Below are 124,881 nucleotides of genomic sequence, written 5' to 3' on the forward strand. Positions count from 1 at the left end.
CGCCGAACAAAAGGCTTCTGTTCGGTTGAACAGTGCCGAACAGAAGCCTTCTGTTCGGCAACCCTCAACCGAACAGAAGCCTTCTGTTCGGCTGCACAGTGCCGAACAGAAGGCTTCTGTCCGGCACTGTGCAGCCGAACAGAAGGGTTCTGTCCGGCTCTGTGCAGCCGAACAGAAGCCTTCTGGTGCCAAATCGCGTGCCGTGCTGAATTTTGTGCCGAACAGATCCTCTGATTCATTAATTCTTGGTGATAAATTATTTTATATGTAGGGCTATGCTACAACCGAATCGAGTATAATTGGATCAGAATTTGTACTGGATTACACAAGCGAATTTACAACTTACGAGGTATTATAATGTATTGTGCAATTTTGTATTAGTTTAGCGAGCTATTTTTACAACTGTGTACTTACATAAATGGAAATCATTATACTTTGTTGTAAATGGAAATCATTTTGTTGAGGTACTACGTTCACAACACTTGCGAATATTTAATTTTGCTTATTTAATTTTGCTTATTTATAATTTTGTAGCTATTAATATTTTCTTATTTCTAATTTTGAAGGTGTTCTTGTTGCCGGGACATCCCGTTCCGCCAGTAGCGACCAACTGGCGAAAATATCATCTTCCTTGTGCTACCGGATGGGAAAATTCATATGAAGCCCGTATTCAACAGTTCAAAGAGAGCATCTCACCTAATGTTATAATTAGCGAGACAGTAGAGTTAGATTGATTGTTTATATATGTACAATTTTTGAAAGTTGTAAATTTTTTTGGGCTCTTAGAGTCATGTACTGTGAAACTCCATCATCAATATAAATCAAAAAATATCTGTCTTCGCATTGTTAGATTGATTGTTATGTGCACTGTTATATTTGTGTAAAATAGAACGGGCTAGGCTTTACAAAGATTACACGTAAATGTACCAAAAATATATATTTTTTATTAATATCAACAGTTTCAAATTACACAAAAAAAAAAGTCGAAGCTACATAATCAAAATAAAGGCTCCATCATCAATCCCTATGACGCCGTCGTCGACGCGTGTACTGCTGTACGTCCGAATGAGAGGGTGCTGGATCCGAATGAGAGGGTGCTGTACTCGGGCCAGGCTCATCACCCAGAAGTAACTGATGCATCTGACAAATAGCATGAAATAGGTGCCCGGCACCTAGTGACGTAGCCTCTGAGGGACCCATCCGTACAATGTCGGTACTGATACCGAGTGCATCTGCAATACGCCGCCGGTGTATGTCAGCATCATCATGACCTCCCCTAGCTCCAGAATGAGTACTCGGGAGAAGCAATCCTAGCACGACGTCTCCTAGCTGACGCCGTAGGTCTAACTCTAGAGGGACCGGGATCCATGTATGAAAATATAGAAATTCAATGTTAGGCTATATCAAAGAAAATAATTCAATTGCATACATAAATGATAAATGATAAAACAAGCCAAAAAAGAAACAAGTTACTTCTTGGAATCTACATGATTGGGTTTTGTGATAAATAATTCAATGTTACTTCAATTGCATACATAAATGATAATTCAAAAGTATACGACTCGTAAACTCAAGACATAACTCAATAATAGATACCTAAAACTATGCCGCAGTTCTTAGTTTTTGTTTTTAGTTTTTGTTCGTTAACTAATGTTGTGGTTTTATTATTTGATAGAGCATTTGATATGAGATAATCATTCCAAGATCAAGAATGACATCGATGAAGGTAACAAGATCATCATATTTGGATGCACCATGTTAATGCTATATGATAATGATTCTAAATTATCCCTACTTCTCAAATTACTATCTAATCTAGTAATGAAAAACTTGTCCTTGATGTTGGGTATCCAATTCACCCTAAGGACGTGATCTAGGCTAAAATTTGGGAATAAAAATAATCCTTAGTCTAGCAACAGAAAAAAAAAAAAAATTTGGATTCGGCCCCATGGGGACCAAGATACATTGGGTCGGCCCCATGGGGCCGAACCAATGTATTTTGGTCGGCCCCATGGGGCCGACCCAATTGCAGCGGGTCGGCCCCAATTGCAGCGGGTCGGCCCCATGGGGCCGAACCGAAGGCACTGGTTCAAAGAACCAGTGCCGAACGATTTGGGGAGGCGGGGGGGGGGGGGGGGGGGGGGGGGAGCTACCTCGAGGTGGTCGTGGAGGCGCCGGCGAGGTGCTCGTTGCTCGGGAGATGGCCGGGGAGGTGGTTCCGGGAGAAGCCGGCGAGGTGGTCGGAGATCGGGAGAATGCCGGCGACGAGAGGGAGAAGGGGGAACGGGGGGGTTTTGGGCGTTGGCGAGGTGCTTTGGGCGGAACAGTTCAAAGGGAGACGGAGGGGGTTTGGCCGCCGGCGAGGTGCTTGAGGCGAGGTTTTTTGGGCGGAAGGGAGAAGCCGGCGGGTGTTTTGGAGGGGAAGAGCGGGGTGGGGGGGGTTTGGGGGGTGTAGAGAGCAATTTAGGTGAGGGGGTGGGGAGGGTGGGGGGTAATTTAGGAATTTTTAATTTTTTAGGGGTGTCCTTAGCAAATGGGGGGGGTGTAGAGAGTATTTAATTTTTTTTTAATTTTTGGGGGGTGTCCTCAGCAATAGGGGGGTGTATATAGAACCACCCGGTAATTTTCTTTGGGAAGCTGAGGGATGTTTTCCCAATGACCCTCCTCCTTCCTTCTTTTTTTTCTTTTTTTTTTTTATATTAAAAAACGGCGGCTCGCACGCAATGGATACGAATGCAACCAACAAAATCAAAAAAACAGTAACTCACTAAAAAGTTCTAATCGGGATCCTTAGTTTTTCTATATAAAGCCCCCAAAGTGGTGGACAGCAAATGACGCAACCAAGTCAGCTGTGCCATTTGCCTTCCTATAGACATGCGTGACCATGTAGGAGCCACACTCCTCCAAAAGTCTACAAATATCGCGGAGCAACGACCGTCCTTCCGCAACGCTTCTCCGACCTCGGATCCACTCGATCACCGTGGCGAAGTCATTCTCAAGGAGGAGACAATCTGTACCCAAGACGCGCCTCGCAAAGGTAATGCCTTCCCAAGCAGCTATGAGCTCGGCACAGACGGCAGACGTGTCGAAGATGCACTGACCCCTGGCCGCTACTAGTCTGACCTCATGGTCTCTGATGGTGAAGCCCATGCCGCTACAACTCCTACCGTCATCGACGCTGCCATCAAAGTTCACCTTGAGATAACCAGGGAGCACCCAGAAGACGAGCATAGTTTGGACACTGCAAGAACAGAATGGGCCCCTCAAATTTCTCCAGCCATCCTAAAAGATGAAACCGTAGTAGCGCCAATAATCTCTGCTGCCTGCAGTAGAGCAGAATGGTCTTTTCTTCCCTTCGCTCGATCCATGTGAAACCGACGGAGATGAAGTGCTGGATGCACTCCATGACAGCGATGACAAAAGTGGTGGAGCGGTGCTCGATGGCAGCGGGGATGCCGGAGATGAGGAGGCGGTTGAGGGTGCCGAAGAGGGAGAACGAGGAGGAGGTGATCTTCCTCCTCCTCTACCAGTTGGGAGCCCTCCTGCAGGCCTTCCAACAGTCGACTGCTGGGCGCAAAGTGTCCACCACCTCGCCCGCCTCGTCCACGATGCGCACTGCAAGAACGCCGCCTACTTCGACTTCCTCCTCCTCGCCGCCATCGTCCTCAGTTGTATCTTATTAGCATAATTTTAGAGACCACGTAATAATATGCATTAGCTTTTTTTTTTTTTTATCGATTGGTATTTTTTTTATTAGCATGATTTTGTATCAACTTATATTATTTTTTTTATATGGAGTTTGCATACGAGTATATATAATGCCTCAAATATATTGAGTATGATGGTAGAGAAAAATAAAATTATTTTTCTTTCTTTTTTTGTTTTTTATAAATATTTTAACTTACAATGGCCTCCTCCTCCTCTGGATGCCTTCTCCGCCCTCCTCGATCGTGACTCCACCCGGTGGCGCTGCATCACCGCTGCTGCTCTTAACCACTTCGATGCCTTCCGTGCAAGAAGATCGTCATCTTCCTTTCCACCTCCACTCTCTCTTCGGCGCCAAAGCTTCTTCCTCCTCACTCGCCTCCTCCTGCTTCTGGAGATGTAGGCGGGCGCCGGCGGCCCGCATCCACCGCCGACCGAGATGGGGTCGATGGAACATAGGCAAAAATAATAAAATATTTTATTTTAAAAAAAAATTAAGGAGGCCGGTAACGTGTTTACTTGCTACTAACCTGTTAACAATAAAATATTTTAAATATCCTAATATATTGAACGGTTCAGATATCTCTTAATTTTTTATAAAATAATATAAAGCAGCGCTGACGTCGGAACTGGAGCCGTGTGATCATCCAGGATCTCTTCCATCCTGCTGCAACCTGAATTCTTTTTTTTTTTGGTACACTACCTGAATTTTTTTGAGTGGCATTTCTTCTGATTCTCCTGTTGCTTGTTCCTTGTATCTTCGGAGGAAGGCCTGCTTCTTTTTTTTCATTTCTAACATCTCTCTGTTCTTATGTTCTTTTTCCAGCTCTTTTCAATGATGTATGCATGCCTCTGCTTCTTTCCCGATAAAATTTGGTGAGTAGGTTATTAATCTTCTCCTTTTACTCAAAAAAGAAAAAAAGTCTGACCTGTCTGTCTGACATGGAAGTTTTCAGCCTTTTTGAAAAAATATACTTTCTGTCTGATATGCGGGTCCCAGCTATGTTATGTTGCCTAGTTTTTAAATCCCCACTGGGCCCGGTTAGGATCTAGGTCAGATAAATGATTCTATTTTAGGCTGTCATCCAACTACGTTGTTTTCAGCTGAGACGGGCCATGTCAAATATTTCGTGGAGGTAGGTGAGATCTAGTTTACTAAATTTTATCTACGTCAATTTAAGACTTTTAAGAGTATGTTAGATATGGGCACGAGAGAGAATTATAATTTAAAGAAAGATTTTGTCCTCGAGCACTGCTGATCCTAATATAAGATAAAAATAGCTGACGTCCACGTGTTATTAATAAATTGATAGGTCAAAAGGATGACTGCACTAGGCCAACGTACAAGGCTATCGTTTCCACAGCACAGTTGTTTTTTGTAAAAAAACTTTTTTTCAATAAATTAACAAGAGTCATATTTTTTTTAAATTATTATATATTTATTTATTTCTGAGTTCTAAAACAACAAATAACGGCCATTGTAAGCTATCAACAATCATATCGAACAAAAAAACGCCATCCTATTCTTCACTATTATTTTTATTTTTGAAATATATCAGGCTGATTTGGAACCCGAAGGAACAAAAAGTACATAGAAAGAACATTGGAGAAAAAAAAATATAAGACAGATTTTCTATTTTATCATGTTTATTTTGGTGCTTATCTTAAATGCGAAATCTTAAAGCCAAAAACTTTTCTTACCGATGGAGTTGTAAGTCTTGTGTTAATAAAAAATAAAAGCGCGACATCCGCATTCTTTCTCATTTTCAAAATGTATTTTTTATTAGTACATACAATATAGTCAGGTATTACATACCAAGCAAGCTGATCATCTAGCAAGTTAATACACATATCTAAATAAATCGATACATAATTTCCAAAATATAATGTATTATTTAGTCGTGTAATATACTAATAAATACAATGCTTTAAAAATTGTGTATCAATTTATCTAAAGATATGTATTGATTTGCTACATAACCTTACGTATGTCATATGATCATGTAGTATGTACCGATCAAAAATACATTGTAAAAGCGAGGAAGACACCATTTTTTTTTCAATCATAGAACCAATAATTTTATCTATAAAAAATTTAAATTTAAAATTTTATTAAAAATAAATTTAGAGAAAATATGAAATCCACTGCATATTTCTCTCTCTGCCAACCCCACCACATGATTTTTGTTTACGGTAAAGCCGAAAACAAGGGCTTGGTGTGTAGAAGCTCATTCTAGGAGACAAAGGGAGACAAAGGGGTGGTGGTCTCAGCCTCTGAAGGTGAAATATAAAATAAATATGCGCTTTGTTTGCTTTAGAGGCTTAGCTGTCATCCCTCGCATCACCAGCCCCCCCCCCCCCCCCCCCCCCCCCTTACTGCGCGTCTCACCATACCTCCAATTTTTATATAAACCTCCATACGTTATTTATTGTATCATCCTGGTCGCATGCCATCATAGCATGCTGCATGCATGCATGACTAAAATGCGCTCTACATAGGTCCATATCATATATGTTGGCAGAATAAATGGTTCTGTATTAAATATTAAAAAAAGTACTGCTATAGAGAACCGGCATGTACCCAGAGAGATATCATCCTACGTGGCAGGAAAGGAACGGCGCGGTACACGCGGCTTTGGGCCATACGCCGCGCCGTGTTGGACGGCACGTCGGGGGCAATCTAGTGGCGCTTCGGGACACATGGCCAGCCGATACCGCCTCAGCATTGCCGTGGATTCCGGCCGGTCCTTTTTTTTTTTTTTTTTGGTGTTCCGGCCGGTCCTTCACGACCACAGGTGAACATAGTAAATAGTCAATAGGAGCAGGAGTCGTACTGCTGCAACCACAGTACCCTGGCATCAAAGGTTTAATATTACATATTCATTTCCTAAAAAAAATTTGACTTTCGATGGTGCCAAGCAATAATTTTGAAGGCAATTTAATACAGTATTCTCCCGAGTCATTTGGAACTACAATGGTTCCCAAGTTCAACTCAGCATGTGAGCCGATCTAATCTGAATCAAGCAGAAATATCCTGTGCTGTTTGATACCAACCTAAATTGCCTAAATTGAAATAATATCATAGCCAAAAGAGAAAAAAATTATTAAATATATATATATATACCTATAAAATATATATGCATTTAGTTCCGTACTGAACTGATAATATATCGATATAATCTCTAGTAACGATTTAACGATTTTCTTGCTTGATACTATGACTCTTTCGCATTATTGCACCTGAAGAAATTTAACATTTGGTTTGTAAAGGAAGAGGTAATTTTTTTATAAAAGTACTATAAAAGATGACATAAATAACTATCATTTCTTTTACTTAATACATTTTCGATTGAAATATTATTTTTTTAATTCAAAATTTTTCATAAAAAAATGAGTGGATGATTAACAAAACCAGTATTTTTGAATCCAATGAAGAAAAAAATAAAAGGATTATGCCAACATTTATTTATAATCATCCATCTTTATTGTAACACTGATATGATTATTATTTGGCATAAGGCACTATCTAAAACCTTTTTTTGACAATTTGAAATGGTATTCTTTTTGAAGAAAATAATATAAAAATGCTACCTAAACCCTTTCCTCGCAGTCTTAAGTTAAATATTCATCCTCACAGAACGGAAGTGTATTTATTACTTTATCTATCTGGTGCGGCATCCCAATCAGCTGCTCGAGGATGTGGATTTTCAGCCAGCCCGCATCGGTTTTCTTTCTTTTTTTTTGGTGAAAAATCGGTTTTTCTTTCTCGGTTGCTTTCTAGTGCTGGGCATGCATGCATGTGATGGCCGTGATCTTTCTAAAAGTAACTATTATTTGTATGATTTATTAAACAAAACAACCTATTTATCTTGTGCACGTCTTTCTTTTACGCCAAGGGAAGTTTAAAGATGAAATAAGATGTTGTATTTATTGAAGATGGAAATGAGGATGTAGGGGATATTAGAAGAGGAGGAGATGAGAAAGGAGACCATGTGGTTTGATAATTACTGTCGGCGCATGTGACGGTTCCTTATATATCATAAATTATTGGGCCAACATAAAGGAACTCTAACGGGATGCCCTTGGATTGTGGTGTAAATGGCTGTGCTATATAACAGAGATCAGGAGTGAATTGATCATTGAAGGCCATAGTTATGTGCACTTGGAGACTCAGCGGATATTTTTGGAGGATGATTCTGCCACAGTAATTGAGTGGATTAGGTGCGAGCATGTCAAGCCAGATCTACACCTACTAGTCGGAAATGTATGCCACCTTCTGGATAGTCTTGACTCTTTTTGGGTTACACATATATTTCAGAAGGCGAACAGTGTGGCGGACTGGATCGCCTCCTCCGCAACTTATCATTCCGGAGCTTTCTTATGAGATGGCACTGGCCTCGATCGTGTTTTGTATTCTGATTGCTCGTGGCATACTCACATCCATGTATAGTGAGACGCCGGTTTACCCAAAAAAAGAAAAAAAGAAAAAAAAGGCCATAGTTGTAGGTTGGTTTGATGGACTGAATTATCAGGAACAAAAAAAAACAAAAGGAAGAAAAAGCCCCACTGCAGATGATACATTTAACACAATGGGCGTTTACCAATTAACGGTGGTTATATCGCTCATGTATTTTTGTTTGTATGGGGGGGGGGGGGGGCGGCATTGAATTTAGTCCCACATCGGCTGGTAGCGGAAAGTTTCTGTGCCTTAAATGGGGGGTGGAAATCCTTTCCTTTTGAGGCGCCTTTTGAAGGGCAAAACCGTGAGTGCAGTGGTCTCCCCCCATCTGCGCTGGACGCGCGGGCTGGAGCGCCCAAAGGGCAGTGGTCTCCCCCCGTGTGCACTGGACGCGTGGGCCGAAGCGTTCAAAGCGGACAATACCTCGGGAGGAACACGGTCCTCTTTCTCTGCTAACTTAATGTGGGCTATGCTGTTGCGCGAGGCTCCGGCCAAAGCGTTGTCCCCGCAACAGATGGCGCGTCAGGTAGGGGGCGCCTCCTCCCACCGTTGACTACCCCTCAGGACTGCGGAGGCTCAACAACCTTCCCGCTGGGGGGGCTATGTTGGGGGGGGGGATGGGGCCTTGAATTTAGTTCCACATCGGCTAGTAGCGGAAAGGTTCTATGCCTTAAATGGGGGGTGAAAATCCTTTCCTCTCGAGGCGTCTTTTGAAGGGCAAAACCATGAGGGCAGTGGTCTTCCCCCGTCTGCACTAGACACGCGGGCCGGAGCGCCCAAAGGGCAGTGGTCTCCCCCCGTCTGCGTTGGACGCGCGGGCCGGAGCGTCCAAAGCGGACAATACCTCGGGAGGAACGCGGTTCTTTCTCTGCTAGCTTAATGTGGGCTATGCTGCTGCGATAATAAAGATCTGTATGGAAGAGAATAGTAGGCTTTGTAATAGCCAGGCGACAAAAGACGAGTTAATACTAGTGATTTTGTCATGGAAAGTCCATGCGCCAAGTAATTAAAACACGCAACACCATCGAGTTTTGATTTTTCAAAGCATTGTTCGCCAACAGATAAGAGAAAATGACATGATTAAGCACTAGGTTGAGGCAGCATAGCTAACCTCAAGAGCAAGTTGTAGAGAAGCATCATGCCTTCTTTGTCGGTAGACTTGATGCCCTTCTTTTTTTTTTTATATTGTTGCTAAAGTGGATGGATCATATCTGACGAGTACGGATGCACCCAATAAAATCAAAAAATAAAATACCTCGGAGTGCCAGAGGCAGCTCCCCATCTCCAGCCCACAGGATACTACTGGAGTGACTGGCTACATAAGCAGACACTCAGTCCGTAGCCCCATTAGTTTCACGGAAAACATGCTTGGCATGAAAGGCCCCTCCATCCCTCACCATTGCCCAAATATCTCAGAGTAAGGGTGGACGCACCCATTACCCCTAGAGCTCCCCTGGATCCAACTGATGACCGTAGCCGAGTCCTCCTCCAGGACAATGGAACTGGCCTGTAAAATACACCGGGCGTGACAAAGGCCTTCCCACGTGGCTCAACTTCGCACCTGGGACCGATATATCGAAGAGTTGACTGCTCCTTGCAGCTACGACCCTAGCAGATGAGTCCCGAATAATGAAACCCGCGCCGCCCCTCGTACCTCCGTCCAAGACAAACCTATCGAAGTTAATCTTGAGGAAACTCGAGGGTGGGGGCTCCTAGGTAAAAAAAACTATACGGAATACGGTTGAGTAAAATGGAAAGCCTAGATGTTCCGAGCTGTCAAGGTCCCATCGTCAGGTATGATGTGACTGAGTTCCGCCACCTGCACACGAGCACTCTCCACCACGAATCTCTGCGACTTACTGCGCTTGCCAAAGGTTCGAGCATTCCTAGCCAGCTAGATCTGGTAGGACGTGTAAATCGCTCGAGCCGCCTCCTAAATAGTGAGGACTCTGAACATCGGCGCATGACCTGTAAGAACTGGTCCCTCCAACCCCGAATCTCCTGCGGGATCCTTGCCAGTCGCCAAGTCGCCCTAGCCCATATGTACTAAAACAAGGCATGGTCCACCGTCTCGTCCACACTACAGTCCCTACATACCGGGAAAAACCTCAGTCCTCATCCACTAAGTACTGCTCTCATCGGAAGGCGGTCCCAGACTATCTTCCAGAAGAACAGTGCAACCTTCGGGTGGAGTCCCAAACGCCAGATCCAGGTGCAGTTTGGCCCAAACTCGTACTGCTGCCAGAGAATGGGGGAGAGGTCGCTCACCCTGACACTGGACCGGGTAGAGATGCTCCAAAACCGCACGTCTGGACCTACACACCCAGATAATGGAAGGGAATGGACCCTCTTAGCCAAGTGCCCCCTGAAAAGCTGGACCAGCCTAAACTCGTCCCATGCAACCCCCCGAGGCCAAGGAGATCACAGACTTGTAGGTCCTTTGCTGCCTCGACACTAACCAAAGTCGGCCAATGCCGTAAAGGAAGAGCATCTACCCACGGGTCCCCAACCACATCAATACTTTGCCCATCGTCTATCAGCCATCTAGTGTGCATCCACGCGGTAGGCAGGTACCTTGCAATCTCTCGCCACAGAAAGAAGCATCTCTGCCCTCGTGCCAATGCTTCAGGGCCCACCCGCCCAAACATGGCAATTTCTACGTGTCCTGTTAAGTATAATAAAATCCTTATACCAGTCAAAGGCGGATGAGAACAGATGTCAAGGGTCCAAGGATCCTTTTCTCACATGGAATTGAAGAACCAGTGTCACTAACAAAAAATGAGGAAAAACTATAGGGGGGATAACTGTGAAAAAATATACCTGCTTTACAAACCTAACATTGTTTACAGCAAAAAAAAAAAAAAAGTTATAAACCAAACACAAAATAATTACTTGAAACCATCTATCAAATGACACAAGCAACAAAACAGACAAACGAATAAGATATCTGTGTGAAATCATTTCATGGTTAAACAACACAAAAGTAACTGAAAAGAAACCAATAATGCACTTGGAGTGAGAGAAGAACAAAATACACAAACTTTGTAAGCTCCATACTCGAACAAATATAAATAGCATGAAAATAAGTAACAGAACGAATCCACAATAAGCTGGCATTGTACTTTCAGACAAAAAATTAAGACTTTAAGAGAAGATACAAGTGCCAAGACAACAACATGCTATTACATATGACTCAAAACAGGGAGATTGGATTCTAGGAAGAAAATCCAAATTACCTGATCGCAGCTCAAGGTTCAAATTGTTGCAGCAACAAGAGCTTTGAAAAACCCAGAGATTAGCAGTCAAATAATGCAATATTTTACGCACCTGAGCATATAGAGCTGCAACCATGTAATGCTTCCCTTCCAGACCAAAAACCAATGTCACCATGTTAGAATCAAAGAGAAACCATTACCGAAATTATAAGTATTCACTCGACAGATAAGCATTCAGGTGGAAGATATGTTACAGAAGAAATCATCACTTAAACCTTCCATTATAAGGTTGCGCATGGCCACTAGAACCTGTAAATTGTTGCTGATTTCTGAGAAACTGGAGCTGTACTACAACTAGTCCCAACTGCAAAAGGGATGGTTGAATAAATTGGTCTAGAATTATCCTCATCCATATTTTGACTGGGCTTTAGAATATGCTTTGCTCCTGCACTCAGTTTGACAGGTCCTGATCTTGTCCCACTGGAAGGGTTTAAAGAACTAGATGCAGAAGGAATTTTTAACCCATTTTTTCCATTGCTTGTTACTGGAAGACCAACATCAATAATTTTATTAGCCAAAGCTGATATTTCTGGTGTTCCTGCATCATCTGATGAACCAACATTCAACTGTTCTCTCCTTGGGCCTGGTGGAACATTAGAGTTGTCTTGTATTGTTAAATGAGGCTTCTTCACTGGTTTCATGAATCCATCATCTTTAGCTGCAGGCCTTTTGTTACTTTTGTTTGCCCGATCCAGACTTTTGAGATACGTAAGCTTGGATTTTGTTCTATCCCTGTGCTTAGTCTTGTTTCTAAAGCGGGCATTGCCTGAAAAAGTGGTTTTGCTTGCAGGATAGACTGGGATAAATGGAGAATGAACTACAGGAGTAGAGCCACAGGTGTGCGAAGAACTGGTATTATAAATAGGAAAAGATATAATTGATGTGGGATACATAAAAGGAAGCAGAGGGAGCTTACTTCCTGATGTTGTGCAGGGGTGATGAATACCAATAGGATCAGAACAAAAGGGAAAAGAGGATTTGTTGCCGTTCTTATGCTGTTCTGCATTTAGCAGCCACTCTGGTTGGCAAAGTGAAGATTGAACTGATGATGATTCAACAAAATTCCCACAATTCTGACTTAAAAATGCAGGGTGGGAAATTGACGATGTACTAAAGGAAAAGCTCTGGCTATGCTTGCAATGTGTAGACATTAGCAGCATATGCTGACTAATATTTTGAGGAGTTGCCATAAATGGTATTTGATGCCCCACTTCAACATAATCAGTTACAGAATTTACTGCACGGTTAGGAATCTTATTCGGCATTGTTTGAGGAGGTGGATGGCTACAAGGATTCATCCTGGAACCATGGTTTCTCATGGTGGACGAAAGGCCATTTCTTGATATCCACTGTTCTTGACAATCAAAATGCATATGATCAAATCTTGGCTCAACTGCTGGACTGCGATAAATGCTTGATGAAGATTCTAATGGTTGAAAAAGTCTTGATGCCTCAGATGCTGGATGTTTGAACCACTCCTGTTGAAGCCATCGGCTTGGAAGGGATGTATCAGACAGTCTTACAGAGGGGCTGTGTTCACTAATTATTTCCTTGTCAGTCCAAATCTTTCCATCATCAAAATTTCTGCAGTCTTCGCTACTTTTACCGACGGTAACATTTTTACCCATCAAGCGCATTGTTGGTTGGTGAGCAGGCTGAACCCCGTGGTTCAAGTTTCCCTCTGCTTGAAACTTCTCCCTGTTGTTCAAATTATGATCTTGTTGACTATGTTCCCTGCATCCATAACAAGAAACTTTCATGTAATTTGGTCCATGATGGAAATGTTGGTCTTTGTCCCTCATTGCTAAATGGTTTTGAACTTCCATCCTTTCAAAACCATGCAACTGCATAATACCTAGCCCAGAAGTTACAGGAATACTAGCAGGGTTGCTGCACCGTTCTGGGTACCATCTCAACTGATCTTTCATGTACAATGGTGCAGCAGGAAACTTTCCTCTCATATTTATATGATCCATGTTTCTCCTCGACTCAACAAGATCAGAAACTGGGAAGCTATGGCAAGAACCCACTACCGTGTTTTGATGCTTAAACAAATCAAGAAGACCAAACTTACCACTAGAATGCAACTTGATGAGTTCTCCTTGAGAATTAAGAGGCAAGCCGATAAAGTCCCCATCAATACACTTATCCTTGCAGATGGGCATCTGATCTGACACTAGTCTTGTTTCCCCAGATCCCTTTAATCCAAATGACGTGCATATGCTACTTCTCAAATTTTTAGGAGTGATAAAGCGCATAGGTTGAATTTCTGAAACACATCTATCAACATCAATCCTGGGCCCTAGAAATAAATCTGGTTGCCTCTCATTTGTTTCCATACTCATTACTGAACAGGTTGTCGAAGGCTGCGAAAGTAGATTCCTGGTCATGGCCAGTGAACTCATTATTTCAGAACTTGAAATACCACTTTCAATGGGAGCAGGCAGATTACTTTTTGTTCTTTTATCTGAATGAATTCCTTCATCAGAATTTGACCCTTCTTTACCATAAGAATTCAGAACTTGTTGTTTACCTGAATACACGTGACTAGCTGACAAACCTGAGCTACCAGAGTGTATGTTATTTGAATTACTGGAGCTCTGTATAGCACTATTCAAGTCTACAACTTCGCCCAAAGAGGATCTCTCTCTATCAGGACAGGTCTCGTTATTGGGATTAATGAACTCATGGGAAGCAGCCCGACTGTTAGCATCACTCAACTGTGCCTTTCCACCCCCAGATGTTTCCTCTGCACCACTAGCCACAGCATCATTTTCACTGTCATACACCACCTGAGCTCCCTTAGTAGGAGGTGGAAGTTTATCACCTTTGCCTAATTCACCCCTAGCTGATGATGCAGCCAAGACATCAGAAAATATTTTACAAAGGCTTTGCAATTGAGGCAGCTCCAAAGGAGAAAAGCCCTTGCTGTGTCCAAGTATGTCATCCTTGCCAGAAAACCTTACGTGCTTTTCTGAGACACAAGAAGGCTTAAAAGAATTTCCACCTTGTGTATTGCCTATCAGACTTGACTTCTTAACAGAAGAGGATTTTGTATGATTCTTGAGGATGCCATGAATTGGCAAGACCTTTCCTGCCTCCTGCTTTTTAAAAAGCAACTTGGAATCTCGGATTAATTTGCAATTTTGTTTCTTCAGTAAACTTTTCACTGTTGAGGGTTTCTTCTTTCTGACATCAACAGAATCCCTCAGAGCCTTTCTGAGCCTCTTTTTACACACTGAATCTTGAAGCAACTGAGAAATATCACCTGAATATGATGTTTTGGTCCTAAAATTTTTCTCCTGGGACAGAAGATGCAGCTTTACAGTAAGTTAGAAAAACAAAAGAAGCCAAAGATCAAAGCAAAATGTCGTGCAACAAATGGCAGAAAATAGAATGACAATCAAGCAATATGAATCAAGTCAGTATTCTTATCTCCCCAAGGAGAATGTAATCAATGAATACACGGAAAGGTTCTAAATTTATCAGGAGCAGTATTATTTACTTGTTCTCAATCCTTTTTCTCAAAGTTTTTCCCTTGTTTCTTTTCAACTTTATAAAATTTCAATGAATAGATCATGATCTTTGAGATGTATTTCATGATTTTTCTTCTTTTCACGAAGTCTTTTCTCTTGGTATTTGGCATCATATCAGTTCAACATGGCATCGATACTTTGCCATTTCTCATCCAAACATATGTCTATCCCTATTGTTAGATTACCCATTGTCAATTGACCCTTCCATCACTGCAGGCTATGGCATATATTTAATTGCATGGGGGTTGGGTAGACAGATTTAAGATATGCTAAAGGACACAGAATATTCTTGCTGCTTCTCCCCTTACTAACAAGGCCTTTAGCAGCATCATGATATCTTTTCTTCATCATAAAGTTCCAGTTCTAGCTACCCTTCCAGTTGCAAAGATAATAAGACAAAGCTGTTGGCATATGTAGACTTCATAATTCAAGGAAATTGTCCGTCCTATGAATAGTATGGGCACCCTAGTTTGAGAATTCTCTACATTTAATCTCTTCCCTTCAAACTGCAGTCTATATAAGAATATATTTGTACATTTAGCTTTGTATTACTAAATCCTCATGTGATTTTACTCATACACCAGTAGTACATTATCCTATCCAGTGGTAACACTACTAGAATATGAGCAAACAAATCCATTATTATAAATTGAGAGAGCATAATTCTGCAATTCACATGTGTGGACTTGAAAATAGTTCTAGGTGTCATTATAAATGAGCTTAGAATATTGAAAATTAAAAAATGTATGACCATGATGATGATGATTGAATGATAAAGAGTACCTGAAGGAAAACAAGCAGAGCACATAGTCATATGCTTTGGGAGTAGGATAGGCAATGGGTTGGATTTGGTTGGATCCAGATTAAAACTATATCCATCCTGCCAACTCAAGTATGACTTCATTTGTTAAGCATTTACCTTCAAAAAATGAAACCAAAATAGCGCCAAGAAAAGAGGATCTAGGGGCGACAATATCAAGTGAGAGAGAGAGATGAGGAAAAAAAATTAAAGTGGAGTTCTAGAAGAAAATGTGATAGATTTTAAACATGTTCTCTACTTTTCTCTTCGTATATTTTGACCATGAACTGCACGGCATTCCTAAATACCCAAACTAAGGTTTGATCAACTCATGGCCCACCACACTATTACCACCATCCTAACGGACTTGGGATAGTTTTTAAGGGTTTCTTGAATCCATGGTCACCTATTGGGTCCAAGGGCCAAACCACCCAACATATTTATAATCAAATTGGTCTGCAATGACCAAAACCAATCCAATTATTAAAAAAAAAAAAATCATCCCCCAAACCTAATTCTCAAGAAGGCTAGGTAGGGTGGTAGAGCAAGGTTAGAAATTGCCAGCCCTATCTAGGATTCATAGTTTAGACAAAAATTTAATAATAATTCTATCCAAGAATGATTATGACACATGATATAGGAAATCTTTATCCCAACCTTGCTACTAGAAGAAAATAGTGACTAAACGGCATCTAATTTACATATCATCCATTCAAATGATTTCATAAGTACTCTAGCTAGGTGATTCTAGTGAAGTTGTTAACAGATACAAGAAATGGGAGTCATGATAGTGATTTTTGTTTTGTGCAACAATGATAAGTTACATATATATTTTATGAGTACATATGCATCTGATGAAAATTAATATCAGAAAGCATCAATTTATTTCAAAATAAATATTATGATATTTATCAATATGAATCTCAACCAAGGTTTACCGTTTCGGTATGAAACTCTGTACTCGTGTCATCCTATTACAGTGTTGGTATGCGGTATGATATGGTAAGGTTCAGCATATCAAGTATTGGTACAGTGCGATACAATATAGCAGTTTGATATTAGTATGGTACGGTACTGACAAAACTTTAATCTCAACTATCCCAATCAAGTAAGGCCGAGCAACATCTGATCGGAATAATCTAACTCCAATCCTATTTATTGATCCAACCAATTTAGTGCGACCTTATCATTTATAGTTGTCGCTTCTGTATTTTCAATGCATACAGTATGTTCATTAGTGTGCATGCAAGAATGAATAATAGCACAATCACACATATATATATGTGCATATGTTAACACACACACACACACATATATATGTGCATATGTTATCTATTGTTAAATATGAGTGGTCAACAATGCACATTGTACAAGCAGCATATATGCTATTATGAATGAACTAATATTATAAGTTGTTTTTGTCTGTTCTAGATTTACTAATTATGACCTCGCCCATTAAGGACATAGATCAAGATAACAGGTTATGTCAAACCAAAGAACTTAACCAAACTAGCCTATTATTCTAGGCACTTGTTGACTTAGTGAGCTGTTTACCCCGTTTACATGATTAACATGATAAACCGGACGAGTTAAGAAACATTTAGTTTGTTATGGAAATAGAAAAATAGCTTCTCATATTGGATTATGCAAACAAATAATGTCTTCCATTAAACCCAAATTAATCTAGCCTGATTTAGACCAACACAAGTCTCAAGTCCATGCCAGGCCTATTTAAGATCCAATAACATCAAGTCCCAACGAAGGTCAAGTAGAGTGACAAGAACCATAATGTCTATGTGTGTATTAATAGTCCTCCACATATATATAAGAACAGAATATAAGAATTACTTGTAAATAACAATCAGGCATATAAAACTAACATGTTTATACGTACACCTTGGACATGCACACCAAACCTGATGTATCAAATTGATACCATCTAGCTAGGCTTGATCACCGAAAACAAAAAGTTTGAATTGACCCAACCAATTTTGGGATAGATTGTTTATTAGAAAGACTACATGTTTTCAACAAATCTTGCGACTAAAAATTTAAATTTAATTTAGGACCTAAGTCGAATATATTCAACTCTTATAAAGAAATGAAAGAAGAATTTGATATTTACATTTTACAAAAATTTTCTTAAATATATGTATTGGCTAGACCATGCATCATAACATTGTTCACACAGACCAGACAATCCTTAATCCAATTCAGACCCGATGAAACTGAATTCAGGAGCAGCCTAACTTGAAGAAACCTTAAGACTCATGACTAATGAAAATAAACTTATTTACGGCAGATATTCCATGCATTTAAAAAACATTTATAAGAACATGTAATAGATGTTGACATGTACCATGAAAATTTCCAACTAGCAGATTGGTTATTTTATCTATTTATTTAAAAATATATCATAAAAAACTATTTTGTTATCAAATAAATGTCAGATATGCATATGTAGAATAAAATATATAAGGTTACAAGTTCCATACTTAATTATTATGATTTATAGAATTATACATATCTAACTTTCAGACCACATATAGTATCTCCTCCTTTTAGCTGAGAATAGGTACATTTAACAGTTGCATCCCCTTGACAGCAAGAAACAGGATTGGATTTCTTTTTTTAAAAAAAAAAAGATTCAGGAATATAAAAAGGTTATCTTTATTGCTTTCAGCCTACACTGAGAAAACCTAGCATCTTATAACTTGGAAATATTAACCATAGCTACATCAGAATCTGGATTCAGATGTTTAGGGCAATTTATCATTAGAGCTAGTCAACTATTTCCTTCATATTTTTTTGATGGAATATTGACGAAGTGAGAAACTTGCCCCATGCTATATTAAAAGGGAAGTGAACTAGTGAACTATTTCCTTCATGATGCATACTGTCCAAATGTATCCAGAATTGCAAAAGGCAGGTCAATTTCTTGAAAAATAACAAATTATATGATACAAGGTGGTACTTCAAACTTATTATGTATCTGTTTAACTTTATAATGGGGTATTAGTTCTTGTCAACTAGGGCTTTGATCAGGTATCAGCACAGTAAATCATCGTAACCATATGGAAATGGGGAATGGGCTTGCCAAATATCTTAACAAACACTTTAAGCATTAAAATGTGATGATCAATCAATTCAATTAGATGATGCGTTCATGCATTCATCAGTTGAGGATTTGAGTGACTTCAACTCCTTTTCTTTTCAAAACTCTACGTCCGTAATAATAATGCGGATGTGACATTTCAAAGTTTCATCACAGGGAGAAAAAAAACCATCAGGATAAAAGTAACGATTGATTTCATGCCTATCACTAGCAAAGGTTAGTAACGTGAATGCACCTTCTCAAACGCCTCCATTCATCACAAGAAACATATAGTTTGAGTAATAGGCCTTTCTATAATTGTACAAACTACAAGTGATCATCAGAAACTCTACTAGGAAGCATAGCTCAAGCAAATGATGTGAAAGAATATCCAAGTGCAAAGAAAATTGTTAATTATATTTGAAAAGTCAGTCAAAAAGCAGAAAGAAACCTAGGTAAATAACTGGAACAATTAAAGAGTGACAGAAATAGAGTCTAAATCCTTCCATTCTTCTCTTCTTCGGTAGATCATTAAAATCATGAAAGCAATTACCAATGACTGTTTAACATGCCCATCATCAAACGATCCATCCGCAACAACGTACCATGTGCAACAGCAGCAAAATAAGTTCTTGACTTCCCATCATAACTAGAATCACTCAATAAAGAAAAGCCCCAGTCGTTATTACATGGCAAATCCTTCTCATATATATATTTTACCCATGAAATATTGGTAGATAGGGCCAGGGAAGCACAACCGAATTTAAAACGCCATCCTAAACAATGAGTTCAGTTCATACATAATCTCTTGATACCAACATTAGTAGAAGAGGGCAGCCCCATCTAATCCATCTCCAGAATCTTCTCTAATTCTAGATTAAGGTTCTCCTATTCAACCCCCAACAGATTTACAATACTCCATCCACAACTCTCCGTCACCAATTTTTTCAAAGAAATCATTATAAAGAAATTAAGTTACCTAATTGAGTCATAACTAAGAAAGGGGAAAAGGAAATAAACAAATCAGGATTCTTTTTCTTTTGCTTGAAATATAACAAATCTACCCATTAGTTTCTTTAAAGAGAGGAAAACAAGGAAATAAACACATCTGAATTGAAGAATCTGGCGCGTACCTTTTTTGCAGCACAAATATCGACTTTTAATTTCTTCTTCTTCTTACTCTTATATTTTATCCATGATTTTTTAGCCATCTTCTTATTCTTCTGGATTTCCTTCACCTTCTCCTTTCTTTTCCTTGGCGAAGAAACCCTCCCGTCCGTACCGCCGCCCCCATCTCCCCCTCCCAGACTCTCTTCTCTTCCTATCTCTTCGCCTCCGACTTCTTCTTCTCGTTTTTCATCTTCGACGGCGCCTCGTTTTCCTTCCACTCCATCACAGCCGTCCGTCTCGTCTTCGACGGCCCCGATCTGCGGCGACACGGCGAACAGCTCCACGATGGACCTCTTCTTGGGCGCCCTTTGCTTCGCCTTCACCGGCGTCCTCATCTGCCTCCCCTCCTCCGCGGGCAGCGCCCCGGTTCTCTCCAGCTCCAAGCCCCTGACGGCGCCACCGTCGGGCTTCTCTCCGGCCGATCGCGTCGCCTCGAGCTCGTCGAACCACCATCGGAACTTCCGGAACGAGATCGGAGGCAGCGACCTTCCCATCTCTCCCTCTCTCTTCCCATCCCCATCCCCATCGAACGGCCAGCATTTGCCGAAGTCCACGCTCCTCATCTTCGCCGTGTACTCTCTACCAGAAGAAAAACAAATACTGATCCAAATCCAAAAAACGAGAAAGCAAGAAAGAAGTCGAGAATTCAAAGTGTCCTACCGAATCGAGAAGCTTTCCAAGGCCACCGCCATGGCTTCGAACACGAACAGATGAACGAGAGAGAGAGAAGGAGAAGGAGAAGGAGAGAGGAATATAATTATTCTCGTCTCGAATTATGAGTGGGGGATGGTGGGAGGAGGAGAAGGGGAGAGAGAGGGAGAATAATAAAAGACATGGAGGAGGAAGATGGGATAAAGCCCGGAACCTGCTGCTTTTTCCACCGCACCCTTTCCATTTCCCGCTCTCCTCCTCGGAATTCCTGCGCTGTCTTACCATCTCATTTATGATGGATAGCGACAAATGATTAAAATTATATATTTAAATTTTAAACAAGTCATAAAATTCTTATGACGGCTATGATGGAATGGCATGTGCGCATGGCATGGCAATTAAAACGTCGTCATGGCGTATGGCATGGGTCATGGCAGCCGCGGTTGGGTGGAAGAGGACAGCGCCACCCCTACCGTAGGCGCGGGGGACGGTGGGGCCCGTCCTGTCGCCAACGAACGTAAGCTAAGGGAAGAGAGGCGCGGGGACGAAAAATTAAAAAAATAACAAAAATGACCATCCTTCGGACCACATCCAAATTCGCATGAGATCCACCCGATCGGAGGGACAAGCGGGACTTCATTTTGAAACACCGCCACGTAGGGAGAGGTAAATAGTTTTCCCGCCATGGGCCCCTTCTCTGCGCCTCGGCACGTGATTGCGAGTCAGATCTCGTACCATAACCGGATTGGCTCTGTAGGCTTTCAAGTTAAGTGCGCATTAGCCTTCGTTTTTGACTGATTAATTTAATTAGATGACAGATAAGACGGGATATTATTTTTGAAGGAGACTCAGTTGGCTGTGATAGGGTGGTTATCAAATCCATTCTCATCTTTTGCTTCAAAATTATTAAATATTTTTTTTAAAAGATGATCCATATTTATAGAAAAGTAAACTATGCGGCTGGTTGGATGATTAATTAAGTGATTAATTATATGAATACTAACTGTTGCATCGGATATTTTATTAAATAGTGGTGGTGAAGTAGAACTCGTCGTGGAACAAATTTGAGCACAAAAATATTAATTTTAAATAGATTTGAGGCCTGGCCCCCTCTAGAAAACGTGAGGAGGATTAAAAAAAAAAAAAAAGCCAAAGGTTTCTGGAGATCAGAAAGCATCCATTTTGGCCGGGTTAGGCAAATGTTTTTTTTTCTCTCTTTTACGGTTTACCGATAATAAACGAAGTAAGGTATTAAAAAAAAAAAAGTCCACACTGGGGGCGTTGGGACGAAAGCTACATGCCAAATTGGTCGAGAAGTCGGAGGGGCTTTAGATATTGTCTTGTCGGAGATCTCCCGGTTGAGTTCGAGAATCGAGGGCGTGGGTTTTCGACCCGTTACTATTAGTGGCTTGGGTTGTGACCCGAGGGTCCTTTAGCCTTTCTTTTCATGCCTCGGAATCCGTTGGATGACCTGGGACGGGATGGATGCGGCAAAGTACGGCCTATTCCCTGCTTTGCCACGGATGGCAAACGGATTAATCAGCGAAATGGATCCAGGGAGTAGACTGTGTCCATTTGTCTGCCTTTAAATACGAACAGATATAATACCTCTCCTTTATTTTTCTAAACGAGCGGCAGAAACGCCAATAAGACAATTTGAGAGATGAAGGCCTTTCACACTAAGCATATATTTTAAAAAATAAATAAAATAGCCATCTGAATGATTACCTATATAGCTCACTATTTGAGGTACATCTTTTGGTCAGAAAAAAAAATGCTGCTGGCACTCCATGAGCTAATATATTTTGATTTTATAGAATGTATTCGTACACATATGATATGTAAAATCGTCTAAGCGTAAAAAAAAAAAAAAAGAAAAAAAAGAAAGAAAGAAAGAAGAAGAAGAAGAAGCAGCAGCAGCAGCAGCAGCAGCGCAGCATACCAAATGCCGATGTTTTTCTCACTCTCGTACAAATAAACTTGGTGCATTCAATGAAAAGGAACCAACGAATGCCAGCTTTAATTATATCCAATTTGGCGAATTAATTTAGTTTATACTGGAAGGCTACCTGTCCACCCTTGAATCCTGCAACACATTCCAACCAAACAGTATTTCAAAGGCTGCCGTTGGTTCGCTTACTTTTTTGTTGGAATTGTTATGTTTGATACAAGCAAATTTGACATTTCTTGACCTGAATAAGTTTTCTTTGGCTATATCAAAAATTTTAAAAGCTATTTGCTAGGTATAATGTTTGTTTTATTTCCATAACAAATACTGTCTAAGAGGTGACAAAACAATTATGATGGTTGATGAATTCGATAGGGAACAAGTTCGTTGATGAATTCATTAGGTTTATCTCGCATCAGAAGCAGCAGCTTCATGATACAGAAAGCGCCATGGGAGGTGCATACCGAGATCAGAGAACTGTTTAATGCCAGGTGATGTATACCTTTTGGTAATATTAAAGAAAGCTTGGCTCGCCGGCGGTTCCAACTATTGCGTTTCAAGATTGGTGTTGCTGATGGCAATCCCATCTTGAGGGGCGTGTCATATAATCTTCTCTACCGTAGTATCACTTTTGTTTCTATCTATTCTCATTAGATAAAGTTCACTGATAAGCTTCTGTTAACTGAAGTAGTTTCACTGACAGCTAAAACAGTGGCATGGTAAGTGGGTGACTTGCATGCCATTAGTAGCTGACGCTCCCAACTAATTACTCCAAGGTGCAGACTATTATCAGCTCAGTCCACCCCAACTTTTCAACTCATTATTAACTTCTGTGATGTCTTCTAATCGCTTGTGAAAAAGGTCGTCATCTCCTCAACCACCATCACATGACACATCTTAATACGTGCAAGGTAGTCCATGGAAGGCGTCCGCCTAGCTCATGGAGAGGTGGCGTATGCACCTTTTTACCATGAGGTCGAATGTCCTGATCCCTCTTGCAATAAGAAATAAAAGAAAGGCCTTACGCTTGAGATTTTAGAGTGCCATAAATTCCTGATGGAATATGCTAATATTGATGCACACTGGTAATATCAAGCCAAGGTATATTTTAGTTTTTTTTTTTTTGCTTACAGAAAAAATAATAGCTTTTAATGGATAAAAAATTATTGTATAAATATAAAAGTGACTTGAATTAGATCTGACATCTCTTTATCATGCGTTAGGCTGCTCTATAAATTGCTTGTTTCAAAAGAACAAGCGCAGCACAGATTTGGAGAAGGGCCTCATTACCACTGTCCTAGGCTATCCGATCTGCTGACGATCTTATATGACAGATAAGAAAGGATACGCATAGTCCGAGAACGATTGAGTGGGACGTCACTTGTGCTTATATGGCATATCACATATGGCTGGACAGGAATGTCCGAATCTTTGAAAATAAGTGAGCGCCACTGAAGTGTGTAGTGGATCGTGATCTCCTTTAGGCAGCAAAGATCAAAAGGACTACCATGACGACTTCATCTGGGATGGCCAGAAACATCTGAGCCTCTTGAGAGCCTCCACCTTTCGGCCATCTCAAAGTGAATTTCGATAGCAGCGCTGCCGGTGATGGAAGCAAAGCAAATATAAATTTTGTGATCCGGAGTCATGATTCTAGGTTGATTGCTGTTGGCGGGCGAAGCACCGTCGGATTGACAGCCGTAGAAGCGAAGCTCAAAGCAGCATGAAAGGAGATCACCTATCCAAGACGGGTGCTGAAAGTTGAGCATACCATCCTGGAGGGGGATTCAGTGACGGTGATCAACTGGATATGGGTGAAGAGGCAGAGGAGGGATGGAGACCCTCTGCTCTATGATATTGGATGAATGGTAGAGGACTATAGCGCTTTTCGGACTATGTATGTGTACCGGAAGTCGAATATGGCCGCCGATTGGCTTGCTACCTATGCTGCTCAGTACGTCGGAGAGATTCTCTGGCCACACCAGAAGTCGCCCCTCCATTGTTTTGTTATTTTCTTTCTTTTAATTTTGCCGGTTGCGTACTCGCCAGAATAGCATGAACAACCATCGTACTGAAAGAGAAAAAAAAAAAAAAACACCAACCCAGAAGTGCATTGTTTGCAATTTACATATTGAAAGACAAAAATGTCGCAGTAATTATTTCTGAGAATTATTTCTGAGACCCAGTAGTAAGTCAAAAACCGAACCGTGATACCAATAAGAGGGTCTCAACTCAGTCATTAACAGACCTAGGATCCCAGCATCAGCCCATATCATATTAGCTTATTAAATCTGGATTTAGTTCCCCACATAAATTCAAAATAGATCCACGTCATAATGGCCCCACCACTGCTGCAAATTCACAAGGATCGCCGTTATACAACACCCCAATTACCAATTCGATGCAAGTGCAACAATATAGCACTCGTCGATGCTCCCATGAAGCAAGAACATAGCTATGATATCAAAGTTTAGTTTGCTAAAGATGGATACAGTCAAATTTGATTAAACCAACCACTTAGAAATCCACAAAAAACAACCAGCCATGGAAACATTTTGTGTTGACACTACCATGACTATTTTGACATTTCAGAACCAGAAAACATCACAAGGTTCTTGTACATAAATTCATTGGCTACGTGCTGTTCATTATTCATTTTGTAACAAAGGGAATCATCTTACATGAAGAGATGAATCCCTGTAATCAAATATAAGACCCACTCACAACCTACACTCAAACCTTGAGCAAGAGATACCACCACATTATTGGCTAATTAAAAAAAGAAAAAAGAAAAAGACTGTCTCTCTGTCCTATATTGACAACTTACCTCGGATCAGGCAAGCATACAGACAATCAACTTCTACCGTGACCATTAAAATTCCCGCTAGAAGAAATCAGAAGAACGAGATGAGCGAGAGGAACGGCTGCTTGGGTCAGAATGGTCTTTTTTAAACATCTCTAGGTGCTGGAAACATTTCAAGAGTCTCACCTGGAAAACAGAAATATATGGAAAAACAAAGCATCAGAGTTTTATGTTAAAATATACTGTGATTAAGTATGCTGTGCCACGGCTTCAGTTCAACAAATGTATCAGAAACATATAGGCTCTAATTAGGGGCTCTCACTGGAAGGCTAACAAAAATGGCTGATAAGTACCCATAAGAAGATATACTAATTCAATGCTCTGCTAAAACTGTTCCGCCGTCAAAATCAGAAAATGTTGGTATATCCTTCAGAAAGGATATACAAAGTCTGACTACCAATTAGTACTCGAAAACAATGACTATGGTACTTGACAAAGGTATCAAAGTATGATATCGTTTTTAAGTTTGTTCTATCATTAACCAATTCAGTATGTCTATACTGGACATGGTATCAGTGTATCTTATTGGAGTCAGGATTAAATTTTATAAACAGGATATGTCAGTTCTTTTATTAGTTTAATAGTAAAATAGGAGTGACTTCATTAATAATCATATTCCCATGTCTCTTTGGCTACAAATATTTACAGACCATCAAATAATTGGCCACAATATTTACAGAACATCAAATAACAAACTTTGGTATCATAACTTAGGCAATGTTTCAAATTACAATCCACATTATTTACAATCATCCACACAATCTAAAACACTTAAATAAACTGAAATAACATGCTTACTGATGAGCATTACCTATTCACAATGTGTTCCAAAAAGGGATGCTTTTCTGCTGCATGCAAGTTTTCTAGTTCCAATCATGGTTTATTTAGCATTTAGTAAAGATAATGACACTTGGTCCTGTGTGTTGGGCATAACTTCATTACTTTAAGGCCTGGAAGTATTGAAACTCAGCTGAAAAAAGCACACAGGCAACAGCACTTCGATAGGATTGATGGGTGGATGTAAAAAAGAAAAAAAATATCACACCTTTACTAATTAAGTAAACATCCAGACAAGAGAAGGATTAAATGTTCGAAACAATTTGTTTGTTGATTTGGCATTTTAAAGAGAGACCAAATTTTAGTGCCTTTCGTATTACAATTCTTTCCAGTTAATATGTTATTTATTAGATGGCTTGCTGCAATGCAACCTAGCTGATAATATTTTGCTTAAAGATTGAAAAGAAAAATAGGCCTTTTCTACAATACTTATGCAACAACTAGATTGGAAAATATATACAATGAAAAACCACTTGGAGATAAGGTGGAAACTTTGTTCTAAATTAAGTGTCAGGAAGAGTACGAATTTAAGAAACATACCTTCCAATGCTTCTTATGAGTGATTTGGTTCTGAATAATGCTTAACCGATCAATTATCTCTCTGAATGTGGGTCTGTCAACAGGGTTCTCACTCCAAGATTGCTCAATTAACCTACACAGCATTCAGAGTTTGGTATAATTATTGCAGAGTTTCTAACAAGAAATAAAAGTAGCGAAAGTTGAAATAATTATTTTTAAAAAAAATTCAGTTGTCTTTTCTTTTAACCTATGTCAAGAACTCAAAAAAATATGCCTCAAGAACTTTATGGTGGGCAATCTATTTTAAGGAATGCATGCAGGAGAAGGAATAGGAGATATCTGAGTATAAAGAATAAACCACAAAAAGATTGTCTTGCAGGTTTACAACCACATGAGACACCTCTATTAATTCTACTCCAAAAATACAGCAGTATAACTTTTTTTTAAAAAATGTCATAAAAGTACATAAGATACATCTCTTTCAAACTCCAACTATAGAAATGACCTTCCCCATATTCTTCATAAAATGGGAAGGATGTTCAGATTTTTAAGAAAGATGCATAAATTAGAGCATGTTGAATGATTTAATACCCAACAAGTCAAAGAGAGATGAGTCAGATGACAGAATGTACTAGATCTGCTTGAAGGAGAGGACATTAGCACCAGTGAAAGACTTACTCTTTTAGTCCATGCGCATATAATTTCAGTGGAGCTCTACAAGGTGGCCTTTCTTTAGAGGCATATGCTTTTGGAACTTCATTTTCTTGTCTATGTGAAAAAGGAGGGCACCCTTCAATCATCTGGATAATATCAATAAAAAGTGTTTGAAATGTTAAGTAAAACTAATATGACAGTCTTCTGGAGCATGCAAGTATGAACAAAAATTTATTGACAACAGATCAAGCTGCACGTGCCACGAGCAATTAACTATATGAAGGAGAATATGATATTTCAAGCATCTGATTGTAAACCTATTTTATGAGCAACTATGATACAGAGAATTTCAATGCATACAATGGAACAGGCTCAGAACTGTTGGACCAAGACAGTTTCGGAATTGGGTTAGGCTGCCCTTGGCTTGATGAATAGAGATCCAAATCTCTATTATAAATAGCAATGAAATATATTTTTATATACAATCATAAAATAAACCCTGACCCAGTAAGAATTCCCCCTTCCCATTCCTTTCCTGCCCCTCTCCCATACTCTCCTCTTCTCGAATTCTCTCCTCTTGCTCTACTCTCTGCCGAACTCCACCACTGCCTTGCAGTAGTCTGGAGTCACCAAGCTGAACCTCAGGCAGAGCCCAAAATTCCCATCCTTTTAACAGTGTTAGGCCCAAATTATCCCAATGTGGAGCCAATTCTGGCATGCCCTGAACATGTTGGCCAGTACCAAGGCAAGTTGTCTTCCTAGAACCAGCCTGCTTTAAGCCCCCTTAAATGGAACACAAAATTATTTATAATTTATCATTGATCAATCATGTAGACCAATTCAGGCCAACAAGTTTGTTCAAATTAAACATTATATTCCAACTATATTCATATACATCAGCCATTAACTTAACTAGAAAAGTGACATTACTCAAGCTATGCTAAGTAAATTCTGTGCAATATGGTGAGCAAACTCCGTGGAGAAACTTGTATGAATCTGCAATCTAACATGCTGAATTATATAATCACTCATAGATACAAATTGGTCAAGTCTGGTTCATAATAACTTGACCTTATCAAGTACTCATATCTAAAATTAATCTGTTCAAAAATAGCAAAATCCGTCAAAATCAACAAAGTATCTCCAGTATTGAAGATGATTCTGTAAAATAGACAAGAAAAAATGGACTATAACAAGGGGAAGTTGGAACAGGTTTACAGGTTGGTGATAATCTATGAATTCATGATAAATAACAGTACTGGAATGGCTGTATAGGATTACAAGAATATTGATTTATCTTCAAGTCCAAGATTGAACCAGGATGCACCTAACAAGATCAGACATTCTCTGCAATGAAGTTTAATGGATACTGTGATTATAATCCCGCTGGGTTTGATGGAATTTACTTTGACATCTAGCCTAAGTTTCAATTCCCACTTTTTCCAATTTCGATCTGCCAACAGAAGATGATAAAATAGAGGATCCTGCAAAGGATGGCTAATACCAGCATAGGAAATTAGGCAAGGACTTCAATAAACAGATAGATGTTTTGGCATGACCATGAAGTGATTCCCACTGCATGGCATGTATGGTGCACCCTAGGATTATTGTTAGAAGCATCATATACGGCTAGTCAGTTCTAAATTCAGTTTCCAGCTCAGGTTGAATTAAAATCAGAGAGGCTAGTTAAATCACATTTCACATCAAGTCAGGCCCATTCCTGCACAGATAAGTTCTACATGATCCAGAATGGACCACAAAATTAAGTGGGTCTGGATAGGGAGACACTTGGCCCAGCATCTTCATGTTCCTGGTTCGGATTGGGATCTATTAGCATATGGGGTTGACCTAACCTGTATGCTCATGTGTACAAAACCAAAAAAACAAAGAAACAGAGAAATTCAAAATTGTTTGGCCACAATATTTCAAACTTGAACACAAGCCCAGCAACCTGCTTATCGCAGCAAACAGTGAACGATCAGTACAAATTAGACCAGACCCAATTTTAGTCCTTCTTCCACAAAAACATTAAAAAAACTACTTTGTTCTGCATGATAATAATAACATCGCTCTCCTTCATAACATCTAGAGCATTACAAATTTACAATTGTCAGCACAAAAAGTAAAAAAAAAAGGGACAATACCTACTCCAATTGGCCAACAGATTTCTCGATATTCATTTCATGGTTCACAAGCGCTTCAAATTGATGATGATTACATATTAGATTATATAAAAGTCTCAAGTAAACCAATGACAGACTAATATGAAAATTTAGGAAGTACAACACATACAAAACCCATACGATATCATTAACAAGGGAAAAGATGGTGAAGCGGCTTGCCATGTGAGAAAAACTGACATTGTTTTAACAAGCAACATAGTAAATTGGAATTAGATTACCAAGAGTAATCTCGAACAAGGTTTGGAAATCTGAACATACTGCATTACATGCCACCCCATGGCGAGGGGTGTACCAATACATACCACATGCCGCACCAATGCTGTACAGCATATCATGAGCAAGTACAGGGTGGACCACAGTACATACTTCTATGCCAGTACGTGACCCACCCTCATAACATGATACTTTAAAGATCGACCTTCATTAATACAAATTTTAACCCCCACACATCCCGCCAACCAACCAGGCAAACGACAACATATACTGCTCAAGCATAAGAGAAGGAATAGTTCATAGAGAAGATAGTCCGCGAAATTCATGACATGGTTGATCTGCTAAACTGTATTCAAGTATATCATTCTTAATATGTATTTAGACATGTAGATTCTTGAAAGATTTTACCTCTTGTAGAATCAAAGAAAATGAAAAGACATCCACTTTCATATCATATTCTTCATTCCGAAAGATCTCCGGAGCCATATACCTGCCTGTTCGTTAAAAAAGAGCAACGTTTAATAAAATCCTACAGACAAAGAAGAATCTTATAAAGGGTACGACCAAACAGCGTTTATCTGGTGAACCTACTTATGCAGAAGTATGACAAATACTTCATGCAATTAATTATCTAGTAGATAATTTAGTGAAACAAATCATATTCTTGCTCCAAAGATTTCTGTAGGTATTCTTCAACAACATTCCTCTCTAATATCACCATCAACATAAAGCTAAGCCTTCTGCCAAAATAAACTGGAGGGCACACCACAGAGCAAGTTAAGTTAGCCAGCTCAACTACCAGATTAAGCAAACCTAGCTCAAATTAAGATCCAAAATATGCTGTGCCCGAGAAAATTTCATCCAAGAGACTTTAACTCCTAGATTCATTTATCTTTTATGCTCGTCTTCTTTTTCATACACAGTTCTGCCTCATGAAATAAACATATATGGTGGCATGTACTCATGGATTATGTACATTATTCTACCAGTAGCACTAATGTCTTCTAGGTTCTTGTACAAACAATTCCTCCTTCAATTTATAGGTTTAACGGGCAGATTTTTTTCTTTTCCACACTTCTGTTTCATTTTATACAATACTTCATAGGATGAACAAACAGAACCTGATAAGGCTGATTAATCTATGAGTGTTGAAAAATATTTCCAGGCTTATCCCTGAAGTTAGAGAACAACGATTAGTAAGATGCAAAATTCTGTCCATGCATTCTGTAAGCACCAAACATAAATATTGCAAACTAATAACAATGCAAGAACAAGCAAGTTTGAAGTTGAAAATTTAAAAATAAAAGTTAAAATGAGTATCATCTACACTTACAAGCAGTGTCTTGACATGTCAATGGTCTATCCTCTCTAACAGTCTTCGCCACCTTTATCAACTTGCTGACATCAAAATCCGCTACTTTTAAACACCCAGAATCATCCCGCAAGATATTTCTGTTATCTTACAACCAACAAATCATATTCAAACAGTCAGCCTATTCAGATAGATCATAAAATAAGCATATAAAGCAAAATTCAACTCTTAGAGGAGGAACAGAGGTACAAAGAAAAACATGATACATGTAATCACTTACGAAGGCTCAAGATCACGATGAATAATGGCATCTGGTTTATGCTCGTGCAGGTAATTCATTCCTCTAGCATATTTTTAAGCACAAATTAGAACAAGTTTGAAATACTAAAGAGTAAAAGGACAGATGTTCAAAATTTAAACAGAAGTTTACAAAAAAAAAATATGAGGTATGGAGTAAAAGAGTAACCACTATAACATATGTCTCCACTTATCTAATTGAGAAGCACAGAACACGACCACAAAGGACATGAAAAAATCAACAAACCTTGCAATATCAAGTGCAAATCGAACTGCCAGTGCTGGCTTTAAAGCTCTCTTTTGTTTCAAAAAGTCACGAAGATCACCCTGCATCCCAGAAAGGACTAAATAAACAAATATCAAACTAATAAATGGATATGATATCAGAGTTACAGTTGTGCACACTAATTGAATATGATATCAAAGTAACAGTTATGCACAAACATTAGTAATTTTAAGCATACAGATAATTATGCATAGATGAAATTCCATCCCCTTCTTGTGCAGGCTGTACCTACCCTTCTCCATAAATGTGTCGCACATTTACATGCCATTTGCATGCATGCATGTTACAATTTTTCTGCTGAGAAAACAGCCCTTGCCCTTTCTATCAATGTTGCTTAGTGACAACCACATAGACTAAACCACTATGACTGTTCCCTCTACGATGCCATTCAACCTCTCTTATATTTCAATCACATTTGGTGTCCAACCAGAACCTCTAGCAAAAACTACACTCAGCATTGGGACAACAAGGTTCTTGTTTACTAGAAACATGACACGAGGAGTTCCTCTCAGTTGGCTAAAAGTCTGGCCAGGAAGAAAAATCAGATGGGAAACATGGGAAAGGGATCAAAACGTGGATGAAGGAGAGTAACTAAGCTAGACAATTGCCGCCACTCCCCCCCCCCCCCCCCCCCCCCCCCCAACAACCACCCCACCCCACCCCCACACCCCCCAGAATAAATAATTAAATAAACATTAAAAAGAAAAGAAAAGAAAAAACTCTATGGGAAAAAAGGGGGAAAATGAAAAGGGAGAGAAAAAGGATAACTAAAACCATTACTCATTCTATCAAGATGACATCATCATAAAGTTGTAAATATGCATAATAAAACATAGATAACAAAAACACTCTCCTATCCAACTTCTATCACCATTTCAGGAGAACTGGTGTATAGAAGAATGCAGGAGTTGAATTTGTTGGAAAAGAAACGAAGCATTCGGCAATGGATTCCATAGGAAGGACCCAGCTATCAAAATCTGAAACCCACTTTATAGAGATGAAGTCTTACGAAGTCATAAATGTATATAATAAAATATGCAGATAACAATATAATTAATATGAAACCTAAGAAAGCTAAGAAAATCATGGTTGAAATTTTCCACCACTGATACAAGTTTCCATCACTGGAAACCTAAGAGCAAATGTTGGAGTAGATGCAGCATCTCATTAGTGCCTGCAACAACACTTAAAGAAAATGCCCAAATAAGTGTCATCTCACAAAGAGATTAGAATACTTCGATAAGTATACACTACATGTATTTAAGAAATTATATTATAACAACAACAACAACAACATATCCATCATTGCATGTATGGATAAAGGGAACATTCTTCAATACCTCCCTGCAGATTCTAGGTGGATATCCACCTAGAGTTTGCCACATGAATCAATCAAGCAGCTCATCATAGATCTCTCGACAGGAAAAAGGAAGGTCAAGGATGTCGTATAGCAGCCACAATTTAAGTGGTTAAAGTGGCGGCATACATGCTCAGTTGCAATTTCCATCAAGTGGATGTTCAAGGAGACAGAGACACTAGGAAGGGTTACAAGCCGAATAACACATCAAGTAGAAGTTGGGCAACAACATATATGTAACTGTTGCAAGGAGGACCATGAGAAAATTAAGATGGCACTGAAAGAAGCAAAATGGAACCTACACAGGATGGAAATGATGCACAACGCTAATGAAGTATAATTCCACCATGGTCACCCTAGTCACCAATTGGAACTGTCTTTTTTTAATCTGCCCATGTAATGATAGATCCAAGAAAACATGAGTAAAATCTGATGTACCACTTGAGATACATTTTAACAATGTAAAATTTGGAAACCCCTTCATAATGCATTCCATATACTAGTTTTAGTTAAAATAATTTATAGACCCCTTCAAAGCAGTCCTCTCTCTCTCAACTCATCAATCACTATGAGAACAAGATCATAGATATAATTATAATAATGATGCTTCTAGCCAAAAAAAAATCTATATTACCCAACTTATGTGCATAAATATATGCATACTGATAATATCTCTAAGATGAAGAATGCAATGTGGTGTCAAATAGATGAGAACCTCAATACTTGTTTTTCCAGTATGAACAAAAGAATATTCCCTAAGTAACCCCAACTAGGAACATACACAAGGGATACAATGCTGATGAACCTCAATACTTGTTTTTCCAGTATGAACAAAAGAATATTCCCTAAAGTAACCCCAACTAGGAACATACACAAGGGATACGATGCTGATTGCCTGATATGGCATGAAGTTATAGTTTATACTCTTCATACTGAAAGCAAAGGTCAGTATAGTTATAGCATCTTAAGCCAGACTAAAGTTGGTAGACCTAGTAACATTTGAAAAACCATAGTTAAGACTGCTTAAAAAGCAGATACTGGGAATTATACAGAAAAAGCTTCACAAAGTAGCAAATAATATTTTAAGCTATTTGAGTTTGACAAGTACAAAGCTGAGTGTTTTGCATGATCCAACAGAGTGACATTCAGAGATTTAGCAACCACCTTGGGCAAATATTCTGTGACTATCATCATTGGACTGCTCTGAGTGACAGCGCCCAGAAACTGGACTACATTTGGATGCCGTATTTGCTGAAGCAATGCAAGCTCATCTCTAAATGCCCTTCTGCATACAGAGAGGTTTATGATGACAGATGGAAAATGATACAGGATGAAAAAGTAAAATAGATGAACCAAGTAGACATGTTGATAAGAAGCAAGCATTAAAATATTTAGACAGTACAGGACCAACCCACACTTTATCTTCATCAGTAATTACATCTTCACCAAGCCTTTTAACTGCGACTTGAATTCCACGCCATGTTGCTATACAAAATGTTCCCTGAAAAATGAGTTCTTAGAATGAAAGTACAATGAAATTCACATAACAAAGAAACATCTAACATCTGCATTTCAACAATGGTTAATGCAATCAGTTCAGAAACTAGGAAATGCAAATGCAAAAAAAGGCCTCAGATATTGGCTGCATCATCATTATTTTGTAAAGAAGAAAATGTCTTGTATATTAATTTAAGAAACCCCTTAGCGTGGGATTCAGAAAATATAATTCTATAAATATTGCATTCTTTCTAAACCACCAAAAACTAAAGAGAACATATAATGCAACAACAAGATTCTCAATCTAAAATTGAAGGAAACATGAGCTCAATAAATGAATTTTGCGTTTCACCATTGCTAGCATGACACAAAAATTTCACAGAAAAGTTACATAACTGAAGTGTAACCCTACTATTCTCCCGTTTTCAAATGAAAAAAATACAGTCTGACAGATTGAATAGCAATAGGAGATCTCAACATCCCCTGTGTAACCTTTTTTTTTTAACTAGTTTTTTTTGGCTGTCACATGATTATGCTGCTAAAGCGTTTCTCTTTGCAGATACAACAGAACCTTTGAAACTAATAAGGTGACACTGAAAAAAGTTGTTAGTTATTAGAGGCTATAAGATGTCGGATTCATCCTACTAGAGCAACCTAATTTAGACCAGACCTAGATCCAAAATTTTGATCCATATGTCCTGTCGCAAGATTGGGTATAGATAAAACCATACCAGTTTTAGCTATAAGAGACTTCACCTGCCCAAATCAATAAAACAATTTGAAAGGTCTGACCTAGATCCAAAATTTAGATACAGCCAAATCCTATACACGATCTGATTTGGGTTGCATTCATGCATTTCAACTCAGCTAAGATTGTGGTTTGTATCAGAACTGGAACCCCATAATACGGTATTAGGAAATCTCACCTCATAACATCTCACCTGAAATAAAACTGATAAATTCCAATATATCAATCAATAGAACATAAAAATATCAGCTGATATTTTTTAATCTTGGCTGATATAGCAATCCAATATCAGTAACTATGCTAAAGCATTGATTTTTTTTTTTGAAATTAATAGCTAAACCATGGTCTGCCGTACCGGTCCGGCCTGGGATCGGTCCCGAATCATCGTGGAATCCGGTACCGGTGGTTTATTGTTGGAGAACCGGTACGGGACCGGTTCGGGACCGGTACGGGACGCCACCGGTTCGGGACCGGTCTGGGACGCCACCGGTACGCCGACCGGTACCGGTACGGCAGACCTTGAGCTAAACCATTTTTCCTCATCAAAAAAGGTTTTCTAAACTAATTAATTTCTAAATCAATGCTTTAATATAATTGCTAATATTGCATTTGCTATATAATCCAAGATTTCAATGCTTCAATCCAAAAATATTGGCCGACAAATCCGAAAACCTTCTTTTCCTTCCAAATTTTCCTTGTTTCCTTATCGGTCCAAATAAACCAAAATCTCGATTCATATAGATCTCGAACACCCACTCGATACAATTGAAATCTCAGTTTTTTAAAACCTTGATTTCATTCTAGGAAAATGTAAAGTATGGGCTCGACCAGATCCATTACACCTAAATTTCAACATCAAAAGGAGAGTGACCTGGTGGTTGAATTGGAAAATAGGAAGAGTTGGGAGCACTGAATAACTAAATATTGTCCTGGCCTACTGAATAACATGAGCCAGTTCAATCTGTTTTGGCTTTGTATGAGACGATACAAAATTCAAAGACCGCCATGCGTACCCTGGATTGGATGCAGACCGGGTTAGTTCTGCAATTCATGGGGATTGGGGTGTTTTTTGGAGCCAAAATATGCATGTTGGTGTTGACAGTTCACTGAAGAACCAGGCTTGAGCCCTTTCCTAGTACACTCTTGGGTACACAACATTTGGACATTTTTTAAATTCAAATCAGACCTTTGATAACAAATCTTCATATAGCCCTAATGGATAGGCTACTTCATGTCTCAATGTATTAATGTAGATATTTTTTGGCACATTCAACAAAGTGAAGTATGTTCGATCACGCTTCTAATATGTTGACGCATTTTCTAACTATATCCAGATTGTCCATTATTTTTATTGATTAATATCTACTTTTTAAAATATTCTAATCATATATGACATATTTATAAAGTAATTAATCACTAGGCTACAATGATTATTTTAATGTTAAATATTAACTTATACAGATGCTTCCACCTCTGTTTTCCATCTTCTTCAGACAACTTTCCTGCCCCCTAACCCAAATTTGTGAAATAGTCTCTCTCGCTTTAGGCAACTGTTATGTAGAGGCCCCGGAAGATATTAGATGTTACCGTGGCAACAAACATCAAAGGAAGCTAGGAACAATATCAACAGCTAAGATACCTGAACTACAACATTAGAAGTTTCAATTGAAAGAAAGCTACTACAAGCAAAAACAAGATTTGATGATAATTTTGGTTTTTGGTTTCAACAATTGAAGATTACTAGTGACTAGAGCCAAATAGTAGAAATAATAGTGCGATGTGCTCCGTGTGGATACCTGCTTACGTCAAAAAATAAAATAGTTTATTTGATTACGAACAATTAAGAGAAAGTTGTTTTACAGCAATGTATTGAAAACTGGACCAAAAGGCAACTTGGTGCCCTAGCCGGTTCATCGGCCGCACAAGTTCAATCAGCCAGTCCGACCGGGTCAGCATGACAACATGTTGACATCATAAATATATTTTTATTTTCAAAAACTATGATAAAATATGGAAAAAAACAGAAAAATACGAAAAATTCCAGAAAATTGAGAAAAAAACTAGCCAAAAAATTCCCCAATGGTGATTTTCTTGTAGTTTTCTAAAGGATTTTTTTCTTTTCCTACCATAGCCGTCAACCATACACTCTGACCAACTACTAGAAATATAAAATCTAAATGTAATCGACTATCTTATTGATGTAATCAAAGGAATTTGAAGTGTTTCGACATTCCAAAGACTCAGCATCATAAACTACTCCAAAGCAACAAATTATGAAATCCAAGAGAAAAAGAACACCCACAAACCCCCAAACTTCAAGAACTGGAAGGAGAGAAGAGGAGAGGGAGAGACCTATAATTGGAGGCTACAACCGCGACATTGTTGTCGGCGAGGACCTCAGTGGCATCGATGTGGCACTGCTTGTCGTCCAGTGGTCGGACTGCAAGTTCCATAGCCAGTCGTTAGGATTTTGGACGACCCTCCCTCCACCTCCATAAGCTCCCTTGGTCCCTCGTCAACCTTCCCACGCTCCAAGAGGCAAGAGCTCAATGCCTCCACCCTCCTTCCCACCGCGTCGTGTTGCTTTGCGAAAGGAACTAGGGTTTCAAGTTTCAACCCCCCAATAAGAGGTAAGACTAAAAATATGGGCAACTCAGCTAAACCATGTTCGCTATAAGTGGTAAGCCCTCCACTAAAGTCTAAACCCAACACTAAAAATATGGGCAACTCAGCCCGAATCGGCCAATTCAACCAATCCGTCCGATTCTACCAATTTTTGCTGATGTTTGTCCACTATCAAATTTTTAAACAACTCGGACTGAAGACCTATCCCATCCTCGATCGAGCCAGCTGGTTCGATCCGAGCATCAAAACATTGTTTTACGGTTAAACTCCAAACTAAAAGTTAAAACACACTTTAATATTCAAGCTTATATATTTTCTATAATATTCAGCTCCAATGTCCTCTAAACTTTAATGATGCTACCTGAAACAATTGGGAAAAAATACTACTTTCCACCATTGCCTTAATTTTCATAAATACTTTATCTAAGTCTCTGACCAAGACTAAGACAATGCATACAACGAAACCTGCCAACAATCAAGTTTTTAGTGAACTTCTAAAGCCGAGATCTTGGTTTACCATGGCCAAGATGGGAAGTGGGGGAATTTGGAAAGACCCAAGATTTTTTCCAAGGTCTCCACCAATATTGATTGGGATACAGAAATCTTGGCCAATGTGATAAATCTAACATAGCAATTATTTCAAAGAATTGGTTTGGCGTTTATTAATTAAAATATCTATTTAAGGAAGTAAAAGATGACTGGAAAATAACAGCCGATGTATCGATGCTACTTCAGTTGATATCTTAGCACTTATCAGTCTGCCAAGATAATGGAAGTTGTGTTTTACTATATATGATATCAAGGGGTACCTGATACCAACATAAACTGAGATCTCAACCAAAATGGAACCATTGATTTTTCCTTAACTTTTCGACAAAAAGTAGATTTTGCCCCACTTATTATCTGTTTATTATTTATTTTTCTCATGTAAAAGAATAATTATTGATAATGCATCTATATTTCCATCATCTATATTTCCATCTTAGTTGTCTATTCTAGGATCTTAAACCAATGTGGAAAACTTGAAATTAGTCACTTCAAATACCTGGGAAGATACGTGATCAATATAAAAATGTATACACACGAGTGACGGTGCAATGAGAAAGGATATACTAGAGGAAAAAATCAACTCAAATAAAAAGTCACGAGAAAGAACACAAGCTAGAAGTCAAAAAACAGCACAATAATGATGTCTACTTTAGTCCACCTAAAAAAGGAAAAAAATGTTTACCGCTAAACTAGTTCAAACATTGAGAGATATAAATATTACCAGAAAAGCAAAGAAAAAATGGTTAAAATAAAACAAGATCAGTACAAAAGATAGTCATGGAAAAAGCAAGGAAAAGTACCTTAGTTATCCAGACACTGTTTGTGAAATCAAGTTCCCTGGGGTCTATCTCATATTCTGGAACTTCACGGGAATTCTTAACATGCATTGGAGCAATCTATATAAGTTTAAAACAAGAAAATTATTAATATAATAGTTCATCGTGAAAAAAGAACAACATCCAATTGAGCAGCCATCTCATCCAAATCAAACAAAATAACAAAGCTTGAATTACACACCCGAAGCCTAGCACCATGCTTCTCCAATAGCTTGATCACTTCATGATTTTTGTAGTGTATTGCATCTGCAAGTGGCTATTGATGAAGCAATAGTTAAAAAAACTTATCAGAATAAAACAGTTTATGTCAGTTTACGTACCACAAGGAAAAGGGAAAGGTAAGGATAAGACCCTACAACCCGGTGCTCTCAGAACTCAACAAATAATTTATATAATAGTGGGGAGGGAAATGTACCCCAGGAACTCTTCCATAACGGAAATATCTCTTCGTTACAGAAACCAAAAGAACCGATCACGATTTCATCCAAGACAAATAAAGCAAATCACAAATTCTACACACCCATTCCACATCCCCGTTTAGATCGATAAGAAGCTCCAACAACGTTATCATCATACGTTTTTTGTTTCAGACGAATCTCTATTCCATGCTTTTGACCGCTTCGAAGACTACTGGCAAGTCTTTTTTCCCCACTCCCAACAAACCAGCTTTTTCTAATGGCAAATCAAGACTACCCAAAAACAAAGTTCAAAATCATCAATTTCACTCTTTTTTAAATGCCCTTTTCAGTTTAAAGGCTATAAAGAAAACGAGCGCATCCGCCCCTTATCAAGAACTAGGGGAAAGATTGAAATTTTACCCTAGAAATTCATATTTTCCATAACCAAAGAAACCGCTATGAAAAAAAACTGAAGTGGGGCACACGTACCGTACTTCCCCACTGATCTTCCGCGTCCACCTCAGCGCCGTTCGTGATCAGCAATTGAACAACATCGGGGAGACCCTGGCACGCAGCGACGTGGAGCGCCGTCCGCCTATCGATATCCCTATAGTTCACGTCGACCCCAGACGCCAGAAGCTCCCGGATTCCCGCCACGTCGCCCTCGTTGGCGAGGTACATGAGGCGAATGTCCGATTCGATCTCCTCCGATACATCCAGCCTGTCACAGTCCTCCGGCCGGCCGGCCTGCGGCTCCCCCTCGCGCTCCGGCGCTAGGGAGGACAGCTTTCCCAAGGTGAAGCGCCCCGCGGACTTGGACTCCATGCCCGAGGCTTCAGCCTTTCGAGGGTTTCGAATCCAAGAGCTAGGAATTTGAGCCTTAAAACCTAGAAGGGGTAGAGGGTTAATTAGGGTTCTTTTCTTCCACGCCCTAGTTTTTCGGAGACGGATCCCAATGGATAAAGAGAGTAAAACGGTGGGCGGAGTTGAAATTTTCGGCGTGAATAGACAAGTAATATGAAAAAAAGGACAAAAAAAACGTCCGTCGCTCGAGACACAGCTGGATTGGGATAAGATCATAAGAATTCTATCGCTGAAGAGATGGAACGCGGAAGGAAGACTACGACTATGAAGTTCTTTTCTTTTTTTTTTTTTTTTAATCTTTATCTTTTTCTTTTTCACCATGACGGTTGACTCGTACAGTCCTACGCAACTTGCTCTCACCAATTCAAAAAAAAAATCTAAAGTGATTTACCATCCCTATAAATATACTTAGCCTACAAGGCAATGTCTCTATCCATCATGGCCTAAATATTCCAAAGTAGTGGATGCTAGCCTCATGCCTCTGATGCATCTAGATCCAACCGATTATTATAGCCGAGTCATCTTCCAGCAAGACTAAATTGGCTCGCAGTATCGAGCTTGATAGAGACCAACTCAAGTTGCTCTCAACTTCGCCCTAGAAACAGAAATATCAAAGATCTGAGACACACCAGCTGTAACCACCCTAGAGTCTAAGCCTTTCATCACAAAGCTCGCACCACCCCTCTCGCCACTATCCAACACACATCTATCGAAGTTGACTTTAAGAAAACTCGGAAGTGGGGGCTCTCAAGTGATGAACACCATCTGTGGTGCTACAAAAGCATATGTAGAACATCAGATGCCCCGAGATATTAAAGGCATGTCCGATGAATCTGCATGGCTGATCTCCGCCACCTGCACACCATCCCGCTCTAAATGTAGGACTGTTTTCTCCAAAGGTCCAGGTGTTCCTAGCGAGCCAAATGTGGTAAGCAATATAAGTCATCACAATGGCCATATATCAGGTCTGAGGAGTGGCATCCCACCGTCTAAGCATCTACGTGAAAGGGTCTGACTGGCACCGAGCATCCGGCGGGATATCGACAAGTCTCCAAACTCTCATAGCTCGATTGCACTGAAAAAGAATGTGGTTCACGGTCTCCTCCACCTAGCACCCAAGGTAGAACGGTTTGATGGCTAGTCCACACCGACCCCAAACCACCTTCCAAAGGAGTAAGGCAAACCTCGGGTGAAGACCAAAACTCCAAATTTAGATGCAATCCTACCTTGGATGCTGCTTGCATTGAAGGAGGTCATAAATGTCTCTCACTCTAACCCTGAGAATGTAGGACGTACCCCAAATCCTCACATCCGGACCGACACTCCCTAGAACCGCCAGCGACTGGACTCTCTCCGCGAGGTGCTCACCAAATAGATGGTCGATTCGGCTGGCGTCCCACCCAACCCCTTCAGGGCGGAGGAGATCGTAAAACCGCAAACCATCTACGACCTCAACATTGACCATGGTCGACCAGAGTCTCACCGAGAAAGTATCCACCTAAGAGTCCTCTACAACATCCACACTGCACCCATCACTAATCAACCATCTAGTTTTAGCCACGATAGTGGGCACGTACCTACAGATCTTCTGATGGATGAAGGAGCACCTTCGGCACTCTGAGCTACCCCACCTGCCATAATCAGTCAACAATGGGTAGTCATCACTTGACTCCAGAAGTACTGCGACTCAAGAACTAGTCTTGCCGCATGTCAAGCAATCAACACCTCTCTCCTCGTGAGAAGAGACTAGACACCCAGCCCTCTTTTTCTAGTCGACTAGCAGATCGTCTCCCATGCAGCAAGTGCACTCCATGTCCTCTACCATATAAGCCCCATAGGAAGCTCTAGAGAAGACACTCAATCCTCGTCAATATAGTCTTTAGAATGACTGTATTGGACATGAGAAAAATCGACATGGAGCTCAGGATTGATCTCACCAACGACAGCCTCCCCATCATAGATAATGAGGCCGCTCTCCAACCCTCAAGTCGCTCCTGGATGCACAGCACCATGCTGAGGCACTTCAACACCTGCAGTCTCCTGCCAATGATAGGAACACCTAGGTAACTCCATGGCCCCTCTTGCTCCCTCATGCCAAGGGTCCCCTTGATAGCCTACTTCACCTGTGACTCTGTCTTCAGACTGAAGTAGAGACCTAATGCCACGCAATTGTCCTCCAAGACACCTCTGAGGGTCAATGTGTCCCTCGTCCTCACCCTGACTAAAAGAAGATAGCCGTCTACAAACAAAAGATGAGAGATCGGTCAAGCACCGGAGGCTAGCACGTAGGCGTCCATCTCCTGCTCCTGACACGCAACCCATAAGATACGAGATAACACATCAGTGCAGATAATGAACAGATAAGGGGAAAAGGGGCAACCTTGACATAGCCCGATGGTGGAGTGGAAGAATGACAACGACGTCCCATTGATCATGATGGAAAAGATGGCCTCTGCACACAGCCAAGAACCCAACTAATCCAGGTCTCGTGGAAGCCAAAACTCTCCAGAGCAAATATGAGGAAGTCCTAACGGACTCTATCGTAGGCTTTCTCCATATCCAGCTTCACTGCCATATAGCTCCGTCGTCTCGGAGCATGCTGCAAATCCCACATCATCTCTCGGGCAATCAGGACGTTGTCGGTAATGCTATAACTCCCCACAAACGCCCATTGCTCCTGCTTGATGAGTCCAAGAAACAACGGCTTCATCCTTCCCACCATAATCTTCGCTACTATCTTTTAAAGAGTAGTGCAAAGACTAATCAGCTTGAAATGGTCGGGCTCCGTCACATCCTGGCATTTTTGAATGAGAGTGACATAGGTAGCCTTTCAAGCATCTATCATCGATGTCGTGCTATAGAACAACTGGACTGCCTCCACCACTGCCCTTCAGATGATGCACCAATACCTTCTGTAAAAGAGCAGAGGGAAGTCGTCTGGCTCTAGAGCTTTTTCCTCCGCCAAGGCCCAAAGGGCCCCTCGCATCTCACTCTCAAAGACCGGCCAAATCAGGTTTGCATTCTCCATCGTCCCAACCCCAACATCCGGCAGCAGAAAGTAGGCAACCATCCTCGGGCTACTATCCTCTATCCATCTGAACCTGAAGAAGTAAAATAGAATGTCTAACCCTGCTTTCCTCCTCCACTCTTTGCTCAGCCATATCTTTCAAGGATTGGATCATGTTCCTCTACCTCCTAATGATAGTTGACCGGTGGAAGAAACAAGTGTCCCTATCCCCTTTCCAGATCCACTAGACTATGGACTTCTGTTTCTAAAAAACCTCTTGCTGCCGCAAGAAAGAGTGATGCATAGTTAGCTTCTGATAAAGAACAACCATGTCGGCCTCCGACAGCTCGCTACTACTATCCTCACTCCCATGAATATCAACGCTGGAAGCCTCCATCTCATCCAAGCGTCTGAAGATGTCGTCCACCTCCTCTCAATTCCATCTACGCAGTCCGTTTGGTGAGCTCCAACTTGTGAAACCCTCTGCATGGCATCCCTTCACATCAGAGTCCCCCAGGCCCCTCGAACAATATCCCAGGGCTAGGGATCCGACAACTACACCTCGAATCAGAAGGGACGGTGATCCGAAGGAATCCAAAAAGATGGCGAACCTGATAAGTGGAGAAACACTGGATCCAACATGCTGACGTAACAGGCCTATCTATCATCTTCCACACCCTGGCATGGTCTGAACGGTTGTTGCACCAGGTGAACCTCGGCTCAGAGAACCCAAGATCCACCAAACCATTCGCCGCCAGAAAAGTCACAAAACTTCCTTCTCTCCACTTTGTCGATGTACACCTTGCCACCTATCTTCTTAGTGGGCCCCTGGATGTAGTTAAAATTACCAGCAACCAAGGTTGGGATCTCCTAAGAGACAAGGTTGGTGACCTCACCCCAAAGAGCCCTCCTCACTCTGTAATCTGTGCTAGCATACACTCCAGACATAATCCAAAGAGTTTCATTAGGTTCTGAAATTACCATTATAACTTGCTGGGGGTAATTGCGGAACACATCCATAGTAGCAACATCCTGCTTCCACAAAACGATGATGCCACCTGACCCTGAGACTCAATAGCAAAGGGCACCAAGCGGCAGCAAAGTGATGCTAAGCTCAATGGAGGCTGTCTCCTGAAAGCCGCAACTTAGACAAGAAATAAATGTTCGGGTCGTTCATATGGATCAATCTTCTAAACGAGGTGTTGAAAGAGGGCATGCCCGCTCCCCTGCAGTTCCACACAAGGATCTTCATTCTGCACCATGCTGCAACTCTAACACCTGCTCCTCACCGCACAGGGCCCTAATGCCATTCTCACCTAACTAGGTTTGCCCATCACCAACCCCCTCTCCTTCTTCTCTTCTCGAACCACCTCCCAACACAACCACCATTGCCTTCCTCACCATCGATTCATGATCCCATCTGTCTGCATTTGGGCCCGAGTCCAGTCGGCCACCCACCGGCTTGCCACCATCGAACCCCTTCTCAGCCATCGACACCGCCAAGATGGAAGCTTCAGTAACGATAGTTTCACCGGCACAACTGACTAGGTCCACCAGAGAATAGATTGTTCCATCAAAAAAAGCAGGCTTATTACTTCAAAAAAAAATTCTATACTTTTAGGGCTCAGTTCAAATTTATCATATCGTTCAATTTTTTTCAATTGAGTACGTATATTTTATAATGTGTTATAATGCTATACTGCCATCAACTAGCATCCAATTTTACCATTAATGGACAAATATGAAATGAAGGTGTAAACATTTTAACAAGGACGTCAACCGTCTTAAGCATAAAAATATTTTATAAATTATAATAATATTAATATTTGCATCAACCAGCATCCAATTTTACTATTAATGGACAAACATGAAACTGATATGTAAACGTTTTAGCAATGACGTCAACTGCCTTAAGCATGAAAAGTAGATAGGAAGGAGAGAAATGGGGAGGGAGAGAGAGAGGAGAAAGAGTGAGGAGGTGAGGGTTGAGATTAGGGTTTGCATTTTGGGAACTTCTTCTTGGTTGCCCTTTCTTTCTACTTGCTTAAAGGGGGGAGACTAGATTGAGTTAATGAACTTTATATTGTATTTTTGCTAATAGTGTTAACAGTATGATTTTTTTATATAGAATGAGAGATAGGTTCAACATACAGAAGCATCGTAGGGTGCTTTGCAAAGGCATCTGAAATTGACATACCTAGGAGGCAAGGTTGATATGTGGGACAATTATGATCCAAATTTTATTTTATACACTAAGTTGATAGACATGGTCAAGGAGCTAGGGTGTCAAAAGAATTCCAGACATGAATGTAAATAAGGGTGTTGGAGAAATTAGAAGTGATATTGGAGTTATGGAAATGGTACCTATTGCACTTCAACATGGGCCTATAGTGATGTATGTAGAAGTTATGGTTGCTCAGAACTTGAAGGGTAAAAATGTAGTTGAAAGTAAGGGGTCTGATGCCGAGGTTATGGTTACTGATGCTCTGGGTGAAACACAAACTAATGTAAATAGTCAGGTTGTAGTACTTATGGTGACAATCTTGCTAATGAAGATGGTGATCCTGACTACATGCCAATGGAGCCACATAAAAATTGAGGAGATTTTGAGTATTGATGAGCTCATGACAGACGATGAAGAATATCTGGAAGCTAGGAATAAGGAGAAAAATGTGAGGCAAAAGGGCACTACTAGAGTTCATGAACTTGGCAGTGGAGTAGGCGCACTTGGAAGTGGAGCTGATGTTGGACTAGATGCTGTTCGAGCTGACGGTAATGAACCTACCTATTCTGAGCCTAATTATTTTCTAAAATAAAATTTATTATTAATTGTATAATATATTATCACTATACAAATTTTAATGTGATATGTATATCTATTGAGATAGTAAAATAATAAATTATTATAAAATGATAAGATCATGATCCAATTTGTGTATAATAAGAAATAGAAATGCATCGCATATAGGGGATATATAAATGCAATATAGCAAAATAATTAGTGGTCGTGCTTTCACTTCTTAAGTAAGATCATGATCATACAAATATAATAATAAATAATAAAATATAGGTGTTATCTAATGATTTGTGCGGAATATGGGCAAGGTATATACTAATCAAAAATATTTTTTATTTATATCAACATATATTAAGAAAATATATATTTATTAATAATATCATTGATTTCTATATTAATTTAGTAGTACTAATAAAAAATTATTTAATATGATTTAATAAGCTAATAAGCTTCTTATTAATGATTTATATTGTTGAATTTTGATAAAGAACTAAATTAAATATTAGTGATATTTATTATCCAAAATAAAAAGTCCTACTAATAATATTATCTAATATAGGCGTTCACGTAGTAAATGAAGAGCTCTATGTAAGCAAAGCCTTTATTTTAGTATGTGTATATATATAAACACGCACTACTATATAACCCACACAATGGACGAGGTGTAATCTTTTTAACTATTCTTCAAATGCAATATAGAATAGATATAATATATATATATATATATAATATAAATAAAATAGAATATAATGGATATAAACTGATGAGAGCACAAAAGTGCGACCTACATGTCACCAAAATTAGTGTTTTTGCTAACCGATAATAATAAATTCACTTAAATAATGTTATATTTGGGTTTGACACAGGTTAGTATAAATTAAAGTTTAAATGCACATTTGGTAGGGTTTAGAGGGATGCATCATAGCCCCAAACCGCGCGGGCCCAATCCTGTCATGATCTGATCAAGCATATTTGCACCCAAACATCCGAACCCGCGTGCGATCTCCCAGTGATCCTCGCGTTCCCTCCTTTCCGGATTAGCATCCGCACTCTTCCGAAATAGAGATTCCCACTCTCACTTCATCACAAAGAAAAAAAGAACTTTTTAATCTCCAATCCCATGAAGAATAGCTAAAAATAATATTCATTCCTGAAATTACTATTCATGCTGAAATCACTGTTCATATGAACAGTATTCCGAGATGATACTGTTCATATAAACAGTGTTCCGTGAAAACACTGTTCATATGAATAGTGTTACGTAAAAACACTGTTCATATGAACAGTGTTACGGGATTTTTTTTTACTTCACTGTTCTTCTTCCTCCCAGCAGCGTCTACAGCTCATTCCATTCCCGCATCCAAGTATCCAGCAGCGCTCTTCAGCCTCCCACGTCCATCCCGTGATGCATCCCACGCTTCCGTGGTCCAAAGAAGGAATTCCGAGTCAGCTCCCAGTATCCCGTGATGCTTTCCAGTGATCCCGCAGCTTCCTCTTTTCCGGATCAATGTTTCCAGCTCCTCCCAAATAATCACGCGTCAAGCTCCTCTTCAGCGCGTTCCTAGTTTCCGGATCAGCGTCTCCTCCGTGATCCAAGCCGCCCACGTCCGATCGAACGCAGCCAGCTCCTCCCTCCTTCGGCTTCATCAACGCCTCCTTCATTCCGTGATCCGGCGATCCCGCACCACGTTTTCCCCTCTTCCGTGATGCTAGCAGTGGTCCCGCGGCGTCTCTCCAGCAATCAAGCCTCCGTCCGCACCATCCGCGTCGCTGCCAGCGCACTCCAACCGCACCGTGCCCAGCTTCCTTCCGCGATCGATCTCGGAATCTCAGCTCTCCAGCCAGCGGATCCCAGCAATCACGCACTCTCCCCCTCTCGACGCTTCAAGGATTGATCTATAAATAGGAGGAGCTCTCGGTTGAGGCGAAGAAAGAGGGGAAGGCCCTGTTTGTGAGAAAAAGAAAAAAAGAAACAGAGCATGGCTCTGTTTCGGGTTGAAAAGAAAGAATAAAAAATTAGGGAAGGAAGGAAGGAGAGTTTTCTTATTTTTCTTTCTTGGTTTTTATGTTTTATTCTTGTGGAAGGAGGAAGTACTAGGCTTCCAAACTTCATTTTATTTTTTTTGTAATCATTCCTTTTTATGAAATCAATCAATTTCTTTCATGCAATCCTTGTTCTAGGTTTAGTTAAATTTCTATTTTCTTTATGCAATCGTTAAATTTTTCTTTTTATGCAATACATCTAATTTTCCTTTATGCAATTTATGTTCCAAGCTTCAATCTTCTTAAGCATTGTTTTCATCCATGTCAAAGTTTTCCTTTGAATAATTAAATATTTCATGAATTTATAAATGCTCTTCTATTTCAAGTATTTGTCTTTTCGTTATTTTCAAATGAAAAATAATTCTTCGGTAGGCTAGAAAATATTCAACATCTTCAACATAATGTTTTTCTTTTATTATCCAAAAATCGATTTCAAATCCGAGTGAATGTTCTAATTTTTATGCAACTCCAATCGCCTCCCTGTGGATCGACCTCTTACAACCGCTATTCTTCGAGTAGGAAAGGTAAGAGTATAATTAAATTTAACTTTTGTTCGTCGGTTCTAACAACGATCTGTCTAGCATATTTTTAGGTAGGCAGGAATCGGGCGAACAAAATTTTGGCGCCGTTGCCGGGGAGGCAAATCGAGAAGCAAGAACGATCACAAAGATCAAATCGAATTTTGGATGTCCGGAGTGAACGCACTCCGGTAGTAAGTTTTTATTTTTATTAATTTTCCTTATTTTGATTATTTTTAGTTAATAATTTCGTAGTTATTAAATTCTGAAATTTGAAATTCGGAATTTAAAATTTTGAAAAAAAAATTAAAATTCAAAAAAAATTCCAAAATTTTAAAATTTAAAAATTTAAATTCAAAATTTGAATTCTGAAATTCGAAATTTGAAATTAAAAAAAAAATTAAAATTTAAAAAAAAAATAATTAAAAAAAATTGATTGAAAAAAAATTTCCAAAATTCAAAAATTCAAAAATTTAAATTCAAAATTTGAATTCTGTGATTCGAAATTTGAAATTTAAAGTTAAAAAAAAAGTTAAAAAAATTAAATCAAAAAAAAATATTATTTTTGCTAGTAATTGATAGGGTGCAATCCCCCGAGGTGATCATACCTCTATTGGGGCTCCTCACGGAGTAATCTCCAGAGCTTATTCAACGGGCATTCGGAGATTGACTGACACATAAGGATTGTGTTTAGTTTACATCCAAGTTATTGCTATAAAAAAATTTTAAAAAAAAAAATTAAAAAAAAATTAAAAAAATAATTTTTTTAAAAAAAAGTTAAAAAAAATTGCTTGCTCATTTAATCAATACAACCTAATGACATTGCATAAACTTTAAAAAATTATTGATTATTTGTTGCATTTAGTATTAAGCATTTGCATAAAATAACTTAAGGGCAAAACCCATTAAAAAGATAAGGTCGGGAAGTCATTACCTGTCCTTAGCCCAAAAAAATCACCACCTTGCATACTTATCCTAAGCCAAATTAAATTAAAATCAAATTAGACGTTGGCCTTAGGGTTTTCGAGCTCAATTAGGCTCTTGGAAAGAAGCGGCTGAAAGCCACTCCAGTGAGGATTTAGTAATTGGTGATGTCTAGGAAAGTTTTACAACAGTGAGAACTGTTACGGGTATTGTGGTATCGGTGTATCCCTTCTGGCACCACCACACACCCCGGGACTTTCCTGGTCACTGGTTACTGGATCACTTAACTGGTAAGCTCAAGCTTAATCTGAAAGGGAGATTAGGAGTTGTCTAATCTAGAGAGAATTTCAGGAACTTTTTTAACCTGATAAGTCTCTGTGCAACTAGATTTAAGAAGCTACTAAACCTCACTTAGTTCTAAGACTAATAGGATCAAATTGTTGTGTGGTGTTGGTTGTGGTCAGCTGTGTCTAGCCCTTCTTTTCTTTTAGGATTTCGTTTAGGAGTCGAGTCTAATTAAGTTGTGGATAATGTATGCATGGTAGAAAATCATTAAGGGGTAAGTTAACACCATTTAACCCAGAGGTTGGAAAAAAGTATCGTCACATCCGACGAATTATTGATCAACCACCAATCTCTACAATGGGTGATCATATTAGAACCCTGATTGAATTATTCGCTCCTGCATCCGCTAGTCCACCTACAGTGTTGCCAATAAATAACGCAGCCCAATTTGAAATTCGGGCTGCGACAATAAATATGCTACCCAAATTTCATTAGTTTGAAAGGGATGCAACCCAACATATAAATATTATATAAATATATATATAAAAATAAAAATAAAAATAAAAATAAAAAAAAATTAATAAATTACTAATATGCAGGTTTGAGGATTTTTGGCCCCAATTATCACTTTACCCCCCCTATCAAGTAACTTCTCCTGTCCTATTACTGCTTTAAATTTTCTTTAACATTGAGGACAATGTTAGATTTAGGTATGGGGGTGAGAATATTTTTAATTAAAAAAAAAATAAAAAAAAATTAAAATTAAAATTAAAATTAAAAAAAAAAATAGTTCAAATTTTTAACTCAAACTCTAATCTTTTTGGCTGTACAAACCAGGAATTGCTTTGACAATAGCTTTGAGTTAAGGAATATGATAGCAGTTCTAACTTGAATTTCTGTCCCACCTATCTTCTGCTAACATGTTACAAGATGATTTAGCACCAACACGTAAGCATATGAATAGTGGGGTATGTATACTTGCAACTAATATGAATACTTTTAATCTTCGGGATAATTTAAAGTTATATGTGTGATGAACACCCTAATCAAAAAAAAAAAGAAAAAAAAAATAAAATAAAATAAAAATAATGAGTTTATTTTAAGTCTTCTCACTGAGTAACCGGGCCTCTTGCCTGGCAAGCAGCGAGTGTTCGCGTAAAAAGGTGAGGATGATTGAGATTAAACTCTGAGTGACTAATTTGGCCTTGAAGCCTAGTTAACTTGAGCTATTAAGCCTGTTAGGGTGTCTCTACACCTAGTGCCCTGAGCCATCTGGATCGGGAGTCATTGGCCTAATACTCGCTACATGGGTCAGCTAGAAAGCTTAATAAGGCTAGATATTGCACAAGTCATTCTTCTTAGCATTCAGTCTGATATAAATAAATAAATAAACATGGGGTGTTCATTACCATTTAACTCTAGAAAGTCTTGAAAATTGGAGTAATCATGTTGGAAGTAAGTGAAAGCCACTCATTTATATGATACTATCTTGCACCTCACTACATTCTTAACTTGTTAGCAGATAGATGGGGTGTAATAAAACTTGAGTTAGAGTCTGTTTAAACATAATAGCAACAAGTCTCTATTGTCCTTGCAATTCTAGTTTCATACAGTAATACTTGTTCAAATTTTGAGTTAAAAATTGGAAATCCCTGACTAATGAAGTTTGTGGGTAACTTCACTGCAAACCCTCACGAGACAACACTCGTCCACTAGGGTAACCTAGGGGTTTAAAGGCTTGTTGCATGTGCTAAGTGCAATCGTGACTCCCTACGAAAATGGGTACATATCTTAGTTTGTGTATTTAGCTTCAATTTAAAAAAAAAAAAGAGAGAGAAAAAATCATAAGTTAGACTACATCTTTTTGTGCCCTCATTTTATCATTTGCTTGTTAATTGCTAGAGACTAGCAATAAGCTAGTTGGGGGGTGTGATGAGAGCACAAAAGTGCGACCTACATGTCACCAAAATTAGTATTTTTGCTAACCGATAATAATAAATTCACTTAAATAATATTATATTTGGGTTTGACACAGGTTAGTATAAATTAAAGTTTAAATGCACATTTGGTAGGGTTTAGAGGGATGCATCATAGCCCCAAACCGCGCGGGCCCAATCCTGTCATGATCTGATCAAGCACATTTGCACCCAAACATTCGAACCCGCGTGCGATCTCCCAGTGATCCTCGCGTTCCCTCCTTTCCGGATTAGCATCCGCACTCTTCCGAAATAGAGATTCCCACTCTCACTTCATCACAAAGAAAAAAAGAACTTTTTAATCTCCAATCCCATGAAGAATAGCTAAAAATAATATTCATTCCTGAAATTACTATTCATGCTGAAATCACTGTTCATATGAACAGTATTCCGAGATGATACTGTTCATATAAACAGTGTTCCGTGAAAACACTGTTCATATGAATAGTGTTACGTAAAAAACACTGTTCATATGAACAGTGTTACGGGATTTTTTTTTACTTCACTGTTCTTCTTCCTCCCAGCAGCGTCTACAGCTCATTCCATTCCCGCATCCAAGTATCCAGCAGCGCTCTTCAGCCTCCCACGTCCATCCCGTGATGCATCCCACGCTTCCGTGGTCCAAAGAAGGAATTCCGAGTCAGCTCCCAGTATCCCGTGATGCTTTCCAGTGATCCCGCAGCTTCCTCTTTTCCGGATCAATGTTTCCAGCTCCTCCCAAATAATCACGCGTCAAGCTCCTCTTCAGCGCGTTCCTAGTTTCCGGATCAGCGTCTCCTCCGTGATCCAAGCCGCCCACGTCCGATCGAACGCAGCCAGCTCCTCCCTCCTTCGGCTTCATCAACGCCTCCTTCATTCCGTGATCCGGCGATCCCGCACCACGTTTTCCCCTCTTCCGTGATGCTAGCAGTGGTCCCGCGGCGTCTCTCCAGCAATCAAGCCTCCGTCCGCACCATCCGCGTCGCTGCCAGCGCACTCCAACCGCACCGTGCCCAGCTTCCTTCCGCGATCGATCTCGGAATCTCAGCTCTCCAGCCAGCGGATCCCAGCAATCACGCACTCTCCCCCTCTCGACGCTTCAAGGATTGATCTATAAATAGGAGGAGCTCTCGGTTGAGGCGAAGAAAGAGGGGAAGGCCCTGTTTGTGAGAAAAAGAAAAAAAGAAACAGAGCATGGCTCTGTTTCGGGTTGAAAAGAAAGAATAAAAAATTAGGGAAGGAAGGAAGGAGAGTTTTCTTATTTTTCTTTCTTGGTTTTTATGTTTTATTCTTGTGGAAGGAGGAAGCACTAGGCTTCAAAACTTCATTTTATTTTTTTTGTAATCATTCCTTTTTATGAAATCAATCAATTTCTTTCATGCAATCCTTGTTCTAGGTTTAGTTAAATTTCTATTTTCTTTATGCAATCGTTAAATTTTTCTTTTTATGCAATACATCTAATTTTCCTTTATGCAATTTATGTTCCAAGCTTCAATCTTCTTAAGCATTGTTTTCATCCATGTCAAAGTTTTCCTTTGAATAATTAAATATTTCATGAATTTATAAATGCTCTTCTATTTCAAGTATTTGTCTTTTCGTTATTTTCAAATGAAAAATAATTCTTCGGTAGGCTAGAAAATATTCAACATCTTCAACATAATGTTTTTCTTTTATTATCCAAAAATCGATTTCAAATCCGAGTGAATGTTCTAATTTTTATGCAACTCCAATCGCCTCCCTGTGGATCGACCTCTTACAACCGCTATTCTTCGAGTAGGAAAGGTAAGAGTATAATTAAATTTAACTTTTGTTCGTCGGTTCTAACAACGATCTGTCTAGCATATTTTTAGGTAGGCAGGAATCGGGCGAACATAAACGTCAAATTATTTTCTAAAATAAGAACTCTATTAAATAATGTTTTTAATATGGGCATCTTTGTGGTGAATGGAGAGCTCGACACATATTGAGCTTTCATTTAATTATTATAGTGGATAATAAACATACTAGATAATAAATATATAATCAAATAGAATAGATATAAGAACCCTATTTATTATTCAAAATAAAGAACATATTAATGATATCATTAATTTTAATTTGAGCATCCACATGGTGCATAGAGAACTTAGCCTCTATTTTAGTATGTGTGTGTTATGTTATTATCCAAAATAAGGACCATATCAATGATATCGTTAATATGGATGTCCACATGGTGAATGAAAAACTTAACACAAACTGAGCCTCCACATAGTGAACAAAAATGGCAACCTTGTGAGCTGCCTACCATGTACCAAACGAAACAGGTGTCCACAATGCATGTATTGGACTACATGGATAAGGCTTGGATGCATGCAATGCATCTTTCACAACCACTTTGTGAAAGATGGTGACAATCTTGCTAATGAAGATGGTGATCCTGACTACATGCCAATGGAGCCACATAAAAATTGAGGAGATTTTGAGTATTGATGAGCTCATGACAGACGATGAAGAATATCTGGAAGCTAGGAATAAGGAGAAAAATGTGAGGCAAAAGGGCACTACTAGAGTTCATGAACTTGGCAGTGGAGTAGGCGCACTTGGAAGTGGAGCTGATGTTGGACTAGATGCTGTTCGAGCTGACGGTAATGAACCTACCTATTCTGAGCCTAATTATTTTCTAAAATAAAATTTATTATTAATTGTATAATATATTATCACTATACAAATTTTAATGTGATATGTATATCTATTGAGATAGTAAAATAATAAATTATTATAAAATGATAAGATCATGATCCAATTTGTGTATAATAAGAAATAGAAATGCATCGCATATAGGGGATATATAAATGCAATATAGCAAAATAATTAGTGGTCGTGCTTTCACTTCTTAAGTAAGATCATGATCATACAAATATAATAATAAATAATAAAATATAGGTGTTATCTAATGATTTGTGCGGAATATGGGCAAGGTATATACTAATCAAAAATATTTTTTATTTATATCAACATATATTAAGAAAATATATATTTATTAATAATATCATTGATTTCTATATTAATTTAGTAGTACTAATAAAAAATTATTTAATATGATTTAATAAGCTAATAAGCTTCTTATTAATGATTTATATTGTTGAATTTTGATAAAGAACTAAATTAAATATTAGTGATATTTATTATCCAAAATAAAAAGTCCTACTAATAATATTATCTAATATAGGCGTTCACGTAGTAAATGAAGAGCTCTATGTAAGCAAAGCCTTTATTTTAGTATGTGTATATATATAAACACGCACTACTATATAACCCACACAATGGACGAGGTGTAATCTTTTTAACTATTCTTCAAATGCAATATAGAATAGATATAATATATATATATATATATAATATAAATAAAATAGAATATAATGGATATAAACTGATGAGAGCACAAAAGTGCGACCTACATGTCACCAAAATTAGTGTTTTTGCTAACCGATAATAATAAATTCACTTAAATAATGTTATATTTGGGTTTGACACAGGTTAGTATAAATTAAAGTTTAAATGCACATTTGGTAGGGTTTAGAGGGATGCATCATAGCCCCAAACCGCGCGGGCCCAATCCTGTCATGATCTGATCAAGCATATTTGCACCCAAACATCCGAACCCGCGTGCGATCTCCCAGTGATCCTCGCGTTCCCTCCTTTCCGGATTAGCATCCGCACTCTTCCGAAATAGAGATTCCCACTCTCACTTCATCACAAAGAAAAAAAGAACTTTTTAATCTCCAATCCCATGAAGAATAGCTAAAAATAATATTCATTCCTGAAATTACTATTCATGCTGAAATCACTGTTCATATGAACAGTATTCCGAGATGATACTGTTCATATAAACAGTGTTCCGTGAAAACACTGTTCATATGAATAGTGTTACGTAAAAACACTGTTCATATGAACAGTGTTACGGGATTTTTTTTTACTTCACTGTTCTTCTTCCTCCCAGCAGCGTCTACAGCTCATTCCATTCCCGCATCCAAGTATCCAGCAGCGCTCTTCAGCCTCCCACGTCCATCCCGTGATGCATCCCACGCTTCCGTGGTCCAAAGAAGGAATTCCGAGTCAGCTCCCAGTATCCCGTGATGCTTTCCAGTGATCCCGCAGCTTCCTCTTTTCCGGATCAATGTTTCCAGCTCCTCCCAAATAATCACGCGTCAAGCTCCTCTTCAGCGCGTTCCTAGTTTCCGGATCAGCGTCTCCTCCGTGATCCAAGCCGCCCACGTCCGATCGAACGCAGCCAGCTCCTCCCTCCTTCGGCTTCATCAACGCCTCCTTCATTCCGTGATCCGGCGATCCCGCACCACGTTTTCCCCTCTTCCGTGATGCTAGCAGTGGTCCCGCGGCGTCTCTCCAGCAATCAAGCCTCCGTCCGCACCATCCGCGTCGCTGCCAGCGCACTCCAACCGCACCGTGCCCAGCTTCCTTCCGCGATCGATCTCGGAATCTCAGCTCTCCAGCCAGCGGATCCCAGCAATCACGCACTCTCCCCCTCTCGACGCTTCAAGGATTGATCTATAAATAGGAGGAGCTCTCGGTTGAGGCGAAGAAAGAGGGGAAGGCCCTGTTTGTGAGAAAAAGAAAAAAAGAAACAGAGCATGGCTCTGTTTCGGGTTGAAAAGAAAGAATAAAAAATTAGGGAAGGAAGGAAGGAGAGTTTTCTTATTTTTCTTTCTTGGTTTTTATGTTTTATTCTTGTGGAAGGAGGAAGTACTAGGCTTCCAAACTTCATTTTATTTTTTTTGTAATCATTCCTTTTTATGAAATCAATCAATTTCTTTCATGCAATCCTTGTTCTAGGTTTAGTTAAATTTCTATTTTCTTTATGCAATCGTTAAATTTTTCTTTTTATGCAATACATCTAATTTTCCTTTATGCAATTTATGTTCCAAGCTTCAATCTTCTTAAGCATTGTTTTCATCCATGTCAAAGTTTTCCTTTGAATAATTAAATATTTCATGAATTTATAAATGCTCTTCTATTTCAAGTATTTGTCTTTTCGTTATTTTCAAATGAAAAATAATTCTTCGGTAGGCTAGAAAATATTCAACATCTTCAACATAATGTTTTTCTTTTATTATCCAAAAATCGATTTCAAATCCGAGTGAATGTTCTAATTTTTATGCAACTCCAATCGCCTCCCTGTGGATCGACCTCTTACAACCGCTATTCTTCGAGTAGGAAAGGTAAGAGTATAATTAAATTTAACTTTTGTTCGTCGGTTCTAACAACGATCTGTCTAGCATATTTTTAGGTAGGCAGGAATCGGGCGAACAAAATTTTGGCGCCGTTGCCGGGGAGGCAAATCGAGAAGCAAGAACGATCACAAAGATCAAATCGAATTTTGGATGTCCGGAGTGAACGCACTCCGGTAGTAAGTTTTTATTTTTATTAATTTTCCTTATTTTGATTATTTTTAGTTAATAATTTCGTAGTTATTAAATTCTGAAATTTGAAATTCGGAATTTAAAATTTTGAAAAAAAAATTAAAATTCAAAAAAAATTCCAAAATTTTAAAATTTAAAAATTTAAATTCAAAATTTGAATTCTGAAATTCGAAATTTGAAATTAAAAAAAAAATTAAAATTTAAAAAAAAAATAATTAAAAAAAATTGATTGAAAAAAAATTTCCAAAATTCAAAAATTCAAAAATTTAAATTCAAAATTTGAATTCTGTGATTCGAAATTTGAAATTTAAAGTTAAAAAAAAAGTTAAAAAAATTAAATCAAAAAAAAATATTATTTTTGCTAGTAATTGATAGGGTGCAATCCCCCGAGGTGATCATACCTCTATTGGGGCTCCTCACGGAGTAATCTCCAGAGCTTATTCAACGGGCATTCGGAGATTGACTGACACATAAGGATTGTGTTTAGTTTACATCCAAGTTATTGCTATAAAAAAATTTTAAAAAAAAAAATTAAAAAAAAATTAAAAAAATAATTTTTTTAAAAAAAAGTTAAAAAAAATTGCTTGCTCATTTAATCAATACAACCTAATGACATTGCATAAACTTTAAAAAATTATTGATTATTTGTTGCATTTAGTATTAAGCATTTGCATAAAATAACTTAAGGGCAAAACCCATTAAAAAGATAAGGTCGGGAAGTCATTACCTGTCCTTAGCCCAAAAAAATCACCACCTTGCATACTTATCCTAAGCCAAATTAAATTAAAATCAAATTAGACGTTGGCCTTAGGGTTTTCGAGCTCAATTAGGCTCTTGGAAAGAAGCGGCTGAAAGCCACTCCAGTGAGGATTTAGTAATTGGTGATGTCTAGGAAAGTTTTACAACAGTGAGAACTGTTACGGGTATTGTGGTATCGGTGTATCCCTTCTGGCACCACCACACACCCCGGGACTTTCCTGGTCACTGGTTACTGGATCACTTAACTGGTAAGCTCAAGCTTAATCTGAAAGGGAGATTAGGAGTTGTCTAATCTAGAGAGAATTTCAGGAACTTTTTTAACCTGATAAGTCTCTGTGCAACTAGATTTAAGAAGCTACTAAACCTCACTTAGTTCTAAGACTAATAGGATCAAATTGTTGTGTGGTGTTGGTTGTGGTCAGCTGTGTCTAGCCCTTCTTTTCTTTTAGGATTTCGTTTAGGAGTCGAGTCTAATTAAGTTGTGGATAATGTATGCATGGTAGAAAATCATTAAGGGGTAAGTTAACACCATTTAACCCAGAGGTTGGAAAAAAGTATCGTCACATCCGACGAATTATTGATCAACCACCAATCTCTACAATGGGTGATCATATTAGAACCCTGATTGAATTATTCGCTCCTGCATCCGCTAGTCCACCTACAGTGTTGCCAATAAATAACGCAGCCCAATTTGAAATTCGGGCTGCGACAATAAATATGCTACCCAAATTTCATTAGTTTGAAAGGGATGCAACCCAACATGTAAATATTATATAAATATATATATAAAAATAAAAATAAAAATAAAAATAAAAAAAAATTAATAAATTACTAATATGCAGGTTTGAGGATTTTTGGCCCCAATTATCACTTTACCCCCCCTATCAAGTAACTTCTCCTGTCCTATTACTGCTTTAAATTTTCTTTAACATTGAGGACAATGTTAGATTTAGGTATGGGGGTGAGAATATTTTTAATTAAAAAAAAAATAAAAAAAAATTAAAATTAAAATTAAAATTAAAAAAAAAAATAGTTCAAATTTTTAACTCAAACTCTAATCTTTTTGGCTGTACAAACCAGGAATTGCTTTGACAATAGCTTTGAGTTAAGGAATATGATAGCAGTTCTAACTTGAATTTCTGTCCCACCTATCTTCTGCTAACATGTTACAAGATGATTTAGCACCAACACGTAAGCATATGAATAGTGGGGTATGTATACTTGCAACTAATATGAATACTTTTAATCTTCGGGATAATTTAAAGTTATATGTGTGATGAACACCCTAATCAAAAAAAAAAAGAAAAAAAAAATAAAATAAAATAAAAATAATGAGTTTATTTTAAGTCTTCTCACTGAGTAACCGGGCCTCTTGCCTGGCAAGCAGCGAGTGTTCGCGTAAAAAGGTGAGGATGATTGAGATTAAACTCTGAGTGACTAATTTGGCCTTGAAGCCTAGTTAACTTGAGCTATTAAGCCTGTTAGGGTGTCTCTACACCTAGTGCCCTGAGCCATCTGGATCGGGAGTCATTGGCCTAATACTCGCTACATGGGTCAGCTAGAAAGCTTAATAAGGCTAGATATTGCACAAGTCATTCTTCTTAGCATTCAGTCTGATATAAATAAATAAATAAACATGGGGTGTTCATTACCATTTAACTCTAGAAAGTCTTGAAAATTGGAGTAATCATGTTGGAAGTAAGTGAAAGCCACTCATTTATATGATACTATCTTGCACCTCACTACATTCTTAACTTGTTAGCAGATAGATGGGGTGTAATAAAACTTGAGTTAGAGTCTGTTTAAACATAATAGCAACAAGTCTCTATTGTCCTTGCAATTCTAGTTTCATACAGTAATACTTGTTCAAATTTTGAGTTAAAAATTGGAAATCCCTGACTAATGAAGTTTGTGGGTAACTTCACTGCAAACCCTCACGAGACAACACTCGTCCACTAGGGTAACCTAGGGGTTTAAAGGCTTGTTGCATGTGCTAAGTGCAATCGTGACTCCCTACGAAAATGGGTACATATCTTAGTTTGTGTATTTAGCTTCAATTTAAAAAAAAAAAAGAGAGAGAAAAAATCATAAGTTAGACTACATCTTTTTGTGCCCTCATTTTATCATTTGCTTGTTAATTGCTAGAGACTAGCAATAAGCTAGTTGGGGGGTGTGATGAGAGCACAAAAGTGCGACCTACATGTCACCAAAATTAGTATTTTTGCTAACCGATAATAATAAATTCACTTAAATAATATTATATTTGGGTTTGACACAGGTTAGTATAAATTAAAGTTTAAATGCACATTTGGTAGGGTTTAGAGGGATGCATCATAGCCCCAAACCGCGCGGGCCCAATCCTGTCATGATCTGATCAAGCACATTTGCACCCAAACATTCGAACCCGCGTGCGATCTCCCAGTGATCCTCGCGTTCCCTCCTTTCCGGATTAGCATCCGCACTCTTCCGAAATAGAGATTCCCACTCTCACTTCATCACAAAGAAAAAAAGAACTTTTTAATCTCTAATCCCATGAAGAATAGCTAAAAATAATATTCATTCCTGAAATTACTATTCATGCTGAAATCACTGTTCATATGAACAGTATTCCGAGATGATACTGTTCATATAAACAGTGTTCCGTGAAAACACTGTTCATATGAATAGTGTTACGTAAAAAACACTGTTCATATGAACAGTGTTACGGGATTTTTTTTTACTTCACTGTTCTTCTTCCTCCCAGCAGCGTCTACAGCTCATTCCATTCCCGCATCCAAGTATCCAGCAGCGCTCTTCAGCCTCCCACGTCCATCCCGTGATGCATCCCACGCTTCCGTGGTCCAAAGAAGGAATTCCGAGTCAGCTCCCAGTATCCCGTGATGCTTTCCAGTGATCCCGCAGCTTCCTCTTTTCCGGATCAATGTTTCCAGCTCCTCCCAAATAATCACGCGTCAAGCTCCTCTTCAGCGCGTTCCTAGTTTCCGGATCAGCGTCTCCTCCGTGATCCAAGCCGCCCACGTCCGATCGAACGCAGCCAGCTCCTCCCTCCTTCGGCTTCATCAACGCCTCCTTCATTCCGTGATCCGGCGATCCCGCACCACGTTTTCCCCTCTTCCGTGATGCTAGCAGTGGTCCCGCGGCGTCTCTCCAGCAATCAAGCCTCCGTCCGCACCATCCGCGTCGCTGCCAGCGCACTCCAACCGCACCGTGCCCAGCTTCCTTCCGCGATCGATCTCGGAATCTCAGCTCTCCAGCCAGCGGATCCCAGCAATCACGCACTCTCCCCCTCTCGACGCTTCAAGGATTGATCTATAAATAGGAGGAGCTCTCGGTTGAGGCGAAGAAAGAGGGGAAGGCCCTGTTTGTGAGAAAAAGAAAAAAAGAAACAGAGCATGGCTCTGTTTCGGGTTGAAAAGAAAGAATAAAAAATTAGGGAAGGAAGGAAGGAGAGTTTTCTTATTTTTCTTTCTTGGTTTTTATGTTTTATTCTTGTGGAAGGAGGAAGCACTAGGCTTCAAAACTTCATTTTATTTTTTTTGTAATCATTCCTTTTTATGAAATCAATCAATTTCTTTCATGCAATCCTTGTTCTAGGTTTAGTTAAATTTCTATTTTCTTTATGCAATCGTTAAATTTTTCTTTTTATGCAATACATCTAATTTTCCTTTATGCAATTTATGTTCCAAGCTTCAATCTTCTTAAGCATTGTTTTCATCCATGTCAAAGTTTTCCTTTGAATAATTAAATATTTCATGAATTTATAAATGCTCTTCTATTTCAAGTATTTGTCTTTTCGTTATTTTCAAATGAAAAATAATTCTTCGGTAGGCTAGAAAATATTCAACATCTTCAACATAATGTTTTTCTTTTATTATCCAAAAATCGATTTCAAATCCGAGTGAATGTTCTAATTTTTATGCAACTCCAATCGCCTCCCTGTGGATCGACCTCTTACAACCGCTATTCTTCGAGTAGGAAAGGTAAGAGTATAATTAAATTTAACTTTTGTTCGTCGGTTCTAACAACGATCTGTCTAGCATATTTTTAGGTAGGCAGGAATCGGGCGAACATAAACGTCAAATTATTTTCTAAAATAAGAACTCTATTAAATAATGTTTTTAATATGGGCATCTTTGTGGTGAATGGAGAGCTCGACACATATTGAGCTTTCATTTAATTATTATAGTGGATAATAAACATACTAGATAATAAATATATAATCAAATAGAATAGATATAAGAACCCTATTTATTATTCAAAATAAAGAACATATTAATGATATCATTAATTTTAATTTGAGCATCCACATGGTGCATAGAGAACTTAGCCTCTATTTTAGTATGTGTGTGTTATGTTATTATCCAAAATAAGGACCATATCAATGATATCGTTAATATGGATGTCCACATGGTGAATGAAAAACTTAACACAAACTGAGCCTCCACATAGTGAACAAAAATGGCAACCTTGTGAGCTGCCTACCATGTACCAAACGAAACAGGTGTCCACAATGCATGTATTGGACTACATGGATAAGGCTTGGATGCATGCAATGCATCTTTCACAACCACTTTGTCGTAAATTAGAATGGAAGTTGTTCTAGATTCATTGCATGTTCAACTTTTATGGGTTCATCTAGGTTTCCCTAAAGAAATTGAGCTTAAGGTATGCACAAGTGTAAAAAATTTAGGAAGGGTTGACCGCGTTTGTTTGTCTCGAGTGACAAGTGCAATAAATTTAGCCTAACACGCTCCTTCTCTTACAAGTAATGGCACCAACTTATGATTATATGCATGTAAACAATCCTCTTGTCATGTGACAAGAGAGAATTTTTGAAACTCGCGAGATTTTATGTTATTATATATATTATGATGAGGGTTGGTTTTATTACATAATGGTATCAACAACAACAAAAATAAAGGTTTTATATATCTGCTTGAGTCCCATTAGAAAACTAGAGTCTATAATAATTTGCTTAATTGCATTTGATAGCCTATATTTTTAAAATTGCTTCTTGTTAAATCATCATTCAAAATAAAAATAGATTAATCCCACTCACTTTGTTAAACCTAGTACTAGTAACATAGGTTGCAACAAAGACAAAGAAAATTATATCCTGCATCATGTGCACCAACATGGCTATGCACCATACCAATCATATCGTCTTATTTCTATAGACCGATCACTACAATGAGTGTATGATAAATGAAACCTACAGAAATAAGATGATGTACAGTGGCATGATGCACGACCATATGGTGCACAAGGTGCAGGTTATAATTTTTCTTACTTCAAATCTCAAGCCACTCTAGAATTGCAAGCAAGAATTCGACACTTCGTGCCCCATCGATTGTACTTAAATAAGGTTTTTGATCACTTTGAAGATAATGGATTAGTATGGACTATGATAGATGTGCTAGGGTTTTTTCTTTTTTTCTTTTTTTTTTTTTGGTGAAAACGGCAATTCATATAGCTCTAAGTTGAGTACATCCAGCCATATCAAAATAAAGTAAAGAGTGCAAGGTGGGAGGAATATCTCCTAACGATGTCCAAATGATCTCTCCGGAGTGCCGAGCGGCAAATGAGGCGACCCAGTCTGCTGCACTGTTCGCCTCCCGAAAAACATGTGAAGCCTGAAAAATGCTCGGCTCCTGAGCCAATCTCCGAATCTCACGGATGAGAGGATGATCATCTCCATATCTGTCTACTCCCCGAATCCACTCTATCACCACAGAGGAGTCTCCCTCAAGACATATGTGCTCAGTACGGAGTACCCGCCTCGCATAGGATATCCCCTCCCAAGCTGCCCGTAGCTCCGCACCGACTACAGTAAATCCCGGCGCGCGGCAGCCACCGGCTGCTATCAAACTGCCGAGATGGTCCCTGATAACAAAGCCAACTCCTCCTGACACCCCGTCCGCCGATATACTACCATCAAAATTCACTTTGAGATGACCAAGGGGTGGGGGTACCCAAGAGACTAGAGCAAACCTGGGCACTGTGACAGCAGAAAGAGTACCCCAGGTGTCCCTGGCCATCTCAGAAGAGAAAGTAATGGCAGTGGTAGAAACCTCCCTGGCAAGACGCATGGCTCTGTCCACCACCATTCGCGGGGGTAACCGCCTGCCCTCAAATATACCCGCTTTTCTGTCCAGCCAGATAGAATGAGCCAAATATGCCCACCGGATCTCGGCCTCAACAGTGCTGGGCCGCCGCAGGGCCACTCTCAACCAATGAATCAAATCCAGTGTCGACTCGACTGAATGGGGCAGCAATGTGGGCGATCGGCTCCAAATGCCCCTAGCTCTGGGGCACTGCAAAAGAACATGATCCATCGTCTCCTCAGTCTCCGTACACTCATCACAACACTGAGTGATCCTCACCCCTCGCCGAGCTAGTAAGCTCCTGGTCGGTAGGCAACCCCAGGCTACTTTCCAGATGAAGAGCGCAACACGCGGGTGAATCCGTATCCTCCAAATCCATCCTCCCTCTATCTGTCGGGCTGGCTCTTGGCTCAATAACATGTGGATATCCCTGGCTCGCACCTGCGGTCGTCTTGTCGGCATCCAGACTAATCTATCCGCCCCTCCCTGGGCAAAAACAGGTAGGGCCAGGATCCTCTCCGCCAACTGCTCCCCGAAAGCCTCCCTAATAAGCTCCACCCTCCAACGGTCCCCCCCAGGCTCCATCAGGTCACTGACCCTGAGATCGGCTAACCTCGCTGTGTCCACTGTAACCGGAAGTCTACTCATAGGCTGCTCCGTCATCCAACGATCCTCCAACACATCAATGGATCGACCATCATCAATGGATCGACCGACTAGGGTTTTTTCTTTGGTTTGCAGCTAGCTCTACATGGTCGTCAAAGCATTTTTGAGTCAACTCGGCTTGGGCCAAATCTGTAATTGGACAACCAAACTTGACCGATAACAGAGAAGCCCATTTTTTGTGTTTGGTTAACAAGTTGTTGTCTGGCCCAATTTAAAAGAGAAAAAGCCCAAAATAGTTGCATTTTGAGAGAGCCATCGCTACTTCGATGAAGTGGGCTCCTACTCGCCCACTTATAGGCTATAGCACCAAATGGACCCTTAGCTGGCTCGAGCTCAGCTTCGATATATAAATATATAAATAATATTTACATATATATTATTTGAACTATGATCATTGATATAAAAATTATTTTTTAAATTTATTTATTACAATAGAATTTATGAAGGGTCTAAATATATTTAAACTATAAAATTAAAATATAATTATAAAAAATTATCTAGGCTATATAAATGAAAAGGATCTCAAAATCTTACCAAATTTTTCAAACAGAATTGTTTATGAATAACTCGAGTTAATGAGTAGAGCTTGACCTAGGCCTGGCTCACTTTGTTTAGTGTGTTCACACCACTGTTACCAACAGATTTGTGCATGGGTCAGGCCAGGCCGCTGTTTACATAGGATTGGTTCTTTATGTTTAGCGGTAGATTTGTGCATGTTAGACTAGGCCATGGCTCAATGTCATTAGAACATTAGGCTCGAGCTTGGCCTGACATGTCATTGAGAAATTTGCTGTCGGCTTGAGTCTAGCCTAGCCACAAACCAACAAACCTGAGCCTGACCTCTAGGACCTGGATCCATCGGGTCATGAGAGAGAGAGAGAGAGAGCATTCGGAGCCATGGCTATGATGAGGACCAATGGTGATAGTGCTGCAAGTTGGTGGTGATGTGGAGAGTAGGGTTGTGATTCCAACTTGCAAATCTGGTGCCTTAACTCAAACACGCCTAACTTTTACCGGACCAAACCCAAACACGATGATAAATGGGTTGAGTATGGAATCGGCGAAGTCCATTGAAACTTTCAAGTTGGCTTCAGGTTTGAGGTTTTTATTCCCAATCTGAACCATCATAAATTACCTATTTTATTACGTACATGTATACATGCATGCATACATATATATGCACATATATACATACATAAATACATACGTGTTAGCACATATATAATATTAGTTTTATTATATATTTTTAATTAAAAAGCAATGATGTGCTTAAGCATGTTTGAATATTTGTATTTAACTTTAACTAAGATTTAACTTTTCAATTTTTAGTTGATTACTAATATATAGTTAGCTATCAAGTGGTTGTTTCTCATGACTTTTTTCTTAATATGTATATATATGTTTGTATACATACACACACATACAGTGAGAGAGAGAAAGGATCTACTAGATGGCCAGGTGCTCTAGCATGAAAGGAGTGTTAGAAAAGAGAAATTATACCTTACATTAAATGCACCACGTGCAAGTGCACCATGCCAACCACCTCATCTCGCATTCATCATATACATGTGACCTCCTAGGGCCCATAGGAGCGTGATGTAGCGATTGGTGTGGTGCACCTTCACATGATGCACATTGTGTAGAGTATAATTTCTTCTTAGAAAAGGAATAGGGAGAAGCTGGATCAGCGGTGGGGCAACGAACGGTGATTATCTGTTGGTGCGGCAATAGGTGAGTCATAGGAGGTGTGCCCTTTATCTCCACCCCCCAACCAAAAGAGAGAGAGAGAGAAGAGATATTGTTACACATTCTTTAGAGATATAATGTCTTAATTTTAGTATATATTAATACATTTGAAAAACTGACATCTGACCCGGTCCATGCATTTTGGAGCATAACCTGAGAACGGCCTGAGATTTATCGCGCCTGCAAAGTTCAGCCTGCCCTCCCTCCGCAAGCCCACTAACGGCCGTCATAGGTCGGCCGGAAGGCTACCCATCGCCATCCGTATGTCCGGATATCCAGTACCGTGCATATCCGGGCTGAGCCCATTAATTAGTTCCTGCAGCTGTTGAAGCCTCGAGAGCCAGCTCCAGGGCCGACCGCCCGCCCCCCTCCCCTCCCCTCCCCTCCTCCTCGCGCAGGCAACCCCAACGTAAGGGCTCAGAGGAGTTCTCTTTCTTCCAACTGAAAAAAAAGAAAGAAAAAAAAGGCGTTTTCACTCAAAATCAGCACTCTGATGCTCGTAGTCGAATGGATTTTATACTTCAAAAGAATTAAGGAATTATCAGCAAAATATAACAGCGCTATTCATACTTCATAGGATGATGGACTTGGGAGGTGGATCCCTAATTATGAATCTTTGTGAATAAAAGCTCAATTAGGAATACATTTCACAACCTACTCTTTTTTGTATACATTCACAGACGTTTGTTTTTTAAACAAATTTTCCATATTTTCGTTCGTTTTTAGGTAATTGCTCTAAAACATGGATGAAATTAGGGGCTACCTGCTTGAGTCTTCTTTTTGTCATCCCCCTACCAAACTCCAATTCATACTTTGCTTACTGGGATACAAAATTGGCTGGTATATTGCATTGGCTCAGTAAGAACGAGAACTTTTACGTGTCCTCGTTATAGCTGGTAATGTTTATGTACTTATTTTCTACCAAAATCCTGGTTTTATGCATATCATAAAATTTCTGTTGGTTTCCTCAAAGATTGTCAGTGAAGTGCAATTATTTGAGGTCCCGTCTGGGCTAATTCATGAATTACGTATATGGTTCTTTGAGTTCAATGGAAGCAACTTCCACCTAATGTGTGCAATCAAGGGGGTCGGAAATTTAGTACCTAACATCTCCCATTAGCATCCATGATAATAGTTGCTTTATTTCAGTAAATGTGTGCTTATTCTTATCATGGATAAGAATATTCTGAACGCAGGTTTGAATGCAAAACATCAACCTGCTCAGGATTGACATCTTATTCCTATATTTGATTCCATCTCCTCAAAATGCTCTATCCCTCAGCACTCAGCAGGCATACTCTTCCAAGCTTCTTTCAAATATTCTTATTTCTGTAACTATGGATAGGAGTTTCCATCTCTGCTCTCTGTCAAACACTAGAAAGATGATGAACAACAAACCAAATGGTTATTCAAAGCAGCACAGGATGGAGAAGTACAGCTTACATATCAAACCAAAAGCCTGAAGATAGTCTAAAGAGCAATACCAAATCAATAAAGATGGAAACTTTAGAGGGAAAATAGGTAATCTAGTTATCACTCCCAAGGTAGCAGACCTCCACCTTCTCCCATGACTTCAAGCTCTTGTCCTCCGTGTCCGTCTTGTAGAGAGCCAGGGCCGAGACCTGGAAGCTAAGCCCGCATATCTCCTTATCGAGCTCCTCCACCCTCTGCCGAGCCCTCAACTTCTCCTCGTCCGTCAAATCCCCATACAAGAGGCTCAGATGCGGCATGTAAGCTGCAATAAAAAACACCGAATTCCATGGAGAACAAGTCCAAGCTATTCCAATCTAGAAGAAAAAAGGAAAATGAAAGAAGGGATTTAGGGCTTGAACTCACGGGCCGAGTTCTTGTAAGCGAAGTGGTCGCGGCAGTGGGCACTCGTTTGCGTTACCTGCCAAGAAAAGCCAATTTCGCGAGGATTAAAATCCGATATTTGCGAGGAACTTGAGGAAAAGGTGGGGTTTTTGTGGAAAAAAATAAGGAAAGTTTAAGATTTTTTGTGAAAATTGAAGGGAAAGTTCGGATATTTTTGTGAGAATTGAAGGAAAAAGGTGGAATTTTATGAGAATTAGATGAAACGGTAGGAATTTTTATGAGAATCCAAGAAAAATATAATATTTTTTTTTTTGAAAATTAAAGGAAATATGGGAGGACATTTTTCTGAATATGAAAGGAAAAGCTTGTTTGTTTTCTGAGAATTAAAAGAAAAGGTATGGTTTTTGTGAAAAATAAGGAAAGGTAAGGATTTTGTGAGGGGGAAACGTGCCTCGGGGGAGGGATCGATGAGGAGGTAGACGCACTGGTAGAAGAAGGTGCCGCGGGAGGCGGAGGCGACGCGGACGTGGTAAGGGGAGAGGGCGGCGCAGGCAGAGCGGAGACGGCGGACGGCGTCGTCCGAGCGAAGGCGGATGGCGCCGACGACGGTGATGTGGGGCTCGAACTCGGGGCCCCCAAACTCCGACCGGAGATCCGCCATGAGGCGCTTCAGCCTCGCCCCCACGTCCTCCGGCGGCAGCGCCCACACGGAGTACCACTCCGCCGCCTGATCGCCAGCCGTCCGGTTCTCCATGGCTAAAGAGACGAGGATTCGGATGCCTCTGAGTTGAACGATAGAGAGAGAAAGAGGGAATCGAAGGCTGCTCTGGGTAAAGTTCGGGATCTTATGTTTCCGAGCCTGATGAGGTGGCGGCGGTGCCAAGGAGCATGTGCAAATATGCCCATACGGCATCTTCTCTCTTTCAAAGATTATGAAAATTCCTAAGCTTGTATTGCATATCATTAAAAATTTGTAGGATTTAGTGGGGATACATGAATCACATCCCTCTCCTTCACCACCTGAGTCGATATATAAAAAAATATTTTATATAAAGTAATCATTCCAATATCAAAAATGATACAAGGTGATAAAATAATTTTATTTGGTTGAATTATAGTGATTCTACACACGATAGCGATCTCAAATCACCTCTATTTCTTAAGTCACTGCTCAATTCAATAATGAAATATCCATTTTTGAGGTTAGGCATCCAAGATCATCTCAAGAAAATGATCTTCGACTGACATTTGAGGACAAAAATGCTATGAGTCTAGCAAAAAAAAATTGATATATTGATACATTATTAATATATTATATCAATATTATATATTATATTAATATTATATATATATGATATATATTATATTATAATATATTAATAATTATATTATTGTTATGTTATTATTCGGTGATAATTATATATATTATCATATTATATTATATTTATATAATGAAATTATTTAATACATTACTTCTATTTGCCTTATTTTTTTAATAAGAATAAATATCAGTATTAAAACAATATATTATAAGTATAAATAAAAATATTAATTCTATAATAACAATTAACATATTTTATAGGATTAATAATATATAGGTCTAATAAATATATTTATGAAATATTTATGAAATATATTAATGACTAATATATTAATATTATATTTATAATATATTTATATTATTAATAAATATTTTTTATAGAACATATTAGAAATAATTTTGGTATTATATGATGAGTGATTTTGAGCTTTCATAAAATACTGGACATGTCACTTATGAATGTCCGAAATCTTTAATTACTGGAACATAGCATACAAAAGTGATAATTTTAGATCATCAAAGATTAGATTACCTTTCGATAAAGATCACCTATGATTTTAAATTATCTTGGTGATCCCATTTTGGCCACCAAATACCACCCAAATACCGTATAAGTCACAAAACAAAATTTTGACAAAAAATTCCCTCTGACTGGTTTGATCTAAGATGGATTGGTTTTGTTTCAGTTCTCGAGACAAAAGGTCAGATAAGTTTTTTATTGTTATGAAATAAGATAATCTAACATGGATTGGCTTAATTTTAGTTCACTAATTATTTTTTAATATTTTTTATTAAAAATAATGTGAAAATATTGTATGCCTGAATATATTTTATTAATCTAAAAGCTTCCAAACCAATATGATTTGATTGGACTTTTATCGTTTGTTTTTCGGTAAAATTGAATTGTTTCAATTTGGTTCCTTTTTTTTTTTTGCTAAAGAAAAAGGGGTAGGGGGAGGAAGGGACAAGCCCAACCCTGCGTAGCAGCCCCCACTGGGCCCCCGCCCCGCCAGGAGAATGTTCGATGCGGGCAGAAATGGCCGTGTGTTGGGCACCCCGACCGGTTTTACTCATACCCTCCCCACCCATGGGCCCGGCTCAGCTACCCCTCTGGGCTCTGGCTCGAGTCCCAAGTGTGAGTACGTCACACCCGGCACCACCCCGGCTACTAGCGGTTCAAGAGCGGTCCTATACCTCAAGTCCAAGCAGTGGCCAAAGTAGTGAGCTTCGGTCCACAATTTAATCGTCGCCGCAGCGATTCGAACTTGGGACCTTAAGGTTAGAATTTCTGCCCAGTACCACTAGGCTACCACCTTGGTGGCTTCAATTTGGTTCTTTCACCACTCTAAATTAAACCAACCATGCGCACACTGTAATCGGAGCCTTCGCTGCTGGGACTGCAGAACGCTTTAGGTTGGACTCCTAGAATTTAACTGCAAAATTTTTATTTGATCCAGAATACTGAGATGAAGAAGTGTACATGGAATTCTCACCGTTTTTTCCCCCTTTTTATTTGTATAATCTCTCCACCTTACCTTTTATTCACTCATCTTTCGAATCACGTGCAGCACGTGCTAATGCATGTAAAAAAATAACACCGTCGCAGGTCTCAAATAATATGAGAGGCTTTAATTGCCGTCGACTTCGAGTACATATTAAAAAATGAAATAGAGTCATCGCATCTCTCTTCATTTCTCTAAGTTTGGAAAATAAAGTGAAAATTGAATACAATTTATCACCACCAAAAATGAAAACTTGGAAAGAGAATTCAAGAGGCCTCTCAAATTACAACTAGTGGATTTTTTTTTTATTTCTAGCATTATCCACCATTTCCGTTAAGGTAAACTTGCGCCCAAGTTATTAAAAGGAACTTTTTTTTATTTAATGGACTATTTTTTTCTGTTTTGAGAAATTTTGCTTATCTTATTTAACTACTCAACCTATGACATTGTAATGCATAGCACGGTCATACATTACTTATGCGTTTAATTTCTTGAAAATCTTACTTTATATTGCAGCAATACAGGCCTTCGAGATGGATGGGAAAAAAATATCTTTTATGAAAACAGAAAAGAAAAAACACAGAGATAAAAGAAAAAGTTTGGTTGTAACTCATTCCTGTAAATTTTATGGAACAATTTGTCAACCATACAATCCATCCAAAAAATATGCATTCACATAGAAAGAAATTCGACTATGGTGATTGAATAGATTCGAGGACAGCACACATATGATGATCAACACCCAATTTTTTAGAATATACGCGAGCTCGTAAAAGAGTTTGGCTTTTCAGGCTTCTCATTTATTTCGAAAGATGAACAGTGCAATGGATTGGGTCATCTTCTATATGGCGCATTATTCGAAATTTTTTTTTGGAAGGATCAGGAATCGATTTCTTCTCCGCTTCACAATTTATTTTTTTTTAATTTTATTGACTGCACTCACCCAACATGTATAAATCACCGCTGTATAAAAATAAATAAATAAATAAAGCACTGTACATCCAAAATACAATAAAGTAGGACTGTGACTAAAAATACTAAAAATATAACAGCTGCTCTTTTATCATATATTAAAAATAACTAGCTCTCTTCTGTTGGAAGTCTCTTTCCTTTTGATACTTTATAATGTTGAGAGGGGCTTTAGTCCCACATTAGTTGTGTAGAGTTTTTTAGATAGCTTTATAAGCATTCATATCATACACATGTTCAAGTAATGTTTTGATAGAAATTTGTGGAGGAAAAGCCAATATTATATTAATCAAAGATTTTGCACATGTAAAAATCAGATTGGCTATGAATTTATTTACTTATTTATTTTTATTACACTAATACAGTTTTGTACAATATAACTACCAAAGGCAGTTTTTATCTATTTTGTACAAAAATAGTTGCATGAGCATTTATGTTTTAAACAGATACTATTCCAATAGTTGTGTTGGTTCAAGATTTAGTTCAGGATTATAAATAGCCAATATCCTTCACAGATTTAAGGCAACTTTTTCTTCTAAATTTTTCATTCAGTTGTTCAGGAAAATTCTAGTTTTGTTGGTTAGGATTCTATTTTGGTTTTGTTGTATCCTAGAGCGAATTTGCTCGATCACCAACAGCAACATAGTGGGGGCAAAATTTGCTTAAGGATAGTGTTAATTCATGCTTCAAGACCGATTTCAAATACTAGAGATTTTGCTTCAACAATCTTAAGCGATTTTTTGTATTCTACAATGGAGTCCAAGGTGATTAATCAGGATGTTTATAAGGTGGAAAGATTTGATGTGACGAACTTTAATCGCTGGAAGGACAAGATGTTCTTTCTCCTCACTTAATTGGCTATAATGTATGTTCTAAATCAATCACCACTGCCCGGAAGAAATGTGAAGATGATGAAGTGCGCTGTCGAGGGTACATTCTGAACCATTTGTTAGACAGACTTTACGATCTATTTAGATCCATCCAGCCCCTAAAGAAAATTTGGGCTGCTCTTGAGGACAAGTATACTTCAGAAAAATAAGGTACTGACAAATTTATTTGTTTAAAGTATTTTGAGTTTCAAATGACGGATGATAAATTTGTTATGAATCAAGTTGATGATCTACAAGTTTTGGTATCCAAACTCAAAGATCTGAAAGTGAAAATTTCTGAACCTCTTCAAGTTGCAGCAATTATTACAAAATTGCCTCAGACTTGGAATAATTATTGAAAGAAACTATTGCACACTTCAGAGGATTTTACCATTGACCAACTCGTTAAATACATTCGGATTGAAGAAGAAATAAGGATCCGTGAGAATAGGGGTGTTAGCGAGTCTGGAATTAAGGTGAATAATGTTGAGTCTGGCACCACGAAAGTCCAAAAGAATTCTGAAAATAAGAGAAAAAATCCAGAATCAAGTAAGCCGGATACAAGTAAGAAAAATAAGACCTGCTTCTTTTGTGGAAAGAAAGGGCATTTTAAGAGAGATTGCAAGTTTAGGAAGAGGCTGAAAACTGAGAATAATTGTACGGGTAAACAAGCCAACATGACTGAACCAAAAACTTTGGAAACTGTTGCTATGATTTCTGATTTGAAAATTAATATGATAACTGAGTTGAACATAGCAACAATGATGAAGTCTTCTGATTGGTGGTATAATTCTGGTGCAACGGTTCATGTGTGCAATGACAAGTCTAAGTTCAAAGACTATGAAGATTTGCCATAAGGAGAGAAGCTTCTGATGGATAATCATGACATTGTAAAGGTCATTGGAAAAGAAACTATTTAAATAAAACTTACTTCTGGAAAGAAATTGATTCTTACTAATGTTCATCATGTTTCAGACATTAGAAAGATCTGGTTTCTGGAAGTCTTCTCTACAAGAAGGGTCTCAAAGTTGTAATAAAGGCTGGAAAATTAATTATTCTAAGAATGGTGTATTTATTGGACAAGGATATGCTTGTGATGGTATGTTCAAGCTTAGTATTAATAAAGTGAATGTTTCTGCTTATATTGTTGATTTATCATTTTCTTTATGGCATTATCGTTTGGCACATGTGAATTTTAGATCATTAAAGTTTATGTCCAATCATAGTTTGATTTCTTATTCTGATCATAGTGACAAAAGGTGTAAAACTTGCATTCAAGCAAAGATGGCTAAGAAACCTTTTTCTAAGAATGAAAGAACTACTAATATTCTTGAACTAATTCATTCTGATATTTGTAAATTGAATGGAATTATAACTAGAGGAGGGAATAGGTACTTTATCACATTCATAGACGATTATTCTAGGTATATTGTTGTATATTTAATGAAATCAAAAGATCAATCTTTCGATATGTTTAAGAGTTATAAGACTATGGTGGAAAATCAATAAGAGAAGAAGATTAAAACTCTACGTAGTGATAGAGGTGGGGAATATTTCTCTAATATTTTTTTTGGTTTTTGTGAAGAACATGGTATAAGTCATCATACTAGTGCACCATACACCCCACAACAAAATGGAGTGGCTAAAAGGAAAAATCAAATGCTTGTAGAGATGGTAAATACCATGCTCCTACATGCCAAGTTGCAAACTAACTTATGGGGAGAGACTTTGTTAATGGCTTATCATGTGCACAATCGCATTTCCTCAAGAAAAATGAAAGAATCTCTGTATGAAAGATGGAGAGGAAGGAAGCCTAATTTAGGCTATTTGAGGGTATGGGGCTGCATAGCTTATTGCTGAATTCTAAATCCTAAAAGAACAAAATTAGGTCCTAGAGTTCTCAAAAGTATATTTGTGGAAAAATGTAAAAAACTCTAAGGCTTATAAGTTGTTGGATATTGACTCAAATGTAATTGTTGAGTCTAGAGATGTTGAATTTAATGAAACAAGTTTCCTTAACGATTCAAATGTCAATCCAACACCCATGGTTATACAGGATAATAATGAGCTTTTAGTACCACAAGATACAAATTTAGACCCTAGTTCTTTGGTTAACAATAAAAGGAAAGCACTTAACCCTCCTAGTGAACCTAGGAGAAGTCAAAGAGCTAGAAAGAAGAAGAACTTAGGTGATGATTTTATATTTTCACAAGCTATAGTGTTTTTAGTCGAAGGGAGTAGAGATGTCATGCTTAATAAAATACCAATAATCATGCATGTTGAGGAAGATCCTAAAATGTATACAGAAGCTACGGCGTCTAGAGACTCTGCTTTCTAGAGAGAAGCAATCAATGATGAAATGGATTCTTTGTTATCCAACAATACATGGGTGTTGGTGGATTTACCTCCTGTTTCTAAACCCATTGGTTGTAAATGGGTATTTAGATAGAAATACAATACCGATGGATACTTGCAGACCTTTAAGGCAAGGTTAGTAGCCAAGGGGTTTAAGCAAAGAGAAGGTGTTGATTATTTCGACACATATGCTCCGGTGGCAAGAATAACTTCCATTATAATTCTATTTGCTTTAGCATCAATTTATAATTTGTATATCCATCAAATGGATGTTAAAACAGCATTTCTAAATGATGATTTAGATGAGGAGGTTTATATGGAGCAACCTGAAGGTTTTGTGTTACCTAAAAATAAGAAGAAGGTTTGCAAATTGATTACATCATTGTATGGTTTGAAACAAGCACCAATGGCATGAAAAATTTGATTCAGTGATCTTGTCATATGGTTTTAGCCACGATAGTGCGGATAAGTGTGTTTATTCAAAGTTTACTAAAGAATATGGTGTGATTATATGTCTTTATGTTGATGATATGTTAATCATTGGGACCAATATGAAAGGAGTAATTGAAACTAAGAAGTATTTAACTTCTCAATTCAAAATGAAGGAACTTGGAGAAGTTGATACCATCTTGGGAATCTACATAGTGGAGGTTATGCTTTATGCCAGTCTCATTACATTGAGAAGTTGCTAATTAAATTTAATCATTTAGGTATAAAAGAATTTAATACACCCCTAGATGCTTCAAACAAGTTGGTTGAGAATTCAGGTTGGTCTATTAGTCAAATTGACTATGCAAGTACCATTGGCAGCTTAATGTATGCCATGCATTGCATTAGGCCGGATATTGCTTTTGCAGTTTGCAAACTCTCAAGGTTTGCTCACAATCCTAGCACTGGACATTGGAAAGCTATAGAAAGAGTTCTTGGATATCTTAAAAGGACTAAATCCTATGGGTTATTTTATAATCAGTTTTCAGGGGTGTTAGAGAGTTATACCGATGCTAGTTGGATTACTAGCATTAGTGATAACAAATCTACATCTTGTTGGATCTTCACTTTAGGTGGAGGAGCTGTCTCGTGGATTTTGAAAAAGCAAACTTGCATAACTCATTCCATAATGGAATCTGAGTTTATAGTTAGCGGCAGCAGGCAAAGAAACGGAATGGCTAAAAAATTTATTGTTAGATATAAAGTTGTGGCCACAACCGATGCCAGCGATTTCTTTACATTGTGATAGTGAAGCAACGATGTCTAGAGCTTTTAGCAAGATTTATAATGGCAAGTCTATACATATTAGTTTAAGACATGAGTACGTAAAGCAACTTATATATGAGGGATCATAACTGTTGTCTATATAAGATCCAGTAATAATTTGGCTGACCCGTTAACCAAAAAACTCTTGAGATATATGATTAGGAAAACTGCCATAGGTATAGGTCTAAAGTCATTTTAAACTTTTGTCACCAGTAATGGGAACCCAACCTTTCCTATTCTTTGTTAATATTAAAGGTTTAAAGGGTAATTAACAAATTTCTGATAAGTGACAGTTTCAAGTATTAGAGGCTAATACTTATTAAAGGAGGGTAGGTATAGATATTGCCTTTAAGAAAGTTTGTTTGTTCAGTTTGAACATGCGAGCAGTGTACTAAGGCTCAAAGGAACTTCACCTATATGAACATAGAAGTGGTGCTGCTTCTAACAGAAAATTGGATATTAATTTTTTTGTACATGTTCATAATCCAAAATGTAGCACAAGGCCATATACGATGCTAAAACTTACGGTATACTTCGGAATGAAAAAGGGTAGAGTTTGTGTGTGTGGTACTTCCGACTTTGATAATAAGGAATCACGGTTTAAACTTAAATTACGGTTGATTTCGTCGAAGTTTTGAAGTGCTTACACTAAGAGGAGGTTTAATTCGCAAGAAACTTTCTCAATGCATACACTCAAATAATTAGCATTACAAACTAAGTGGGGGGATTGTTGGAATTCTCCTTCCTTTTGATAGTTTGTAATATTGAGAGGATTTTAGTCTCACATTGCTTGTGCAGAGTTTTTTAAATAGCTTTATAAACATTCATATCCTACACATATTTAAGTAATATTTATTTATTTATAGATAAAACCAATATTATATTAATCAAAGATTGGCACGTGTAAAATTCAGATTGCCTATGAATTTATTTATTTATTTATTGTTATTACACTAATACAGTCTTGTACAATATAACTACTAAAGGCAGTTTTTATTTGTTTTGTACAAAAATAACTGCATGAGCAATTATGTTTTAAACAAACACTGTTCCAATAGTTGTGTTGGTTTAGGGTTTAGTTCAGGGTTATAAATAGCCAATATTCTTCACAGATTTCTAAGCCTTGCTTCTTCTGGTCGGCTCGTATTAGCCTGTGCTTTATTACAGGTAGTCATTCCCCCCGTTCTACAAAGTAGCAATCCTGACTGCGGGAGCAGACCTTTTTGAGATTCATTCTTGCAGGGCAACTTCTTCTTCTAAACTTTTCATTCAGTTGTTCTGGGGAATCCTAGTTTTGCTGGCTAGGATTCTATTTCGGTTTTATTGTATCCTAGAACGAATTTTGCTGGATCACCAATAGCAACATAGTAGGGGCAAAATTCGCTTAAGGACAGTGTTAATTCACGCTTCAAGCCCGATTTCAAATACTAGAGATTCTGCTTCAATATCTTCTATTATATTAAAATCACACTAAACTACGGATGACGAGACAACACGAGCACTGCGCATCCATCTCCACCGACTATAGCCAGCTACATTTTAATTTTCAAATAACGTTATTTCACATTCTCCAACCTCGAGGAATAAAAATAAGAGCAATTGCCTTTTTATATTTAGAGATATTTCTTAGATCATATTTAAATATTTTAACCGATTGATGTAAAGCTAAAAATAAACTTTAAAAGCATAGTGCTGAGACGCCAATGGAGCTGCAGATTGGGTGGCATCCATTATTGCCAACCATTGCAGGGACCACATCTGGGTGGGAGACATGGAGTTACCTAGTGCTCTCCACGATGTGATGCTTTTTAATTTTCTTGGTTGTATCTGTACACGTTATATATGATTCTCCCATTTTTAGCGCACAAAAAGAAAACATTGAAAGCATATCTTCTTTTTTTTAAAAAAAAATATTCGTGATGTATTAAGCTCGTGGTTACATACATTGATAAACCATCATAAGAACCTGGCTCGATTGGGGCACGACTGGGCTATAAAGAATATTGCAATCCAATCAGGCCCAAGTCCTAGCAAAATCGAGGTATATCAACGGCAGTGGGTCATCCACTCCAAATATTGTTTAGTTTCAACCTTGATCACAGTAAAGTAGGGCTTTTATTTCAGTTCCGTCTCTCCCCCTTGTTGGTTACTAAACTTAGTTTTTAATATTTAGTAACTTATGGTTTTATTTTCAATAATTGCATATTAGCATGGTGAGGAGTTATATGTCTTTTGGATTTTTGGTCATGTGAGAGTTACATGGAGTTATAAGAAATTTATTTAGAGAGAGTTATTTGAGATTTATTTGGGGTTATGAATGGTGTAATGATTAATTCAATTAGGAAGGTTAAAAGACCATCTAAAGTTCCTATAAATATCCATGTACTCTAATTGTTTTTTTATGTGAGTTGAATGAAAATTATTTTTCTTCAAAACTTTCTTCTTGAGTGTTCTTCCTCATATTTTTTTTTTATCTAACAAAGTGGTATCAGAGCTAGACTGATCCAATGGCCAATAATACGATGGCATTTTCAATTCATCAACTCACTAAAGACAACTACGAAAATTGATGCATCAAAATGAAGGCACTTCTTGGCTCGCAAGATGCATGGGAGATGGTTGAAAAAGGCTATGTGGAGCTTGAAGATGAGGCGACTTTGATGGAGAATCGAAGGCAATCGCTAAGGGAGTCAAGGAAGAAGGACAAGAAGGCTCTTTTCTTGATTTATCAAGGGTTAGATGAAGCCACCTTTGAGATTGTTGGAGCTGCTACAACATCAAGACAAGCTTGGGAATTTCTTCAAAAAGCATACAAGGGTATTGATAAGGTAAAGAAGATTCATCTTCAAAGCCTTAGAAGTGATTTTGAGTCTTTACAAATGAAAGATTCAGAATCTATTGCTGATTATTTTACAAGAGTTATGGTGATAGTTAATCAATTAAGGAGGAATGGTGAAACTTTAACCAATGTTCGAGTGGTGGAAAAGGTGTTGCAGTCTTTAGACCCGAAATTTGATTTTGTTGTTGTAGCAATAGAAGAATCCAAAGATTTGGAAGAAGTGACAATTGAAGAAATTATAGGCTCTTTGCAAGTTCATGAGAAAAAGCTTAACAAAAAAAAAGGAAGAAAAGCCATTGGTGTAAGTTCTACAAACGAAGCTTACTACAAAAGAAGATTATGGGAGAACTCAAGAAAGAGCCCGAGGATGAGGTCGAGGCCGTGGCCGAGGATGAGGAAGAGGAAGAATCAATTGTGGCTCATCAAGCAATGAAGAGAAGGAGCAAGGTTCAAATCCTATAAGAGGAAGAGGATGTGGTAGAGGAAGGCCATATAAAAGAAAGTGGTATGATAGATCTAATATTCAATGTTATAATTGCAAGAAGTTTGGGCACTACTCTTCAAATTGTTGGAGTGCTGCTACTAATCAAGTTGATGAGAAGGTTAATTATGGTGAAAAGAGAAATGAAGAAGAAGAGCCATTTCTATTATTAGCATATAAAGAAGAACAAAGCAACAAAGAGGAAGCATGGTATCTTGATACTGGAGCGAGCAATCACATGTGTGGCAAAAGAAGCTTATTTGCGGAGCTTGATGAATCAGTCGGTGGTCAAGTTACTTTTGGAGATCCTTCTAAAATTTTGATAAGGGGCAAAGGCACTATTTTGATTTATTTGAAGAATGGCACTCGTACATTTATTTCTAATGTTTTCTATGTGCCAAATATGAAGAATAATATTTTGAGCCTGGGGCAACTTTTGGAAAAAGGTTACAATATTCAAATGCAAAATCGTACTCTTTCTATATGAGATTCAAGAAATAGATTGATTGCAAATATTGAAATGACAAAGAATAGAATATTTCTTCTAAACATTCAAAGTGAAGTGCTATATCTTTAAAGGCATGTTTTAAAGATTCATCATGGCTTTAGCATTTGAGATATGGTCATCTTAACTTTGGTGCTTTAAAGCTTTTATCTAAGCATGATTTGGTGAAGGGATTGCCATTCATAGAAGATCCAAAGCAGCTTTGTGAAGGTTGTCTTCTCAGCAAGCATCATAGAAGGAGCTTTCCAAATGAAGCAACATATCGAGCACGAGAGCCACTAGAACTTGTGCACACAGATGTTTATGGGCCAATTGTTCCTACCTCTTTTGGTGAGCACAAATATTTTCTCACTTTTACTGATGATTTCAGTAGAAAAATATGTATTTATTTCTTGAAAAACAAATCTGAAGCTTTTAGTACTTTCAAAAGATTCAAGATATATGTTGAAAAAGAAAGTGGTTATACTATTAAATCCTTGAAATCCGATAGAGGTGGAGAATTTACTTCTAAAGAATTTAAAGCTTATTGTGAAGAGAATGAAATTCATAGACCTTTGATGGTTCCATACTCTCCACAACAAAATGGAGTTGCAGAAAGAAGAAATAGAACTATTCTTGATATGGTGAGATGCATGTTGAAAAGCAAAGGTATGCCAAAGCAATTTTGGGCCGAAACAGCAAATTGTGTTGTTTATATCTTGAATAGATGCCCCATAAAAGGCTTGAGAAATATCACACCATAAGAAGCATGGTCCGGTAAGAAGCCTATTGTTTCTAATTTAAGAGTTTTTGGAAGTATTGCTTATGCTCATTTACCGGAAGAAAAGAGAACTAAACTTGATGATAGAAGTACTAAATATGTTTTCATTGGTTATGATGCTCGCTCAAAGGGGTATAAATTATATAATCTATGTAATGAAAAAGTTGTTGTTAGTAGAGATGTTGAATTTGATGAAGAAGGCACATGGGATTGGAGTTCTCAAGAAGAAAAAAGACAATCTGGTACATTTATTGAAGAAGAGCAACCAAGAAATGAAGAGTTACAAGCACCTACACCATCTTCATCTTCATTCCCAGCAGAACCAAGTTCAAAGCTAAGCAAAATGAGAAGATTAAGTGAAATATATGAGGTAACAGAGAATGAAAATAATCTAACTCTTGTTTGTCTTCTTGCCAATTGTGAGCCTATAGATTTTGAAGAAGCTATTAAAGATCACAAATGGAAGAAGGCTATGGATGAAGAAATCAAGGCTATTGAGAAAAATGACACATGGAAGTTAGCTACTTTACCAGATGGGCATAAGGCAATTAGAGTAAAATGGGTATATAAGATGAAGAAGAATGCACAAGGTGATGTAGAAAAGTACAAAGCAAGGTTGGTGGCCAAAGGATATAATCAAAGGTATGGTATTGATTATGAAGAGGTATTTACTCCCGCTGCTCGTATGGAAACAATTAGATTGATAATTTCTTTGGCGGCTCAATTTAAATGGCAAATATTTCAAATGGATGTAAAATCGGCATTTTTGAATGGTTTTCTTGATGAAGAAATATATGTTGAACAACCACAAGGTTATATCAAAAAAGGAGAAGAGGAGAAAGTTCTCAAGCTAAATAAGGCTTTATATGGCTTAAAGCAAGCTCCAAGAGCGTGGAACCGAAGAATTGATTCTTACTTCCTTGAAAATAATTTTATGAAGTGTCCGTATGAGCATGCACTCTATAGTAAGGTAAATGAAAATGAAGATATATTTCTTGTTTGCTTGTATGTTGATGACTTGATCTTCACAGGAAGCAATCCAAACATGTTTATGCAATTCAAGAAATCTATGATTCGGGAGTTTGAAATGACAGACATTGGCCTTATGTCCTACTTTTTGGGCATAGAAGTGAAGCAAACTGAAAATGGCATTTTCATTTTACAAGAAAGATATGCAAAAGCAATATTAAAGAAGTTCAAGATGGAAGATTGTAATCCAGCAAACACTCCGATGGAATGTGGCACAAAATTAACGAAGTATGGTGATACAAAAAAGATTGATCCTACTATGTTCAAGAGCCTAGTTGGAAGTCTTTGTTACTTGACATGCACAAGGCCAGATATATTATATGGAGTTGGACTTATGAGTCGTTATATGGAGGAGCCAAAATCATATCACTTGAAGGCCGCTAAAAGAATCCTTCGGTACATCAAAGGTACTATTGGACAAGGCTTATTTTATTCTTCTTCCAAAGATTTTTGTCCTATAGGTTACTCGGATAGCGATTGGGGAGGAGACTTGGATGACAAAAAAAGTACTTCTGATTATGTATTTTACTTGGGAGACACTGCATTCATATGGTGTTCGAAGAAGCAGTCAATTGTTACACTTTCTACATGTGAAGCCGAATATGTAGTTGCCTCCTCCGGTGTTTGTCATGCAATTTGGCTAAGGAAGCTACTAAAGGAGATACAATTTTCACAAAAACAACTTACAAGATTGTTCATTGACAACAAATCTGCCATATCACTAGCCAAGAACCCCATCTATCATGAAAGAAGCAAGCACATTGATACTCGATATTATTTTATAAGAGAGCACGTGAAGGACAAGGAGATCGAGCTTGTACATGTCAAATCTCAAGATCAAGTAGCGGATATATTCACTAAGCCCCTCAAGAGTGAAACTTTTTGCATGTTAAGGAGTTTGCGTAGAGTTGCAAAACCAAGTTTAAGCAGGGGTGTTGGTTACTAAACTTAGTTTTTAATATTTAGTAACTTATGATTTTATTTTCAATAATTGCATATTAGTATAGTGAGGAGTTATATGTCTTTTGGTTTTTGGTCATATAGGAGTTACATGGAGTTATAAGGAATTTATTTAGAAGAAGTTATTTGAGATATATTTGGAATTATGAATGGTGTAATGACTAATTCAATTAGAGAGGTTAAAAGACCATCTAAAGTCTCTATAAATATCTATGTACTCTAATTATTTTTTTATGTAAGTTGAATGAAAATTATTTTTTTTCCAAACTTTCTTCTTGAGTGTTCTTCCTTTTTTTTTTTTTATCTAACACCCCTTTGTCACGCAACTTAACAAAATCTTGATCAATCGAGCAGCTGCCATCCGCCATAATATGGTTCATACATCATGCCAGGACACCGCCTAAATGAAGCTATATAATACATATAGGTCCACAGCTCGTTGCCCAAAGAAACTATATAAATAATATTGCAACCTACCGACATGCTTTCTCAATAACTGCTTAAAATATTTGCAAAGCGCAAAAAAATAAGTTTTATTTTTTTGTTTGTGGAGTGATTGATTAAAACCCCATTTGATTTTGATGAGCTCAAAGCAATTGAGTATATCTTGTGATTACTAATGAATTCAATTGAGTGTTTCAGTGAAAATCCTGTCCAAGTGTTTCTAGACTTGGTTCATAGTATTTTGGATAAGTTAAGAAGTCTGCATGAACCAATGTCTGAGACTCGAGTCGACTCCCGAGTATCACGAGTCGACTCCAAGCGTATCAAGTTCACTGGCACGAGCTCGAGTCGACTCCAGATTAGTACGAGTCGACTCCGACTGAGAACAGAAAGAAGAACAGAAAGCTTCATCTCAGAACCTGTCAACGAGTCGACTCCTGAAGTGCGCGAGTCGACTCCAATGTTCACCGAGTCGACTCCAGGGAAGTAAGAGTCGACTCCAAGCAGTCACAGGCAGAAAAGTCAGAGAGCAGTTTTCGGGTCTGAGATTCGAGTCGACTCCAGTGGAACGCGAGTCGACTCCGATGGTTGGCAGGTCGACTCCAAAGAAGGTAAGAGTCGACTCTCAGAGGAACACAAGGAAAAAGTCAGAGAACGATTTTCGGACTCTGAGATTCGAGTCGACTCCCGCAGTACACGAGTCGACTCCGAGACTGAGCGACCATCAACAGACAGAAGACCATGTTACTGCCTCTGAGATTCGAGTCGACTCACAGACAGCTCGAGTCGACTCCAAGACAAGCTACACGTCAAAAGGCAGAAGACCAACTTTCGGAAACTGAGAGCCGAGTCGACTCCAAGGAGGTTCGAGTCGACTCCAAGACTGGATGAGCCAAACGACAGAGAATCGAGAGTTCGGGCTCTGAGATTCGAGTCGACTCCCAGGACAGTCGAGTCGACTCGAGTGGACAAAATTCAAATTTGGATCCACGGACTTCAGTGGATGAGCCGACTCCAAAAATTGCCAGGTCAACTCCAGAAGTTGGCGAGTCGACTCCAGGTCAAGACGAGTCGACTCCCAGTCAAGACGGCAACTTTAATTCAAATTTGGAACAGTTGCCGAGTCGACTCCAGAAAAGTGTGAGTCGACTCCTGCTACAGCCGAGTCGACTCCTGATCGCGCGAGTCGACTCCAACCCACCAACGGTCATATTGTCAGGCTGCGCAGAGTGTGCAGAACGGCCAGAAAAAGCAGAGTAACGGCTAGTTTCCGTGGAGGTTGGCTTAAATAGCCACAGAGGACTGTAGCAAGGTAGAGAACAGATATTCCACTCCAAGCATTCAAGTTTTCAAGCTCTCCAAGTGCTCTTAAACGAAAAAGGGGAGATCTGCATTTACTGCTCCAACAACTTCTTCCCAACAATCAAAGCTTCCTCCTCCTGCATTCAAGTCGACCACTCTTTCAAGAGGAGACCGGAGTTCCAGAAGCCATACCTCTTCACCAGCTTAAAAGTGTTTGAGGGCTTCTAACTCCTTTACGATTATATTGTCTTAAATCTGCTTTTTGAGAAGCTATTTTCTGTTTTCTTCTATCTCTTGTATTTACTTGATTCAATCGGGGGATTGAATCAAGGGGTTTAAGGTTGGTTGGTGAGCCAAGTTAAAACCAACGTGTGTAAGGGTTTGATTGTGAGCCCGAGAAAACAATCGGGGTTGGTTCTAGTCGGTGAGCCTGGAAAAACCGACCGAGTTCGTTGTGAGCTCGTAAAACAACAAGTTTGGTTGTGAGCTTGCAAAACAACCGGCTGTAATCCAAGGGGGTTATAGTGAAATTCCCAAGTGAGACTTGGGGAGTGGACGTAGGAGCAAGGGTTAGCTCCGAACCACTATAAAACTTTGTGTTTGTAGTGCATTGTCTCTCATCTCCTTCCCCGCACATTACTCACAGCACTAGGCTTTAATTAAATAACTTGCTATAGTTTTTAATTAATCATCCACAAAGTTTTAATTAGCCAAATTATATTAAAAACCCAATTCACCCCCCCCTCTTGGGTTGTCTATCTGGGCAACAAGTGGTATCAGAGCCAAAAACTCTTCCACTCAAGAGTTAAAAGATCAAAATGACAACCCCATTTGGATCTTCTCACATTGAGGGTCAGTCCACTCAAAGACCCCCTTTCTTCAATGGATCCGACTACTCATACTGGAAGGCTAGGATGAGAATATTCATCCAAGCCCAAGACTATGAGATGTGGACCATTGTAGTGAATGGCCCATACATCCCATCCACATATGTAGAGGGTGTTAAGGTACCCAAATTAGAAAAGGATTGGGATGAACATGACATGAGGAAGGCACAATTAAACTCTAAAGCTATGAATGTGCTATATTGTGCCTTAGACCGTAATGAATTCAATAGGGTCTCTACTTGCAATTCTGCAAAAGAGATTTGGGACAGACTTGAAGTGACCCATGAGGGCACGAATCAAGTGAAAGAGTCCAAAATAAATATTTTGGTTCATAAATATGAACTATTTAAAATGGACTCTAACGAAACAATTACATGCATGTTCACTAGGTTTACTGATATTGTCAATGGCCTAAAAAGCCTTGGCAAGAACTATACTAACAGTGAACTTGTCAGGAAAATCCTTCGGTGTCTACCAAGGTCGTGGGAAGCTAAAGTGACGGCAATCCAAGAAGCTAAAGACTTGAACAAGCTTCCACTTGAAGAGCTCCTTGGATCCCTTATGACGCATGAGCTTACCATGAAACAACACAACGAGGAAGAGTCCTCCCATAAGAAAAAGGTAATAGCTTTAAAATCTACTTCTTCTAACAAGGACTTGTCTTGCAGCAGCAGCAGTGAAGAAGAAGAAGATGAGGAAGATGGTGGTGAGGCTCTTCTTGTGCGCAAGTTCAAGAAATTCATCAACCACAAGAAGTCCTATCATCAAAGGAGAGGCCCCTCAAATTTCTACCGCAAGGACAAAGGTAAGGAAAGGAAAAGTGAGGGGATCGGGTGCTATGAGTGCAAAAAGCCGGGACACATCCGAGCTGAGTGTCCCTTACTAAAGAAGAGCAGCAAGTACAAGAAGAAGAAGAAAGCCCTTGTCACCACCCTATCGGACTCCGACGCATCATCTTCATCATCGGATGAAGAACAAGAAGAGAAGGCCAATTTTTGTTTCATGGCCAACGAAAATGAGGTAACTTCCGATACGCACTATGATTTTTCATTTGATGAACTTTATGATGCGTTTAACGAACTAATGATTGAATATAAGGATGTTAATGTTAAAAACAGGGAACTAAAAGTAACTAACCAAACTTATATCCGTAAGTATGATTCATTAATTAAGGATAAAGATAATCTTACCAAAGAAAATCTAGAACTTAAGACAAGCAACCAACTCTTAATTAAGAAGACTAACAACTTAACGAAAGATAATGAAAAACTAACTAAGGAACTTTCAGAACTTAAAAACCATAAACAAATCTTAAACAAGGATCTCACAAAAGAACTAAATGATTTAAAAGCAGAAAATCAAACATTAACTAAAGAACTTGGAAGATACAAACCTTTAGTTGAAAGGTTTACATATAGTTCTGAAAAGTTAAATATGATACTTAATAATCAACGAGCCGTATTTAATAAAGCGGGTTTAGGATATAAACCAAGAAATAAACAAAAACTTCTCAGTAACTTCTTTGTTAAAGCTGGGGAAACTAAAATTAAGAAAATAACTTGCTTTTGTTGTGGTACAGTAGGTCATAAAGCAAATGTGTGTAATTTTAGAAAAAGTAAAACTAAAAGAAAAATTAAAAAGGTATGGGTTCCAAAAGGAACCAACTTGACTAACCATGAAGGACCCAAGAAAACTTGGATACCTAAGATGACATGACTTGCTTGTGTAGGAGTGTCTTGCAGCCAAGGTCAACAAGAACTGCTGGTATTTGGATAGTGGCTGCTCAAGGCACATGACGGGTGATAAAGACCAATTTTTCACCCTTGAAGCTAAGAAGGGAGGTGCTGTGACGTTTGGAGACAACAACCAAGGTCACATCATTGGTATTGGTAAAGTTCAAATCACCCCTTCTACTTTTATAGATAATGTTAGATATGTTGATGGTCTTAAACATAACTTGTTAAGCATTAGTCAATTATGTGATAAAGGATATGATGTTATGTTTAAACCATCACTATGTATTATAACAAATCCTAATGATAATAGTTTAGTTTTTAAAGGGATTAGACGTGGAAATGTATATGTTGTAGACCTAGAAGATCTTGCAAAACATAACCAATGTCTAGTTGTAAATGAAACTAAAGATAATGATGCTAGTTGGTTATGGCACCGTAAGTTAGGTCATGCAAGCATGGACACAATAACTAAATTAGTTAAAAGAGACTCCGTGATAGGTTTGCCAAAATTAAAATTTGAAAAGAACAAAATATGTGAGGCATGTCAATTTGGCAAACAATCTAGGAACTCTTTTAAATCCATAAAATGTGTCTCTACCTCTAGGCCTCTAGAATTATTACACATGGACCTATTTGGTCCAACTAGAACAACAAGCCTAGGTGGAAATAAATATGGCCTAGTTATTGTAGATGATTACTCTAGGTACACATGGGTCATGTTCCTAGCGCATAAGGACCAAGCATTTTCTATGTTTAAGAAGTTCCATAAGGAAGTAACAAATGCTAGAGAGTCTTCAGTCATAGCCATTAGAAGTGACCATGGTACCGAATTCGAAAATCAATTATTTGATGAATTTTGTAGTAAAAAGGGGATAACCCATAATTTTTCTGCACCTAGGACACCACAACAAAATGGAGTTGTGGAAAGGAAAAATAGAACTCTAGAGGAAATGGCGAGAACGATGTTATGTGAAAGTAACCTCCCTAAGTACTTTTGGGGAGAAGCCATTAATACTTCCTGCCACATATTAAATAGAGTTTTATTAAGACCCATCATAAAGAAAACACCATATGAACTGTGGAAAAACAGAAAACCAAAAGTTAATTACTTTCATGTTTTTGGATGTAGGTGTTTTGTCCATAATAATGGGAAAGATAATCTAGGAAAATTTGATCCTAAATCTGATGAAGAAATATTCTTAGGTTATTCTACAACTAGTAAAGCCTATAGAGTCTTTAATAAAAGAACCCTAGTTATAGAAGAATCTATACATGTTGTTTTTGATGACTCTAGTGACATCTCATCTAGTAAGAAGGTTAATTTTGATGATGATGTTGAAATACTTGAAGAAAAGATAGATGAGATGGGATTACAAGATGATAATCAAAAATTGATTGAAGAAACATCATCAAGCCAAGAGCCTATTGTGGATCATGGGCTAACAAAAGCTTGGAGGTATGCTCACGGGCATCCTAAGGAACTAATTCTAGATGATCCATCACAACTGGTTAGGACTAGAGCATCTCTTAGAAATTTGAATAACCATCTAGCTTTTGTTTCACACTTTGAGCCCAAACATATAGAAGAAGCCGAAAATGATGTAAATTGGATAAATGCAATGCAAGAAGAACTAAACCAATTTACTAGAATGCGCTGGCAGGATGGGAGTTAATTAAGGTCGAGGAAACAAAGTGTGGGATCTAGTAGAGAGACCTTCTGAATATCCAATAATAGGTACAAAATGGATATATAAAAATAAACTAGATGAAAATGGAATTGTTATAAGGAATAAGGCTAGACTAGTAGCAAAGGGTTATAATCAAGAAGAAGGCATAGATTTGATGAAACCTTTGCTCCCGTAGCTAGACTTGAGGCGATTAGACTTCTATTAGCATATGCATGCTCTAAGGACTTCAAGCTATATCAAATGGATGTAAAAAGTGCTTTTCTAAATGGGTTTATTAATGAGGAGGTGTATGTAGAACAACCTCCTGGTTTTGAAAATCATCAATACCCTAATCATGTGTATAAACTGAACAAAGCACTTTATGGATTAAAACAAGCACCTAGAGCATGGTATGAGAGACTTAGTAAATTCCTATTAGAACATGAATTCTCTAGGAGAAATGTAGACACAACATTATTTCTGAAAAAGCAAAACAAAGATATGTTATTAGTACAGATTTATGTTGATGATATCATTTTCGGTACTACTAACAATCGCCTCTGCGAAGAGTTTGCTGATTTGATGCAGAGTGAGTTTGAGATGAGCATGATGGGAGAGCTGAATTACTTCCTAGGGCTTCAAATCAAACAATCTGAAGGAGGCATCTTCATCAATCAAGCAAAATATATCAAGGAGATGCTCAAGAAGTTTGATATGGAGGGAAACAAGTCAATCAGCACCCCCATGAGCTCATCATGCAAGTTAGACCAAGATGAATCAGGTAAATCTGTAGATCAAAAACTTTATAGAGGTATGATAGGTTCTTTACTGTATCTTACTGCAAGTAGGCCTGATATTATGTTTAGTGTGTGCATGTGTGCTAGATATCAGGCTAATCCTAAAGAATCACACCTAGCTGCAGTTAAGAGAATCTTTAAATACTTAATTGGAACTAAGAACATAGGGCTGTGGTACTCTAAAGAATCTAGCCTAAACTTAATAGGGTACACAGATTCAGACTTCGCTGGATGTAAGCTTGATAGAAAAAGTACCAGCGGGTCTTGTCAATTTCTAGGAGAAAACCTAATCTCATGGTTTAGCAAGAAACAAAACTCGGTTGCATTATCCACTGCAGAAGCTGAATATGTTGCAGCCGGGAGTTGTTGTGCTCAAATCTTATGGATTAAACAATAATTAGAAGATTATGGCATTAAACAAGATAAAATTCCCATTAATTGTGATAACACAAGTGCCATAAATCTAACTAAAAATCCAATTCAACACTTAAGAACTAAACACATTGAGATAAGACATCACTTCATAAGAGATCATGTATTGAATGGTGATGTGTCACTCCAATTTGTTTGTACTGATAATCAATTAGCAGATATTTTTACAAAACCCCTAAGTGAAGAGAGGTTTAGTGTGCTTAGGAGGGGATTAGGAGTGATTGATCCATCCTAGTGGGAGTTTCCACTAGATTAATTGATTTTGATGATTAGAATGTGGTTAAAATAGAGTTTCTATCCAATGATCATCAAATCAGATCCCAATTAGGTGATTTTTCCTCATTTGGCACGGTTATAGCATGATTTTTAGGTGCGTGCCAAGGTTAGAGACGACTCGAGTAAGTTTCAGAGCCGGCTCCTAAGGGGGAGTCGACTCGCGCATTTGCGGGAGTCGACTCGCAAAGATGGCAGCTGAGGGAGAGTCGACTCGCACACTGTCGGGAGTCGACTCGAAGTCTACATGCGCTAACAGAGAGTCGACTCGCGCATATTCTGGAGTCGACTCGAGGTCGAGTCGACTCGCGACTCAGGGGAGTCGACTCGCAGTCGGGATCCGACTTTTTAACCCTAGGTTTGTCGTTTCGCAAACACTTTTCCTCAAGCCGCCACTGTTCACAAAGCCCTAGAGCCGACTCCTAGGTCATCCCCGATCGTCTCCAAGCCCTTTTTCCGTCGATTCTTCGCCGGACATTGAGTTTCCGTCCGTTCCTAGGTCATTTCCGGTCCGTCTCGAGCTTCCTCTGTCGGTTCTTCACCGTCCTCTAGGTATTTTTCTTCCCGTTTAGGTCAAGATGCCTCGTAAGACCGTCGTTAGGAAGAGGTCCCATCCCGAGGCCGGTCCCGAGCGACGCTCCAAGGCGCGGCACGATCCCGCGAGGCAACCACCTCCGGATCGTTCCCCGCCTAGGGTGGTTCTCGTTAGGCCGTTGGCCGGGAAGGCCGTCACCTCCGGGAGGTTTGTTGATTTCGACTATCTCTCCCGGGAGGGGTTCACCATAGGCGATAGGCTTAGAGCCCAGGGCCTAGAGTACTTCCTCACCTTGGACCTTTCCACCTATCCTGGCCTAGTTCAAGAGTTTTACAGTACCGTCCATCGGGGAGATGGAGGTATCGAGGGTACGGTAGTAGGTGTCCCGTTGCGTGTCACAGAGGACCTCATTGCCCATATCCTTCACCTTCCATTAGTAGGGGTGGCTCCCGCACACCCTGAGGATAGAGTTGCGGCCCTTACGGTCGTCTTAGGGCATCCACCTCAGTCCCCCCTAGATGAGGTATCTGCTAGCTCACTTCCTATTGAAGTGAGAATCCTTTTGAGCATTCTGTCCAGGTCCATCTTCCCTAAGACAGGGAGATTTGATTTTGTGAATGAGAGGGACTTAGCTATTATGTCTTATATCCTTCAGGACACCCCGATCAACTTCCCAAAGCTCATTTATAGGTATATGTGTGAGCCCCTAGATAGACCTAGGCTCTCACTCCCATACGGGATGTTATTCACTCTTCTTTTTAGGCAGTACGAGATTTCCATTCCTGAGAGGGAACCCTCTCGTGCCTTGCGATGGACTGATCGCTTGTGTACGGGGACTATGCACAGGATGGGATTTCGGAAGAGAGAAGGGATCTGGATTAGGAAGTCTACTCTCACTGCTCAGACCACCAGACCATCACCCAGTCCTGAGCCAGATTCAGACTACCCAGACCTTCCAGACCATCCAGACCTCCCATCCACTCCTCCTGCTCCTACCACCTTTGCCGGACCTTCCTCCTCAGCTACACCATCTATGAAGGTTCGGATTGATCCAGAGCAGCTCCGGGAGCTGCGGCAGGAGATCGTCCGAGATCTGAGGGACGAGCTGCTTCGGGAGCTCCGAGGTGCGGTGCCTGCTCCCACTCCTGCACCTGTATCTTCTCAGTTGGTCCCTTCCTTGACAGCCGTGACTGACATGACGGCTCATGTACGGAAAGAGATCTACAATATCCGGAGTTTGGTCCAGGCCCAGTTCCAAAGCATGAATGAGGTCACGAGCTCCACTCGACAGATGCGAGAGGAGATAGGTCGTGACATGCACACCACCACCGAGGGGGCCGAGCGCTTGTCGAATGTACTCATCGACAAGCTGGACGCACTACAGACATCGGTGACTGGGCTTCAGGCGTCGGTGATAGAGCTCTCCACTACACATAGCAGAGCCACCACGTCTATTATCACGCAGCTCGGACATGTGACAGATGCAGTCACCCTCCTCATGGAGCAGAGCCGATTGAGAGGAGGAGCACCATCCTCGAGAGGAGGTGCCACATCCTCGAGAGGAGGAGCCACACCCTCCAGAGGAGGAGATGCATCCTCGAGAGGGGGAGCCTCATCCTCGAGGAGGCCATAGATGTTTTTGTGTGATGTATTGTTTTACCTTACTTATTGTATGCTCAAATGTGTTCACATTCATATCAATACAATGAGTAGACATTTTATCTTCAATTATGTGCCATTTGATGTGCCATTTGTTGATTGTGCCATTGATTGTGTGTGATTACCTCCTTTTTGGTATGATGACAAAAAGGGGGAGAAATATGTATAAAATATGGTAAAATATGTAAAAGGGGAGAAATATTAAAAAAATATGTAAAAGAAATCAATGAAAATAAATAAAACGATAAACTCTTAAAAACACACACAAATTTGTTCTAAGTGGATTCGGTACCTCGAGGCTCATTATCTCTCTTTTGGGGCTCCTAATGGAGTAATCTTCAGAATCTATTCAAGGGATATTCGGAGATTAGCTGAATCCTACTCAAGAACAAATTGACAGATTTTTCCTCTAAAAAGATAAAATTCAGTTCAAAAAAAAAAAAAAAAAACTTCAAAGCATGAAGAGGAAATTCAGAAAATCAAAATATAGTTGAATGCATATGTTGAGGGGGAGAATCTGAATTTTAATCAAGCTAAATCATTAATGACATATAAGCCAAACAATTGATTGCATAATATGAAGGCTTATATAATTCCAAATGAAAGGGGGAGCTTTAACTCCGAAATTTAATGTTTCACTCCTTTCAAACTTGGATAAATTAAATTATCAGACATTTGAATTCATTTATGGATTTTACTTCATTGTTTTATGAGCAATTCATTTTACATATACTCAAAGTTTTGTCATCATCAAAAAGGGGGAGATTGTGGAGTGATTGATTAAAACCCCATTTGATTTTGATGAGCTCAAAGCAATTGAGTATATCTTGTGATTACTAATGAATTCAATTGAGTGTTTCAGTGAAAATCCTGTCCAAGTGTTTCTAGACTTGGTTCATAGTATTTTGGATAAGTTAAGAAGTCTGCATGAACCAATGTCTGAGACTCGAGTCGACTCCCGAGTATCACGAGTCGACTCCAAGCGTATCAAGTTCACTGGCACGAGCTCGAGTCGACTCCAGATTAGTACGAGTCGACTCTGACTGAGAACAGAAAGAAGAACAGAAAGCTTCATCTCAGAACCTGTCAACGAGTCGACTCCTGAAGTGCGCGAGTCGACTCCAATGTTCACCGAGTCGACTCCAGGGAAGTAAGAGTCGACTCCAAGCAGTCACAGGCAGAAAAGTCAGAGAGCAGTTTTCGGGTCTGAGATTCGAGTCGACTCCAGTGGAATGCGAGTCGACTCCGATGGTTGGCAGGTCGACTCCAAAGAAGGTAAGAGTCGACTCTCAGAGGAACACAAGGAAAAAGTCAGAGAACGATTTTCGGACTCTGAGATTCGAGTCGACTCCCGCAGTACACGAGTCGACTCCGAGACTGAGCGACCATCAACAGACAGAAGACCATGTTACTGCCTCTGAGATTCGAGTCGACTCACAGACAGCTCGAGTCGACTCCAAGACAAGCTACACGTCAAAAGGCAGAAGACCAACTTTCGGAAACTGAGAGCCGAGTCGACTCCAAGGAGGTTCGAGTCGACTCCAAGACTGGATGAGCCAAACGACAGAGAATCGAGAGTTCGGGCTCTGAGATTCGAGTCGACTCCCAGGACAGTCGAGTCGACTCGAGTGGACAAAATTCAAATTTGGATCCACGGACTTCAGTGGATGAGCCGACTCCAAAAATTGCCAGGTCAACTCCAGAAGTTGGCGAGTCGACTCCAGGTCAAGACGAGTCGACTCCCAGTCAAGACGGCAACTTTAATTCAAATTTGGAACAGTTGCCGAGTCGACTCCGGAAAAGCGTGAGTCGACTCCTGCTACAGCCGAGTCGACTCCTGATCGCGCGAGTCGACTCCAACCCACCAACGGTCATATTGTCAGGCTGCGCAGAGTGTGCAGAACGGCCAGAAAAAGCAGAGTAACGGCTAGTTTCCGTGGGGGTTGGCTTAAATAGCCACAGAGGACTGTAGCAAGGTAGAGAACAGATATTCCACTCCAAGCATTCAAGTTTTCAAGCTCTCCAAGTGCTCTTAAACGAAAAAGGGGAGATCTGCATTTACTGCTCCAACAACTTCTTCCCAACAATCAAAGCTTCCTCCTCCTGCATTCAAGTCGACCACTCTTTCAAGAGGAGACCGGAGTTCCAGAAGCCATACCTCTTCACCAGCTTAAAAGTGTTTGAGGGCTTCTAACTCCTTTACGATTATATTGTCTTAAATCTGCTTTTTGAGAAGCTATTTTCTGTTTTCTTCTATCTCTTGTATTTACTTGATTCAATCGGGGGATTGAATCAAGGGGTTTAAGGTTGGTTGGTGAGCCAAGTTAAAACCAACGTGTGTAAGGGTTTGATTGTGAGCCCGAGAAAACAATCGGGGTTGGTTCTAGTCGGTGAGCCTGGGAAAACCGACCGAGTTCGTTGTGAGCTCGTAAAACAACAAGTTTGGTTGTGAGCTTGCAAAACAACCGGCTGTAATCCAAGGGGGTTATAGTGAAATTCCCAAGTGAGACTTGGGGAGTGGACGTAGGAGCAAGGGTTAGCTCCGAACCACTATAAAACTTTGTGTTTGTAGTGCATTGTCTCTCATCTCCTTCCCCGCACATTACTCACAGCACTAGGCTTTAATTAAATAACTTGCTATAGTTTTTAATTAATCATCCATAAAGTTTTAATTAGCCAAATTATATTAAAAACCCAATTCACCCCCCCCTCTCTTGGGTTGTCTATCTGGGCAACATTGTTCTATCCCATTCAGTACACCTCAAAGTTGGGAAACAGAGTTTACGTAGAAAAAATAATTTACGCGGTCACACTAACAAAAAAAAAAAAATATTGTAAATGGCACAAATTATTAGATAATTTTTAAAATTATTCTGACAAAGAAAATAATTGTCTATAAAAGTAACTTCATTTATTGCTGGCATCAACAACAACACAAACAAGCTTTTATTATACCCATCACACCATACTCAAAACAGAACTAGAAGAGTCGACCCAACCCAAGACCCTTCATGGAAACGGAGCCCTGCGCTTCATGTCCGTCTCCACCACGTCCACTTTAAAACCCTTCCCATGCTGCTTCCAGTAGTCGGCATTCGGGTGGATCCACTCGGGCTCCTCCATCTCCAGCCTCGACTCCTTGAGTTCCTCGGTCGATATCTTGTACCTCTCGTCCCGGCTCTTCACCAGGTCGGGCCGCACCGAGCCCGAGCCCACCCCCTGGGGCGACATCATGAGGGCGGGCGCGCCCATCGGCAGGCGGTCGCCCCGGTCCACCTGCCAGGTGCACCAGAACTTACCATAGCTCTTGGTCATCCATTCCAGCTCCGGCTTTTCTAACATCTCCGGGACACCAGGGCTCACCCACAGCCCAGACTTGATCTCGTAGGCATGGGAGTGCCACAGCTTCTGCTCCTCCGAAGGCAGCGTCTCAAAAATTCGATGAGGCACGACGTACTCCACACCTGCCACCGAGGATGCAATTCAATCACGTACTAAAACCCATAAAGCTACGGATGTCAATCACCACACAATTTCGTTTACTTTGTTTCCTTGGAGAACTTCAAATAGTTGGTGTTTTAAAAGGGAAGGGAGAATACTAATATATGCATAATAACTAGAAGGAGACGGAGGATATACCGATAAGGTGGGCCGATGGCTGATCGGAGTCATACACGGCGCACTGGAGGAAGTCCTGGTTGACGCGGGAGACGTAGTGGTGGGTCTCAATCTGACGGCCGAGATCGTGCCCGTACAGGGCGAAGCTGCACGCGTGCTGCTTCATCTGCCGCACCGGCTTCAACGTCTGCAGCATCGACGCCCCCTTCTCCACCAGCTTCGTCGCCACCGACATCGGCCTCCCCGGCGGCGTGCCGCCTTCTCCGCCGGCCACCGGCGTGGGCCCCGGCTTCTCGTCGCTTGAGGCCATACTCCTCTCTTCTCCTTGCAATGGCTCGACCCAGTGGAAACAGCCATTTAGGAGGTTTCGGGGTCTAGTTATGGGAACGAAGAAGCGGAGTTGAATGCCACGTGCATAGTTTGTGTACCACGTGGCACATCGCATGCACGATATGTGGCATCTAACGCCTGGAATTCTATTGTATTCTCTGCATTGAAAACTTTACACATTTGGTTTTATCCTTAGGCGGCAAGAATGCAAGCAGGTTGGGTTGCATGGGGCTCGGTTTGACGGAGAGCTGAGTCCATTTGGCTTCGGATATACAATTAGAATCTGGATCCAAGTTTAAACACTATTTATTTTCTGTTGTAATCTGAGCAGATTTTTTGAGCCAGACCCCCTTGGCATCACTTCTATGGATGAGCTTGAATCATGCGAGAAATTCCTCATGGAGGCCTTAAGGCGTGCGGCAGAGAGAAAGGTAGGTCCATATATATACATGCACATATATACATACAACATACATACATACAAACATACATGCATGCATCCATGTCTATATATATATAGATATATACTTATATATATATATGTATATAAATATATGTATATATGTATATAAATATGTGTATATGTGTGTATGACACAAATTAATAAAATCATGAAATAAGAAAGTGTTATGAAATATTGCCCAGCCGTTAAGTGTCAATTAGCTATGAAAACTTCAAATTTGTTGCAATATTATCCAATCGTTTATCTTCGTTACAAAATGCTATCACGTGACACTACAAGAAAACTCATCTTTCCCGACGCTTTTTATAATCTTTACCGACGCTTATAAGCGTCGGCTAAAGTTCCCGCAACGCAAACAGAAGCGTCGCAAAAGCGTTGGCGATACCGGAGTGGCAAATGTTTTTGCCGACGCTAATAGAAAGCATCGGAAAAAACTGGGCTTTCCCGACGCTAACGAAAGCGTCGGCAAAAACAACATTCGCCGACGCTTTAAAGCGTCAGGAAAGCCCAAAGGAAGCCCAGCTCTGGGTTTTTGCCGACGCCATAAAGCGTCGGTAAATGTTGTCGCCTAAAGGATTTTTACCGACGCTTTGTAAGCATCGGCGATGGCGTGCCAGCCCGTGCCAAAGGGGGTTTTTAACGACGCTTTAAAGCGTCGGGAGTGGATTTTTTTTTAAAAAAATAAAAGCATATTAAAAAAGATATTATAGCAATATGAACCTGCATTACATTTACATCAAGACAAACATACAGATCATTCGAAACATTCATATTGTCATATAAGATTAAATTTACATAAGTTTAGAATTACAATGTATTTTGAAAAATATAAGAAAGATACATATAAAACTCATTAAATAACAGTCTAAAAAATATCAGGGAGAAATCGCCATGCAAAATATGAAAATTATTAACTCATGCAAAATAATAATTATGTATAGTCATCAAATACATATAGTTATTTACCTGAGGAGGGAGAAATCGCTGTAACATAGATGAAATATGCTCAAGCTGAGACTGCAAAGTTTGTTGGTTCTGCTTCAGCTCTGCCAACTCTGCCTGATGGCGATCATTCATATCTTCAATTGTTGCCCGAAGTCTACTAACTTCTGCATTGCTACTGCCTTCTCCAGCATTTCTTGTATACATGCCCACTGCAGACAACTGAGTGGGGGTAACTCCAACGCCATAACCCCTCACTCGACCATAACGCTCTGGGCCCAATAATTCAGCGAGCACCTGAGCTTCGACATGACTGGTCGCGTCGGATGATGATGACTCTCCGACGCGCTCTGAAATAAGAGTTGTTGCCCTGTCCTATATATCTCAAAAGAAAAAGTCAAATTAATGTATGCCAATAATAGAACTAATAATAATATCGTTGAAAGATGAATACATACAACTATATTTTTTGACTCCTTCCGAACAAAACTGCCATCTCGGTGGGTGTGAGTCATCTTATAAAACTCCACCTTACCAGGCTCCCTTCTATTATCATCCATCTACAACAAAAAGTATATTGGCAAGCTAGTTATCTTGATACATGCTATATGATAGAGTAGTTAAAAATAGTTTCAAAGAGTTTCAAAAAAAACTTACGAATTCAGCTCTACGCCTAGCATAACTCATCGAGCCTGAAGTATGAGGAACAGTCTGAGAGGCTCGTGCAGCTCTACCAATGTTGGAATATGTCTTCCAAAAAAAGAATAAACAATATAATATATTTAATGTATAAATTTGTAATATATATTATTAGTAAATACAATCTAAAGTATTGAAAAAATATACACAACCTGAGCTTTCTCGGAAAACCAGTAGTGGACAAGCTCCCTCCACTGATGAGGGATTACATCAGGAGGACAAACATGGGCAACCTCCTCTTCTGTCATACCATCTTGCTTCCAGTCCGCCTTTAACTTGGCCTTATATTCTTTCCACTTGCGGTTGACGGACTTCAACACCCAATCATGGCTCTCTTTAGGAAGCAAAAACTTACGCTACACCAAAGTAATTAAAGAATGTTATAACAATATTAAATCAAAAAATAAAATTGTGATAGTAAGCAAATTCAATTATTTACCTCAATAACTTTAAGAAGCTCAACCTTATATGAAGGAAGCATTTCATTCCATTTCGTATAGTTGAGCGGATACAACTGACCATTCCGCGCAACCGATCCTAGAAAAGTCGATAAAATACTTGCAACCCTCTTGATGGGCTGCCCCAGTTCATTGCAATGGACAACGATCTTCTCATCCTCATGTAGATTCCACACATCCCGTGCTCGAGTGGGTCCTCGTGTCCTCCTCATTCTCCCCAGTCCATCTATAAAAATAAAATAAAATATACATTAATTAAAACATTAAAGGCAAATGATTTAATATATAAAATGTAAATCAAATTACTCTGGATATGCACGTCATCCATGTCTAGACAATCAGCAGGTGACACGTGCTCAGACAGAGACTCGTGTTGAGTATGCAACTCGTGCTGAGAATGGGACTCGTGCTGCTGGGACCGTAGGAACTGATCGGAAGAAGATCCCACGGATGTGTGCTGAAACTCAATATCTCTGAATCGTTTTCCTCGCGGCATATTGTTACCTAGTATGCACAGAAAGAATCAAGGATTTTCATCAAAAGAAGAATAAAAAAAAAGGATTGAAAGCCTGTTGAGCTTGCACCTGGAAAACTGCACCTGAACACTATAATCAGATACAATTGGCCCAACGTATAAAGAGCGTGCAATGTGAAGCTCGGATTGCAATGTAGACAATGCTTTGAGGAATAGAATGTGATGACTGAATGAACAGGAGCCCTCTTGTTCAAGAATATCCTCTTATCAGACATAACAAGTTAAAAGCAAATATCCATATATTATTTAGGAAAACAAAAAATATTACACTATCTTCAATCAAAATCTAGGATAAAGAAATGTTATATTACAAAATGTAAAATAAAAAAAATACATAAAGTAATAATAAATGAACCATCCCAATATTAAATAATAGCAGGAAATTACTTTTGTCATCTACACTTAAAACCTAACAAAACCAAGAAAATATAAAACACCATATGGCTAGTCGTGATAAAATAATTCTTGTAAACAACCACAAATAATGAAGCATCATTTTTACTACTGAGGGTGAGTATTGTATTTTGCTAAGACCATTAAGAACAATCATATGAAGCACAGGTTTGTGCCACTCTGTTATAATCTATTAACAAAACTTCTCTATCAGCAGGGGATTTCAAGTGGTCTTGAAATTTTCGGTAGATTAAATCTCCATATGTTCAGTAGTATGCTGGACTGCATTATAAGCAATACTTGCAATATATATCTGTTGAAACATATGAACTTTCTTTTATTCCAACTATACTCTTACATGCAATACATGCACCTAACTCTGTTGCTCATAATACTTGGGAAATATGTGTATTTGAAGTTCATGTTTTTTCTCTTCCGTGACAGGATGAGCATTCTCATGCCCATTTAGCTGAACAGTTCAAGCTACACACTATCCATAGAGTATACATCAGTCTTACTTGTGGAGTCCCTAACCCAAGTTCTGGAAGGATTGAAATGCCTATAGCTCGTGATTCTAATAATAGAATTCGCATGGCTGCCGTTTCTGGGACAAGTAACAGTAGACATGCTCGTTATGCTGCTAGTAGGTGATTCATTTTTTTCTCTTAATGCTTTATCTGTTTTTCTCGCAATAAGCTATGCATGCAAAAAGAGATTGTTACCAAATAATATAGTAGAAAACATATGATGTTGATGAAGTTTGGCTCCAACAAGCTTACATATGTGGAAGTGCAATACATCCCTATTTTGCCCTCTTTCTTGCTTATCAGTGAAACTAAAATGCTCACTTTCTGGACTTTCTTGCATGGCTTCCAAAACAAAACAAACAATCTAGACATTGAAAACCTTGGTCTGATAATTAATTTTCTAAGTATTGCCAATCAAAGATTAGGGACTAGGGTTGTTGCACAATTTCTATATTTCCTTCAACGTACTCTAATGTGTATGATCTCCAAAATTATGGAACTAAAGCTAAAAAATAATATAAGAAAGCATGCTCTAACATATATATCACCACCATCTACCACAAAGATCATTGACTTTCTTCGTCATCTCCTTAATTTCCTTCTCTACTTTCCTGATACTAGCTGAATAAGGTCCTAGACCCTGTCATCAAAGCACAACACAACAATTCAATTTTCAATTGATGATATTGCAGATCCATGAAATATATTCAACCCATATCCCAACAACAAAATCCGTACAACAAAGGGGAACAAAAGATTCAAAAAATAGGATAGCAAATCGAACCGAACTTAGACCTAAATCAGTATAGATTTGAGCAGCCAGAGGCATTATAAGCAAGAATTGAAAAAGAAATACCGGAAAAATTATACGCAACAGATAAAGTTTCAATTTTTACAGGACTTCCAAAGAAATGCTCGATTTCTAACTCTATAGAACAATACTAGGACAATTAAAAAGGACAAAAAGAAAAATAATCTAGGGTTCCAGGCCGACTGATTTGACTGATTTGGACCTGAAGACGACGATTCGAGAGGAGACTGCAGGAGATGGGGCAGGCGTGTGTAGGCTTTGAGAAGGGCGATATTGTCCTCGTCGAGTGGGCGAGGGTTCCTCTCGTTCGTCTCCTCTTCAAGTTACGGAGCCATGGCGGCAAAAAGCGATGGCGGCGAGACCAGAAATAATCCAGAAAAATCAACCAATTTGTGTTTCTTGAACCCCAAGTTGAGAAAGGGAACTTTGTGATATGAGGAGAAAAAAATGTACATGAGAAAAGAAAAATAACCTTGAGAGCAGAGAGAGCCTGTTCGATTTGATCAGCAGAGAAACCTTCGAGCGAGAGCTTGTCGTAGATGGTCCGGAGCCTCTTCCCTTTTTGAGCTCTCGAAGCGGTGTCCGTACTGGTGGCCGGTCGCTCGACGCCGGAGACGAGAGAGGAGGATGCGGACGGTCGCTCGGCGCCGGAGAGGAGAGAGGACGAGAGGAGCTTGGCGGAGGACGTCGCTCGGCGCCGGAGAGGACAAGGGTCGGTCGGTCGCTCGTCGTCGGAGAGGAGGGAGGAGGAGCCAGAGGAGCTAGGGTTTGATCGATTGGGATGCAAAATGAGGAGGAGGGGGGCGGCCGCTGGTTTTGTTATGAATTTGACTTTTGACGACGCTTATAAGCGTCGTTTTAGGCGGAAAATACGACGACGCTAATAAGCGTCGTTTATTCCTAAGAATTGCCGACGCTAAATGAAAGCGTCGGCAAATGTATGAGCGGTGAAATTTTTCCCGACGCTTCATCCTAGCGTCGGTAAAAAAGAGTCGGGAAAGACCTATTTTCCTGTAGTGTGAGATTAGGGTTAAATTAGGTCGGATACTGGCATATTTATATCCATATTTATTTTATTTGACAAACATAGATGTAGATACAAATGTTAGTCTGATGTAAAAATTTACATTCATATTAGTTTTAAACGGATATGGATACAAATTAGATACCAAAGGTATGCTTCGAGGCTAGCATTTTTTTATTTTGAAGAGAAATATTTCTTTTACGTTATCAAATGGCATGCTTCAAGGTTATCATATAACATGGGTTTCTTTTAGATTTTAAACATTAGGACAGTGCCATTATGTCAATAATGTAAAGTCAACTTATTTTTTAAACCATAACAAATGCTTAATTTGTTGCTTGAAGTATGGAATACTTGAGAAGTATAGTAAATACGATGAAAGTTTTGTATAAAAACAACACAAATGTAGGTCGCAAGGCTAGGCCAAAGAATCAAAAGTAAATCAAACATGGGCCAAGTTTTTTTAGTTGATTACCACTGCAAATCAACGATATTGTCACGACACAGGATCTTACCCAAAAAAATATTAGCTAAAAGGTATTATTTGGATTCCTTAATCTTGTATAAGATCCAAGATCTACTCAATGAATAATCAATATAGGACTAAATAAAGCCGCATGGATCCTCACATACTTCTCTCATTTAAGCTCTACCTTTCTCGCCAGCCAGGTCATGGACCTGATTCGCTTTGACACCATTTTGTCACAACCCAGAACCTTATGTAAAAAAGTTATCTAGAAGATATTATTTAAGTTTTCTGGTCCTGTATAAGCACTCAGAATCTATCTAGCGAATAACCGATATGGGACTAAATATATGCCCGCACGAGTCTTCATAGGTATGATACACTAGAACTTAGCAAAACTAAGCTTAGATTGATTCGAAGCTAAATTTTCTTTTCTTGTCTTATTTTGCATCCTCATATGCTGACCATCCAATAAGATTGCTCCTTTGGGCATGTAAGCTAAAATCCACATTTGTCAATGTTTTGATATTTCATAGGCGTTATGCAATCTGCAATTAAGAAAATCACCGCACTGGAGGAGGCAGAACGATGTGAAAAGACAAACCGGGCGCAAAGCACGCGCTTTGAGAGATTAAGCATTTCATCACTTATGGCTCATAAATGGGTTTGCCAGCTTCTTGCCCATCCGCTTCTGTGAGAATATAAGTGCTTTAATGCCCTGTAGGTCAAGAGAGTCCACATGGACATGACTCATATTTCCTATCTTTCTTATCCTCATGTTACATCTGCATATATATTTTAGGAGCCCAACAATCTCATTAAAAAAGTCACTCAGCTGGTGTATTGGAACTCGATTTCTCCTTTTGAACTAGAATCGTGAAGTGTGCCATATATAATGAAGCTGATGGAAAAAATATTGGACATCTCGATCCCAGACTGGACCGATCTTCTTGACCTCGGACATAAATCGAGGTGAGCGACTTCGGCCCCAGCCGAGAAGTTGGCCAACCAAAAAACCAATAACACGTGCCGACAAGGACTGATAGTTCTGGCAATTGGCAGTTGTGGCAGCTCTGCATTCAGCGTGCAATCAGTACACTGCCAATGCAAAATGATGCCCACGCCATAAATGTACGACTAGCTATTGCCTGGAGACTGATACACGTCACATCAACTCAGGTAAATGACAAAATAGACTCTTCCTATATAAAGAGATAGTTCGGAGGATCTCAGATATGCAATATCCTTCACAAAAAACTCGACTTTACTGAAATCTCTTCCTTCCATACTATAGCTTCTCTATCCTAACTTAGGTATCAGATTGTTCCGTCGGAAACTCTTTAGTAAGCAAACTTCTTACAGATCATCCCCGGAGGAAATCAGCTATCGCCACCTCAGCCAGTCGGTTCAGCTTGGTTTTCATCGACCTTAGAATCATCCAAGCTGCGCTATGAGCTCGGTCCAGATTCAGCGGCGATAGAATCTAAGAAAACCTGAAAGTTGCCCAAGTGATTTTGGGTGAGGTTTTTGAGGATTTGTGTTCTTCGTGTCCCTTAGAATATGATCATACTCATACTATAATCACGGAAGCTTCATATTATTCTCATGATTATTATCTAGAAAGTAGAGAGGTTCCTTGTAATTCTTTGTTCGTTGGCTGGTTTTCTAAAGAGTATACGAAAGAAGCCAGGAACATCAAATTCAAACCAGCAATCTGTCACAATTCTCGGGCACGCGTTATGGGCACCACTCCTAGACACCCAAAACCAATAATATGAAAATAGAATCTCATGTTATAATGGCTAGAGATATAAATTAATGAGCCCACTGCTACTTTGCTCAAACAAGAAGAGAGATAGCGAAAAGGTCTGTGCCTTAAATGGATGGAAGAACCCTTTCCGTCGCAAAGCGCCTTTTGTAAGGCAAAACCGTGCAGAAGAAAGAGACTATAAAACCCCTTCCCAAAGCGGACAATACCTTGCAAGAGACGCAGCCATTCTTCTGCCTACGATCAGTGAGAACTAAGGTCTGAGGCTGGGGGATACCCTCGACCTCATCATTGGTGCTTTTTTTGAGAGTCCTTGACCCCGGCACAGACCTTCCCACTGGAGGGTTGATGTTGTGGGAATAAACGATCTCGAACTTAGTCCCACATCGGCTATGTAGCGGAAAGTTGGCTGATGTTGTGGGAATAAAGAGTCTCGAACTTAGTCCCACATCAGCTAAGTACCAGAAAGGTCTGTGCTTTAAATGGATGGGAGAACCCTTTCCCTCGCAAGGTACCTTTTGTGGGGCAAAACCATGCAGGGGAAAGAGACTATGAAATCCTTCCCAAAGCGGACAATACCTTGCGAGGGACGCAACTATTTTTCTACCTACGACCGGTGGGGACTAAGATCTGAGGTCGGGGGATACCCTCGACCTCATCAGGTACTAATTTTTCTCATGGCCACAAAATTAGTAGAACATAGATTCTTTACAGTGCACGGATTGCACTGTATGTCATGCTCGATGGCCATCATCAAAAAAAAATGGATGGCTATCGTATAAGGTAGCTTTACATGCTATATATAATGTAGCGTTGTTGATAGCTGCCTATTTTCTGACGGCAGCCATTAAGCATGGTACAACATTCTATGGTGGAAATCATGTACCGCAGAGAATTATGGTCAAATTAGTACAATTACTTTATAGACAGCAGCAAAATGGTCAACCACATCTCATGGTACTCAACAAGGACTCAAATTTCTTAATTCCCATGCTACCGTTGAAAACCATGGTTTGTATTGTGTCTTACAAGAAGCTTATGTGAATCAACAAGCCTAATAAAGCCTAAATTGACTTGTTTGAGCTTGACTCTTTTTCATGGGTGCGATCACATCCATTCACGTCCATTCTAAATGCTTATTGTAGCTTTTGCAGTTTTGCTGGCGTGGTGATGATTTTTGTATGGCAATTGTAGCAAGGCCAGGCTCACATCCATTCTCCATGTAGAGTAGACAGGGATAGCACAGGGTTAGGCAGCAGTACAAAGCTGTATACAGGGATAGCATAGCGTTAGACGGCAGCACAAAGCTGTACTTCATACTGTGTTAGGCATCTGCTGCAGTACATAGGAATAGTATAAGATGTCAAGTAACCACCAGGTTCGGTATGAATGAAGTGCTCGATCGTCAATGGATGGAAGAAGTCTGGACCGTAAGGTCTCTCTCTCTCTCTCTCTCTCTCCTCTCCTCCCCCCTCCTCCCCCCACGCACACACATAGAGGCTCTCTCTCTCTCTCTCTCTCACTCACTCTCTCTCCCTCTCTCTCTCTCTCTCTCACATCTATGTTGTCTGCTATGCACACAAAGATCAGCCGGCGAGCTAGAGGTGGCCGAGAAGAAATCCTTGAACAGCGCTTGGCCGGGGTGGCATGCCAGCCACCAGAGAAGGAGAAGAGAGAAGAGGGAGGAGAGGCTTGACGGTGGGTCAATGGCCGAGGAAGAGGGGCTTTTATAGTGGATTTCCCAAAGGGAGGTCGGCCCCTTCACTAATCGCAAATCCCAAGTTTGTCTATGAAGAGCTGATCTAATTGTATTAGTTTCTAGGCCGCGATCTCACGACGGTCGATCAGAATTGACGGCCGTTCAAGCGAACGCGAGGTGGCCGCGGAACGGCCGCGGCGCCCCCACTCCCATCTCACCCGAAAAAGGTGAAGCAGGAGATCGTGATTGCGATCTCCTGTCCTGCTCCTTCTATCCAAATTGGACTTAAGTCCAATATAGTTGGATCTTACATTTTTCCCTCTTTAAGAAAATTTCGTTCTCGAAATTTAAAAATGTATGCCTTCCAAATGAGATGCTCAGCCCATTGAGTAACATAAATCTAAGATTTTATTTTTTTCGATCAAAATTAGTGTGATAGATATCTTTAGATCAATTGTTAATAATTTTATATAAAATAGAAGGATTAGCACTAGATAAGTGACTAACTAAAATCTAAGATTAAAATTAGTTGTGTTTAGGATAGAACTTGAAATTTAATGGATTCAAAACACATATTATAGTAGAGAGTTGATCCCACAAAAGATAATGATCAACCTTAGAGTCAAATCATTATTTGGTTAGGAATATGATTCACAAAGTGAACATACAATGATGGTCATCAGACGACAACGGTCTATCTCAAAATGATTGACATCAAATCACAAGAGGAAGTCTAAGAAGGCAAAGTATTGATACCATGATTCAATATGTCACAAGGCTTAAAATTTAACTTAAATTTATAAATCATAAAGAGGGAGCGAATGATGCATGATTTATTCAGATACTTAATAAATTAGACTATTTTTAGATCAATAATTAACTAACCCTCGTCATGATATACTCAATTTTTTTTTCTTAGTATATCAATTATAGAAGAATCTATCAGAGAGATAACAAAGTCTTATCATGATTAACTTGACCTTCCCTTATCAACAAAAGCCTTCTTTATTGAACTGTCTTGTCTTTCATCACGACTTGTTACCAAAACACAGTCAATATTTTTTGATCAATTTAAAATGACTCAGTCCACCATACTTTCGCTGCGCAACTCTGATTAATATTCTCCAAAATTTCTTAATGATCCTAGATCATCATCATCTTTTTTCTAATAATATCTAAGAAAAAATTTTATCCTTACTTTCCAAGCATACTAGATCAAGATTAACCCTTGAGATAATTGCCATATTTGTAACATTGTATGATCAAGCAATCATATTCTAGATCCAATGTAAACTAAGCCAACTCTAGATTTCTTTGACAATAAACAATTTGCTACTGATTTCTCTTTTAAGAATATCAATTCTATGCTCCGATGAATTAAAAGATTCCAGATTAACTTACTCATGAGCATAATATTCTACCATCTTGAATCTTTTTTTTTTTGTATGTTAAACTTATTTGGGCCTCTCATGGAATCCCACTAGCATTTCTTCTATGGTGATACAAAATTCATAATCAACTCATGGCCTTGATTTATAAATATTTAACTTACAAAAATCTAATAATATGGTTCAAAGATTTACAAGAAATTCCATCAAGATATATGCTCTATGATTTTATTGGAGATTGTAAAGTATTCATCTCGGTGAATTATTTTTAATTATCGTCTTTGGATCCAAATAATAGATCCCTTAAGGGATTTGTCTAGCCAACAAATTCCTTAAGGCTTTACATATTTGGAATCACCACAGCCCATGATGGTCGTGGGCAGCTTCCCAAGCTTGTCCACACCCTCTTCAAACACAACCCCCATGCCCATAAAGAAATGCGACTCAATGTGACAGTGGAAAGCCCACACTCCAGGGTTATCGGCCCGGAACCTCAGAGCTGTCCACCCATAGGGGTGCACTACCACTGTGTTCTTCATAATTGGGTCCACCAAATTGTACCTCTTTGGATCAGTCTTCGGATCAAACCTCCCCATTCCATAGCCCAACACCCAGAAGTCATGCCCATGCAGATGCCATGGGTGTGTCTCACTATTGTTCTTCATCTTCGTGTTTGCATTCTGTAAGATCACATCCACCGTCGAATTGAATACCAACCGATGGATCGAAGTGCTTGCCTTTGCATTTAGATTCTTCTGAACGTCATAAATATCATAATTCTTGTAGTCATAAGTCTCTGGTGCTGGTTTTTGATCGAAGGCATGGAGCATCCTCTCCCTAAGGGCGATGAGGTATGGTGTCTCAGGTAAATTCAACGATACATTATTCATAGACCACTTGAGATAGCCATTGATCAAATTTTGGGTATTCAGTAATATGATCATGCGGTCGGAAGTCGTTGGAGGAGGCTGGATGTAATCGGGATGTGATCGGGTGGCGACGCATTGATTGAATCTGTACATGGTGTCATTCCAAAGGGGACCAATTGGCGGGACAGTCAGAGGGAGCCTTCTAGGGTGGTTTGGGTAGTAATTGAGAATGGCAGTGCCGGTGGGAGTGCCCGGTTTCCGGCTAACCACATTGACAGCAACCCAGTAGTTGCGGGAGGGGTCTTGGTCAACCTTCAAAAGCACAGAATAGGTCTCACCCGAGTAAATGTTCAGGTTCTTCACCACGAAGGGCTTCACATAGTGACCATCTGCTTCGACAACCGTCAAATTGTGTCCCTGGCATGATCATAACGGCAATATTAGCATTGGTTAAGGGTTGAGCCTACTATAAGTGCTGATGCTGACAGTATGCTTGAATCTTTTCGACCTAGTTATAAAGCTTCAACATAACAGTGTTTAACACTATTTATGTTACAAAATCTTATGATAAAACATAAGTTTTTCTTTCGACAAATGACCCCCTGACCATTTCATGGCAGTGAAACAATTCACTATTTTCTCAATAAATCATGCATTCAATAGTTTACCAAATTCATAAATTTGCTTATTCTTTCTTATCCGATGCTGACAAAGTAGGAAAAAGTTAGCTTATAGCGCTTCTATATTTATGTTCAAATAATATAATTTGAATTAAGGATTTTTTTTTTAAAGAAAAGTGTTGGTGATATTACCTCAACTTCAAAATTTAGAGCCGAAAGAGAGGTGATGCTTGCAATCCGAAGGCGGTATGTTTTGCCCGGGATGACTTTTAACACATAAGGCGAGCACTCGGGATTGGTTGCGTTGCATACCCCGCTTCCTGCATTGGAGCAGTTGAATTTTCCCCTTCCATTGATCAGAAGTGACTGCAAGATTAAGAAGACCCCACTTAGTGCTCTAAGAAAGTACTGTTCCAATTTCTGTTGGACGAAAATTTCTTAGCGAGGGAAAAAAATCCGTTAGGAAAGACGAGTTAAAGATAGAAATCTTAGTACAGGAGGAAGGCTGAAAGTCATGGTCTGAAAATTCTACTGGGAGTATGAGTAATCAACTGCATCCGCTTAAAAGTATCATTTTTTCTGAATTCTAGAAACGTTTTTCCAACACGTTGGAACGCAAAAGTTTCTTATAAAATTAAGATTTCTTTGCACCATACCTTAGGCTCTCCAACCCAAGTGAAGTTTTTGGAGTTCAGGCCAACAGCCTGTTCATTGGTGTTCTGGTGCCACCAGTCATTAAGGATGATGCTCCGGTCATCGTCGTAGATGAACGGCTCGACCACACCGGCAGGGGGCAGAACTCGAATAAGACCGTAGAGTCCAGCTGACCTTTGCATCTCATAGTGTGCATGGTACATGTAAGTCCCCGCCTGGGAATTCAGCAAAAGACTGATGGTTAATCTAATGGCCTCTTAACATCTGTGCTGAAGTATATTTCCATTGAATTTAGTTTCAACTCCCAAAACTTACTCGATCAACAACAAACCTGTAAGTAAAAGTATCCCCTGGCACAACCGGACACTGTGTCACCCCCCCTGTGCCATCAAACCATGGAGTTCCAATCTACAAAACAAAGCAATGATTATTATAGCAATAGAAATGTTGGTAATTTCCATTCCTATCTCCAGAGGGCTAGGAGTAGGAGGAAGATCAAAAAATAATAATAACTAATAGCTTTTATAGTGCTTCTGTTTCAAAATGAAATAAAAAGTTAAAAAGTCCAGGTCTTGTTTTCCAAGTATTTGATACAGATAATTTGACTACGTGGTGCTTCCACTGTTAGTTAGGAAATCTGATAAAACACACACACACACGCAGAGACACACACACACAGAGAGAGAGAGAGAGCAAAGATAGGTATGAGAGTAAAGTTGAGAAAAGATTTGGCCCCACCCACTGGGTGATATCACCAATCCTGTTCCCTGTGAGCTAAAAGCAAGAAGAGGAACAAAAGGGGAACAAAGGACCAACAAATTTATGTCGTCTCTCGCATGAAAACATATTTATGTTGTCTATGATTCAAAATGAAATAAAGGTAAGAAGTTAGTACAGGTCTGATACCATAAGTTTGCAAACTTGCTTCTAAGTTTTGTATCAGTACCTGCCTAATCCCATGCCAGTGAATGGCTAAGTTCTCAGTGAGCAACGCATTCTTGACATCGATGACCACAGTGTCTCCCTGCTCGGCAATGATGGTTGGACCAGGTGTTCTCCCATTGATGGTGATTGCCAACTTCTGGAAGCAATCTGGGGACTTGAACTGGTATGCCACCTCCCATTTTTGATAGTAGATTTTAGCTCGAACAGAGCCAGTGGTCGCAGAGATGATGAGGAGAAACAACAGCGGCAGCTTAGCTGCCAACCCAACGCCGCTGGGCCACAAGTCCATCTCCGACCAAGAAAGTTTTCCCTCCGGCTCCAAGAAAGGCTCCTGTCACCCCAAAAGTTTTGCGGATCTATCGACGGGATCTGAAACTAGTAAAGCCCTGTTTGGAGGAGCTGTTGGTAGTAGAGCTTTTGGAAGTAGAGCTGTTGGAAGTAGAGCTGTCTGAAGCAGAGCATTTATAAAAAGCTGTTTGCTATTTGGTAACTACATTTATAAAGTGTTGTGACACTTTAACATATGTTTAGTAAACAAACTGAGAAAATACATTTGTATGACAAAATGATCATAAAGGACATTACCATATTATACAACAGAGCATAATAGAATATAATATGTATTGATACATAAATATATGATATAGTATAATATTAATGTAATATAATATAATATTATTATAATATAGTACTATAACATTATGTATTATAGAATAATAATTTAATATAATATTAAATTATTTAACATAACATATCAATGTATTATGATATAATGTAATATAATATTATATTTATAGTATAATACAATAATAAATATATAAAATATTATAATTATTAGTGTAAATTAATTTTTCATCCTTCTAATGACTATTTATCTCTCTAACAAATTTTCTAACTAAGTAATAAAATTGGTTAACTAATTACTAATATTTTATTTATTTATTTATTTAGATTAGATTATTTGCCACTCACTCATTATTTTTCTTTTTATTTTATTTATTTATTTATTTATTATTTTATTTCTTTGAAATATAGAGAGGTCGCCGGCCATGGGTGGTGGCCGGCATGGTGGCTGCCACCATGGGCAGCCACGAGCTCCCAAAATAAAAAAAAAGAAAGAAGAAGAAGAAGAAGGAACAGAGGCGGCGGCATTGAGAGGAAGAAGAAAATAAAGAGGGGGAAGGAGAGGATGAGTGAGAGAGGAAGAGGCGGGATGAGGATTTTGGGGAAAAAAGTGTGATTTAAATGAGGGTATTTTGGTCCAAAAAATAGCTTCCTGATATAGCTGAAAACAATGTTTTCGAAACGCTCCAAAAGTTGTTTTGGAGCTTCTTCCCAAAAGCTGTTTTCAGCTTTCCGTAAAAGTTGAAATAGCTTTCCGAAGATTTTATCAAACACCATTTTTATCTAAAAGTACTTTTGGAGAGCCAGAAAGTATTTTTTGGCCCTCCAAAAGCTCTTCCAAATAGGGCCTAAGTTGCAATCTAAGAAGGCATGTAGCTTTTCATAACCTTGATCAATGGCATTTTGTGAATGAAATGGATTGGACCATGCCTCAGTCTTTCTCTCTCTCAAAAAAAAAAAAAAAAAACTTGGTCAAATAGAAAGAACTGGTCGAGTTGGTGGCTACAACGAAATTTCTAATGAATGCTCATAAAAATTTCAATTAAAAAATTCTTATGGGTGGTGATTTCATGGAAAAACATGGTTTACTCGGTTCTACTCCAAAAAAGCTATACATTTGTTTTTTAAATAAAGCTCATTGTTTTTTTGTGGGGTAAAACGGGAAACTAGGCTGCAAAAATGAAAGTCCCATACAATCAATTGGAGAAAATATTATAATTGAAATCTCTACTTGCCAGCTAATGCGCAGAATAATTAGCCTCTCTAAACATATGATCAGCAGTGAAGAAATTCAAAAATGCAGGTGTAGGGTTCTAACATGTCATGTGGGTGCAGCGGAAGCTAGGGATTTTAAAAATTTCTTAATAAAATCCCTTTACATAAAATTCTATTAAGCCAAGATCACCTTAATGGTAACAATCAAATAATATAATATAAATGCAGAAATAGAAGAATACCTCTAACGCTAATCCAATATGCAAAATTTACACTAGGTGCCCAAATGTTCACCCTCCAACGTTGATCCACACGAAAAAATTGATTCAAGACTTTAGCTCCAAAGACTTTGATCCTTGATGCAGAATTCTTCCAAAGAACTCTAATGGCTTGCTTTCCTTCCTTTCTAATTTTCTTCCTTTTTCTAAATCTCCTTCTAAACTATTTGTCCTAAAGAAGACCCCCTTGTCTTGGCTTAGGACAACCTAAGAGAGAGATGTTAGAAAGAAAGAAAACTTGTAAGAAAGAAGGAATACGAGAGAGTTGGTTTTTGGAACTCCAATGGAATTGAATTCACCGAAAGCGTATCTATTTATAGATGTGGAGGGATGCATCCTTGCCATTTATTCATGCACCAAGGGAGGCGTCCCATATGATGAGCCGTATCTAGAATGGGGCGCCAACAAAATAGGAAGGCGTATCATGATAAGTGGATAAGTAGATAAGGATGAAAAGAAGCGCTTCATCCTTATCTCTTATCATCTCTTGCACTCCTTCTTTTCTTATCACGCCATCAGCCCATGTGAAGCCTCATCACGCCCCGAAGAAGCCCCTTGATCATGCCATCCAATGCTTCCCTTGATGTGCCATCACAAGATCAAGATCTAATAGCTAGGAATGCATGCGCCATCAACCTCCCTAGTTATGTCATCATCCAACGGTTTGATGATGATCCAAAGGCTCTCATCTAAGATGCCTTATCATGATCCCATTATGTCTTCATCCAATGGTTGATGAAGATCAAATTGTCATGATTAAAGACCCTATCTAACCCAATCCAAATGGGTTCAAACCAACTCACCATTATGTCTTCATCCAACGGTAGATGAAGATCTAACGGTCAAAAATGAATGATTTATCAAATCTAATCCAATTAGACTCAAACCAAGCCAATTAGGTGCTAACTCTTGGCTAACCCATATTAGGATATGATCTAATCAAATTAGATCAATTAAGAATCATATTCGAATCCAATTCGAATCAGGAGCTAAGGTATGCAGCATGTTCATCTTGCAAACATGATCTAATCTAATTAGACCCTTGATCAGTTTCTTGTGTATGACCCATTGGGTTCTGTTGCCTAGAGGTGCAACCCAAGAGGGGGGGATGAATTGGGTCTCTTAAAAAAAATTGTTAACGTTGAAACGTATGGAGAGTATGAGTTACTAATATCTTATATATTCAGCAGTGGAAATGAGATTGCACAAATATGACAGTAAATAAAAGTTAGGAATGCAGTAAGAAATATGCAGAGGAAAGAAAGAGAAGAACCGCAATCACAAATACCAAGATTTATAGTGGTTCGGTGCACTCCCAGCATCTACGTCCACTCCTCAAGCCTAGCTTGAGATTTTTACTATAATCCGGCAGATTACAGCCTGATTGTATTTCGGGCTCACAATCAAAAACCCAGTTGGTTTTCCTAGGAAACCAACCAAAAACCTTTTGTTTTCTGGGATCACAAACAACCTAGTTGCTTTTCAGACAAACCAATCAAAATTTTTACACCATTTGTTTTTCCGGACTCACAAACAACCCAGTTGGTTTTCAGATGAACCAACCAAAATTTTATACCGTTTGTTTTCCCGGGCTCACAAACAACCTAGTTTTTTTTAGGTGAATACACCTGATTCAGCAACTTCTAATCAAGGCTTGGAAGAGCCTTTACAAGTTTCAAATCAATGAAAATGTTACTGCAGCAATTAATCCAACTAAAAGAATGCTGTAACTTGAAAACTTAAAGCTTCGGAGCATATAAAAAATAAATCAATGAAAGCAAAAAGCTGAAGCCGATGAAGTAGTTTGCTGTGGAAGGATATTCCAATGTCTGAACAGCAGCTCTTCATGATGCAGTGAGAAACTTCGACTGATCTCCTCACAAGAGAAAGTTTCTAATTACAGTGCTAGTGAGGAAGATGAACCGTTAAGCTTTTCTTCTCTTTTTCTCAGTAGAAACTTTTTGTTTTCAATGGAGTCTTTTTCCTTTCCTTGTTATTTCCATTCTGAGGTTCCCTCGTATTTATAGACAAATTTTTCGGCGGAATTTGAATTCCTTTCTTTCTGTTATGATGAGAATCTTTTTCTGTTATAAAAGAAGACAAAAATCGTTCACACCTTTCCATTGTGGTCCCAACAGTACAAGGGTCGACTCATGTATCTCAGGGGTTGACTCATGTTCTTTCTGGATCGGCACTTCAAATCGTGGAGAGAGCTTTTGTTGTGTCAACTTCAAAGGGTCGACTCTTAATTCTTAAGGGTCGGCTCATCTTTATCAGGAGTCGCCTCTTTAAACACAAGGGTCGGCTCACGCTTTAGTTTTTCGGCCGGTGCTGAGACTGAGCAGGGGTCGACTCTTCAAACGCAAGGGTCGACTCTTCAATTTCGGGGGTCGACTCATTTTGAACAATCTTCAAGCTTTTCTCAGACGATAAAAAACTTTATGTTTACTACACAAGGGTCGACACATGTTTTGTGGGGGTCGACTCTTTGACTGTGTTCCTTGAATAAAACTTATCAAAATCAACTTAAACTTGTCCTTTTTGCTTAGAAGTTGACTCAAGTCTTTCAAATAGAAAACTATAGATTCTTCTTTCATCTCCATGGACTAGATTAAGATTAATTCCGTTTAGAACATGTCCAATGAGATATTTGCGAAGAACTTAAGATTTTGCAGTGCTTCAATTCTTCTGATTTTTCTTGACTTATAGAACTTCACAATTAAGCCAATGTCATTAGTACACAACATGATCTCAAGTGTTTTGTAATCATCAAAATTCATCCTTTAGGGTTGACAATCTTTTTCTTTTTGATGATGACAAAACCATTGAGTTAAAAAGAATTTTGCAATAACTTTCACAGCAATTATCAAAATTTTATAATGAAGTTCAAGCAAATATGACATTCAGAGATATATGCATAATTTCACCAAATTAAGGAGAAAAAAAAAATCTTCCCCTAACAGTTATAACCATTTGAATTATGCAGAGTTCTTGTTCTTCATCTTTTCTTAAGTTTTGTTTACCATCATAATTTAAATCTCCCTCTATATATTATCTTTAATGTAGAGATTGCTCAAATTAGAATTCTTTTTCATATAATTCTTCCGATTTGTATTTTGAATTCTTTTCACATTTCTTATCTCTATATATTTCTTCCCCTTTTTGTCATCAACAAAAGGAAGGAAATTAAACATAATTTCTGATACTAACATTAAGGATTAAGAGTTGATTCAATATGTATCAGAGCAGCATACAAACCAATAAGGACATTCACTGCATTTCAAGAAAGGTAAGCATTCATTGCATTTGATAGATGAAGTACACTTGATAAATCGAAAAGATTACAATTGAGATCAATTTGTATCAGACAGCATACAAGTGTGCCAAAAAAAATCATGAAACTCAGCTTAGTACAAGGTTATGTTTTGAAAACATGGGTTTCGGTCTAAGCTAAGGGTAGTTTCAGTCTAGAGTCAGTCTAGGTTCAAGGTTTTGAAGATGAAGGTCCAGGCTGATCTTCCTTTGGCTCTTCCATCATCTTGTCAATTTTACTATTTAGTGTAGTGATGGAGCTAGTGAGCTGACTGTGTTCTTCTTTCAGTGCTTGTATAATGCCTTGTACATAATTTCTTTGAATCCTAAGTTGCTCTTCAATTACAACCATTCTTCTTTGTTGATTAGCTGCAAGTTGCCTTAAACCTTGCAGTTCTGCTTTCACTTCTTGGGTCATGTTAGTGAGATGATGGACTTTGCTAAAGCTGACTCCAGAATTAAGCAGTGCTTTACTAATGTCATCCCCAATAGCTTTTAACTGCCATTTCTCAAGTCTGAGTGGAGGATCTGATGGCCTTTGTATTGGAGGAGGCTGATTGACTGGTGGTTCTGTTGGAGGTGCTTGTGATGCACTCGCAAAATTACTCTTCCAAGTGCAGGAGAACCGCACAAGCAGTAAAACTCGGGAGTCCGAGGTCGAATCCTCAGGGAACGGTATAGGTATTATTAGCGTAATTTTAGATGTAATTTTTAGTTGATTTTTAGAAATCAAAAGCAGAGAATAATAGGTAATTAAACAAAGTTCAAGCATATAGAGAAGGCTAGAGATGGATTCCCCCTTGACAATGTTATTTTCAACAATTAAATTTTTGCGATTCTTGATTAAGGATTAATTAGATAGAATAGTTCTAAACATGGAATATATAATTTGAAAACATGAATTCAACATTCAAGTATTTATCGTGCCGGTTACGTCTATGACAAATCAAAAATCGAAACAATCCATGCATTAATAAATATAAACCATATGAGATATATCTAATAAAATAAGTATGCAAGAATCAAGAGCATATAATAGATGTAAATCAAAGAGAATAATCGTTCAGAATTTACTTGAAGAAAGCAAATTGTCAAGGGTTCTTCCATCACCCTTGACCAAAGGAATTAGCCTCCCATTACAAGCATCACCTCTTCCTTTATATATTTTTTTCTTTTCGAAAATAGGGCATCCCCTGTTTCTCTCTTCTCTTTTTTTTTCTTTCAACCGCAGCAGCCCGGCTCCTCTGTTTCCTTTTCTTCCAGAATGAGAGCCCCCTTCCCTTCTCAGCCGACTCCTCTTATACTCAACTCTCCCCCTCTATGGATCTTGGAAATGCGCTGGAGATCAATGCATTAGAGGCAAACGGCTGGATCTTGGGCGCGTGAGGCTGGGAGGATGAGATCGCGGATGCTGTGGAGGAGGCCGATGGCTAGGCGGTGATCGCGGATGGCTGGAGGAGGCTGAGGTGTGGAGGCTTGGCATGAATCCCGATCTTCTTCAGATGGATGCACAGAGACGCTCGGGAGCTGATCGCTAATGCTGGGAGATCGTTGCGAGAGGATCGTGGATGCTGATCTCGGGTGAGGACAACGCGCGGATGGTGATCGGGATGCTGGGAAGGAATTGGTTGAGAGCTGCCGTAGCTGGGGCGCTAATCCGCTCTGTGAAGACGGATGGAAGGCTGGGAAGGAGCTGATTGCAGATTCCAAGAGTTGGAAGGCTGATTGCTTGCTAATCCGGAAGCTGATTCGGAAGGGGTGGATGGAGTGGATGCATCGCGAGAGGAGCTGATCAGCTGGAATCGATTGAAGAAGAAGGTTGACGCGGAGATGGAATGGTTGTTGGGATGATTGCGAATCCAGAGTCTGCTGTTGTTCCATCGCAGAAAGCTTGGACACGGGATGCTGGAATTTGGAACACAGAGGGTGAGACGCGGACGCAGAAGCTGGTTCAGAGGAACGGACGAATGCATGGGATGCTGGGAGGCGCGGATGGATCGCGATCACGGATCCGCTGCTATGAACCCCACGGGCTTTTGGATCCTCTCGGATAATGAAACTAGGCCCTTGGCGAATCCATTATGCGGTGCCTCCGGATGACTGCCAAGTGTTGCTCGAGTGCAAGTGTACTTGATCAGATTAATCATGCTCCAGCATAATCGGTTCGGGGTTATGCATCATCCCAATCTGTACCAAATACGCATCTTAACTCAGATTTACGATCAACTGCATCCAACAAAAATATAATATTAATGTAGCACTTTTATTATTATTTATTAGCAATAATACCAATTTAAGTGATGTGTAGATCGCACTTTTGTACTCTCATCATACCCCCCAACTGGCTTATTGCTAGTCTCTAGCAATTAACGAGCAAATAATAAAATGAGAGTGCAAAAGGTGTGGTTTAACCTATGACTTTTTATTGAAGCTAAAGACATAAAACTAAGATATGTACCCACTTTTGTAGGGCATCACGATTGCACTTAGTACGTGCAACAAGCCGTTAAACCCCTAGGTTACCCTAGTGGACGAGTGTTGTCTCGTGAGGGTTTGCAGTGACGTTACCCACAAACATCATTCATAAAATGATATATAATGAAATCTAAGTCAATACACACGCGATATATATATAGATATATTTAAGCATGGCAGCTATCGAAGAAAGGGGAATACTAAAGTGTAATATGCATAAACAGAATGGCTTTCTTAGAGCACTAATACCTCCACCACAACATGGTACTGCTTGAATTTTTGGTGCACTACTCAAGTTCATAAGTATTTACTGCAGTTTATTAGAGCCTGATCCATCAAATTTTCAGAATATCTCATGTTGTCTAAATTTGTCAAGAATAGTTCGCATATAAAGAAGGAGCTATCAATCCCAACTAAACATCCAAAGTACATAGAGTTCCAAATTAATGGAGTCAAACCAGTCATTACCACATATCATTGGGTTCAGTCCGACTTCCCCTATTCATGTTTATTTTTATTTTTAAACACATATGACGATTACAATAGTCCAACCCCCTTAGGCTCTAGTAAGATCCATGTAGCGAGTTTTCGGCCAATGACTCCTGATCCAGTTGGCTCAAGGCATTAGGTGAAACACCCCTTGGGCTTAATTACTCGAACCAAACTACGCCACGAGGTTAGACTTGTCATTTTTTTTAAGAGTAGGTAAACTGAACCATATAACGTGATTGCATCGTGACTATAAGTCAACCAAGGTCAGAAAATAAGGCACTTAGGTGATCTAGCCGGGGTATTCAACCTCTATCTTTATGTGAAAACCAAATCATGAACCTTATAGTACGGACAAGGATACTCGTACTTCTTTTCCAGATATGGCTTAATAAAAATGCATTAAACAAATGTGAACTCCTGAGGCCTTCCTATAATCATCAAGTACATGTGCGGGGATCTAATAATATCTCTCTGATCAGTCATAGTATGGATGTGTTCCTTGCCTTAATAGTTGCACAAACTCAATATGAAAATACATGTGCATTTGCTTAGAAAAAAAAGTAATAGAATAAATAAAATGCAAAAACAAGTTTTTTTTTTTTGCAAAATATTTCCCTCCCCCCAACTTAAACATTGCATTGTCCTCAATGTTATAGATACAAGAAAACTATATATGAGAGACAGTAGAGAAAATAATATCGGAGAGAAAAGGAATACCTTGAACTGTTGATATCCAGAAAATAAGACCTACAAAACTAGAAAAAAATAATTCTAACTAATATACACATACCTTTGCCTTCATGCTCAGTCATAAGAAGGCTCCCCCAAGAAAAAGGAGTCTTCTTCATCTGCAAAATTCTCAAGGAAAGGTTTAAGTCTGTGTCCATTCACCTTAAATATCGTACCATCCTGTGGATTCTCAATCTCAACCGCCCCATATGGAAAGACAGTTTTTATAATGTAGGGACCTGTCCATCTCGATCGCAACTTACCAGAAAATAGATGTAAGCGGAAGTCGTATAAAAGAACTTTTTGCAAAGGTTCAAAATTTTTTTTCAAAATTGATTTATCATGTAAGATCTTCATTCGTTCTTTGCAAATTTTTGCATTATCATAAGCATCTCTGCGAATCTCGTTAAGCTCGTTCAATTGCAATTTTCTAGCTAGATCGGCATCACGGAAATCAAAATTCAATTTTATTATTGCCCAATACGATTTATGCTCTATTTCTACAGGCAGATGACATGCTTTTCCGTAGACTAGCCGGTAGGGAGACATGCCAAGAATGGTTTTGTATGCAGTACGGTAAGCCCATAATGCATCTGATAGTTTCAAGGATCAATCTTTTCGTGATGGGTTCATTGTTTTTTCTAAAATACGCTCGATCTCCCTATTGGCTAACTCTATCTGGCCACTAGTTTGCGGATGATATGGGGTAGCAACTCTATGGGTGACACCATACATTTTCAATAAGGTCTTGAAAGGCTTATTACAAAAGTGTTTTCCACCATCACTAATTATGATCTTAGGCATCCCAAATCGTGAAAAAATATTTTCTTTTAAAAACTTCAGGACAGGTTTGTGATCATTGGTCCTACAAGCGACAGCTTCTACTCATTTGGACACATACTCGACACCAACTAAAATGTATTCATATCCAAAAGACAATGGGAATGGGCCCATAAAATCGATGTCCCAACAATCGAAAATTTTGATAATAATAATGGATTGAAGAGGCATCATCTGCCTACGAGTTAGACTTCCAATACGTTGACATGGATCACATGTCCTGCAAAACTCGTGGGCCTCTCTGAACATAGTGGGCCAATAGAAACCACATTGCAAAACCTTTGCAGCAGTTTTCTTAGAGGCAAAGTGTCCACTGCAAGCATCAGTGTGGTAGAAAGAAAGTACGCTTTGTATATCATGATCCGGCATGCATCGTCTAAAAATTTGGTCATTGCAATATTTAAACAAATAGGGTTCATCATAGTAATAATTCCTTACTTCGTGCAAAAAAAATTTTCTATCTGTCGACCCCCAATGCTCCAAAATCCAGTTTGTAACAAGAAAATTTACAATGTCAGCGTACCATGGCATGGTTGAGAGTGCAAACAACTGCTTTTCAGAGAATGAGTTCTTGATAGAAAACTGTGGCACCGAATTATAAAAAACTAGCCGTGATAAATGGTCAGCAACCATATTTTCTACTTCCTTTTTATCGTTGATGGTGATGTCGAATTCTTGGAGTAGAAGTATCCATCGTATTAGGCGTGGTTTGGCCTCTTTCTTATCCAGCAAATATTTTAGTGCTGCATGGTCTGTGAAGATAACAATAGGAGCACCAAGGATATAAGAGCGAAATTTGTCTAAGGCAAATACTATTGCAAGCAATTCCTTCTTGGTGGTGGTGTAATTCATTTGAGCATCGTTTATGGTTTTGCTTGCATAGTAAATGATATATGGCTTATTATCCTTGCGTTGTCCTAGGATAGCTCCTATCTCATAGTCACTAGCGTCGCACATGATCTCAAAAGGTAATGACCAATCAGGTGGTCGCATGATGGGTGCAGTGCTAAGCATAGACTTCAACTTTTCGAATGCCTCCTGACAGGTTTCAATCCAATTGAACGGTGTATTAAGGGATAGGAGGTTACATAATGGTCGAGCTATGACATTAAAGTCCTTGATGAACCTCCTATAAAATTCGGCATGATCTAAAAATGATCTAACATCTCTAACCGTCTTGGGTGCAGGTAGCTTGGCGATTAAGTCAATCTTAGCTCTATCAACTTTCATGCCCTTCGATGAAACAATATGTCTTAGGACAATTCCTTTTGGCACCATGAAGTGGCATTTCTTCCAATTCAGTACCAGATTCTTTTCTATATACCGAGCTAAGACAGCTTGTAAATGTAATAAACAATCATCAAAAGAATCGCCAAAAATAGAGAAATCATCTATAAACACTTCTAAAAATTTTTTGTTCATATCTTCAAAGATGCTGAGCATGCATCTTTGGAATGTTGCAAGTGCATTACACAACCCAAATGGCATTCGTCGGAAAGCAAATGTGCCAAAAGGACAAGTGAAGGTAGTCTTCTCTTGATCTTCTAGAGAAATCTCAATTTGGTAATATCCCGAATATCCATCGAGAAAATAATATAAATCATGCCCTGCAACTCTCTCCAACACTTAGTCTAGGAAGGGTAGAGGAAAGTGATCCTTTCTTATGACTAAATTCAGCTTTCGGTAGTCGACACACATACGTCAACTCGTCGGGACACGAGTTGGAACTAGTTCACCTTGTTCATTTTCTACTACCGTCAAATCCGACTTCTTAGGAACGACTTGAGTAGGGCTTACCCACTTGCTGTCGGAAATTGGGTAAATAATATCTACATCAAGCAACTTGAGGACTTCTGCCTTAACCATATCTCTCATCATAGGATTCAACCTTCGTTGCATTTGCCTTGTGGTTTTGGCATTGTCCTCCAAATATATCCGGTGCGTGCAAATTAAGGGGCTAATTTTCTTCAAGTCGGCAATAGACCATCCTAAGGCTCCTTTATGATTCTTTAGAACACCAAGTAATTTTTTTTCTTGGGTATGATCAAGTTCAGACGAGATGATTACAGGAAAAGTATCTTCGGATCCAAGAAAAGCATACTTAAGTTCCTTTGGTAAGGATTGCAATTCGCGCTTGGGTGCTTGATCCACAATAGGTGTGAATGACAAATAATCATCATTGGTTCTATTAGGACACCAATCAATTAAGCCATCATCAGATGGGTTTTTAAATGCTTCAGCTAACAAATATTCTTCCGTGATGATTTCAACCCAATCAACCTCCTTACTTTCTTCGGGATCATTGGGTTGTTTGCACACATTAAAAATGTTCAGTTCTAAGATCATGTTACCAAAAGAAAACTTCATGACACTATTCCTACATTTAATTAATGCATTAGAAGTTGCAACGAATGGACGTCCTAAAATGACCGGAATCTGAGACTGTAAGTTCGAAGCCGGATGTGTGTCCAATACGATAAAATCGACAGAAAAGTAGAACTTATCTACTTGTACCAATACATCCTCGATAATCCTCCTTAGAAGTTTAACTGACTTGTTAGCTAATTACAAAGTGACGGAGGTTGGCTTCAACTCACCTAAACCAAGTTGCTCATATACAGAATATGACAACAAATTCACACTCGCCCATAAATCTAACAATGCTCACTCTATCCTAAAATTGCCTATGATGCATGAGATGGTTGGGCAACCTGGATCCTTATATTTAGGGAGAATATTGTGCTGCAAAATAGCACTCACATTTTCAGTTAAAAATGTCTTCTTCTTAACATTTAATCGGCGCTTGATAGTACACAAGTCTTTCAAAAATTTAGCATATGAGGGTACTTGTTTGATTGCATCAAGAAGAGGTATGTTGATCTTTACTTGCTTAAAAAGCTCAAGAATTTTATAATTAGGTTCGAGCTTTTGCAACGGCTTTAACCGTTGTGGAAAAGGTGGAGGAAAATGACATTCAACTTTCTCGGTAGAAGTTAGGACCTCAACTTCTTTGTCCCTTTCATCGGCTTTGGGAGCATCAAAATTAGAAGTGACCTGCGGTCTCAATGGAATGGTCTGATTAATGACTTTTTCATTACGCAAAGTCATGATGCTCTTTGCATGTTCTGTATGCGAACTAGAAGGAGCCGTATTATTACTACCGTGCACTTGTGGGTTAGGTTGGGGTTGAGCTAGAAGCTTATCTTTCTCCTGAGTACTTAGGACGGTAGTCAACATTGATAATTGGTTCTTTATATCTTCAAAATTTCGAGTATTTTGAGCATTGATATTAGCTTGATCTTGTAGAAAAGATTGTATAGATTGCAAGGTATCCTCGATATTCGGCTTTTGAGAGAGTGGTGATGCAAAAGTAGAATGTGCAGGTGGAGGAACTGAATGGTGTGACTATTGAGGATGATC

General features: G+C 39.0%; 6 protein-coding genes across 9 annotated transcripts; all 6 read right to left on the reverse strand.

Moving 5' to 3' along the window:
- Nucleotides 1-11,205: 11,205 nt before the first annotated feature.
- On the reverse strand, nucleotides 11,206-20,950 carry LOC103717205 (uncharacterized). Its single transcript, XM_008805503.6, has 3 exons — nucleotides 20,699-20,950; nucleotides 20,002-20,617; nucleotides 11,206-14,741 (listed from the first exon to the last, which is right to left on the reverse strand). The coding sequence occupies exons 1-3, from the start codon at nucleotides 20,728-20,730 to the stop codon at nucleotides 11,682-11,684; spliced, it is 3,708 nt and encodes a 1,235-aa protein (XP_008803725.4). The 5' UTR covers nucleotides 20,731-20,950; the 3' UTR covers nucleotides 11,206-11,681.
- A 4,240-nt stretch (nucleotides 20,951-25,190) lies between these two features.
- LOC103717204 (serine/threonine-protein kinase 12-like) lies at nucleotides 25,191-41,001 on the reverse strand. Of its 3 annotated transcripts, none has more exons than XM_008805500.6 (12): nucleotides 40,301-41,001; nucleotides 39,595-39,669; nucleotides 39,378-39,473; nucleotides 34,574-34,659; nucleotides 34,323-34,443; nucleotides 31,763-31,842; nucleotides 31,499-31,561; nucleotides 31,240-31,358; nucleotides 30,315-30,400; nucleotides 27,535-27,656; nucleotides 26,878-26,989; nucleotides 25,191-25,626 (listed from the first exon to the last, which is right to left on the reverse strand). In XM_008805500.6, exons 1-12 carry the CDS (start codon nucleotides 40,994-40,996, stop codon nucleotides 25,522-25,524), a joined length of 1,761 nt encoding a protein of 586 aa, XP_008803722.4. In that variant the 5' UTR covers nucleotides 40,997-41,001; the 3' UTR covers nucleotides 25,191-25,521. The 3 variants fall into 3 exon arrangements, with proteins under 3 accessions (XP_008803722.4, XP_088564068.2, XP_088564073.2); XM_088707942.2 differs by lacking the exon at nucleotides 25,191-25,626 and adding an exon at nucleotides 26,240-26,416 and having other exon boundaries at nucleotides 40,301-40,936; XM_088707947.2 differs by lacking the exon at nucleotides 25,191-25,626 and adding an exon at nucleotides 26,358-26,470 and having other exon boundaries at nucleotides 40,301-40,936.
- A 27,203-nt stretch (nucleotides 41,002-68,204) lies between these two features.
- Nucleotides 68,205-69,636, reverse strand: LOC103717203 (cyclic phosphodiesterase-like). 2 transcript variants are annotated; one of them, XM_088707965.2, is made up of 4 exons: nucleotides 69,163-69,636; nucleotides 68,733-68,787; nucleotides 68,381-68,631; nucleotides 68,205-68,270 (listed from the first exon to the last, which is right to left on the reverse strand). In XM_088707965.2, exons 1-3 carry the CDS (start codon nucleotides 69,622-69,624, stop codon nucleotides 68,423-68,425), a joined length of 726 nt encoding a protein of 241 aa, XP_088564091.2. In that variant the 5' UTR covers nucleotides 69,625-69,636; the 3' UTR covers nucleotides 68,205-68,270; nucleotides 68,381-68,422. The 2 variants fall into 2 exon arrangements, with proteins under 2 accessions (XP_088564091.2, XP_008803721.2); XM_008805499.6 differs by lacking the exon at nucleotides 68,205-68,270 and having other exon boundaries at nucleotides 68,280-68,631.
- A 26,540-nt stretch (nucleotides 69,637-96,176) lies between these two features.
- LOC103697806 (oil body-associated protein 2B-like) lies at nucleotides 96,177-97,257 on the reverse strand. The gene is made up of 2 exons (XM_008779739.5): nucleotides 96,927-97,257; nucleotides 96,177-96,751 (listed from the first exon to the last, which is right to left on the reverse strand). The coding sequence occupies exons 1-2, from the start codon at nucleotides 97,213-97,215 to the stop codon at nucleotides 96,297-96,299; spliced, it is 744 nt and encodes a 247-aa protein (XP_008777961.1). The 5' UTR covers nucleotides 97,216-97,257; the 3' UTR covers nucleotides 96,177-96,296.
- Nucleotides 97,258-98,613: 1,356 nt separating this feature from the next.
- Nucleotides 98,614-100,059, reverse strand: LOC120110411 (uncharacterized). Its single transcript, XM_088713069.2, has 5 exons — nucleotides 99,779-100,059; nucleotides 99,492-99,695; nucleotides 99,298-99,390; nucleotides 99,099-99,200; nucleotides 98,614-99,015 (listed from the first exon to the last, which is right to left on the reverse strand). Exons 1-5 carry the CDS (start codon nucleotides 100,007-100,009, stop codon nucleotides 98,614-98,616), a joined length of 1,032 nt encoding a protein of 343 aa, XP_088569195.2. The 5' UTR covers nucleotides 100,010-100,059.
- Nucleotides 100,060-108,740: 8,681 nt separating this feature from the next.
- Nucleotides 108,741-111,932, reverse strand: LOC103699025 (L-ascorbate oxidase-like). The gene is made up of 5 exons (XM_039121748.3): nucleotides 111,498-111,932; nucleotides 110,867-110,959; nucleotides 110,554-110,766; nucleotides 110,090-110,263; nucleotides 108,741-109,694 (listed from the first exon to the last, which is right to left on the reverse strand). Exons 1-5 carry the CDS (start codon nucleotides 111,783-111,785, stop codon nucleotides 108,741-108,743), a joined length of 1,722 nt encoding a protein of 573 aa, XP_038977676.2. The 5' UTR covers nucleotides 111,786-111,932.
- Nucleotides 111,933-124,881: the final 12,949 nt, after the last annotated feature.

The sequence above is a fragment of the Phoenix dactylifera genome, chromosome 1, assembly GCF_051530095.1.
Source record: "Phoenix dactylifera cultivar Ajwa chromosome 1, Ajwa_hap1_PhDact_Kaust_v1.1, whole genome shotgun sequence".
Taxonomy (NCBI): domain Eukaryota; kingdom Viridiplantae; phylum Streptophyta; class Magnoliopsida; order Arecales; family Arecaceae; genus Phoenix; species Phoenix dactylifera.

What these genes read in the sequence shown, in the direction of transcription:
- LOC103717205 (XM_008805503.6), bottom strand. Translation starts at nt 20,730, where the DNA reads ATGGCGGTGGCCTTGGAAAGCTTCTCGATTCG. An exon ending in TTGGAAAGCTTCTCGATTCG is followed by an intron (nt 20,618 to 20,698) that starts GTAGGACACTTT and finishes TTCTTCTGGTAG; the next exon opens with AGAGTACACGGCGAAGATGA. An exon ending in ATATTTGTGCTGCAAAAAAG is followed by an intron (nt 14,742 to 20,001) that starts GTACGCGCCAGA and finishes CTTCTGTCCCAG; the next exon opens with GAGAAAAATTTTAGGACCAA.
- LOC120110411 (XM_088713069.2), bottom strand. Translation starts at nt 100,009, where the DNA reads ATGAGGAGGACACGAGGACCCACTCGAGCACGGGATGTGTGGAATCTA. An exon ending in GGTTTTCCGAGAAAGCTCAG is followed by an intron (nt 99,391 to 99,491) that starts GTTGTGTATATT and finishes TTTTTTTGGAAG; the next exon opens with ACATATTCCAACATTGGTAG. An exon ending in CTAGGCGTAGAGCTGAATTC is followed by an intron (nt 99,201 to 99,297) that starts GTAAGTTTTTTT and finishes TTTTTGTTGTAG; the next exon opens with ATGGATGATAATAGAAGGGA.
- LOC103697806 (XM_008779739.5), bottom strand. Translation starts at nt 97,215, where the DNA reads ATGGCCTCAAGCGACGAGAAGCCGGGGCCCACGCCGGTGGCCGGCGGA. An exon ending in GCCATCGGCCCACCTTATCG is followed by an intron (nt 96,752 to 96,926) that starts GTATATCCTCCG and finishes CCTCGGTGGCAG; the next exon opens with GTGTGGAGTACGTCGTGCCT.
- LOC103717203 (XM_088707965.2), bottom strand. Translation starts at nt 69,624, where the DNA reads ATGCCGTATGGGCATATTTGCACATGCTCCTTGGCACCGCCGCCACCT. An exon ending in TCATCGATCCCTCCCCCGAG is followed by an intron (nt 68,788 to 69,162) that starts GCACGTTTCCCC and finishes TTTTCTTGGCAG; the next exon opens with GTAACGCAAACGAGTGCCCA. An exon ending in CGCTTACAAGAACTCGGCCC is followed by an intron (nt 68,632 to 68,732) that starts GTGAGTTCAAGC and finishes TTTTTATTGCAG; the next exon opens with CTTACATGCCGCATCTGAGC.
- LOC103699025 (XM_039121748.3), bottom strand. Translation starts at nt 111,785, where the DNA reads ATGGACTTGTGGCCCAGCGGCGTTGGGTTGGCAGCTAAGCTGCCGCTG. An exon ending in ACTGGCATGGGATTAGGCAG is followed by an intron (nt 110,960 to 111,497) that starts GTACTGATACAA and finishes TTTGTTTTGTAG; the next exon opens with ATTGGAACTCCATGGTTTGA. An exon ending in CTTGGGTTGGAGAGCCTAAG is followed by an intron (nt 110,264 to 110,553) that starts GTATGGTGCAAA and finishes TTAATCTTGCAG; the next exon opens with TCACTTCTGATCAATGGAAG.
- LOC103717204 (XM_008805500.6), bottom strand. Translation starts at nt 40,996, where the DNA reads ATGGTGAAAAAGAAAAAGATAAAGATTAAAAAAAAAAAAAAAAGAAAA. An exon ending in TTTCTTTGATTCTACAAGAG is followed by an intron (nt 27,657 to 30,314) that starts GTAAAATCTTTC and finishes GATATTATCCAG; the next exon opens with ATGATTGAAGGGTGCCCTCC. An exon ending in TATGCGCATGGACTAAAAGA is followed by an intron (nt 26,990 to 27,534) that starts GTAAGTCTTTCA and finishes AATGCTGTGTAG; the next exon opens with GTTAATTGAGCAATCTTGGA.